General features: G+C 42.5%; 15 protein-coding genes across 17 annotated transcripts; 7 read left to right on the forward strand and 8 right to left on the reverse strand.

The window, feature by feature from the left end:
* The first annotated feature begins 3429 nt into the window (after positions 1-3429).
* On the forward strand, positions 3430-4336 carry LOC127759928 (pectinesterase inhibitor-like). Its single transcript, XM_052284140.1, has one exon. The coding sequence runs from the start codon at positions 3522-3524 to the stop codon at positions 4053-4055; it is 534 nt and encodes a 177-aa protein (XP_052140100.1). The 5' UTR covers positions 3430-3521; the 3' UTR covers positions 4056-4336.
* Positions 4337-5613: 1277 nt separating this feature from the next.
* Positions 5614-10764, forward strand: LOC127778582 (importin subunit alpha-1a). The gene is made up of 11 exons (XM_052305204.1): positions 5614-5973; positions 6908-7004; positions 7101-7192; positions 7284-7415; positions 7531-7716; positions 7801-7964; positions 8071-8149; positions 9013-9141; positions 9631-9758; positions 9877-10246; positions 10371-10764. Exons 1-10 carry the CDS (start codon positions 5764-5766, stop codon positions 10238-10240), a joined length of 1581 nt encoding a protein of 526 aa, XP_052161164.1. The 5' UTR covers positions 5614-5763; the 3' UTR covers positions 10241-10246; positions 10371-10764.
* Positions 10765-10875: 111 nt separating this feature from the next.
* On the reverse strand, positions 10876-12618 carry LOC127778592 (uncharacterized). The gene is made up of 2 exons (XM_052305214.1): positions 11939-12618; positions 10876-11853 (listed from the first exon to the last, which is right to left on the reverse strand). Exons 1-2 carry the CDS (start codon positions 12406-12408, stop codon positions 11430-11432), a joined length of 894 nt encoding a protein of 297 aa, XP_052161174.1. The 5' UTR covers positions 12409-12618; the 3' UTR covers positions 10876-11429.
* Positions 12619-21298: 8680 nt separating this feature from the next.
* LOC127757144 (uncharacterized) lies at positions 21299-22731 on the forward strand. The gene has a single exon (XM_052282583.1). It carries the CDS (start codon positions 21349-21351, stop codon positions 22318-22320), a length of 972 nt encoding a protein of 323 aa, XP_052138543.1. The 5' UTR covers positions 21299-21348; the 3' UTR covers positions 22321-22731.
* Positions 22732-23446: 715 nt separating this feature from the next.
* LOC127767051 (replication protein A 14 kDa subunit) lies at positions 23447-25491 on the reverse strand. 2 transcript variants are annotated; one of them, XM_052292271.1, is made up of 4 exons: positions 25328-25491; positions 25204-25223; positions 24622-24879; positions 23447-23760 (listed from the first exon to the last, which is right to left on the reverse strand). In XM_052292271.1, exons 3-4 carry the CDS (start codon positions 24875-24877, stop codon positions 23696-23698), a joined length of 321 nt encoding a protein of 106 aa, XP_052148231.1. In that variant the 5' UTR covers positions 24878-24879; positions 25204-25223; positions 25328-25491; the 3' UTR covers positions 23447-23695. The 2 variants fall into 2 exon arrangements, with proteins under 2 accessions (XP_052148231.1, XP_052148222.1); XM_052292262.1 differs by lacking the exon at positions 25204-25223 and having other exon boundaries at positions 25328-25483.
* Positions 25492-28039: 2548 nt separating this feature from the next.
* LOC127760261 (uncharacterized) lies at positions 28040-29118 on the reverse strand. Its single transcript, XM_052284488.1, has 3 exons — positions 28939-29118; positions 28759-28847; positions 28040-28599 (listed from the first exon to the last, which is right to left on the reverse strand). Exons 1-3 carry the CDS (start codon positions 29030-29032, stop codon positions 28255-28257), a joined length of 528 nt encoding a protein of 175 aa, XP_052140448.1. The 5' UTR covers positions 29033-29118; the 3' UTR covers positions 28040-28254.
* Positions 29119-31061: 1943 nt separating this feature from the next.
* On the forward strand, positions 31062-35142 carry LOC127760153 (phospholipase A1 PLIP3, chloroplastic-like). The gene is made up of 5 exons (XM_052284370.1): positions 31062-31998; positions 32640-33149; positions 33237-33296; positions 33497-33913; positions 34351-35142. The coding sequence occupies exons 1-5, from the start codon at positions 31390-31392 to the stop codon at positions 34873-34875; spliced, it is 2121 nt and encodes a 706-aa protein (XP_052140330.1). The 5' UTR covers positions 31062-31389; the 3' UTR covers positions 34876-35142.
* An 11369-nt stretch (positions 35143-46511) lies between these two features.
* LOC127781236 (GTP-binding protein SAR1A-like) lies at positions 46512-51590 on the reverse strand. The gene is made up of 3 exons (XM_052308170.1): positions 51291-51590; positions 51079-51210; positions 46512-47198 (listed from the first exon to the last, which is right to left on the reverse strand). Exons 1-3 carry the CDS (start codon positions 51417-51419, stop codon positions 46878-46880), a joined length of 582 nt encoding a protein of 193 aa, XP_052164130.1. The 5' UTR covers positions 51420-51590; the 3' UTR covers positions 46512-46877.
* Positions 51591-53650: 2060 nt separating this feature from the next.
* On the reverse strand, positions 53651-62677 carry LOC127760417 (protein TPR1). Of its 2 annotated transcripts, none has more exons than XM_052284670.1 (25): positions 62391-62677; positions 61132-61311; positions 60886-60999; positions 59984-60142; positions 59698-59872; positions 59490-59613; positions 58711-58763; positions 58495-58630; positions 58237-58346; positions 58080-58146; positions 57927-58000; positions 57710-57805; positions 57538-57630; positions 57220-57347; positions 56898-57138; positions 56656-56823; positions 56479-56574; positions 56210-56365; positions 56020-56130; positions 55762-55941; positions 55560-55688; positions 55381-55476; positions 55052-55234; positions 54769-54944; positions 53651-54167 (listed from the first exon to the last, which is right to left on the reverse strand). In XM_052284670.1, the coding sequence occupies exons 1-25, from the start codon at positions 62468-62470 to the stop codon at positions 53951-53953; spliced, it is 3342 nt and encodes a 1113-aa protein (XP_052140630.1). In that variant the 5' UTR covers positions 62471-62677; the 3' UTR covers positions 53651-53950. The 2 variants fall into 2 exon arrangements, with proteins under 2 accessions (XP_052140630.1, XP_052140629.1); XM_052284669.1 differs by having other exon boundaries at positions 58711-58811; positions 62391-62676.
* A 17598-nt stretch (positions 62678-80275) lies between these two features.
* Positions 80276-84033, reverse strand: LOC127760418 (putative pectinesterase/pectinesterase inhibitor 22). Its single transcript, XM_052284671.1, has 2 exons — positions 82854-84033; positions 80276-81382 (listed from the first exon to the last, which is right to left on the reverse strand). Exons 1-2 carry the CDS (start codon positions 84010-84012, stop codon positions 80703-80705), a joined length of 1839 nt encoding a protein of 612 aa, XP_052140631.1. The 5' UTR covers positions 84013-84033; the 3' UTR covers positions 80276-80702.
* Positions 84034-87788: 3755 nt separating this feature from the next.
* LOC127760419 (uncharacterized) lies at positions 87789-88608 on the forward strand. The gene has a single exon (XM_052284673.1). The coding sequence runs from the start codon at positions 87870-87872 to the stop codon at positions 88548-88550; it is 681 nt and encodes a 226-aa protein (XP_052140633.1). The 5' UTR covers positions 87789-87869; the 3' UTR covers positions 88551-88608.
* A 13589-nt stretch (positions 88609-102197) lies between these two features.
* On the reverse strand, positions 102198-103788 carry LOC127757599 (uncharacterized). The gene has a single exon (XM_052283148.1). The coding sequence runs from the start codon at positions 103560-103562 to the stop codon at positions 102987-102989; it is 576 nt and encodes a 191-aa protein (XP_052139108.1). The 5' UTR covers positions 103563-103788; the 3' UTR covers positions 102198-102986.
* A 2220-nt stretch (positions 103789-106008) lies between these two features.
* LOC127760076 (syntaxin-22-like) lies at positions 106009-110015 on the reverse strand. The gene is made up of 7 exons (XM_052284284.1): positions 109553-110015; positions 108773-108866; positions 108017-108156; positions 107043-107117; positions 106737-106894; positions 106517-106617; positions 106009-106423 (listed from the first exon to the last, which is right to left on the reverse strand). Exons 1-7 carry the CDS (start codon positions 109759-109761, stop codon positions 106358-106360), a joined length of 843 nt encoding a protein of 280 aa, XP_052140244.1. The 5' UTR covers positions 109762-110015; the 3' UTR covers positions 106009-106357.
* A 7189-nt stretch (positions 110016-117204) lies between these two features.
* LOC127759904 (uncharacterized) lies at positions 117205-123030 on the forward strand. Its single transcript, XM_052284121.1, has 7 exons — positions 117205-117894; positions 119484-119725; positions 120013-120256; positions 121518-121928; positions 122016-122222; positions 122427-122668; positions 122748-123030. The coding sequence occupies exons 1-7, from the start codon at positions 117415-117417 to the stop codon at positions 122998-123000; spliced, it is 2079 nt and encodes a 692-aa protein (XP_052140081.1). The 5' UTR covers positions 117205-117414; the 3' UTR covers positions 123001-123030.
* Positions 123031-125958: 2928 nt separating this feature from the next.
* LOC127759910 (uncharacterized) lies at positions 125959-127500 on the forward strand. Its single transcript, XM_052284125.1, has 2 exons — positions 125959-126225; positions 126439-127500. Exons 1-2 carry the CDS (start codon positions 125959-125961, stop codon positions 127498-127500), a joined length of 1329 nt encoding a protein of 442 aa, XP_052140085.1.
* Positions 127501-142153: the final 14653 nt, after the last annotated feature.

Consider the following 142153-nt stretch of genomic DNA (forward strand, 5'->3'; position numbering starts at 1 on the left):
ACGTTTTAAATTTGGTCAAAGTCAAACTGCTTTAAGTTTGAACAAGTTTGTAGAAAAAAGTAGTAACGTTTCTAACCCAATACAAATTTATTATAAAAATATATTCAATTATTGATTTGATGAAACTAATTTAGTATTATAAATATTACTATATTTATATATAAATTTAGTCAAACTTGAAATAGTTTGACTTTTACCAAGGTCAAAACGTCTTATAACCTGAAACGGAGGGAGTAGTAAACTGATGACCGTTTCAGGGAGTAGTAAACTGATGACCGTAATTAATTAATTACTAACTGATGTGTAAGGCTCATTTTTATCCATGACCGTATTTAATTAATTACTAGTTCTTTGGGTTATGTCATTTTCTTCCTCTGAAGAATGAGACAGAGACGTTAATCTCGTCCAGGACGGCGCTTTCCCGTGGTTGATTTCGGTTGCCAGCTTTGACCTGGCGGGAGGAAGCCATGACCTTGTATTGGTTTGCTTGACTTTTGCTGGCCCGTATACAGGTAGAGGTCAAAATCCTTTACAAGTGAGGTTTTCAGTAGGAGGACAAACCATGGACCTAACGAATGGATCATAAAGTTGGTGTGGTGAAATAACTAACTTAGGCAGATGCTTAACTGCGAAACAATCGAAGTTAATTATGGCGGATTTGACCAGCCTAATTAAACTGCAGTTGATAAAAAACATTGGAATTAAGTTGTTTCTTGTATGCAGTTTTTTTTGCTCGATTAAATGAATAAAAGCTACTAGTTGGAAATCATTTAGTTGTTACTCCCTCCATTCCATAATATAATACAACTTTTTTCTAGATGTTTCATAATATAAGGTGTGCATGCATATAATTAATTAGCACATCTTCTTCACTAAATTATTATTTTTCTAAATCCTCCACTCTCAAGATCTTTAATTCTATTGGTCTATTGAGTGCATGCACTATATTATTAGGGTGATCCAGATTAGAAAGTGAAAATATTTGTTTCTTGAACTTTGGGTTAAGGGTGATTGTGACTTATATTTTGGAACGGAGGGAGTACTCACTTGGTCGTCTTTAAGAAAATAAAAAAAGTTTTGGTGAAGGATATGACAGTGATATTAACTTATGACTTAAATCCGGGTGGGTAAAAGAGTTATGCGACCTTCGTCGTGCCGAACCATTTCACTTTCCGTGTATGTTTATTCATGTGTTAGAGATCAAGAGAGACGACCTAGGCATTTTATGGGTCGCAACCACAAATTACCTCACCATGTCATAATTTAAGATGAGCGGGTCTGATTAAGTTATATATATGTTTAGTTTCTGCCATACTTATAGAAAATATTTATTTATTATTAGATGGATCGTATATGCCATTGGCACATAAAGGTGTAATAAGGGTTGTCTTCTTCTAGCTCAAGTGTGGTTTTAATTTTAGTCGGCATGTACCGCCCATACTAAGACACACTTTGCATTACTCTAGGTGAATAGCCAGATTGGTTCTCCAAGTTTCACTCATGTCTCAGTTTGGTCCTTAAAATTCCGATATGTCTATCCTACTAATCTTTTAAGTTTTTATATTTTAGTTCAAACTCTTTCTTTTGAACTTACTTAGGCCTTGTTTGGTTTGAAAAAGATTAGTTCACACCTATTTTATAGTGTGGAATTACTTCCCTCAATTCCCTCTAATCCACCTCTCTTAGATATTAACTGAACATGTTCTTAGAAAAGCTACATAGCTGGGTAAACCTAACCAACTACTGCTGTATAATCGCTTTCCCTCAGTTCCCTCTAACCCCTCTCTCTTAGATATTAACTGAACATGTTCTTACAAAGCTACATGGATGGTTGATCAACGACCCTTATACCCCTTATTAATATATATATATATGTGTGTGTGTGTGGGAAATGTACATTGCAATTCATGTGGTGAAAATGTATGACGAGACACCCATATAACTAAGTTCATGTCAGCGGTACATCCAAGTATCCAACAATAATTATAGAGTTAATTGGATCCATGCTAATATAAATATGTCATTCTAGATAAATGTTACTACTATTTATGATATCGGCTACGTGCCACTAAAATTTGGGAAAATTGGAACCGTGCCCCACTCCGTCACGTTTTCTATTAAAAATCTCTATTAGAATCAACTATACGTGAGGAAGAAAGAAGAGGGAGGATGGATGAAGATGGAACCGACATGTGGGTTCCACGTCTAGGGATATGACGGGAAACTTGACAGAGTGACACGATTTCAATTTTCCCAAATTCCAGTGGCATGTAGCTGATATGTGAATAGTAGTGTCATTTATCTAAAAGGTATATTTGTAATAGCATGGATCCAATTAACCCATCATTATATGATGTTTTTTATTGAATTTTGCGTACAATACTTTCTTATTGGTTTTATCTAAAAAGGAAATATTTATGTACTTCCATGTGCATACTACAATCATTTAAAACTCAACCCTCGTGCGCACATGCTAAAACAATAGGAAGTACGTGTACAACTCTATTTGTTTTTTTTTCTCTTATTTAGTGTGTATGCAGATTAAGGGCAAAAACGTTTTCTAACAGAAATATTGATTAGGATTAACCATGTGACACATCCAGTGAGTCCCACGATGTTTTTAAGCCAAAATTACTATACCTACTAGAAGACTGATGTGAATAAACGGAAACCTCAAATACCAAACTGACCCTTTGAGGGCTAGATTGGCAATAAATATTTGGCATTTAGAATAATACGTCATACGTTGGTTAAGCTTTTGAAATTCCAACCATTAATTTCTTAAGTCCTTCAACTGATTTGCCTTAAAAACTTGTAGGATTTTACATATTCATCTTGATACAAAATTAATTATCAAAATTTTAAAAGTTTGTCCAAATTTGATTGTAAACCTGATCGAGTATAAAAAAACATGTATACTATAGCTTGATTAATTAGACAACAATTTTTGTGGCGCGGTAGGAATTCAGACTTTTCGGTTAGGTCTGTTTGACCACAGCAAAGGACCGTGATCCCCATCATCCATGGACAGCTGGTGTGATCACAAATGTACACTTTAATCCCTTGGCTTGCAGATGCATGGTGCAATCTAGGCATTGTTGTACTTGTATGTACAGATTTTCTGCAAAATTGCAGATAAAATATATTCCCAGTATTTAGTTATTTACTTTTGCTACCAAGTTAAAACCATGCATGTGTTAATTTGGCAAGAAATGCAAAATGTTTCCAAAAAAGAAGTTTTACTGCAATCTTTGTGTTCCAACGGCTCCGCGGGTTCCATGCAAAAATAGAAAGCTTGGCATTTTAGCAAACACCAAACGAGCGGCTCGAAGCAGCTGGCCAGCCGGAGGCCACCCGCCATTTTTGCCGCTTCCCCCACCACACCGCCCCACGGCGGATCAGCCTCGCGAGTATTTATCTCCCTCTCGCCCCTGTCTCCGGCCAACCTCAATCGATCCCGCAACGACAACGTTGGCGTTGGGAACCGAGTGGAGACTAGCTAGTGAAGACCAGAGGCAGACATGGCGAGATCACTGGCGCACGCGACGCTGCTCCTCGTCGTCGCCGTCGTGGCGGCGGCGGCCTGCTGGACCACGGCGGCCGGCGAGAACGAGGAGGTGGCGGAGATATGCAAGAAGACGTCGTACCCGGAGGTGTGCATTGCCACAGCGGGGAAGCAGGCATCCAAGTACGGCGCCGCCGTGGACCCGCTGGCGGTGCTCAACATGCAGGTGGACGCGTTCGCGATGCGCACGGAGGCGGCGCGGAAGCACCTGACGGAGGCGGTGAAGACGGCGACGCCGAAGGCGGCGAAGGCGCTGGACCTGTGCGACAGCCTGTACCTGGACGTCGAGGACAACCTCGGCGCGGCGCGGCGCGCCATCGGGTTCAAGGACGCCGTCACCATCCGCGCCATGATGGGCATGGCGGCGCAGGACATGCAGGGCTGCGACGAGCAGTTCAGGAAGGTCGGCGAGAAGAACCCCATGGACCACTTCAACCGGTCCCTCCTCGAGATGTCCGAGATCTGCCGCTCCCTCTCCAACATGATCTGATCGATCGCTCTCGCCGCCCGCCACCGTCCCGCCACCGTGCCGGCACGCGCACCGCGCACGCGTGCCGCCGGCCGGCGACCCTTTGCGTGAGAGCGAGCAAGCGCGCTCCAGCAGCGCTGGTGATTGAAGCTTCTCTTTTTAATTTGTTTTCTTTCGCTTCTTTTTTTTAACGATCTTGTTTTCTTAGTGAAAAATGTGTTAACTTGTAATTGTTGGTCTCGGGAAAGAGAAGGCACATTCAAGAGGGTCTTCTAATTTTGAATGGAAATGTTGTTGATTCTTTTTTGTTTGTAATTTATCCTTGATGTCAAAATGTGCATGAGCAGTATATTGAAGTGTAACAGCGACTAAATTAAATGTATACTTTTGTAGCACCATTATATATAAATAAAGATTTTTGTATATTTGCAATTCCAGAGGCTAAATTTAATTTCGATTTTAAAATCAACTGCAGCTTAGGAGACATTGAAAATGCATGCATTTCTAGCTAATTCCCCCCAGAACTGAATTCCGGTTGAATTTGGAGGATGCGCACATGAAACAGTTTATCCCCCCGCCCCCCCCCCCCCTCCCTTCGTAGAAAGGTGTATTTCTTCGAAAATTTGAAATTAGCTTCAGCTCATAAGACCTTGAAAATGCAATAATTTCTTGCTAACATTTTATTTTCAAAGCATTGAATTTCTGGCTGACTTTGAAGGATTTGTGCAATAGAAATAAGTTTATTTGCCCCTCACTAAAAATTTTTCTACTACTCCCTTCATCCCAAAATATAACAACTTATAATTCTCAAGATTTGTCTCAAAATATAACAACTTATTCACCAACATTGTCTTCTCAACCAATCACAACCCTTCACCATTCAATTTTTTCACTTACCTCCACTTCACAACCAATCACAACCTTCACACATTTAATTTTACATATTTTCTTAATACCCGTGCTCAACCCTAAAAATTCTTATATTCTAAGAGGGAGAGAGTAGCAAACAACACTACTACCACCATCCTAAAATATTACTACCTAACACACCATTGAATAATTCCTAAGAGCAAGTTTAATAGTGTAGCCAACTACTAGCTCCAATTTATCTATAGCCAATCTAATAGCTCATTCATACAATAGTTACATACTACACTATTAATACATGGTCCCACCTGTCATATATACACTGTGTCTTGAAGTCCGTGCTACAGCTGGCTACAAATCTATAGCCCGCTACCCTTCTCTTTCCTTATTTATCTCTTTAAAATATGTTTGCAGCTGGCTTATAGCCTGCTATTGTACCTACTCTAATACTACAACAGATCTGTACAGCTAAATTTGAAGGATGTAAGAAACGAGTTTTTTCTAAAAAAAAATGAAAATTGACCGAGACTATGTACAGATGGGCCGGGCTCAATCATCGGTGGGCCCAACACGCGTTTCCTTCTCGAAACTCAACACGACGAAGCCGCGGCCCGCGGAAGAGGTCATTGTGGCAGACTCTTCAGATTAAAAAAAAAAGAAAAAGAAAATAAATCGCAGAGAATATTTGGATCGTGGTGGGTGAGCTTTAACTCCCCCCCTTTCCCCGCGGCCACTAGGGTTTCTCCTCCTCTTTCCTCTCCTCCTCCGCCCCGACGCCTCGCTAGGGTTTTTGCCTCTCCCTCCGCCGCCGCCGCTGCCGCGAGGAGAGGAGGGGGGAGAGCACCCAGCCGGCGAGCCAGCCATGTCGCTGCGCCCGAGCGAGCGGGTGGAGGTGCGGCGGAACCGCTACAAGGTGGCGGTGGACGCCGAGGAGGGGAGGCGGCGGCGCGAGGACAACATGGTGGAGATCCGCAAGAGCCGCCGCGAGGAGAGCCTCCTCAAGAAGCGCCGCGAGGGGCTCCAGGCCCAGGCCCCCGTCCCCGCCTCCGCCGCAACCGGCGTCGATAAGAAGGTGAGTAGTATACTCCTCGATCCCCCCCCCCCCCCCGCTCCCCTCCCCTCCCCTGCCTCCGATGACGCTATCCCATCGTGTCCTGGATCCCATATTTTAGGTAGGTGTTGGATTGGATTGCACTTTTTGAGAGGGTTTTTGATTCGTCTGCGGCATATTTGTTTAAGTTTGTTATTATTACCCTCGTCAGTTCGTTCTGAGGAATTTGTCTTCGTTTACTGTATGTGATTGTGTGCGCGAGTTCATCCCCCCGCATGTCTACTAGCGTGCGGGTGAGGGTAGGTTCCTGCTAGATGTAGGCAACACTTAGCACCACGTTTCGATGCCTCGATTAGTCACTTGATTTCTGATTCTCCTTCTGTTGACAATATTAGAAGTACTGTTAGTTGGCACGGTTGCGAACTCCTAGCGTTTGAAATGTTTCCAGGTACATGCCTGCTAGCTCCAGTGATCTAGTTTTAGTTTTAGGATATGTAGATTGTGGTCTTAGGATCAAATCTTCCACGGATTCACTGCGGATAATTAGTTAGGTGACCAGGAACTGTAATAATGATTGATCTTCCTGATAATTTTTAGTGTACATCTTGCTGTTGTTTCATCTTATGTTTTGATAGAAGCATACAAATGAGCTGATGCCATATTATATCTTTATAGCTATTTTTTGTGCTATCTTGAAATTGAGGGTCCAGTGCAACTTTCCTTATGACTGAACCTTGTCTTTAGTACATGGAAGCACATAAATCATATAGTAGTGTTTCTGGTCATGTTTCTAGAGACGTCCCACATTGATAACGCATACATTTATGTTACTGTTAAACTACCTCTGGTTTCTGTTTTTTGCACCACCCCTAAAAGAGAGGGAAACTGCTTTTAAACCCTTTTTGGGGTTTAATACGGGAAGTTGAGTATTTGATATCTCTGTTGAATGTTGTAGCTCGAAAGCCTTCCTGCTATGATTGGTGGAGTTTATTCGGACGATAACAACCTTCAGCTTGAGGCCACAACACAGTTCCGCAAGTTGCTTTCTATAGGTACAAACCTCTTAAATGTTTTGGGCTGTTACCTTGTGAAAATAATAGTTGAACAAAAGTTAATTACTAATTACACCCATTACAATTTTTAATTAGAGAGGAGCCCTCCAATTGAAGAGGTTATTCAATCAGGCGTTGTTCCTAGATTCGTGCAGTTTCTTACCAGAGAGGATTTCCCCCAGCTACAGGTGTGTGCCAACACAATATTATTTTCATTATCTGGTAGGTTCAAATAAAAATGGATTTATTACTGTGGTGCTTTTGAATTAAATTTTGTAGTTCGAAGCTGCGTGGGCACTTACAAACATTGCATCTGGCACTTCGGAGAATACAAAGGTTGTCATTGATCATGGGGCTGTACCAATATTTGTGAAGCTTCTTGGTTCTTCTAGTGATGATGTTCGTGAGCAGGTATCCGATCATCTCCTGACTTGTCTTTGTGCTTTCTGTACTTCCTTGATATTATTTTGATTGAGTGCATTGTTGGAGTTATTAATGTTTTTACCTCTTGAAAAAAAAATTGAAGGCTGTATGGGCATTGGGCAATGTTGCTGGTGATTCCCCTAAGTGCCGTGACCTTGTTCTTGCCAATGGTGCATTGCTGCCTCTGCTAGCACAGTTGAATGAGCACGCTAAACTCTCTATGCTAAGGAATGCAACTTGGACTTTATCGAACTTCTGCAGAGGAAAACCACAGCCATCATTTGAACAGGTTTGGACAAAGTTTCTTTGTACTCTACTGTAGTTAGTAGGGGAAAGACAGTTCCTTAACATGATGTTTATTGGGTGTCAATAGACTAGGCCTGCTCTTCCAGCACTGGCACGGCTTATTCACTCCAATGATGAGGAAGTTCTCACTGATGCGTGCTGGGCTCTTTCATATTTATCTGATGGCACTAATGACAAGATCCAAGCCGTGATTGAAGCTGGTGTTTGCCCCCGTCTTGTGGAGCTTCTCCTGTAAGTGACAACATTGCATTACAATTTTCTGCCATTTTCCTTTAGATTCTTATTTGCTACTCTCATTATACCCTTTTTAATATTTTATACTGTTTACAACATGAAGCCATCCATCACCTTCAGTGCTTATACCCGCACTACGAACTGTTGGAAATATTGTAACTGGAGATGACGCGCAAACTCAGGTATTGTGTTGATTTTTTGCATCTCTATATCTGACAGATTTTGTATCAATTGATATCAAGGACTAAGACTCATGAATCTTGAGCTTAATATTTAGAGGTTGTGTTCATCACAGTTGATATTAAATTTTAGGCTTGTGGAAAATGTTTAATATCATAGTTGATATTAAATCTAGAGGTTGCATCTAATGTGGAAAATGTTTTGTAAAAACTATTGAAAAATAAATGCACATATTTGTCATATGTAGATGCACATGTTTGGCAATTTGACCTACTCTTTACGCCCATCAATTAAAGATTTGTCTAGTTTGTGTCACTTAAATACTTGAGATTTGTCCTCTCACAGTATCACTTAGATCTATACTCTATACTACTTTAAAAGGTAGTAGTGGTGGTGGCAGTGAATCTGCCAGCACTACCTCTATCACTAATGTATGGGCCCTCCATGTTGGGTGAAACCCACTGCTCAATAAATTTAAACGTCCTCCAAAAGAACAATGTCTACACAAAAATAATGTCCATATTGTTTGGTAAGATCTACAGGGAAGGAATCCATAAAGGGGTTGAAAAGAGCCAGTCTACATATTCTTCAAATGATGAGCATGCAGTGTGCACAGCATGATTTTTTTTTCATTGCAACGCATAGGCAATTTGCTAGTTTGCCTAAAAATTCATTGCCTGCTTTGCAGCAAGTCATAGCTGCTGTACTTGTTTCAGCCAAACTTGGCTTTTCTTATTGTATACTTATTATTGTTTGAGTTTTAGGAGAGCTGAGAATTTTTCTGCTATGCTAAAGCTGGTGTTCATATAATATGAAATATCCACTGTAGATCACAGCATGAAAGTTAATTGCTTTTTTTGTACAGTGCATCATTGATCATCAAGCCCTCCCTTGCCTCCTAAGTCTGTTGACACAAAATCTCAAGAAAAGCATCAAGAAAGAGGCTTGCTGGACTATTTCAAATATTACTGCTGGTAACAAAGATCAGATACAGGTATGTGTACAGACTTAAAAAATACTGACATGCTCATCATTCTACTAAGTCATGAAGGATTTGTGTAGTGCATACTTAGTAGTTTTAATTGTGTTCCCTCTCCAAACCATAAACACCACACAATGTTCATATTCCATGCAAGCTTTCAGGTCAACTTTTCCTTTCATGATGATTACACTTGTTAGCAGACTCATCCTTGTTGCACAAAGACTGAGAACATGGTAGTAACTTAAAGAAACCCTTATGTATGATTTGCTCGCAAAGTATCAATGGCAGTCTAATCACTAGTCTAAATGTTGCTGCTGGGACCTGGGGTCCTAGAAGGGGAGGGGATGGGAGCATATGGATGATTGATTCATTTACACGGTTGGGAACTTGTGCACTTAGCTGCAATCTTTCGTCCTTAACCTATAATAGCCTATAGCTATAGATCTTGTTGATTGTGCATGTTCTGAAATGTTCAACAATTTGCTGCATTGACTACCATAGGCTGTCATAAATGCTGGCATTATTGGTCCTCTGGTGAATCTGCTCCAAACGGCAGAGTTTGATATCAAGAAGGAAGCTGCATGGGCCATCTCAAATGCTACTTCAGGCGGTAGCCATGATCAAATCAAGTATGTTTACTCACCTTGCACCAGTTCTATTCAGCTTTATGAAATGCAAATATAACCGCTTTCATAGTTTCATGTTAAGCTTCATTTGGATTTGATATTGTATGGTTTGTTAAAATAGGTATCTGGTGAGCGAGGGCTGCATCAAGCCATTGTGTGATCTTCTTATTTGCCCAGATATAAGAATCGTTACAGTTTGTTTGGAGGGTCTCGAGAACATTCTTAAAGTAGGAGAAACCGACAAGACCTTGGCTGCGGGTGATGTGAATGTCTTTTCCCAGATGATTGATGAAGCGGAAGGTTTGGAAAAGATTGAGAACTTGCAGAGCCATGATAACAATGAGATCTATGAAAAAGCTGTGAAGATTCTTGAGGCCTACTGGATGGATGAGGAGGATGATACAATGGGAGCTACCACGGTAGCTGCTCCCCAAGGTGCTACTTTTGACTTTGGCCAAGGCGGTGGTGCTGCTCAATTCAAATAAATACAGGTACTCTCAATCCTCAACATGGTTTGTGTTTATTGTGGGTTGTTTCCACTCTTACCATAAATCCTTTCTGTTCTGGTATCATTCACTTGAGGCAACAAGTAATGATTTCAAATTTCCTCGACAGATTTGACCAGAGGTGGTAAATTGTGGCCACTGTGCGGGGTACTGAATTGTTCTGGTGGTTCAATAAGCTAAAGGTTTCAAGGGGGCCAGGGTTACATTATTTCCCAACTGGTCACGGATATCATATCACTACGTCTGTAACAGGGATTAAAGCTTTGAAGTCTGCGTTTTTCATCAGGCTACTACTATGTAGTGTTTGCATCTTTTAGTATGGTGTGCAACATTTTGCTACTTGTATAGCCTGAGTCGAAGCTTCTGCAAAGCCGTCACAACACATTCCTGAACCCGTCTGGTTTTGAGTTTCGTCAGGAGTGTGCTGAGTTGCAGTTTGTCCGGACATGTAAACCATTATGCCTTTTAAATTATATATTGCTAGGGTTTGTTCGGTTCTACTATTCTAGTGATCTCTTTGCATCTGCGTTTTTAGTTAATACCACTGAGTAGGGTTTGCAAAACCGAACCACTCTTACCGCAGGGGTACGGTGAAAGGAAAACCAGGTAATCTCCTTAAATTCAAATAAATTTTAAAAATAATTTGAAATTTTGATAAATTTCACGGTAACCTCCTTAAATTCAAATAAATTTTAAAAATAATTTGAAATTTTGATAAATTTCACGGTAACCTCCTTAAATTCAAATAAATTTTAAAAATAATTTGAAATTTTGATAAATTTTACATGGTCATACGGTTTACTGCGGTTACTGCGCGATAACAGTGCTTACCTCTAAGGCTGCGTGATAACCGTGCTTACCGCCGAGGAGCCGTAACTCCGGTCTACCTGTTTGTGATGGATGCTGCACGTATTTCCGAATAGATGATACAGCGGAGGCTAATAGACCAAGTAAATTAAATTGAAACTTGTTGAGATGTAATCACGAATCAAGTGCTTTACAATTCAAATCATGTTTGTGCTAAAAACAAATGGTGTGACATACAAGCAAATAACTCAAATCAAATGCTCTAATATAGCAAATCACGAAAGAACATGTTACGCGGAAAAGAGTAGATGCCTTTTAAACATCACCGTCTCTGCTTAATCTCCAAATTCTTCTACTCGTTTCAAACTGCATCAGCGCACTGCTTGGTGACGCACGCCGCTCGGCTTGGCTGGACCTGGCAAGCGGCCGGCGTGATCTCCGGCGCGCTTGGTGCTGTCGCCGCCGCTGCCGGCGGCGGCGGCGGGTGTGGGTGCGGGTGCGGGCCGTACGGCATCGGCGGCGGCGGCATGCCCGGGTGTGGGGCGCCGTGGCCGACGTAGTAGCCGCCGACGGGGTGCTGCGCCCGCAGCTTGTTCGTCTGCAGGGCCGTGACGTAGACGACGAAGCCGACGACGACGGTGATGAGTCCCAGGATTCCCGCCGCCGCGAACACCCCCGGGCGCACCCGGTGGCACACCGCCCGCGGCTTCCTCCAGTCGCTGACGTGGCCGGACTCCACCGCGATGCCGACCATGAGCATCACCTCCGCGAGCCCGAAGCAGATCCTGCGCCGCAGCAGCGACGATCGAGCGTTAGTTCGAAACCCCAATCATGGCGTCATCAATGGCGGTAGACTAGTCATTGACGTACCAGGTGACGAAGAAGAGGCAGCAGGTCTGCCAGGTGAGCCTGGCGGGGTCGGAGGGGACGCGCGGGTGTCCCTCGGCGACGGCGAGCCCCGCCGCGGACGAGTCCGGCGCGGCGACGGCGAGCAGCATGTAGGCGTGCTCGGCGAACATGGCGACGGCGAGCAGCAGGAACGCCCCGATGGCGAACGCCAGCGGCGCCCGGCCGCTGGAGTTGTAGAAGCAGACGTCCACCTGCCCGTTGTTCGCCGCCGCGTTGGCGCCGCCGCCGCCGACGGTCATGAGGTAGTGCGACGCCTCGGAGCGCGACCCCTCGGCGGCGAGGCAGAGGATGAAGCCGACGATGCCGCAGAGCACCGAGAGCGACACCAGCGCCACCGCCGCCCGCCCGCTCGACCGCGCCGCCCGCCTCTCCTGCGCCTTCCGCAGCGACAGGTCGTCGTGCGTCACCGCCGCCGGCATCGCCGCCTGCATCGATGCTAGTTACTCACCCCGACGAGCTCAACCACACCAACGAATATAATCAAAAGGATTTCGCCTGCGGATCGCTTCGCTTTTGCCGGCGTATATAAGGTGTTCGACGTGGTGCCCGGAGGAGAATAATGGTGGGTTGCAGCGGTGGGAAGGGAAGGAATCCACGCCGGGCGAGGGTTTCCGTGCGGTGGAGGTGGAGGGCGACATTCGGATTCGGTTTGCTTTCAGCGAGGCTGTGCATGCCTTGCTTTTTGGCGGGGAAAGCGATCGATCGATTTGATTCGCTTTGGAGAGGCGAGAGCGCCTTCCGGTGCCAACGAGGCAGCGAATCGAGAGGGCTTGTAAAGGTTGGGTTTGGCTACGAGTTGCTGATGAATCAGCTCACACTCCCAACTGATCCTGCACCTCAATTCTTCAACAGAAGAGTGTGGACATGTGATGTAGCCATGTTATACAAAGTTGTTCTTTTTTCTTTTATCTTGCTTTGATAATGCTGAATTACTTTTCCCCAGTAGTCATTTGCAGATTTTCTTTAAGTTAATGGATTTTCATTAATCCAATCTTTACATCCACGAAGGATTTATATAACCAAAAGTATAGCTCACACCTCAACAAAGAGAAGAACACACAACAACAATAAAGAAGAAGAAAAAGAAGAAGAAGAGAAGACGAAGAAGCAAGAAAAACCTACGACCTCGGTACAACCCTGCTTCTCGACATCCTCTCTTGAAACGGCTAGATTTGGCAAGTGGAAGTCGACTAGTCGCCGCTGCCCAATTATGCCATAGTTGCGAACCTTCGCTGATGCCATCTTCATCTGCTTGAAGTGAGCTGACGCCATACACCACCGCTTAGCCCACCTTCATTCATCATCATCTAGTTAGAATTAGCCGACCAAACGCAAGTCGATAGGATTCGCTTCCACTTTGCTGGATTCCTATGCCTCTGTCATCCATAGGGCCGTCACCGTCGACGGAATCCTCCTCCGCCTCCTGGACTCCCAGCCCGCCACCACTGCCTAGGGACCACGTCCACCGGATCCACCTTTTCCCTGCCGAGGACTGACCATCAACGCTTAGGCTGCCACCATCCTTCGCCACACCCACCGTTGCCCAAAGGGACGCCGCTACTGTAGCCTCACCGCTACCCGCCGCCCTCCCGACCACTTCCGTTCCCGACACCAACCCACGTGGCTAGGCGTGGGCCCGCCCGTCGTCGCTATGCCTCCGCTGCCCACCTCCCTGCTGTCTCCTGTGCTACTGCCAAATCTGTGGACGGGAACCCTAGACTTGACAGCCCCACTTCGTCGCAACATAGGATGCAAGGTCCTTGCCGAGTAACAACCCCGCCACCGCCTTCCTGGCAGCCGCTCGACTGGCCAGTGACCTACTCGGGCGGCGGCAAGGCAACGGAGAGAGGATACGAGGGTTTAGATCTGTCTCCGAAGAGGATTTATATCCATTAAGGAGAATATATGTGAGCAAGCGCTTAGCAACAATTTAGCTGCAGAAGCCTTGGTAGTGTGAGTTCTGTTGTATATGTAGTACTTTCTTTTTTCTTTTTACTAAACTCTCACTAGCACCAATTATCGTGCTAACTTGTGAGTATGTCTAAATTTTAGATTTTCCGTAATTTTCATCTAGTTAAATCAAAACAATTATGTTTATTATTCGTAAGAATCCTATAAAGATATTTTTTAAGTATATGTAGTAGAAGTACTTATACAATGTAATGGACCATGCTCATATAATTAGGGATAGTCTAGGATGATGATTGATGATAAAGCGTTGTATTGTTACTCACGTGGAGTGTGCAAACATGCGCACGAACGGAATGGCAGATGGTGACTCTGCTTTTATAGTACTAAAGAGAATGACGACTCTGCTTTTATAGTACCAGAGAGAATGGCCTTTGCATCAAACAAGAAACATAATGATATCGGTGTAGTTGTACTCAGGGTTCACCAAACTATTTTGGGTGAGGTAACCGTGGATCAGTTATCGCGGTAACTATGTGATTTTCGTGAGATTTACCATGGTTTCAAAAGTTGAAAAGTTTTGATAACCGCACGGTTTTTATAAACTCTGGTTGTATCCTTTGTAATGTTGCTCTTTCATCCAACGCCTACTAAAACCGCCGCCTAGCGTAAAAGAAAAAAGAAACAAAAATGAGATCGGCGCTTCGTCGGATACGGTTGTATCCCATACAAAATCGAAATGATCTGTTCGTATCAATGGTGTCCATTCAAAATGGACCGCTATATGAATCACGCTTCAAAATCCAGCAGCAACAGCTGTCGGCGGTTTTGGCTGACGAGTGGACTGCCAGCATAAATCTCGCAGATAATTTACAGGACCCACTTTTTCGGTTATACTTATACTTATCAGCCAAAATTTAAATTTTTAAACTTAAATTTGAAGCTGATTTCTAAGTTTTTATCATCGAAGTTTATTTTTCACCATTTACTTTTAGGTCGCTAAGGACACACATATAAAAGTTTTATTTAAAAATTACTTATCATTTGCAAATATATCATTTGGCTTATTTTATTTAAAAGTTACTTCTCGTTCGTAAATATGTCATTTGGCTTATTCAATGGTTACCTAGACCGTACAAACTGAAAAGGCCTCGTCAGGCTAACGGCCCTAATCCAAACCCAAAACATCTACTTGGGCTGAGAGGAGATGATTGGGCCATTTTGTTCCAATACTCACGTACCACATCATCTTGCTACACAAGCTCATGTTCCCGATAAAAGAAAGGGATTTTTTTTTTTGCAAAAAAACATAAATAAAACGTATTACCTTAAACAAGAGAGTATCCAGATCGACGAGGACTGAACTATAATTAACACATCGTTCGAGAAAGACTTTGAACAAGTCGAAAAATCCTTATCGCCCATCACTTTCTTCCATTCCTTTTGCAATTTGCTACGTGAAGGCGAGTTGCTAGCTGCAAGTGATCATCCTGCCCCTGACCCAGACCCATGCTACTACTCGTTCCAAGTCGATTGATGTTTGATTAGCTTGGAGAGGACGTGCACATCTGCTTCAGCAGTAGGTCGCAACCATTTCTAATCCTCATCATCACCAACAACCAGCATCTCATTCACAATTTATTAAACCTCCCAAAATTAATACACATAAACAACATTGCAAAATAAAACGAATTAATCTCGCAGAAAAAAAAATGCAGCAAGAAGAAGCCAACAACAACTAGTAGTAGTAGATAGTACTATCTCTTATATTTGAGAAGAAATATTGCAGAGGGAAAAATGTTAAGCTGAGTGATTTATATATCGATTGAGGACAAACCGATCATCTGAAGGGGTTTACATTTGTTCCCTTGTCGCTTGCAGATTAGCAGATAATTGTATCTGATGTTCAACAGCCGACCACTAAACATGCTGTCCTAATTGCCATTAAGCCGACAGGCTCCGAAATCATCGACCGATCGTCTCGCTCAATCCAAATATGTGGCCTTTTTTGGACTTGCAATCCAAGGATTACTTTGATAGTTTAGTTAGGGTGTCTCGATATCTCTCGGAGAAAAAGCGAAAGGAGGCCTACAACTTTATGTCTTTATGCTTGTAGAGAAAAATGTGACCTGAACTCACGCCACACGCGTCTGTCATCGTTCCAGGACATACATGTGGATCAGGGCTAGAAGAAATCCTAACAGTTCCATCTCAATTTGCTTCTAGTTTTTTTTTTCGCATTTACATAAAAGACACACACAACTATACTTACACATGCTTTAATAAAGTTGTTGATGTATCAAAATGAACTTGTGTTATGTGTGAAATCAAGATCAAAACGGCACTGCACACCGTACCTAATATTCGTAATGTACACGCTGGTTCACGTAAACTACAACATAAATTTATATACTCCCTTCATTTCTGATTACTTATCATGTATCCTAATATAATTAAGTCAAATATTTCTAACTTTATCCATTAATTCCTAAAAAATATATAATTTAACATGTAAATAATATGATATGAAAATATTTCTTATGATGAATCTAAAACCATAAATATTATTTACATTAATTTATTAATTGATGGTGAAAGCCAATAATTTCTACTAAGGAAAAAATAAAATAAAAAGTAATTTGAAACTACCACTACATGCATGTACCCACGTTCAAATAGACGGACATCAGTGACACATCCTCATTAAAAATCAATTTATATGTACGTGTAATATTTGTGAGTATTGGGATTAATTTAAACCGTGATAGTTGAAGTCATGAATCTACGATTTTACCATCATATCACTGGTGTATTTTGTGCTTTTTATTTTAATAACTAACATGTAGCTTTTGCGAAGGAGCGGTTTGCCAAAACTTTGGCACCCACGTACGTTCCACCACTACAAATTAATCTACGATTCACTCCTATATAGTACTGATATACACTCGATCTAGATATATTATAGCCGCTTCTCCCATAAAATTAAATGTGCCCGTAGATTACTCGCAAATACACTTCTCCTTTTCTTTTTTTCTCTGTGAGAGAGCTAGATATACTCCGTATTATATTGCTCGTCACCACCTGTACTATACATCTATACATGGGCGCTACGTGTTGTTGCTGTTGACGTTGGTTGTTTAATTCCTCTCACTTTTCTCCACTGTCTCGACCGTGTTCGTGTTTGTATTTTTCGCACTAATTAAGTAAACTAGATGGGTGACCCGCGTAATTGCGCGGCTAGCACCCAAACAAAATCATATATTTTTTATAGTATGATTTTATTTAAAATTTATTAAATAGCAATCTTATTGTCTTAAGACTTTGAAAGACCAAACTTTATCATCCCCGTGTTTCTAATTATATAATTTTTTAAAAGTCACACCAGTTGCTACCCCTTATATCATCTCCTTCTTTATTTGCTTGCTTGATCTACCAATATTTCTATTCATTCTCCTTGGAACCTTTAAAAATTGGATCTTATAGTTTTAGAGTTTATTGTCACGTTGGGTTTTGTTTTTATAATTTCTAGACGTCCCGTCAAACGTTTTCATTATACTCCTCTATGGCTCGTCCACTGTCTCTTCTCTTCATTGTCATTGAGATTTTAAAAATCGAACATAATTATCGTTTGAGTTCATTTTTACTTTTGAGAAGTCCTGCCAAACCGTCAGCGGCTTTGCAATTGTACTTCTCTACGGCTCGTCCGCTGCCTCCCTTCTTTATTATCATTGAGATTTTAAAATCGAACATGATTATCATTGTTTTTTTTTACTTTTTAGAAGTTCTGAACCTTTAAAATTTGGACCTAGTAGTTTTTAGAGTTTATTGTCTTGTTAGGTTTCATTTTTTATAATTTTTAGAAGTCTCGTCAAACGATGCCATTATACTCCTCTACGGCCCGTCCGCCGCCTACTCTTTTATTGTCATTGTGATTCTAAAAATCGAACATAACTATCGTTGGAATTCATTTTTTATTTTCTAGAAGTCCTGTCAACCGTTGGCGGCTCTGCAACTATACTCCTATACACCCCGCTCGCTGCTTCTCCTTTTTATTGTCATTGAGATTTTAAAAATCGAATATAATTATCAATGGGGGGTTACTTTCTAGAAGTTCCGGCAACCGCCTTGCTCGTTTGCTTCACGGTCTGTCTGTCGTTCCTCCTTTTAATCGTAATTAAGATTCTATTTGGTGTTTCATTAACAGTTTTTATATGTCGTATCAACCGCCACCACTCTATTCCTTTATAGGTCTATTACTTAATTTATCTTGTCATGTGTTTTAGATGATCTTTCCTTTCAATAGTCTTTATTTTTATCACAAATTTTAGTTATTTATAAATTGCATTCCTAATTGAAATCTTATTTTTCTTTTTCTAATTTCAGAATTTATTTTTTTTTCAAATTTTAATTCATATTGTATTGTATTCTTTTAAAATTTTTATTTTTTATTTTCAATTTCAGTTGTTTCAATATTATATTCCTATATGAACTCTCTTTTAATTTTTCTAATATTGAATATTATTTTATTTTTTAATTCTTCTTTTAATATTGTTTATTTTTTTATTCCGAATTTAAGCTAATTTTAAATTGTATTCTTACTTGAACTCTTCTTCTTCTTTTTTTTTTTGCTAATTTCCGATTTTATTTTTATTTTTATTCCTGATTTTAATTAATCTCGTATTGGGTTCTTATATGGACTCTTCTTTTAATATTTCTTATTTTTAATTTAGAATTTCAGATATTTTACAATTGCATTCCTACTTGGACTATCATTTTCTTTTCAAAATTTGGATTTTATTTTATTTTTATTTTGAAATTTTTATTAATCTTGTATTGGGTTCTTATATGGAAAGTTCTTTCAATATTTCTTATTTTTAGTTCCGAATTTCAGCTATTTTAAAATTGAATTTCTACTTGGACTCTCTTTTTTTTTTCTAATTTTGGATTTTATTTTATTTTTATTTCGAATTTTGATTAATCTCGTATTAGGTTCTTATATGGAAACTTGTTTCAATATTGCTTATTTTTAATTCTGAATTTCAGCTATTTTTAGATTTTATTTTTACTTGGACTCTCCTTTTCTTTTTTTTTTCTTTTTCGCCGATTAATGTAGAAATTTCTAGCCCCCACAACGAACATGGTGTCTCCTTTCAAAGCTGTTTTAATAATATAATTAGCATGGTGGCCCGCGCAGATTGCGCGGCTGGCATCATTATATTTTCTCTCATATAATAGCATATATGTTTTCTCATTATATTATTCAAATATATTAAAATGACAACATAATTTTAAATTTTTCAATAACTTTACAAAACTACTAATGTGTAATATTTATATTGTATTTTATATACGTGTTAGTTATTAATTATTTTAATATCAAATTTTAGTTATTTGTAAATTATATATATTCCTATATGGACTCTAGACTCATCTTTTAATATTTCTTTTTTCTAATTCCGAATTTTCTGTAAATTGTATTTCTATATAGACTCTATGCTCTTCTTCCAATATTATTTATTCTTATTTTTGAATTTTTATTATTTATAATTGTATTTCTATGTGGACTCTAAACTCATCTATCAATGTTCTTTAATTTTTAATTTCGAATTTCAGTTACTTCTAAATTGTATTCCTATATTGACTTTAAACTCTTATTCCCATGTTTTTCTTAATTTTGAATTTTAGTTATTTGTAAATTGTATTTTTATATTGACTTTAAACTCAACTTTTAATTTTATTATGTTTATTCCAAATTTTAGTTAGTTTTAAATTCCTATATGGACTCTATACTCTACTTCTAATATTCCTTATTTTTTAATTTCGAATTTCTTTTTTTTTTCTTAATTGTATTTCCATATGGAATCTATACTCTACTTCTAACATTCCTTATTTTTAATTCCGAATTTCTATTATTTCTTAATTGTATTTCTATATGGACTCTATACTCTACTTCTAATATTCCTTATTTTTAATTCTGAATTTCAGTTATTTCCTAATTGTATTTCTATATGGACTCTATACTCTACTTCTAATATTCCTTGTTTTTTAATTCCGAATTTCAATTATTTCCTAATGGTATTTCTATATGGACTCTATACTTTACTTTTAATATTCCTTATTTTTAATTCCGAATTTCAGTTATTTTCTAATTGTATTTCTATATGGACTCTAGTCTACTCTTCTAATATTCTTTATTTTTTATTTCCGAATTTCAACTATTTCTTTTTTTAGAACAAAATTTCAACTTCTAAATTGTATTTCTATATGAACTCTAGTCTCCTCTTCTAATATTCCTTATTTTTTAATTTCGAATTTCAGCTATTTCTAAATTGTAATTCTATATGGACTCTGTTTTTTCTTTTTCTTCGATTAATGTGAGAATTTCTAGGCTATGAGAGCGAACGTGGAAGCTCTTTTTTCTATTCCTTTAATAATATAATAGATAATTATTCTCGTTTGTGTTTCCCTAAAAAAAAAATATTCTCGTTTGTGCGTGCCAGCCTGCGTATGTGCATGCAGGTGCTCGCCACGTTCATCGAAGCCTGCATATAAAGAATTGTTGACCCCGCCGAATTTAAGGTAGTATATAAAGATTGATTAGTAGTAAACTACACGCGCAATTAAGCCGTTGAGAAAGGCTCAGCACTAAGCTCTTATGTGTGTGTCACACTGTCACTACACAGCTCGAATGCTAGATTGCACTCGTTTTGAAATATTGGAACTGATCAAACATTAGTTTGTTGCTTAACATTTTGGAATAGATCAAGTATGATGCATGGCGACGTGTGCTTTAGTATTAGCTAATTTAGTGTACAAAAGGCATACGAAGGTTTCGATGATACAACCTAAATTTACCAATTAATCCAAATATAACTATTCACACTCGATCTCATCATTTCTCGCAACTCCTCTCACAACAATTCAAGAACAATCTTTGATATTAAGGAATACACTTTGCCATACCACAGTTTTAGCTACCACATTTTGTTAGCCATTTGACTGTGACTTGCCATATTTTTTCAATAGCATATATCACTTGTCGTAAACTCGATTTTTTTGTCAACTTTGCTACACTTTGTGGTTAGCAATTTATTCACCACACTTTTGTGACTTGTCTAATGTTAGTTATAATAAAGTGTGGCCAGTAACCAATCACACCCTATATCTTCACCTTTCTTTCGTTCGGCCTAAATTATGATTTGTTTTTTCTTTCGGTCTAAACTTTAGAAATTTCTTTCGGTCTATACTTTAGAAATTTCGAAATAAATACGAAATAGAAATGATCATTGATTTACCTAAATGCCACGGGCCCCACGTAGTAGCGCGAGTCTGGGCCCACGATCGAGACTCGCGCGCGCACAGTTACAAATACCTCCCCCCCGGCCACTAACCACTCCGCTTACCCACGTCTCCTTCAAAATCTCGCCTCGCCTTCCCTTCCCTTCACTCCGCCGCCGCCGCCGATGCTGAGCCACGCCCACGCCGCCGCCGGGAGCCCCGCCGCCACGGCGCCGTCAAGCCCCACGCGCCGCCGCTGCGCCGGGAAGGACGACGTCGACGACGCTGACGATGACGGCGGCGGCAGCGAGCAGTTCTTCTTCTTCAGCGCCCCGGCCAGCCCCGTGCACTACATCCTCCGCTCGCCGCCGTCCTCCACGACGACGAAGACGGCGGCGGCGGCGCACTATGCTCCGGGCGTAGACGGTGACCACGGATGCGGCGGCGGCGGCGGCGGCGGCGGCGGGGACTTCGAGTTCGCCGCGCGCCAGCATGGTGCAGGGAATGGCGCCGCGGCGATGAGCTCGGCCGAGGAGCTGTTCGTCGCGGGGCGCATCCGCGTCGGGTGCCTCTCGCCCATACGCCAGGAGGAGGCGGGCTTCGGGGAGCAGGAGGAAGGTTGCGTCGACGAGGGGGAGAGCGGCGGCCAACGGCCGCCGCCTCGCCGGGCCAGATCGGCGTCGCCGCCGCGGAGCCCGCATCTCGCTAAGATCGCCGAGCCCTCGGACTCCTTCGCGTCGTCGTCGTCTTCCTCCACCTCCACCTCCTCCTCCTCCTCCTCGTCCTCCGCCAAGAGCACTCGCCGGCGGATATCGCTGCGTGACCTCCTCCTCGGCAGCACGGCGAACAGCGACTCCGCCACCGGCGCCGCCGCCGCCGCCGCCGCCGAGAGGTCATCGGGCTTTTGGCCCCCGTCCATCTGGCCGTCGTCGCGGTCCAAGAAGACAGCAACGCTAGCGTTGCCCTGCCCGTGCCCGTGCCCGCCGTCGCTGCAGCCGGCGCGGCGGTCCACCTCGTCGGAGAGGTCGTCGGCGCCGCCGCCGCGGCGGCGCGCGACGTCGCTGCCGTACCGGCAGGGCCTCGTCCTCGGATGCCTCGGGTTCGGGGCCCGGAGCTACGGGCTTGCCAAGTCAATGCATCCGCTTTCCTCTGGGTAAAAGCGTAAACCCGAAAACCCGCCTTCAAAGGGAAAACTACCAAATCGCCACATTTTGAAGTTCAAATAGCACTTTACGTAATCTTGCGAGGGCTTGCATGAAAAAAGAAAAGGAAAACAAAGGATGTAAATTAAAATTTTGCTCTGTTTGTTTCTATCTTTTTGTGGCAATGCTACATTGATCCATCACTTCAGATGTGCATTAGTACAACTGTACAAATCACTGTGATGCATTTGACTGGCTACATTGATCTTTTGGCCTTTGGTTTGGTACTTTGATGGGAACTTAATACCACTAATTCTTGTTATTTTCTGCATGATCTAATAAAGTGCTTATTTTTAGTGTGCGTGTGTGGTGAAATATATCATTCATTAAAAAAAAACTCTTATAGGTGATATTCCTCCTCAATTAATACAGTGAAATTGTCATGCCTTTTGCTTTCAAAAACAGATTAGCCTGACAATTGTCATCATCATCATCATCACCATTGTGTTTTCAAGTAGTTGTTGATGCAAGTAGTCTGTCGGCGAAGACACTGAAGTCGGTAGTAGTTAACAAACGCAGTGAGACACGAATGAGGAGCCCAAACGAAACCTTTTCCTTTTGTCTCTTTGATTTGTTCATAGCACAACCAAGATACCATGTTTCTATGGTTAAGTGAAAAAAAGATGAGGCCTCGTAATCGCTGTGATAGGTACGAGAGTGACACAATACCAATCCACTCCTATCAAGGAAGAAGCATTTTGATCTTGAATGCTTGAAAAGATTTTTGTTCCAAGAAGAGGATGAATGATTAATGTTCAGACTTATCAGTCACGACCTTCATTTTAATTGTTTTTTTAGAAGTGAGCATATATATGCTGAAAACGACCCAAGTTTGGGTGGATGCGTGCAAAATTAGTCGGAAACAACCACCAAAGCGCCTTATAAACAGAAAACAAATGAATCAAAGTAATATGCTTGCATCAGGACAATGAGCATGCAGTTAATTTGAAACTTTGGGTTACTATGTTGATATGTTGAAATTCATCAGAAAGCATCATACTAGCTCACTTCATCAAGATGCACCGGAGAGCATAACAAGAAACACAGCTTTCAAGGATCCAAATGCAAGCGACAGTAACAATGCAGCACAACGCTTTGGTTTGCTTTGCTTAGAAGGAGCAAACACCACAAGCTCTTCAGCAACAAAAGCACACGCTTGTCCTCACATAGCTTAAGGTTAATATGTCTTAATAAGCACCAATACTGACCCTAAGTAGCTTGATTATACTGAGATGACTGACAAAAACAGTTGGACGGATCTTAAAGCTAGAGAAATCATGAACATGAAACATGCTTTGTTGGCAGAATGTCTTGTATGTGATGCCGACCTCTACAGGAACAAATCCTTCATCTGCCCATTCGCAAGCTTGCACAGTCCATTGAATGGTGCAGGATCTGCAGACAAACATGATAGAGAGATCAATGGTGTAATGAGGGTGTCTAAGATAAAATTCTTGCAGCAAATGTAAAGATTTAGCACCACATACTAGTTGTCCTGTGTCAGACGAGAACAAAAGAAACGTTGATTGAGATTATTTTATTAATTGATACAAAGAAACGCTGTAACATTGGGCATATAAGCTAAAATAGCTTTTCATTCCCAGAAGTATACTCATGAACTTCAAGAGCTACATTTTCAACTTAGTTGAAGAATGTTTTTCCACCTGAAATCTACTCTAGGTGATCAATCGCAAATCGCTCATTCCCAGAAGTAAGCCCATGAGCTTCAAAAGCTACATTTTACCAACCAGATGAGAGTGCATGTCATCCTAAAATCTACTCTATGATCAATCAGACACAAATTTGACACAATTAGGGGTGAGATTGAAGTTCCCATACAACTAAAGTCAAATTTGGCTGTAGGTAAAAAAAGTCCAACAATTAAACAATCAATATTAGTTTTTGAATGCTTCTGGATTTGGGAATTCGTATCTAACACAAACAGCTACACATTTACAAAGGCAGAAATTTGCTCTTGTAAGCATGAATACGATGAAAAATGTAACAAAACGTACTTATGAAAGTATGATTTTTATGCGAACTGTACATTTTTTTGCTCAAGAAAATATAGAACACAAGAATAACGAACCCCAATCACTATGTAACATGTTAAAAAACCATTGGTGGGGGAGCATCAGAATAGGCAAGATACAGGCACTATGTCTGGATTTATGTAAAAGATAACAAACTGTACAGACTAACAATTCATAGTACTATTTACTGGAGGAAAAGAACGCGAGGCGCAACAATTCTCACCGAAGTTTTCACCAAAATCTGTGCAAACTTCAGCCCGGATGGCCTGATTGGGTTCAGCGATCCCAATAATCTCCACATAGTGCGACATAGGGGCACCGGAGGCCCCTTTGATGGTTAGCTGATGACCATCGGTGGACTGCCCGATAAGCAACCCGCCTTCCTCGCGCTGGGCTTGGACCACCGTGCGCACTCTTCGGCCGACGAACATCTTCAGAATCTCTCCATTGACGAATGCTGCAGGTCCTGATGTATCCATCTCTGCAAAACGCATGGCTTTTCATATTCATCAACACAATTCAGAATTACCAATCTGATGACACAGGCAAGCAATCAAATTGGGATCCCACAAATCTCCTACTCCTGGTAGTTCTATCACGGGATCATGCCTAGCAAGCACATGGTAAATCCAGCCCACAAGTTCATTGAACTCCTTGATTCATTTAATCCAAGAAGGGCACAACCACTCGGACTCGGGTTTTCAGTTTGCGACAGGAAAATCGATGTGGTTCCCTCCTTGATCACCACTAATTCCCCTCCTAAGAAAATCCAGCCAAGGAAATTTGCCGTTCTCTCCAGCCATACCTGATACTGATACCCTAGTCCTAAACAGGAGGACCTAGCGATCAGATCTACTGCAGAGATGGACCTAAGCGTGAGGCCATCGAATAAACAGGAGGAAGAGGGAAGAGTTGGAGGTGGTGTGTACCTGCTTCGCTTCGGGGGGAGGCGGCGTCGGAGATGGGGCGGACGGCGCCGGCGGCGAGGGTTGGGAGGACTCCTGATTTGGGGACGCACGCAGCAGGAGAGGGTCTACGGAATTCCGGGAGCTCGCGGAAAATAAACAAGTTTTATTACGAAACTGCCACCCACTCCCTGAATTAGTGGCGCCAAGGCTCCGCGCCCTCTCGACTCTTTTCGCGCCAAAACACCAATACTCTTTCCTGCCACTAACCAACCTCCTGCGTTTGAGAGCAGCGGACTCTCGTTTTGAATTAAATTTGAAAATATACCGTTCATATATTTTTTTCCTCAGTAATATTATTGATGTATTTTTTTTTGGCAAACTGATGTGGGAGCGGTCTCGCATCGTGAGTGTGCGACAGCGTTTTGGAAATAGACTGATCAGCGATTAATTAATAATAATTAGTGATTAATTATCCAATTAATAATTAATTAATTGCTAATCAAGATAATTAATCACTAATTAATCAGTGATTAACGGCGAGGCTGTCGGTCTCGCTAATTAGGTCCCGCTCTCACCGTGCGAGACGACAGTATCAACGGTATGTTTGTGCGACTAAAATTACATCCGAATATTTTGAGAGAAAAAAAATAAACGGTATATTTTCAATTTGTTTCCCTTTTTTCTGAATGCACGCGTTTTTTTCAAAAAAAAAAATCTATATAAATGTTACCTAGACGAGGCGGCGGCGCCGTCACCGGCGCAGGGGAGATCGATGGAGATGCGTTCGAGCAACGACAATGTACAGCACTGGTACACCATTACTGACATCAATCAGAAGTCGACCAACTACGAACCGCAGCTTCGCCGCCACCAACAGCGGCGGCCGCCGTCACCATCATGGGGGAGAACGACGAAGATGCGTTCGAGCGACAACGACGAAGAACAGCACTGGTACGCCACTCCTGACATCAATCAGAAGTCGACCAACTACGCACCGCATCTTCGCCGCCACCGACGGCGGTGGCCACCGCCGTCACCGCCGCGGGGGAGAACGACGAAGATGCATTCGAGCGACGACGACGACGGGCAACACTGGTACGCCACTCTTGACATCAATCAGAAGTCGGCCAACTACGCACCGCAGCTTCGCCGCCACCAACGGCGGCGGCGAGAAAGACGGATAGCTGCGTTTGCGTTTGTTAGCTGGTGTGGAGTGACAGGCATATCGCTCGTAGTTGTCGCCTGATCGAATGTGTAAAGCCTAGGATAATATATGGAACTGTAATGTATCTAAGAAAGTGGTGAACGCTTTTCAACAATTTCATTTTGTATTACTAGTAATATGCATGTGCTAACGCTACAGAGATATTTTATAATATAAATCAAACAACAAAAGCTTTATATATTTTTGGTAATCAAGCATGGTATAGATAGATCTAAAATTCATGAAAAAAGGAATAATAGAGAGAATTATTATATAGTTAATTAAAAAAATGTGCGTGGATAACGTAACATATCGAAACTGTCAGTTTCTTATGCGCTTAATGAATTTTCGAATAACTACATGAATGTTATCTTTAGACTCATTTTCATAGTAATTCCACGTAACCACGAAAAACTTAGGGATTGTTCAAACGTAGGGATCGGGTTTTCATTCATGCTTTTTAAAGTACTAAACTTTCTATATAATAATTGATTGAAAAATCAAATAAATTCATTTTTATATTTTTAAAATTGCAAGATTAAATCAAATTAATTTCTCAATTAATCATACTAATCATGTTTTTTTTGTTTTGCGCGTGGCTAATAGTCTAAGGTTTATTCTCACTCCGTGCATACATAACTGGAACGAGTGGGGGCAAATGCCCCTTTGACACTTTTTTGCTTCCTCAGTCTACCTAAGCGGTAGATCCTTAGTCTATCTAAGTGGTAGATCCTTAGCACCCGCTCATGCTATTTTCTGCATCCGCCCTTGGACGAGGCGGTGCCGCCGTCGCCGCCGCGGGGAGAACGACAAAGATGCGTTCAAGCGACGACGACGACGAGTAGCAATGGTACGCTACTCCTGACATCAATCAGAAATCGACCAACCATGCACCGCAGCTTTGCCGATGGCGGCGAGCAAGATAGATAGCCGCGCGTGTTAGCTGGTATGGAGTGACAAGCATATCGCTCATAGTTGTCGCCTATATACTCCCTACGTCCCAAATATAAGTATTTTTAGCTATGAAAGTATGTGTCCAGATTTATAACTAAAAGTTGTTATATTTTGGACGAAGATAGTATTAATCAAAATTTTAAATTTAAACTAATTTATATTTAATTAATTATGTACCAATGGCTCAACTCAACGTTGAAGTTCTAATTTAAATACTCTAACTCTTAGATAATAAAATAAACAAAATAAATAACTTCTTTTTGTTAAAAGGACATTGGACACTGTACTCTTTCAATCGTTGAAATGGAAAAACAGAGAAATAAAAAAACATAAAATTATGATAGAAATGAAAAGTGTAAAATAGTGAATTGAAAACACGGAGAAACACACATCGTTCTATTGGATCGCAGGAAAAACACATGAATCGAATAAGAGATATAAACTTAAAGGAATTTTTCTAAGAGGTTGGATCTTTTGCTAAGTTTTCTCCAAAATCTACATGTAATAAGTCATTCAATTAAAATTTCACAAGATTTGAAAAACTTAAATCCTTTGAATCAAAGAGCAATATTTGTTTATTTTTCACTTAAACAAATTCACAGTGGTCCTTGGACATTCTACAAAATGGACAAAAAGGGCTCACATACGGTTGACTAACTCGAAGTACGTACACGCCCTGGTACCGTAGTGCTGCAGTTAATTAACTCTGGTAGAGTACATACTATACTGTACTGTCTACATACATGTATAATCACCAGAAACTAGTTCTAATTTCCTTAATCACCATTGATCATCCCCACAGAAGCACCGCGACGACGGCGCCCAGCAGCAGAGGCGCCGGCGTGGTCACGAGGCCGCGTGGCCCGCCGCCGTAGTCGTAGCCGTCGCCCCCGAGGCGCCGCAGCACGTCGAAGTCGCCCCGGAGGCCGCAGCCGCGGTCGAGCGCGAGGCGGACGTCGCGGACGGAGGCGCCGTTGTAGAAGCGGAAGCTGTCCATGATGCCGTCGACGCAGCCGAGCACCAGCCTCGTCTCCGCCAGGCACGGCCCGCCGCAGAACGCCTCCGCCGCCGCCGCCGGCACGCGCAGCGCGCCCTCCGGCCCCAGCCTGTACTGCCCCTGGCACCCGCTGTAGATCTGCAAGAGAACACATTTCTCGCAGCACATAATCAGAAACAGCGTGCATTAATTTTCTTCTCGAATTCTTTCTCTCTTTTTCTTTTGGTCTGAAACTGTGTTAATTACTGTTCAATCTTGATTACGAGCAGTCAATGTTTGCTAAGAGGATGTGCTTACATATCGATCGCTGAAGCAGATGATAGCTCTGGCGACGATGTCTTCAGTGCTCCTCTTCTGACCATGGAAGGCTCCTGCTGCTGCTTCGTCTGCATGCATCAGAATTCAGAAAAACGCAAACAAAAATCGATTTCAGTTTCAGATATGACACCAAAAGAGCAGCAACAGCATAGTGTAAACCTGATTTGCAGCAAGTGATCGACCAGCTGCAGACGAACGCCATCATGAGCAAGAAGCTCCTGTGCCAACACCAGGTCATGGAGACCCAAGCCATTATCGTTCTTGTCAATTACTTTTCACAACTTCTCATGCTCGTTCTTATGTGCCATAGGACAGGAGGAAGAAATGCAAGCGTAGATAGATAGCACCAGCTTGATTGTCTGAAACTCTGAATATATAATAGCGGGGATCGATTTCGCATTCAGAAAACATGCTGCACGCTTCTCTGTTTTTCATGTGTAACGTGTGTGACTGGGTGGTAGTACAGAACACAGTAGCCACTAAGCATCAATCTCCTTAATTCTGATCTGATTTGAGCATAAATCTATTTTTTCCCAAAAGCTGGCCAACTAATCTTGACCATAATCACCAAATGGGTCCTTAAGGAGGAGTTTAGAAGAAAAACTCTGTAGAAATGGGACGCGATTCTCTTCGTAGAGAAAGGATCTCTTGTAGTCGTATCATGCATCTACCGATCTCCTGATCTCAATTTTCATGGCGATGATCTAATGCTCCGTGTTTCCGTACGTCGTCACCCCTGTTTGCTACACAAAATTAATCATTTTTATTTATGTTATCATTTTCAGAAATGACATGTTGATTACTTGCTACTGAATTTATGGGCAAGTTTTGAAAAATCTGGTGGGTTGAGAAACCTACCACGTACCTGACGTGATGAAAACTACGGTATTTATTCCCCGAGAAAATGTTTCCTTTTTACTGATTCGTGCAAGTAATCACCAATCTAAGTACACGGTTACCCATCTGTTCTTCACTAACCAAGAAAATGTCAAACAGCACAGAGGATAATTGCAAGAAGTTATTGTGTCTCTATTGACAGTTGAGCACACAGGTCGTGTTCTTCAGATGGAACCATTTTATTCAGCTATTACGCTTCCCTGTGTCCTAAATGGTAATATTTTTTTAGAAAACTATTTATTACGAATTTCTTAGAAAAATATCTTAATGTATTTTTAACTTTGTAATAATTAATTCGTTTGTTTGTACTCTCGAATAGCTTAGAATGGTTAATTCTTTCGTTTGTAGCCTCGAATAGTTACAGAAAACTAGCTATACAACCATGTCTCGAACAGTTCAATCCAAAAACCTAAATTGGTGGGAAAAGATGAGCAATTCATTTTATATTCCAACACTCCCCTTACATGAGGCTCGCCAGCCAGAATACGAACTCAAGGCCTATAGCTTTGATATCATATTAAGTACATGTACCGAGCAGCTCAATCTAAAAATTTAAGCTGATGGTGGAAGATGGGCTATTCAAGGTCCTCAAATGTGTGTGTCCGACCATCCAACGGTAGATGGATCTCAAGCCCATTCGCACTTGCACATGGTACGCAGCAGCAAAAGTGAACTCGGCCCATACTCCAGTGATGGGCCGGATCTCGCAATGTGGATTTGTGGTGGCTGTGGGTGGATAAAACCGAGGCCCACGCCTGCATGGGGCACTCAAGGCCTCCACGTATACCTCGGAGAAGTTCTCATCCGCTGACGTGTCCCGGGGCATGTGTCGCTGGACGACGCGTCCACGGAAGTGACTCCTCCTCCTGATCTTCTGCGGCTCGGCCTAGGTGGCAAAAAACGGATGGAGCCTCCGCCGTGTCGCTCGTATCCGATACGCTCGTACGCATACAACGTTGTCCTGGCACGTGGTAAACGTACTAACATGGCATACCTTCCTCTGACCAAAATGTTCGTTCTACACTCCACATAGTTTTTCTTAAAAAATAAAATACTAATTATAACACGGCAAGAAAAACATATAAAAGTATGAAAGTATTTGTTTCAAAATAGTACAGTATCACCACACCTTATGCTTACGTGTAGTGTTAATAATGATTGTTATACGTAATAAAATTTCACTCACCTTAACATAGTATATATATTGACTTTTAAAATAGGCGTGAGAATACAGAGTACTCCTAAAATTACAATAATTCCAAATTCAGACAGTAAAACTACTGTGAATGCGTCAAATCAGAGGGTGAAAGGAACCCAACAAGATGCCAAAACGAGCCTACCAAAGATATTAGAGCGGAGCAAGCAACCCGGGGACGGACGGATTTTTCTTCACGGTTTCTCTCTCCTCCCCCACAAACAATCCCACCCCTCTCTTTCCTCTCTCCTACCTCCCTCCCATGGCGTTGCCGTCTCCGCATATATAGGAGGCCTCCTCCTCCCACCAATCCTCTCTCTCTCCTCCATTGCTGCTCCTCTCCTCGCACCACCACCCGCCGCCGTCGATCGCCGGAGTCGAGAGTGAACTTGGTTGGTTGGTTGGTTGATCTCGAGTGGTGGAGCACACGGGGGTCATCGCCGATTTGGCTAAACTTAACCCCGCTATTGTTAACGGCAACCTCGCGGTCGCGAGAGGAGGAGGAGGAGGAGGCGGCCATGGAGGCCCTGAGGTTCGTCCGCGGCATCAGCCCCGCCGCCTCCGCGGCTCCGCAGCCGCCACCGCCTCCGGTGGCGCAGCGGCACCACCAGCAGCAGCCGTCGCGGGGCGTTCTGCACGCGCCGCTGCTCCGGCTATGGCCGCTCGGTGGCGGCGGCGGCGGCGGAGGAGGAGGAGGAGGAGGAGGAGGGGAGAGGGTCGGTGCGGTCGGTGGTGCGGTTCGCGGCGAGGAGGCGAGGAGCCAGCGCGCGGCGGAGGCAGAGGCGGACGAGCGGAAGCAGGGGAACTGGGTGCTGCAGATGCTGCGGGTGCAGCCACAGTGGGCGGAGGCGGCGGACGCCGAAGCCGCAGGAGTCACCGGCGCCGCTCGAGAAGGCGGCCAGGAAGCGCTCACGGCGGGCCGCGACGGCGACGAGTGCTGCGCCTCGTGCGGTGGAGGTGACGACGAAGGATGCTGCGGCGTCGAGGAGGACGACGAGAGCGACGGCAAGGTGTTCGACCGCGCGACCTTCTCGAGGCTCCTCAGGAAAGTGTCGCTCGGGGAGGCCAAGGAGTTCTCCAAGATGTCCTACCTCTGCAACATCGCCTACATGATCCCCAAGATCACGGTAAGATCGAAAGCATCAATGCGAGTGACTGCTATTCTACAATTCACCGATGCGGTAATCACAGCCAATAATTGGTGGATTGTCTACACGCCAATTCGATTGCTGGTGATGAACTGTTCATGGTTGAGTCCTTGTCCATGCTGTAAATTCAAGAGAAATGCAGGTTGTGGTGTTACTAAGAATTCTTATCTAGTCTGTTTTGGCTTCTACTACGTATTGTCTATGCATTTCCTTTACAGAGATAGTGAAGAATTTCCTTTACTGTTCTGCAAAATTATGCATTATGCCATTATCGATTATTCGTCCTGGTCCCCTATGTGCTTTTGGACCTTATAGTGGGGTCTTCCTGAAGGATTTGATGGATTAGTGCCAGGTCTGCTTAATGCAATTATACTCTTGGAGCTATCTGTGCCTGAGTTGTATTTGTCTATTGTTGTCTTTCAATTGGTTGCTTCACTTGAGCTGCTGCTTCTGGCATATGGATACTTATTTGGTGTGGTAATCGTGATGTTGTTAATTACACAATTACCTTTCTAGTACCTCATAACTAGATTATGATTGCAATTTGCAAGTTTCCTTTCTGACATTCTGTGTGATATTAGTATTTCATTGCCTGACTTAGCAACTGTTTGCTTTCTCAGCCAAAATTGCTGCGGAGGTACAATTTGCGGTTTGTGACTTCATCAGTACAAGAGAAAGCCAAAACTGGTGTTGATCAGAAGCAGGAGCTGAAGACTGAGGAAGGTGAATCTTCAGATCAAGAATCTGAAGTTGTAGAGAACCCTGAGCCAGGGAGCAATAAGAAGAAAGAAAGTGGGTTGGGGGTAAACCCCTTCGGCGCATACCATGTCATGTCGTCTGCTGCCTCTTATTTACATTCACGGGCTATGGGCGTCGTTCCCTTTGGTTCCAGGAATGATGGCAAGAACGATCCAACCATCATGGCCATTGTAAACGGTGAGAGTGGTGAAGGTTTAACCATGGATGAAGCTTCATTTGTGGCCACTACAAATTCAGTTACCTCCATGGTTGCTGCCAAGGAAGAAACAAGACAAGCTGTTGCAGATGATCTGAACTCTTCAAGATCTTGTCCTTGCGAATGGTTCATTTGTGATGATGATCAAGGCAGCACAAGATACTTTGTGGTTCAGGTATGTCTTCTGCCCAATATATCATGATTCGTGTAATTTTCACTTTCCCTGGTTCATCTTCATCAATTTTTTATTGTTAATTGGCAGGGCTCGGAGTCAATCGCTTCTTGGCAGGCCAACCTCCTATTTGAACCAGTTAAATTTGAGGTATCCTACTAGTCTGCCATCCTACATTTCTCAGTTTCTCATGAATGATGGATAGAATCAATCTTGCCAATATTCATTCATTGTGCATCATGGATTGATCAAGTGTATTAAATTGACACACAAACATTTAATTTGACATATTAGACGTAGGAAGGACTTGACAAATTTATGTAAGCTAAGACATTTGTGATGTTTTGCAGGGACTCGATGTGCTCGTTCATAGGGGAATATATGAAGCAGCCAAGGGAATGTATCACCAAATGTTGCCATATGTCAAATCTCACTTGAGAAGTTCTGGTAAATCTGCAACATTACGCTTCACTGGTCATTCTCTTGGTGGTAGTCTGGCTTTGCTTGTGAATCTAATGCTACTGATGAGAGGAGCAGCACCTGCTTCGTCGTTGTTGCCTGTAATAACATTTGGTGCACCATGCATCATGTGTGGCGGTGACCACTTGCTTCGTAAACTTGGATTGCCAAGGAATCATGTTCAGTCAGTCACGATGCATCGAGATATTGTTCCTCGAGTCTTTTCGTGCAACTACCCTGACCATGTTGCTAATATTCTGAAACTAGCCAATGGGAATTTCCGCAGTCACCCATGCCTCACAAATCAGGTAGATTCATGAATCCACTTCAGTTGATAAATTAGCTCATTTATGTGGTAATAACAGTATATGTTCCTGAATTTAATGACTTAGACTACAAAGAAAATTTATCTGATGCTTTGACATGGAGAACAAATAATAAACCCATCAGTTGGTTGAATTATACAGCGAACTGTGCCCTGCAGGTTGAAGATCTAGCATGATGTCCTGGCTGTCACATTTTCAGGGACTGAAAAACAACACTTCTTTCTAAAACAAAAGTAAAAGTAGTTAAAAAAAATATTGGCAAAGAACACTTGGATCTTTACTGAGTACTGCAATATGCAGCTCTTATAGTCATCACCCATCACCACTTAGTTTTCTTGTTTGTAAAATGTTCACTTTGTTTGCATGTTACCAAAATTGACCAACAATGGTTGTAACCCTCTCTGTGGATTTCACTGCAGAAGCTCTTGTACGCCCCAATGGGCGAGATGTTCATCCTGCAACCTGACAAGAGGCTATCCCCGCACCACGACCTCCTCCCGCCGGACAGCGGCATCTACCACCTGAGCGACTCGTCGTCGTCGTCGGGCACCTCCCTGCGGCGGCTCCGGTCCGCCATGTCCACCTTCTTCAACTCGCCGCACCCGCTCGAGATCCTCAAGGACAAGAGCGCCTACGGCCCCAAGGGCGCCGTGTACCGCGACCACGACGTGAACTCCTACCTCCGCTCCGTCCGGGCCGTGGTGCGCAAGGAGGTACGGCGGCACCGGGAGACGCGGCGGGGGCGGTGGCGGCGGCTCCTCCTGTGGTGGCCGCTCGGCGCGCACGGCGCGCTGGCCGGCGCCGGCGTGCTCCTGGACGCCGCCGTGGAGGGCGGGAGGGAGACGGCGAGGCAGGCGCGGGCGCACGCCCGGCTGCTCGTCGTCCTGCTGGTCCCGGCGAAGCTGCTCGTGATCGGAGCCTTCCTGGTCGTCAGATTGATGTGATTCGCGGACGTGGTTAGATCCCATCCATCCGTTCATTCATTTTGTTGGTTTACACACCACACTGCTGCAGTGCTGCTGTATGCTACTGCAGCAATGATTCTTTCTTCCCAGAGTGGAATGCCATACAAGTGTCACACCCAGATGCTGATGCTCTGTTTTGACACTAAAAAAGGACCTCAGATAGATGAAGATCAAATGTCAATTAATTAGACTCTAAACTAGATTAGAAATTTATTAATTGGACTCAGGACTTGGCACTGGTGTCTGTCTATATTGCCCATTTGTGTCTCTAAGCTGCGGCATGAAGCAAGACATATATGTCAACTGGTTGGCAGGGTAGGCAACCGTATCGGAACACGTAATGAACATTCAAACGTACTGTACATAGCTTGCGTCGTCGACTCCTCGTCAGTCTCCTGTGTAACAAGCAAGTGACAGGCATCCGATGCATTGTACTGTACGTATCAAGTACGCGTTGCTTGCCGAGAAACCATACCGTATTTTGTACGTATTACGTGGAGACGTTTATACGCGTACGGTACACATCGCCTCTTTTCTTTTGTTGGCTGGCTGGACTGGAGCATTGCCAGAGCTGGAAATGGAATTGGAATTAATGCATCCTCAATTGCCGTTGCCCATCCCGTTTCCGTCTGCATCTTGCACACTTGCACCGTTCTGAAACTGAAAGTAGCCTTCTCCACATGCGAACCGTCTAATAGACAGATTGCCGTTTGATCAGACGTTCAGAACTCGCCAAACCTTCTAACTAAAGTTTCTCGCTAAAGTTTCTCCGGTTTTCTCAAAAAAAAAAAAGTTTCTCCGGTTATACATGGGGGTAGTCTTCGTTACCCAAATCAAATATACCACTCCCTCCATCTACTTTTGATAGTCATATTTTCAAATCCGAAAATTTTATTTTTGATAGTCATATTTCAATCCAACAATCTATCATCTTAATGACTTTCTCGAATTTAATGGGTGACTCTTCATTCTTCCACACATGATTGGCTACATGGGCATTGAGAAATGTAAATATTAATGAATTGCTTGTTTACGAAGAATAACTAGCAGCATGTTTAAATGAATGATAAGTAGAATTACTTATCCTTAGTTTGTGTACCAATATGAAATATGACTATCAAAATTAGATGGAAGGAGTATCATTTAGAGCACCGAAGAAATTTGTGGAGAGGATCTTGTGGAGACCCCTTCGGGCCTCTCCAATTAGATTTACCGTCTTAGGACAGGTTAATTAGGGAAACAATCTATAACCAACACAATTACTCAATTAAATCGTTCTTTCGATATTACATCTACTTTCTTGTCTAGTTTTTAATCTTGGTTCATTCATCTTCAACGGTTTGCGTTGTAAGCCTTCACTCTTCGCCCCTAGTGTAAATCCTGTTTGTAGATTTGTCTAAAAAAAACTTCCGTCTAATCCATGAGACATGTTTATCCCAATTTTTCTAAATTGGTTTTGCTAGCTGGTTTTGATCTCTGAACTCATCTCAATTAAGCCTTGTTCGGTTTGGAGGGGGTTGAAAGGAATTGGAGGGGATTGAGGGGGAATAATTCCACACCACAATCCCTCACAGGGATTAACTGAACATAGCCTTAGGAGTTTTTCAAGGTTGAGGTGGTTGGTGACTCCAATCAATACCACAAAATGTGTTGGTGATGTGACAAAAAAAGTCAACATGTTCTTCTGTAGTTCTACGAATGGAAAGCTCTATAATTACCGAATTTTAGAGCTTGTTCAGTTTAGAGGAAAAAACAAGAGATTTGGATTCCAAAAGATTAATTTCTATAAACACCATTTGGTTTGTAGTAATATAGGGAGCGTATATATTGGAGGTGCTGGATGGCTAACCGCTTGATCCGATGAGAGCTGCTACATCCCGACAACTATGTCTTCTACGATCAAGCTGATGAATCCATTGATCATATCTTGATCCAGCGTCCAGAGTCACGTTAGCTATTGTGGGCGATCCTAAGCGCGATCGACAGGCGCATTGCTTCCCTGCAAACTCCACTTCCTTCCTTTGGTGGTGGTGTGGTAGCGAAGCAGATCACCAAAGCACAACGACATGGTTACGACACGATCTTTAGCCTCATAGTTTGGACTGTGTACATCCATTGTTTTTTGAAAGGAATCAGCACGAGACTGTGCTATTTCATTAGATATAGGCGTAAAAAAATACAACCCCTAGGGGCAAAAAAAAAAGAGCTGTACAAAATTACATAAGCGCTATGATTAAGTTGGTAAGAATTCTCCAAGTCGCCTTGCGCCTGCCATTATCCAGGTTCTTGCCTCTTCCTTTATTTTTGCCATAAGGTTGGGGGCCGCCGTTTCCTTGTGCTCTAAGATCCTTTGGTTCCTTTCTTTCCAGATTTCCCAGGCTATGAGTAGGATTAAGGATCGCAGCCCTTTCTTGGGCACTTCCCTTTTGTTGGCTAACATTTCCCACCATTCGTGTACGCTTTGGCATGGCTCCCAATTGCTCGGATCCAATTGCTGATAAGCCACCCAGTTGGCCGTCAGTCTCCAGATCCTTCTGGTGTATCTACAGGAAGTTAAAAGGTGGCATGCCGTCTCGTTCGTCATACGGCATAGGGGGCACACTCCGCTATTTGGCCATCCTCTTGTAGCTAGTCGATCGGAAGTCCAGACTCTATTTTGAATCACAAGCCACGCATAAAATTTGCATTTTGCAGGGGCCCAAGATTTCCAAATTAAGGGATTGAAGTTGGTGCCGACTGTTCCTAGACACTGAGCCTTGTATGCCGAAGAGGCCGAGTATTCTCCATGATTCGAGAGCTTCCAGATGATGTGATCCGACTCATTTTGGTTTAGCATGATGTCCTGGGTTGCGCTCCATAGGGACACAAGCTGGCTGATCAGTTCCACTGTAAAAGTAGTGTTCCCATTTAGCTCCAGGTCATCGATCCAGGTGTCATTTTCAATGCCTTCACGTAGCGATTTGCTTCTTTTCTTGGAAATTGCATAGACGAGCGGCATGCTGTCCTTTGGTCTTTGCCCGTCCAGCCAGGCGGACTCCCAAAAGCGGATCGTGTTTCCATCCCCTATTGTTATTTTGGTAGCTGCGGCGAAGAGAAGTTTGTCCGTTTCATCACACGGTGTCTCTAGTCCCACCCACGGCTTGGTGGGGTCTTTACATTCATGCCGGAGCCATCTCAGTCGCAAGGTCCTCGTAAACATCTCCATGTTCAGAACCCCTAGTCCTCCTAGTGCGGTTGGGAGGCACGTCCTTTTCCAGTTCACCTTGCATTTCCCTCCTGTAATGTCCCCCGTCCCTGCCCAGAGGAATTTTCTTCTCTTTGCATCTAGAACGCCCAAGGCTTCCTTAGAGATCTTAAGGGCAGTGAGCAAATAGATAGGCTGCGCAGTCAGTACCGACTTGACTAGAGTTGATCGCCCTGCCGGCCCAATGTTTTTTCCCCTCCAGCCGGTGACCCGGTTTGCTATTTTATCAAAGATCGGTTGGACGTCCGTCTTACGCAGCCTTCCAAGTAGAAGCGGCAGTCCTAAGTATTTTATGGGGAATTGGGCCCGTAACGCTGGGACGCCATCAAGGATGGAGTCTAGATCAATGCTTGCACATCTGATTGCCGCCACCTGCGATTTTTGCATGTTTGTGACCAGTCCTGTCGCACGTCCAAAACGCACGAGAATGTCGGTGAAAGCCTGGACATCCTCTCTAACAGGGTTTATGAAAACCACTGCGTCATCAGCGTACATGGAGATTCTGAGGCGAGCCGCTCTGCCTCTTAGCTTGGTTATGGCGTTTAGTTCCGTTGCTTTGGAGAGGATCCATTGTAGGGGGTCAATTGCCAATATGAAGAGAAGCGGTGATAGCGGGTCCCCTTGTCTGAGTCCTCTGCCATGCGCTATCTTTTCTCTTGGTATCCCGTTGAGCAGTACTTGCGAGGTGGAGGTAGTGAGTATGGCTGTCACCCAGTCTCTCCATTTCTGCGGGAACCCATGATGTTGCATCATAGCTAAAAGGTAATCCCAACGCACCGAATCGAAGGCTTTGGTGATGTCAAGCTTGAAGAGAAGCATTGGCCGCCTTGTTCTATGGTATCTTCTTGCCAAATTTCTAACATAGAGGAAGTTGTCGTGGATGCTCCTGCCTTTGATGAAGGCGCTTTGATTGACTGTGACGAGGGTTCGCATGTGTAATCGTAATCACAAAGCCAAGGTTTTGGAGAGGGTCTTTGCTATACTGTGGATTAGGCTAATGGGCCTGTAGTCCGTCACCTCATCCGCGCCTTCCTTTTTTGGAATCAGGACGATGTTAGCTGAGTTCAGAAGGTTCATGTTCGCACATCTCAGATTATTAAGCGATTCGAAGACCGCCATAATGTCCCCCTTGATAATGTCCCAGCAAACTTTAAAGAAGTTCCCTGTGTAGCCATCTGGCCCTGGTGCCTTGTCAGCTGGCATCTCCTTGATTGCCCGATGAATCTCCTGTTCCGTGAAAGGATCGTCCAGATGCGAGAGGTCCGTCGTTGGGGCATGCAAGGCTTGCCAGTTAATATCGCATGTTCTCAGTTTTGGCCTACTCATCATCCTAGAAAAATGTTCGAAGATAACATCATCTTTGTCTTGGTGGCTCACCGCCCAGCCACCTTCACTGCGAAGTCTTTGGATGTAATTCTTTCTTCTTCGAGCATTGACTTTGAGGTGGAAAAATTTTGTATTTGCATCTCCCTCCTTGATGTGCATTACGCAGGAAGCTTGCCTCTTCCTTGCGAGTTCAAGCGTTGCCAAGCCAAGTAGGCGGCGTTTAAGTCCTGCTCTCAGCCGGTGCTCTAGCGTTGTGAGCTCTCTTTGCTCCTGTGCGGAGTCTAGCCGCTAGATGACGTCAAGCACCATGTGGAATTGGATTTTCGCCTCAGTGCAGATTCCCCTAGACCACTCTCGCAGACTTTTTCCGGTAATTTGCAGCTTATGATTTAACCGATGCATGGGTTCTGTGTGAGTCATCTGCTTGCTCCAAGCCGCCGCAACAACGTCCTTGAATCCTGGTATCCTTGTCCAAAAATTCTCGAACTTGAAGGGACGTGGTTTCCGTGGTCCTGAAGTATTTTAAAGGAGTAGCGGACAGTGGTCAGAAGGGCCTGACGGTAGAGCATTTAGGATGTGCTGGGGGAAAGCTAGGTCCCAAGCCTCATTACAAAAGCATCGGTCCAGTTTCACCATGATCGGCCGTCGCCTCTCATTACTCCAAGTGAACTTTCTGTTCTGTAAGTGGATTTCTTTTAGCTCACAACGGTCAAGGGCTAAGCGGAAGTGGGTCATACGCGCAAGGTTAATGTTCCCATTGCTCTTGTCTCTAGCCCTGTAAATCATGTTGAAATCTCCCAGGAGCAGCCAGCTCTCTCCCGAGTTTGGCTTGAGTCTTCTTATATGCCGAAGGAAGGCATCTTTTAGCCGGTGCCTTGTAGGCCCATATACTCCGGTTAGCATGAAGGTAGTGTTTGATTGGATGACTGTGACATCTGCTGAGATAGAGAAGCGACCGACTCGGACGTTTTGCATATTTAATGTGTCACTGTCCCAAAGTAGCAGGATTCCTCCCTTTGTCCCTCTAGCTGGTTTGAAGTCGAAGCGATCCAGTTTGTATCCTCCTAGGAACCTGGCGAGTGAATCATCCATGTTTTGGAGTTTCGTTTCCTGAAAACATGCCATGTTGCATTTCGTGTCCAGCATGAGCTCATGCACCGTGTTGCACCGTGCAGCGGAATTCAACCCCCGCACATTCCAGTTAACTATTTGCAAGTTTTGTGACATTTGGAATGATGGTTGCCTCACTGATTCTGCTCGGCCCAAACAGCCAGAGTTTGGTCCAGCTTAAAAGGGCCCAACTTGCTAGAAGTGATGGCCATGTGGTTTCCCGGCCCAACCCACAAGGTCCATGGGGCACGGTGGCGCAGTACTCGTGTAAGTGCGAAGGTGGGCTTTGTGTTGGGCCGGTGGCATTAGAGGAGGAGTAGGAAGGCTTTTTTCCTTTTTCTAGCGGCCCATGCACTCTGTCGTCGTAGATTTTTTGGTGATGCACTCGGTCGTCGTCGTTTTGGCGATCGCTGAGGCCGTTGATGCCCTGAGTGCACTGCCTCGTTACCACGCTCTTTTCGTGATTCCGCGTCGTAGAAATCACAGTTGAAAATGAAGAATGTAGGAGGTTCAAATCAGGCTTATGCCCGTGCCGACATCGGCGATACATGCAACACAAATGAAGGAAGTCTCGATCGGCTGGAATGGGCGCACGCAGGCTGCCGAGAGTCCAGCTGCAAAAGAGTAGTCTGGCATGACGATACATGGAGATTGCAATCTCCAGCTTCCCCTTTTTGGTAGAAGCATCAAGCGATGATCTCCTCAATCTCCGCGGCAGCTTCATCCACCCCTTCTCCCACCATCTTGACAAGGGAGTCCGTGGGGTTGTCGTCGTCTTCAATGTCGATGCCGAACACCGCCGTGAGCGCCGCGATGGTGTGCTGCGGGAGCGGTCCCTCGAACATTGCGACATATTGAGCAAGCACCTCCTCCATCGAAGTGGCGTCGTCACCGCCAGGCAGCCATCCCATTCGCTTGAAGAGGACACGCTGGCATCGTTCCATCATTGGCAATGCCGGCTGCTTGGCGATGCGGGCACTCCGACGTTTGGCGCCAATGTTGTACTGCTTGCGGAGCTTGACGCGGCGGCCGACTGCCACCTTTCTTGTTGGCGGCGGCGTGGGGATGACTGCCATTGGTGGTGTTGCGAACAGGCTGTCTAGGGCGAGCTGTGCTGGCGTCACTGACGTCGTTGTTGTTGTCGTCGCACCGCTTGGCGTGTTCGTCGTGGCGGCCTCAGCCACGACGTTCTGTTCCGGCGACTGTAGGGCGAGAACGTATGCCTTGTTCGCAACAGGGAGGGCGAGCTGTGTCGGCGTCACTGACGTCATTGCTGTTCTCGTTACGCCTCTTGGCGTGTTCATCGCGGCGGCTTCAGCCACGATATTCTGGCCCGGCGACTGCAGGACGAGGGTGTCTGCCTTGTTCGCAGCAGGGAGATGCGCTGCCGTCCAACACAGCGATTGCGGGCTCAGCAACGGCTCCTCGGTCGCCGCCACCGCCGCCGCCACTTCCATTCTGGCAAGTGCTTCTTCAATCTCCTGCCGTGTGGTCTCCTGTAGGGAGACGTTTGCCGGCAGGTCACCCTTGATACGCGCGAAAACCCGACTCAGCGGGATTGGTTCTAGCAGGGACCAGGCTTCATCCCCTTCCCTCGCCGGTTCTTGAATCTTCTCCATCAGAGTGGTGGTCTGGTTGAACTCCTCAGCCGCCAGGTTGTCCTTCAAGACAGGGGAATGCATGGCTAGGAGAAATTGAAATTTGCTTACCATAGCGTCATTTTCCCTCTGGTGCGGCAATGTCAGCTCAGGTTCTGTAGGCTCGCCATCGCCTTCCACACCTCGGTTGCGCCACCCCCTGTAGCGGTTGCTGTTCTCCTTATCGCGTGGCCGCGGTGAGCGCGTACGCTCACAGCGATACTCCGCTTCTCCGTGCTTCCAATACTCGCGGCCACGCGCGAGGTCGCGGCGTCCACGGCCGTCGTTGTCGTCGTCGCCGTCGTGGTCCCGCCAGCGCTGGTTGTCGAAGAAGCTAGGCCGGATTTTAATCTATTTTCTAAAAAAAAAAGCCTCATAGTTTGGACAATTTTGAAAAGAACGGAACAACGAATATTCAATAACCATGCGCGAAGCTACCGAGGTAGACGAAGATGCGTTATGGCACTTAACGAGCATGCAGCTGTAGGGGCAATGAGTGCTATGGTCGACAAGTCGCCAAGCTAGATCGTGAGAATTAGCACTAAGCTATTTTGTTTTTTTTCCCTTTCATTGTTCCGATTGTTTTGCTCTGGTAAAGTAACTCCCCAAGCGTAATATAAAATATGCAAATCTTATCCATATTCAAAATAAAAGGAATTTCTCGTTCCTACAAGTTGTGGAGAGAAAACATAGAAAATTTTCCATCCACTCATAGGATTTGCTTGGCTAATGGGTTAGAGAAATAATTTCCTACCCACCAATCCTAACCATTCATTATCCCTCTCCCGTTCGAATCTACTGCAAGGATGAAGATTAAGTGCGCACGTAAAACGAGACAAGTCATTAGCACATGATTAATTGAGTTTTAATTGTGAAAATCTTAAAAAAAATGGATTTATTAGAGTTTTTATAGCAACTTTTATGTAGAAAGTTTTCGTACGAAATACACCGTTTAACAGTTTGAAAAGCGTGCTAACGGAAACCGAGAAAAAAAATCTGTATCTTAATCAGTCTAGAACGGGGCAGATTTAATCTTCACTCATTTCTCTATCCCAATCCCGCTTCTTTTATTTATTTCACTATCAAAACAAACCCAAACCTCTTGAAAAGTTTCCACGAATCGATATGTGCATGCGTTTCTATTTTTATTGGTTAAAATTTCTTCCAAACTAAACAAGCCCTTCGTAATAATAGGGAAAAAAAAAGAAAATCGACGGTGAGTTAGGTTTTCTTCAGACTTTTCACCGAAATCCAGCTGGCATCAAACGGCAGAAATCCGACACGGCGACACGCAGCACCCTGCCAGGTCGGAAACAGGAGCGAAAGATCATTCGTGCCGGCATAAAATTCCAAAGTCTTCTTTTCCTCCTCCTCCTCCAGCTTGCGGTCGTCGGCAACCCACGACCACGAGCTCGCCCGCGAGTGGCGACAAGCGCCGCGTCGGCGTCGCGCCAATCCGGCCACCCTGGGGCTGACGCGACTCGACGCGACGGCAGATATACACGGCAATCCGATCCGATCCAATCCAAGCGGCGTCGTGTTTTCTCTCTCGCTGCTGGCCGGCTGCCGCCGCGGCGATCAGAGAGAGAGAGAGAGAGAGAGAGAGAGAGGAGGGGGCGAAACGTGTGGCGCACAGCCGGCGGTGGCGACCGGAGGATGCCGGCCGGCGACCGATCGATCGACGAGGAATGGGTGACCACAACTGGCCTGTAGATAAATCAATCGATCGATCTGCTCCTCCTTTTTGGCACTTCAAGCTTTCAAACCCTACGTGTGTGGAGTCAAAATCCCAAGATTTGGTTTTTGGTGTGCATTTGATGTCAGGTTCTTTTCAAACAAAGAAGAAAAAAAAGATCCTTGTATTTGGAGTTGAAGGTGTACTCCCTCCTTCCAAAAAAGCCAATCTAGTAGAACCCCTTCTAATCTATCCAGATTCATAATAGTAGGAGGGGTCTTAGGTTAGCATTTTTGTTGGGACGGAGAGAGTAATGTACTTGTAACTTCTACTGTTTGACTTCGATCGGGCTAGCATCGGTGGGAAGAATGAAGTCATAAACTCGATGCATCTCAAGTTTAAACTGTAGCACGGTTTATACTAGCATGATAGAACAATCTTCCAACCAGCATGATAGAACAATTCTTCCCATGTGCAATCAAACGTGTTGTAACACGTGCAATCAAATGTTTTGTAAAAGTCAAGAAAAAGAAAATGACAATAGGTAATAGTGTTGTTGGGTAAGAAAGTACAATATATATGTACTAAAGCACTGTGTTCCACCAGAAAGTTACGTCGATGTTTGTTAGGCCCCGTTTAGTCCCCAAAATTTTTTCTCAAAAACATCACATCGAATCTTTGGAGACATGCACAAAACATTAAATATAGATAAATGAAAAAACTAATTGCACAGTTAGGGATGAAATCGCGAGACAAATCTTTTGATCATAATTAGTCCATGATTAGCCATAAAGTGCTACAGTAACCCACATGTGCTAATGACGGATTAATTAGGCTCAAAAGATCCGTCTCGCGATTTCCAGACGAGTTATGAAAATATTTTTTTTCATTCGTGTCCGAAAAGCCCTTCCGACATCCGGTCAAACATCCGATGTGACACTCTAAATTTTTCTTTTCTCGAACTAAACAGGCCCTTAGTAATGCTTCTACGCTCTTTCAAAGTCGTACTCCCATAATATCATAAAATTCTACTGTTCAACACAATTTCATAATGGACATCACAGCTAGCATACCCACCCAAGTCCATATGAAAAAAGTCCACATTTTAAAGAAAAACGTCATTACCACTAGTTGTAGTTAATACTAATTCTCCCTTAAGTCACATCGTGTCAATTATTTCTAGTCTTTAAATAATTCATCAAGAGTGCAAATTATATCTCTTCTCCTGAAAGACACACCATACAACTTAAGTATTTATAACGTTTGAATAATTTATCAAAGTACAAAATATATAAGCACATGAAAGAAAATCATATAGTAAGAAAAAATTGCAACTAATATATACTAAGGATGCGTTCGTTCGGGTTAGGAACCCATCTCCTCCGCACGGAAAACGGAGTGGTCCATTAGCACGTGATTAAGTATTAGTTATTTTTTTTCAAAATTAGATCAATATGATTTTTTAAGTAACTTTCGTATATAAACATTTTGTAAAAAACACACCGTTTAGTAGTTTGAAAAGCGTGCGCATAGAATACGAAGGAGAGGAGTTGGGAACACAGAGCAAATAACACCTAATTTATCACACAATTCTCCCCGCAAAAAAATTATCACGTAATTCTCACGCACCAATACGCAGGGTACCCATCTAGTTAATATTGAATCCATAACGTTTCCACGTCTATTTTATTTTGGTTTGCAATAACAAGTTCTGTAGATGAGGCACACAAAGGTATGCACATTTCCATGATCTGTTTATGGTCTTCAGGCCACAGATGAATGAAGATTTGCTTTGTTCGGCAATTGGTAGAGGCAAGGCAACGGATGAACTGAGCGTTGTTCTCTGGCCACAAGAGTCGCTCTCTGTTTGGAGTGTCGACAGCCCAGAGATGCGGATAGGAACTCCAGATCAAATCTTGGTCGCCAAATAACAAGATCATTGCTTGTTATCCGTTTTTGTGCCTTTCCTTTTCTCCGCATGCAAAGTGCATGTCTTTTTTTTTTCTATCCTCGTATTTCCACAACGTTTAAAACACGTACAAACATAAGCACTCATAATACTTACACTCACCCTTATAAATTACGTATACTACCCTAACACTTCTGAAAAATTAGGTAAATATATTTTAAGAGACAGTTATCACCCTTAAATACACATGCACACCTACCCTCACCTACCCTAGCATCTTCAAGAAATTGAGTTAGTATAACTTAAGATTGAGAAAATCATCGTGAACGTCTCACTATCTACGAGTATATCAGCTACCACTAACAAAATAATTAATTAGTAATATTTGGGAGCATCCATGCCAAGTTTCCATCGTAAGAAATCAAAAGGAATTCAATCAGCTAAGTTTCCATTGTAAGAAATCCAAATGAATTCAATCAATTAAACTATGTTCATTTCATAGTGCTATATTCATTTCATAGTTTTCTATTAGTTGTAATTCAGTATAACACTAACGTCTACAATAGGTAGAAGAACTTGGTATATGATAGAATTAGCGAATCGAAATTCTTCTCTTTTGTTGATGGTTAGTATCAAGAATTTGAATATAGAGGTCGTGTTTTAATCCATTATCTTAAAAAAAAAGAGTTTTGATCAAGTATCACAGGGGAGACGTTAGCAGCCAAGAGACCGAAGTTGCTCATACACATATCACTGGCTAGATAGATAGCGTGAATACATTGGCTGAAACATTTCCTGTTGTCAAGAAACGATTCCAGCAACCCACATTTTCTAGCTAATAAGGTCACACCACCCATAAACAATCAAACAAATAAACCCCGTCATATTTCTAGTATTAACACCAACTTACAGGCATTCACTATCCACCACTACGACAAACTTTTTTCCTTACAGGTGCAGTAGGTTTCTCCAAAGCATCAGGAGAGTTGATAAACAGAACCAGAGGCCTGAATTACCCACTCCCACTGTGGACAGCAGGAGCAGTAGCTGCTATTGACAATTGAGGAGCAGAAGCCCCTCTCATTTGATGTACTGGGACATCCATTTGAAGCCTTCGCCGTAGCCCATCTTGCGGACGACGCTGCACATGAAGATCTCCAGAGGCCGCACGTTGGAGTCGGCTAGGTTCACGTTGCCCTTACCGGTGGTGAAGTTGCTCAGACCAAGGTAGTAGCGGAGTTCCTCCTCCGACGCGGCGTATGGGATGTCGATCTTGTTTCCCAGTATCAGGAAAGGCACGGTTGCTAGGGAATCGTCTGCAAGGAGGGCATCGAGTTCCTTCTTCGACTCCGCAAACCGTTCCTTGTCAGCGGCATCCACCAAGTAAACAACAGCATCGACCTACCAAACAAAACAGGAATTAAAAACAGCCAATACAGAAAGTTAAGTCACCAAATTCCAGGTGGATAGTCTAACAAGTAATGACTCCTCGAGTTACAAAATATGAAGAATCGAGTCTACTCCACTACAGGCCAAATGTGAATTTCGCAAAACAAGAAGCATTTTGCATCTCGCGATTGAGAACATGTAGTCATCGAATTAGGATTTCCTTTTCCCCACAGAATTGGTGGTCAGCTTGATGGTGCAACTTCCTTCTGGCCTATTGCAGGGCAGAATGGTTGAAACCACGTCAGTCATACAGACATTGGCTTGAAAAGATGCATTCCAAACATTTGGAGCAATTGTAGACAAAATGTGTTCCAGTAAATTATTCATGGGGGACATAAAGGCTTAAAATGAAGGTTCCCCAGCCCATTCTCACTAGTCCATGACTGCACTGCCAACATTCGATTTTCCCCATATCTTTGTTTCTCTGACAGCAAGATGCCAATGGTATAGAAATCATATTAAGAGCATCTCGTAACACCACAGTTAAAATGTTGGCACCCCATAACCACAGTTTCCTCATTTGTAAACTGCACCAGGAGACCCAAACAGGACTTAAAGCAAGAACTGAACTCTGGAAGATACTGTTGCCATCAATATCGTGACACGTGCATAATTTCCCTGCACCCTAAAGGTATCATAACACATACTAGTGGCCCCAGTAGTTAATCAGACTTGACTTTAAGAATCAATTTGCACAGATCTCAGTGCCAAAAGAGTCCATGAAGTGTTCGTCACGTATATACCTTGATAATTATACACTATAAATTGTGATCATACAACACATCAAGTTCATGATTGATATGACAATGTTACATATAGATATGGTTTCTCAAACTTGTTAAACATGCTTACAATACATGATAATAGCTAAGCTGGAAAAATTCCCAGCAGGGAATAAAAAAAAAAGGCAAATTGCCCATGTAAAACCAGAATGTGAATTAGTCCAGTTTTAGGAAAGATGAGTTTGCATGTAAAGAAAATCAGCATGTGAATTAGAAGTTTTAAGAAAGGGTGAGTTTGCATGTAAAGAAAATCGGCATGTGAATTAGAAATTTCAAGCAAGGACAGTACAAAGGACAAAATCATATATTAGATCAAGCCTTCTACATTTTCAGCTGGCAAGCCAGAATTGCCTACAGCCCAGTACATCTGGACAACCTTGCAGATATACCATTCAGACTTCCTACATTGCCAACATACCACAGAAAATTACAACCTTAGCCTGTTTACCAATATATTGATGTTCACCAGGAAAACAAAAGAGAGGAGGGGGAGTGTCTTGATTAATAGTGGTAAACAGGGCAACATGCGAACATCATAATATTTTGGTGGTATGTTGGTCAACATGGAAGCATGAGTCATACATTTGGGAAGTTCTCCAAACATAGTGGTACATGGACAATTCCAAATTTTCATTGTGAATACTTCCTTTTGGAGAAGAACGCTAACATAGTCAAAGACTGATCACTGATGCTAACAATCCATAGCCGGTGCAAATTTGTACTGTTGTTGAAACTTATGTTCTTTTCTTTAAGCCAGTCCACCCTTAGGCTTCATCTGGCCAGGCTCCTACATTTCTACATTTTTAGCGGAAATTGCAAGAGACCAGCATGTCTGGACAACCTTGCAGATATACCACTCAGACTTCCTAAATTTCCAACATACCACTGAAACTATAGCCAAAGCCTGTTTGCCCGAGATTCATGTAGAATAAGGCACTCATCGATGTCCTGATTCTTGCCAGAAAATACGAGGAAAAATTGCCTCAACAGCGGTAAACAGGCCAACACCCGTCCTTTGGTGGTATGTTGATCAACTGCGAAGCATGAGTAATATATTCGGAAAGTTCTCCAGGTATGCAGACAATCCCCCAAATTATTATGGTTCACATGCTTTCTTTGGAAAAAAGAACATGAGAATAATCAAGATCGGTATGAAGTTGTTCTATTTGTTGAAACTTGTGAACTGCTTGGTCTAACGTGTTTCTGCAGAAATTTGAAAGGCATTTTGTGGACTAGAGAGGAAGAAGTTTGAAACCTGAGAAAGTGACGCATTATCTTTTCAAAGAGGACTCTTAGAGGAAGATGGAAATCATGCTCCAAACTATTCAAGCACTAAAGTTCAAGATTGATATGACAGATATGGTTGGTCAAAATTGGTTAAACATACTTACCATCTATAATAGTAGCTAAGCCATGAAATACTCCCAGAAAGGAAACAAAATATGACAATTTGTGCAGATTAAGTAAAGGTCAACATAATGTACAGTACCCTTGATCGCAGCAATATACGCAAACTAATTCATTTGCCTTGTTGTTGGCACGAGGGAGCTTTCATAAAAAACTGGCATGTGAACTCAGCAAGCTTTAAGCACATATAGAGGACAAAATTATAGATAATTTCAAGACTTCAATTTTTTTAGCTGAGAAATTGCCTACAGACAAGTATGTTTGGACAACCTTGCAAATATACGATTCAGACTTCCTACATTGCCAACATACCACATAAAACTGCAACCCCAGACTGTTTACAGAGGATGATGTAGAGCAAGGCACTCCACACTTATTAATGTCCTGATGCTCAACAGACAAAATGGACTGGGAGAAGTGTCTTGATAGTGGTAAAGAGGCCAACATTGTAGCGTTTTGTGGTATATTGGTCAATGAGGAAGCATGAGGCATACATTTGGTAAGTTCTCTAAATATAGTGGTACATGGACAATTTCAAACTTTTGTTGTCAGTGCTTTCTTCGGGAAAAGAAGAACACAAGAACAATTAAAATTGGATAATAAACAACCCATAGTCGGTGTAAATTTGTTCTGTTTGTTAAACCCTTATATGCTTTGTTTGGCAAGGCTCTGACTTTTTTAGTGGAAATTGACTATCGACCAGTATGTCTGGACAACCTTGCAGATATATCACTCAGACTTCCTACATTGCCAACATACCACCGAAAACTGCAGTTCAGCCTGTGTACAGCGTTATTAGCAGTGGTAACCAGGCTTCATAGTCTTTGGTGGTATGTTGGTCAACTAGGAAGCATCAATCATACATTTGGAAAGCTCTCCAAACACAGCGGAACATGAGCAATTCACTTTTTTTTTATAGTGAACATGCCTTTTTTGTTTTGAAAAAGAACAAGAGAACAATAATTAAAAAAAAAACTGATGCTAATACATATTTTGTGTAGCAAACGAACAGTTCATCATCCTTTTTTTAAGTCATAACACAAGCACTAATAAGCAAAAAGCTAGATTTTTTTAGCATCATTTTGGTTTTTATGGACTAGAGTTATTACACTACCCTCAAATTTGCAGGTCTTCATAAACTGCAAAAATCAAAAGGCCAGCTTATACGCAGAAGGTAATAAGACTAAGCTGAAACAAACAGGCCAAGTTTACCGAAAAAAGTACTATGTGCAACCTTTTGTCCAGCTTGTATGTTCACAAGACAACCCATTGAAAACTTTCGATGGCATAGAACCAATTTTTCCTTATTATAACTAATCTGAATGCTGGAGCTCATGGCTAAATTGAGTACAAGCACCAGCAACACATCCAATTGCTCAATCAGGGGATTTTTTTTCCTCTGCAAGATCCAAAAAGAGCAATCGGTACTGAATTAAACCACCAAATCCCTGCCCATGAAGTGAGCAAGACGACCGATTCTTCATCTACTCATATGCATCATGTCTAATCCCCGATACCCTCATGCCTAAAACCCTAGTTCGTTCCAATCAAACAAGCGCTGCTTCCCATCCGTCGCACAAGGAACAAATCTAACAGCAAGTAACAAAGATATAGGAGCAGTAGAATTAGAACTGAAGGTAAACCTTGGCGTAGTAGTCCTTCCAGACGCGGCGGGCGATCTGGTGGCCGCCGAGGTCGAAGGCCTTGAACTTGATCTTGCCGATGCTCAGCTCCTCCGACGTCGGGTACTGCGTCGGCTGGTGCTGCACGAGCCGCTGCACCCAAATCCCAACACAAATCAGAACCAACCAAATCAGTACAAATCTCGATCGATCGATCGATCCGGGCGACCTACCTCGTCCTTGAGCATGTGGAGGAGGGTGGTCTTGCCGGCGTTGTCGAGGCCGAGGAAGAGGATCTTGGCCTCCTTCTGCCACAGCCCCAGCGAGGCCAGCACCCCGTAGAACCAGTCCACCAGGAACATCTCCGGCGATCCCCCTCCCCGCACAGATCGGTCGCCGCCGCCGCCTCGCCGCCTCGGCCTCTCCGCCTCGGGTGTTTTGGTTTGGAGAGAAATTGCGTTTCGCTTCGTGTGGGGGTTGGGCTGGGGTGGGGGTGGGGTTCTAGATTCTTCCGTGGCGTGGCGTCTGCTTGCTTCTAGAACAGCCTCTTTGCTTGCATCGCTTTAACACTAATACTAATACTAGTACTAGTACTACTAATCTATGGTGGAGTTGGTTCTATGGGCTTCCGGGGCGGCAGCTCTGCGGCAGCCGTTAGCGTGCACAGGGCACTAATCGTTAAGAGCAAGTTTAATAGGACAAACTGGTGGCTCCAAATTATTTACAGTTAATTTAATAGTTCAATTCATATAATAGTTACCTATAAACATATACTCCCTTTGTATTTTAATGTATGACGCCGTTGACTTTTTAATAAACGTTTGACCTTTCGTTTTATTAAAAAAAATTTATGTAATTATCATTTATTTTTATTGTGACTTGATTTATCATCAAATGTTCTTTAAGCATGACATAAGTATTTTTGTATTTGCATAAAAAATTTGAATAAGACGAATGGTTAAACGTTGGTTAAAAAGTCAACGGCGTCATACATTAAAATACGGAGGGAGTATTACATAATTAATATATGGTCACACCTGTCATACACATATACATTTTAGAGTCTGTGCTACAGCTGACTACAAATCTGTAACTTGCTGCTCTTTTCTATCTTGTTTTATCTCCTTTAAATATGTTTATAGCTAGCTTATATCTACTGTTGCACCGGCTCTAAGAGCAGGTTTATTATAGCCAACTATCCAAATCAATTATAGTCAACTTAATAACCAATTCATACAATAGTTACCTATTAACATATAATACACTATTAATACCTATAAACCTATGTGTTGATGGTAGGTAAGAAGGTAGAAGTTAGTTTATTTTAGAATAAAATTCAAACTCTAAAAGTTGGTTTATTTTAGATCGAGAGTATAGTCGTTTTATTCGGTTTAGTTTTGGCTAAATAAACTAAACATTGCAACTCTAGATTTTCAAGTTTTGATTTAGTAAGCATGCTTCCTATATTGTTAAATATATATATATTTTATAAAAGTCAACTTTCTATAGAGAAATTTCTTTGAAAACCAATACTTTTTTTATAGTTTGTGATAGTTAATACTCCCTCCATTTCCGTTCCAGGTTAGAAGACGTTTTAACTTCGACCAAAGTCAAACTACTCTAAGTTTGACTAACTCTGTAGAAAAAAATAGTAATATTTACAACACCAGCATAGTTTTATTAAATATATAATTAAATAATTTTTCATAGTATATTTGTCTTCGGTTAAACATTTACTATTTTTTTTCTAAAAAATTAGTCAAACTTAGAGTAGTTTGACTTTGACCAAAGTCAAAACGTCTTATAATATAAAACGGAGGGAGTATTTGATTAATTAATACCCTACTAAATGTGCAACTGAAAAACTGACTACTACTGCTCCGAACACAGCCGATATACATAGGACCACTCATGAGAATGAGAAGTTTACGGTAGTACTCTTCCTTGCTAGTATAATATAATAACCTAATATTGAATATGATATATCTTATTTATATTCGTAACACTATGATGTGACATTCAATCATAAGTTATTATATTATAGAAAGAAATAAGATATGTCACATCCATAAGTTGTTCTATTATTTACTAACATTGTAACGAAAGGAGTAATAGTATGTGGACATCAGCAAGAGCCATGCTGAGCATGCATGCATTTGTGTATCCCAATTGTGTATTAAGATAGTACACCTCTTACAAGTTCAGTTCATGTAACTCTTTAAAATGAGCACAAGAAAGTTCCTCATGTAACGTCGACTCAGTTTACTCTTTAAAATGAGCACAAGAAAGTTCCTCGTTAGGTGACTCTGGCCGTCAAAATCTACAAGCAAATATGGTTTTTCAGCTGACAACGACTTCAGATGGTACATTAATGACATCTCATTGTGCCCATATAGGCAATTCAATAGCATAAATCATAAAATTCCCGTTGTTAGCACACAAACTTATTTTCTTTCAACGAACTTATGCAACAATTAGGTAGATGCTAGTATCTCTTTCTACCAAAAATCAGACGGCATTCAAGGCATCCGTCAATCACCGTCTTCCTTTTCATGTCCGAACCACCACAACAGTTGGGGAAAAAAAATGAACATGAAGGAAGGAAAAACTATGTATAGCTTGAAAAGCATCTAAGCAAAGATAACTACAGCATCCGACGTCCCAGTTATACTGAGAAAACCTAATTTTATGGACTATCCCTATTACAAGATAACCTTTTCATGACTAGGGCAAACATCCGACAAGTTACAAGCACACCTGATCTTACGATTCCATTTTTTTTCTGTTTGCTTTTCCAACAAATGCAACAATAGCCTAGTCACATCAACATACAAACAAGTCAATGTAAAAGATTAGAAAAGCTTTACAGTGAAGATCCAACCGGCATGCACATCTATCTTTGGATTTGGTCTGCAGCTGGGTTGCTAGTTGCTGATGATGTTGACGTCCTGCCATTGGGCACCCCGTTTTCCGTGGGAGGCGTCGTTCCCCACTTCCCTTCGGACTCCAAGGGTTCAATCACTTTAACAGATCCATCTGAAAGCCCAACCGCAAATTGATTCGACTCCTGTGGATGTGCAGCGACGACAAGAGGGTAGACCGATGGATTGCTGGTGCAGGGAAACATATATGTTTTTAGATGAAGCTCGATGGAGGAATAAATAGCAATAATACGCAACCTTCTAATGAGCGGGGTTTCAAATGTCAAAACTTGTCAACAAAAGTTTGGCATATAATGTTTATGTATTTCCCACTTGAAATTAGGTGTTTTTGATCATATTATATCTAGCTACTCTAGATAAGACTACCAATTCAGAGTATTTCAGGGCAACTAAGATTGCCATAAAACTTGGTAGAACAAAAATGCCAGTTAATCCTTCTTAAATTGACTAACAGGATCATGTAAAATCATAATCCTCATATCTCAAACTTCGATTAGTAGACTTATATGGCATTAGCTATTAGGATATCACACTGTTCCTAACAGAAAGGAGTCATGGCTCAAGGCATGGCAAAGGAGGGGTGGCACATGTTGAGCACGAATGCATGATGATTACAGGTCAAAGTGTTAGGATACTCGTACTACATTATATATTGTAGCAATATACATGGACAATCAGATACTGAAATTTAAAACTGTATCAGCACATCTAGTTCTCATATGGCCTTAGGTAAATTTCGTGCATATATCATACGTAAAGTAGTGAGTACCTGTTTATGGCTGCAGAAGATAAGTATGCTGGAGGTGCAATTCGGCATCTTAATCTCAAGTTCTCCACATCAAAAATTCCTATGTTACCATCGGTAAAGGCAGCAAAAACCAACTGGCTGTTGCGTGAGTATGATGCATGTGAAATGGGAGCTGACAAAGCGTCCTGAGGTATCCACTGAAACAAGAGAGATAAAAAGAGATTTTAGCAAACCAGAACAAAATTATTTGATCAATTATGAACGTAGGAATTCTATCCATTTTTGATACAGCATATATAGCTACCTGGTAGATTCTTTCCATTTTTGATGCATCATATATAGCTAGCTGAGTCTCATGTACTACTAACAAACGACTCCAGTCAGAGTTAAACTGGACCCAAGTATCCCCTGATGGAGTTTTCCCAGCTGGCATTTGAATAGCAACAGATTTTTTCTTTTCCCAAGTATCGGTGGCCCACACACAAAGCTGCAAAGTGGAAACAGAGTGACATTATTATTATCCAAGGGTTGAGTGGTTCTTTTGAGAAAGATAAATAAACTAGCAGCCATACTGATCCATCAACAGAATCAATGAATGTAAAGTGTAAAATAAAGTGTTTTGGCTATAGTAACCTGTGCATCAGCCCCTGAAGACACAAGTATTTGTAGGTTGTTTGAGAAGGCCAAACCAGTTATCCTCCTTTGATGCCCTTTCAATCTAGTTTTGACCTGGAAAGAAAATAAAGCTCAATATAAATGAATAGCAATGGCTCAATAAATTACAGTATGTGCAAATTTTATGTATGCAGTACCTCATCTACCCTGACATTGTATATATGGATGGTTGAATCTTCCATTCCAATTGCTATGATATTATTGTCTTGAGGGTGAAATGCTAAAAAGGTTGATGCTGGAGGTGGTGGCATGAATGTTGTCATCACCTGCATGAAGGAAGCATAATTAAAATTTCCTGAATTTTGAAGTATTTATCCAAAAAAGATATTGAGCATTTACCTTAAATGTCATCATGTTAAACAGTGAAACCTTCCCACCACATGCAGACATCACATAAGAATCATTCTTGGAGAGAGCAATGCATGGAACTGCATCCTCAGGATTGGTATCTGCTGTATCATTTTGCATGACAAGACCACTGTTTGGTTGCCAATGTTGTGGCACTACATTGGCTGTGGCCTGCTTAGCAGAATTGACAGAATTACACGCTGCCCTTGATTAGCCTAAACCCCAAAGAACAAAGAGAGAGTAATATACCTTCCCACTTGGATTTTGATCATTCCGAGCCCATTTCCACAGCCTTTGAATGGCATTGGAACCAAGTGCTAGCAAGCCAACACCAGAATTTGTGTACAGAAGTCTGACAACCTGTATATAAATGTTGTTAGCCTTCTGAACAATTACATGAAGAGAAGTGCAAACTACGCAAGAACAAGTTGGATCAAACCTTGCTGGCTTGGTCTGGAGTTTCTGGCATTGTAGCTACACGGCATTGCTGAGCATTTAGGACTTCCATCAGCTCCCAGGGTTTTGCTTTATCGGGCCTTTCTTCTGAAATTCTAGGCTTTATATCGATGCTTCTAGATGCTGGATCACCACCATTCTATTAAATCCATAATTAAGTCAGATTGTGTTTCAATTGCTAACAGTAAGGTAAGCAAAGAGGCATTAAACAGATGAAACTTTGGGAAATCTTTCATCTGTGGATTACCATACCATTATAGGAGATGGCTTTGCAGGAGAATTCCTGTCGATGTGATCCATCCGACCAATATTAGGAGAAATGCCCGCAACAACAGGAGCACCAGAGACCTGTAAATGCAATATTCAAGGTCATGGATTTTCTAAAACTAGACCCACAACAATAACAAGCAGCAAAGAGTGTGCAGGAACCTTCATAGAAGAAGCTTCATATTGCGATCTAAATGCTTCGAAAGGTCGGTTTCCAAATGCTCGTAAAGTTCTGAGTCCATCAGCATTTGCAAGTATCTTAAACCCATTGTCCACTGTAGTAACAGCAAGAAGATTGCCTTCTTTATTGAACCTCAACCGTGGAAGACCCTGATAGAATGTACACAGTTTTAGACTACCAAAAGAGAAAAAAATGTTTAACACAGTAGGGAACATAGACTAACCGGTAAGCCTCCGTCAGCTTCAGTAGAGCTAAGCATGGTTGTATTATCAACATCCCAGAACTTAATCTGATTATCTTCACCAGCAGCCAAAATGTGATTCTGAGCTGTGTCAAACTGCACCACACCAACACCAGCTGACTTTTTACGAAACCCAGAATATGTCCTCTTGATAGATCCTTCACTTTCATTCCACTCAACTAAATATGAATCTCCATCCTTACTTGTTCCACATGAGAACAACCTTCATATGAAAAACAAGTAAATTAGTACAACAACAATAACTAAAGACAACTTTCGGTACGAAAGTAATACCTCTGCTTACCTAGTTCCATCAGCGCTATAAAGCATAGTAGTACACCATTTTCCTGGAGCATCATAATCTACCCTGGATCCCATATGATCATAAAGCCATGCCTTAATTTTCCCGTCGAGGGAGGTTGAGAAGATAAACTGCAGGGAACATAAGAATAGCACATCAACACAAGAAATCGACATTAATAACATTAGACAGCCCCTTTTTTACTGAATGGACACATTAATAATCACGCATACTACCTCTGTTCAATCTTGAGAAGAAATTGTCTAGCTTATAAAATAAGCACCACAACTGGAAATATCATATTCTGTTCAGAAAACCCACCTGAATACTCTCTTTGTGGTGAGGGCAGATGGAATACACTGGTGCCTCATGCCCTTCAAATGAAAACAGTTTCTGTCCATGCATATCCCAGACCTACAAAAGAAAAGTGAAGTTGAAGGAGACCAAGGCTAGGGGGAAAATTGAAGACAACCATCCAAGAAGCATCTAATACCTTTATCAGCCTATCATCTCCACAAGTGACAACACAAAGTTGCTTATTTGGCCGGGAGAATGCTATGTCATTAACTGCTCCAGAATGAGCGTCAATCTGACATGATGAATAAAAGGGTTTAGTGACAGACTTGAACTAATAAAGTATTGTGATATTTATAAAACTGACATTTGGTCTATAACCTTATGATTAAGGACAGTTGGAAGTATTGCAGTACCTCTAGAACTTGCCGCGTCTCATTTGGTTGCTGATATGCATGCAGATGAATCAAATGTTTTGCAAATGCGACACCTGAAACCACAAAGGAAACCTAAGCAACAAATAAAGTGAAACACAATATTACTGACAGAATTATAAAATGGATACCAACCTATCAAGTCTCCATCAGGACTCCAGGTAACCCGGTTAATGGATATGGAAGACTCTTTAGCCACACTCTTTTCACGGGAGGTAAAATAAAGAGGCATATAAGATCAGAACTATAGATGTTTGTACTGGATCAACTATAAAAAGCAATAAAAAAATACCTGAAATTGTGGTGAACAAGCTTGAATGTCCCAAATTTTGAAGGGCTTTGAAAACAGTCTCTCACGCATACCAACCTCCCAAAGTGTAATTTCACCATTGGTAGATCCAACTGATAAAGTAATAAGCGTGATAAGAAAATGATATATCGTTTGGCTAAGTTGTATTCAATCATTCATGCTTAACGAATCAGACTTCTGTACTTACTATTGCACATATTTTTTAAATAGATTTTAATAACATAAAGAGCTTGATTGTACCTAGTAATAGTGTATGCCGAGTTGGATGAAAATCCATGCTGGTTACACTAGATCCCTGTGACAATGTACAAGCTACTGTCCTGGGAAGATCCTCCACTGACCATAAAGGTTGGGGAATTGGTGCAGGATAGGTGGCCTGAACATAAGCGTAGATGACTTTGAATAATTGATAGAAAATGCACCAGCCATATATCTTCTATGCAAATGCAACATTACCTCATCAACACCATGTCCACTTGGCCTCAATCGCTTCATTAGTTGCTCAGATTCTGCACTTTGATAGTCTGTTATAGTTGGTCGTTTCATGATTGGGACAGCTGAGGAAATAGTACGATAAGTTGTATGTCATGAGAACGTGACAAAAGAAAACAACATATCAGAACATGCAAAGCAGAAATAATAAATGTTCATGTACATTTATGTTGCCAAAGAGAATTAGGCTGTCTTAGAGGTGTTAGATGTACTTCAAGCTAGAAGGATTAAGCAAAACATCAAAGAACCAAAGAACCGCATTGCTGAATAGTTGATGCCTGTAACTGTATTCTATGGGCCAACAGTATTACTTCCTCCGTTTCATAATGTAAGACTTTCTAGCATTGCCCACATTCATATAGATTCATTTACATCTATATGAATGTGTGTGATGCTAGAAAGTCTTACATTATGAAACTGAGGGGGTATCTAGTATATGTCCCAACTCACCTTTTCTTATTTAGCAGTTTTAAACTTATTTTCTTTATTAAAAAAAATGAGAAAACATGTCAAATTCATATGGAAAATAACCATTAAGTCAGACATGTGAAATCAGAACGCAATGATCACTAGTGCAATGAATTAGAAAATATTAGTATCAGAGAAATAGCAATACCTAGTGTGAATAAAGAAGTTGTACAGTAGGAAATATTGCAGATTTAGGTCAGAATAATATAATAAAAGAACAGTAAAAACGCTCACATTATCAATTAGCAAATATCAACAGAAAAGTATCATCTTACCTTGATTTGGCGGAACAGGTAGTGATGATGCCGCCACAACAGCAGATGGAACAGATGATGTAGCAGCAGCAGCATTTGCCATCCAACCCGCTAAAGATGGACCAGCAGGAGGAGGTTGAAATGGCTGCATTAATGGATATAGTGAGTAAAAGTGAAAAGAGGCATTCATAAAATCATGCAAAGAAGAAATGGTAAATCTCAAACATACAGTATGAGCTGTAAGTGGTGGGTATGTGCCACCGGCCTTTGGAACCGCTGCCAGTGGTACAGAAACTGGTGAAGCACGAGCTCCATTTGGCGGAGTGCAGGTATGATCAGTGAACAAAGTCTTGATATCTGGATTTGGCCGAGGATTCTTACAAAGCTGATGCTGCCAGTTCAAGCTGCAAATGTCGTCATAGAATTATGAACTCACATATAACAGAAAATCACAGTGAACACGCAAACAGGTCATATAATGTAACAAATAGCAATAGTATATTGTCTTCCCAAACCTTTGGTTGATTAAAGTCCGAAGGCGTGATGCCTTGAGAGTTGGGAAAACAAGCTTTTCCCGGAAAAGGGGGTTCGCTTCAATAAGTTTTTTGAGCTCAATCAGCATTATACTGCGAGCAGATTTGGTATCCCCGTACTTAGACAGCTGTTCATTTTCCCTGCAAGAAAACAACAGATAGTTGATAATTTGACAGTTTTATGGCAATAGAAAGCTAAGAACATGATAGTATGAGGCACAGTAGGTTGATTAAAAAAGGCATGGGAAGTGCTGTTAAAAGCAGAACAAGTAATTCCACAATTTTTGTTAATTCAAAGGCAATTAACAAAGTAGTGGCAGTAAACTCTTACTAGAAGCTCTTTCCAAAAGGAAAATGTATTCACTCATAACTTAAAACTCCAAAATGCCTAACTCAAAGTAACTACAACTCGACTATCAGAGCAGGTTTGTGTAGCTTCTGTACTGGAGGACGCACTCAACTACACATTCAATTTCATGCTCTATCAAAAAAAAAAGGAAAAAGAAGAACCCATGCCCTACTTTAGTTCTCCGTGATGGCAAACTTATTGCAAGTCACAGCTGCACCAAGTGGAAACTTAAAATGCTCATGAAGTATATCGCTCTAAGGAAATGCTTTCATGTCCTGATCAGCGGTGTGAAGATATGAATGATCCATGAGCACAACTAAACCACCATTACCTGGTAAGTGGTAACTAAAAAAATCAATTCAAGAAACATCAACAGCTCATTGTCTCTGTCAACACATTATACATTTCTTTGGTGTCATTGTTCAGATAAAGGAATAATCTAAAGAACCCTAATAATGCAAAATTCAACTAGCAAGCCTATCAACACACTCGCACAACAGTCAACAGAAAATACAAGGCAAGATGAAGTAAGAACCTGAAATTCTCAAGAGTTAGAAGCTGTGTTATCTCTTTATATAACTCCTCGTTGAATGTCGAGAAGACTTTAAGATCTTTAACAAGAATATCTACTGCCTTTGCTCTATCATGCCTGTTACAAAAAATATATATAAATGAATATGAAAATTAGTAGAAGTTATATCTCACCCAGTGCCAAAAGGATGGAACACAAGTCCTTTTTTTGGTTGAAATGGGAACTTTCCCTTCAGATATGAAATTATACCTGTCAAGTGCTTCCAAATACTTCTGCTTTCTGATCTCAAAGAATATCTTCATAGAATACCTATTGTCATCCACCTTGGTGAAACCTGAAAGATATTTCTCCACTTCATCCCACTCCCCAGCATGGACCTTCTCTTCAAAGTACTTCATGTTGAAGAAGAATCCTGACTCTTGCTCAAGCCTAAAACAGAATGTACCATATTAGGAAATTACACCTTGCTAGACCAAATGTACCATTGAATCCAACATAATAGTCGTGACAAGGAAATAGAACATTAGTTGAAGGATTTTTTTCCCCATCTTTTCGTAGAGTGAGCAGTAAACGAGTGACAGCAGAGCTCAATTGCAATGACGGAGACCTTCGGGTGTCAAGCTGGACACTCTAATTCGGACTAACCTACCGTATGCCACTATAAAGTCTACAATGTAAAAATTTGAGCAGAAACGACAGAAAGTACAGAACATAAGTTCAGACAAGTTCAACAACAGCTTTGTAAGTTATAATTGCCCGACTGCTTGCTTAAAATTTGGTTATATTTTCCTAAATAATTCTCAATTATTTCGACGGTGTTGATGCAATCCAGAGAAATGACATCTACAATTACTGGCTCAGTCGACACAGCACAAGTGATTATAATGACAAAACCAATCACCGAATTAATCACATTGAATCTAGAGATTCAATTGTTCAGACGAATTTAAGCAGCCGACAGAGAATAGGATTCGGGATAAAAAAAAACAGACAAGTTTTTTTTTCCCGAACAAGGCAAAGCTAAAAAAAAAAGAGGCGCATGTGAGCTCGAAATTTCAAATCTCCCCCTCAACTATCCCAATAAAATAAAAATACCATGACCAGAGCCCCTCCCCCAAAAATTGATATTGACCAAATTGATAAAATACTAACAACCATCCTGGAGAAAACCACGAGGAAAAAAACTTTGACCAAACCAGCCAAAAAAAACTTCGGAAAAAATTTCCTTGCATATTAACAGATCAAACAGAGCGAAATTTTTTTTCCGATGGAACTCAAAGCCCAAAACTAAAAAAAAAAAAATCTGGAGACGCATCACGCAAAAAAAAATCATAGATAAAAAAAACACGCACAAACACTCGCGAAACAAATCCCAAAAAAAGCAGAGTCGCCTGCGCCCAACCAACCTCCCACCGAATCACCCAAAAAAAAACAGAGCCCACGGTCCAACCCAACCGGCGAACGAAGAAACCAGCGAGAGAGGCAGGGGAGGGAGAAAGGCTACGCACTTGTGCACGGTCTCCTTGAACTTCTCCTCGTCGAGGAACTGGAGGATGAGGAACACGAGCTCCCGGCTGAGCGACGACATGGCGCCGCCCCCCCGCCGCCGCTGAAACCCCCCTCCCGGCTCCGATCTGCCGCGGGCGCCTTCACCGCTTCACCCCGCCGAATTCTAGGGTTTCCCCGTCGCCGCCGCCGCCTCCCCTCGTGATGAGAGAGAGAGAGAGAGACGGAGATGTGGAAGGAGGAGGAGGTCGCGAGAGAAAGAAAGAGAGAGAGAGGAGAGGAGAGAGAAACTTTAGTCTCGCTTTCTTCGATGCGTTGCAGACCTCTCGCCCTTTTCTCTCTCCCCACGCCACCCCCACTTGCTTATCTACGATAAGGACGTCGGCTTATGTATAAGCGGATGCGCTTATCGATACGACAACTTGCCTATGCGATACGCGCGGAGCGGCGGAATCGAAGGGGGCGGGATTAAATCGGGTGGATATTCGTGAGCTGGCGTCCGGTCGTGAGTGCGACGTGCGGGCAGCGGCCCACGAGAGGGAGAGAGAGAGAGAGAGAAGCGCGCGGACTTTTTCTCGCGTCTCCGCGAGATGACGCGGTACGAGATTACAGCGGGGCGAGACGAGATGAGATGAGACGAGACGGTGAAGTTGCGGGAGAGGAGCTGTCGCTTCGGTTGCTGGTTTTCTTTTTCTCGGATCGGCGGCGGCTACTGCTGCTGCTGCTGCTCGGATGGATCTCGTGGAAGCAGTACTAGCACCGACCGAGATAGGGATGGACCCGCTGACGTGTTCCATCCTTGTTTTAGCCCGAGCATTTATTGCCCAGGATTTTATATTTAGAGTGTGTTTAGTTCCACGACAAAATTAGAAGTTTTATAAAAAAAGTTGAACGTTTATGCGTGTAGAAAAATTTTGATGTGATAGAAAAGTTGGAAGTTTAAAGAAAAAGCTGTAACTAAACCAGGCCCTAATTTCATTCATTGGTGACAGTTTGATTCATTAATTAGAGCAGGTTTAATAGTATAGTCAATTATTAGTTCTAAATTATCTATGGTCGATTTACAATAGTTATCTATAAGCATATACGGAGTATTATACTATTAATACATGGTCTTACCTGTCATACATGCATTGTGTCTTGGAGTCCATGTTGCAGCTGGCTGTTATAGCCCGCTGCTCTTCTCTTTCCTCTTTTATCTTCTCAATATGTGTTTATAGCTGGCTTATAGTCTGTTATCGTACCTGCTCTTATTACTCCCTCCATTCCATTTTAACCATCCTCTAAGATTTTTGAGGTCTTCTCAAAATGATCATCATTTAACAAAGTGTTTTTTTTTTGCAAAGAATAAATATGCATCATTAAATGGTGTTGTATGAAACCAATAAAAAATAATTTCTATTCGTGTAATGGTATGCAATATTTAAAACATGAGCAATACACAGGACATGAAGCGATGAAGCACCTTAACCAATGAGGATTAATTTGATATTCCCTCCGTCCCATAATATAAGGGATTTTGAGTTCTGATTGCACTATTTGACCACTCGACTTATTCAAAAAAATTAGAATAATTATTTAATTTTTTGACTTACTTTATTATCTAAAGTACTTTAAGCACAACTTTTCGTTTTTTATATTTGCACAAATTTTTTAAATAAGATGAGTGGTCAAACAATGCAAATTAAAACTCAAAATCCCTTGTATTATGGGACGGGGGAGTAATGATGAATACTCCATCCATTCCAAATTGATCTACATATTTTATAGGTACACCAAGACCAAGAAAAGCTAATAACTCTTTCATACTATATTTACTCTAGCAACAAACTCAATGCATGCACCATCCCCACTATTTTCTAGCCAATAGTAAATCAAGATATTGTATGTGGGTTATAAATACTTGTGTGCATGGATGCATGTATCAATGTCCATTTACTCCAATGCACAAATAACGAATAGACTTAATAAATAAATACAAATATGTAGATCATTTAGGAATAACTAAAAAAACTATATGTAGATTAATTTGGAATGGAGGGAGTATTTGGATGCCCTTAGTCTTGATGTCATTTGCTTAGAGATGATCAAATCGCCAAATCGGGATGGAGAGAGTATTACGATGTGCTCTGTACATATTTTAAACTGGTCACGCGCATTTTACCACGTAAGCAGAGGGCGTTTTGCCTGTATTTTTGCTCGTATGGCCATTTGTAACTCGCTCGTGTCCTTGATGACCAAAAACAAACAGAGTAAACAAAGATACGCATTACGCTACATATGTTCCTTCCTTCTGTCTTGTTCCCATCTAAACAAACCACTACCAACCTAAGTTGTTGAGTAACCAACTGGTAATAACCGGACAATAACTAAAGGGAGTAGTTCGGTTGAAAGGCTGTGAATTGAAATCAAAATTTGAAAATTGAATTCATTTCAGCCAACCAATGGACCGTTTGGTAGATTAGTGGCCATGAGCACATGATAACCTTATCGCTGAGCCCCTATATTGCTCCAATTGGTAGTAGTTCAAACTCTTGGGAAAATCAAGCTGCTAGGACCTAGTTTTACCCAAGCTATGATCTTGCATCCATAATGTATCTGCGAGTCGTTGATTCTTTCTCAATAAATAAATACTTATAAATACCGGTACAATATTTGGCAGCTATTGTTGCCCCTCATTGAAAAATAAATATTGCATACCAATAAAAATATGCCTATTAAAAATAAAATTTTCAGATTTGGAAATATGATTATCAAAAGTAGATGGAGGGAGTATAATTCTACAGATTGAAATTTACCTTATCGTTTTTCTATATGCCTCGGTGTTTATTTATTCAACTGATATTCATGACCTTGGCACCGAATGATGACTTTAATTTTCTTTTCTTTGGACCATTCTTCATCTGTTTTCCGAACCATCCGTCCTTTAATTCCCTTCAACTACAACTACAAGTATAATGTCTTCGACTTGCCCAAGAAAACATTGACTTTAGCCCCATCACCTACAACGGCTCTGTTTGGAGAACTAGCCAAGAGTTATTTTAAAAGCTATTTTTTACATAACGAAATAGCCATAAGTTGTTTGGATCCAAGGGTTATTTTGAAAGCTATTTGGCTTTTAATGCACTTTCCCATGAAGAGAGAGAAAAGACATTTTTCAGTGGGCCCACCCGAAATAGCCCCAATTAGAGCAGGTACAATAGCATACTATAAGCCAGCTATAAACATATTTTAAAGAGATAAAAGAAGAGAGATAATAGCAGCGGGCTACGATCTGTTGCTAGCTGCAGCATGGACTCTAAGACATAATATGTGTATGACAGGTGGGACCATGTATTAATAGTAAGCAACTATTCTATGAATTCATTGGCTACAAATGATTTGGAGCTAGTAATTGGCTATACTATTAAACTTGCTCTTAGCACCCTTGAGAGGAATAGTTTTTTTGGGTGGGTTATTTCCAAAAAAGCCCTGAAATAGCTCACCTGTTTGGAATTTTTGGGCTATCTGGGGCTATGTGAGGGAGGGTAAAAAATAACCCATGGATCCAAACAGAGCCGACGTCTAGATTTGCTGAAGCAGAGAAAAGAAACGTTTGTTAAGACCCGTTTAAAGTTGACGAAGATAAAGATTATATACGGATATGCAAACTGAGAAAGCCACTAGCATATAATTAATTGAATTTTAATATTTCAAACTTAAAAAATAAATTTATTTAATATTTTAGAGCAACTTCTATACTTAAAGTATTCGCACAAAATACACTGTTTAGCAGCTTAAAAAATATATTAACGGAAGCTAAAATAAAATATACTTTCTTCGTCCCAAAATATAAGAACCTAAATCGGATGGGATATTTTCTAGTACTATAAATATGAACAGACTAGAAAATATTTCATCCGATTTTAGATTATTATATTTTCGAACGAAGAGAGTACATCTTAGGGTATGTTTAGTTTATGCTAAAAATTAGAAGTTTGGTTGAAATTGAAATGATGTAACGGAAAAGTTGGAAGTTTACAAGTATGTGTGTAGAAAAGTTTTGATGTGATGGGAAAATTAGAAGTTTGAAGAAAAAGTTTGAAACTAAACTCGGTGTTAAAAAGAATTGTTCTTAATGATAACGCCCTAGGCTGTGTTTAGTTCAGCGTAAGTTTGGATTTTGGTTGAAATTGAAGATAATGTGACTGAAAAATTATGTGTGTATGATATATTGATGTGATAGAGAAGTACTGAAGTATAGATCAGCCCTACTTTGGCTTAACCATACCTTTATTATCCGGTGCACCCACCCGGAAGTCTGTGCCGGGCAGCGGATGCAGTGTGGCCTGTGGTGCAGATGGCAGCCAGGAAAGCGTGCAGGCAGGCATGTGGAGGGGAAAAGTCTCGACTGCAGCCGAGAAAGCAACAGCCGAAATATGAAAACGGGCAAGTACGCTAGCCGACACGCTCTGCGCCTCTGCCCCCACCCCCCACCCCCCACCCCGATCCAAACCCAACCAAAACGCAAAAAAACCGCAACGCAACGCTCGTCGCATCGCTCCTCTCTTCTCGTCGAGCTCGCGCCGGTGCGAAACCGCGAGACGCGCGGTAGCCAAGCCCCCAACCACCCGCGCGCGCACACAAGCTCTCGCGAAGTCGCGAGTCGCTCGCGGGGTAGGGATGGGGTGAAGTGAAACCCGTTGCGCGAGACGGAGGAGGAGACGTAGGGCGAGAGGTGCGTGGGCGTGTGGGGCGTGGGCGTGGTGGTGGTGGTGTGGCGCGGTGGATCGGATTGGATGGATCTCTCTGGAAGGCACGCGGCGATCCACGCGCGCTGCGGGGCCCCTCGCGCAGCGCGAGACGAGAGAAACCGCGACGCGCGACGACGTACTACTACCTGCCCGTGCCGCGCGACACCGCGCGAGCGGCGAAAAAACGGGAAAGAGAAAAGGAAAACGCTCTCGGTTTCGATCGGGGCGCCGATTCGCGGGGTTGGGTGTGGTGGTGGACGGACGCGCGGGTGTGGAGTGAGTGATCGACACGACAAGACGCGGGCGTCACAGACCCAGCACGTACTAGTACTAGTACTAGCACGAGTACTACTTCTACTACTCCAACGTGGTTGCCGTCCGTGCTGGTAGAGGAGGGTTCGCGGGGTCGCTGCTCGCTGCGTGCGAGTAGCTGTGCACTCGCGCAAACGCATGCGGCTACGGCTGTGTCTCCCTTCACACTTCTAATTTTTCCATCACATTAAATTTTTAAACACATGCATAACACATTAAATATGGACGAAAAAAACTAATTGTACAGTTTGCATATAAATTATGAGACGAATTTTTTAAGTATAATTACACCATAATTTGACAATATGTTGCTATAATAAACATGTGCTAATGATAGATTAATTAGACTTAATAGATTCATCTTGCAGTTTACGGGTGAAATCTATTATTTGTTTTATTATTAATTTGCGTTTAATACTTTAAATATGTGTCCGTATACTTTAATTTTTTTTTAAAGTAACGGAACACGGCCACGAAGAGATTCGTTTTCATGGAAAAAATCCGACAAGAGCAGCCTAGCTGCCTAGCAGCGGTGCGGTAACCTGCCGGTGAGGGTGAGACGCACAAGATGTGCATGTGCGCGACGCTAGTCTCTCACTGTCACTGGTAGTAAAATGTTCCCACTTGTGATGTGTCTCGTCGATCAGTTTTTTTCTTATCCTTTTGCGGGGTGGACGGTCGTGCGTGGGCAACCAAGGACAGCCAGGAGGTGGGGTGGGTGCGTGATTGCGGGGCTGTTATATACTCCCTCCGTCCTATAATTTTGAGTTTTTTTACACTATTTGACCACTCATCTTATTTAAAAAATTTATAGAAGTATAAAAAACAAAAAGTTGGGCTTAAAATACTTTGAATAATGAAGTATATAAAAAAATAAATAATAATTTCAAAATTTTTTTAATAAGACAATTGGTCAAACAATGCAAACAAAAACTTAAAATCTCTTATATTATGGGACGGAGAGAGTAGTTCCCAAAACAAAAACTTTTCACCTATCATACAGAATGTTTGGATATATGTATTAAGTATTAAATGTGAAAAAAAATCAATTATACAGTTTACGTGTAAATTGCGAGACGAATCTTTTAAACCTAATTGTGCCATGATTTGATAATGTGATGCTACAGTAAAATATTTGTTAATAACGGATTAATTAGGCTTTCTGGTGGAATATATAATTTATTTTGCTAGTAGAATACGTTTAATACTTCGTATATTTAATGTGACAACAAAACCTAAAAAATTTTCTACGGCCATCGGATTCTTTGGGCAAGTGCAAGCAAGTGGACGCTTCACAGCTTCACGGGGATCCGTACTCCCCTGCCCTTTTTCTCTATTCCTTTTTACTCTGCACTTTCTTCTTACCCACACACACGCATGCTCCTAATTCAAAAGATAACTTTATTAAGAAAAACTAAAATAGCTACTCATTAAGAAAGTATAATATCGGTGTAGGCATATATAAGGAATAACGGAGGATAAATCTTATCAACTTATGGATTAAATGTAGTTAATGAGATAAAAATCAAGACGGATTTTGAACTGTATGGATTAGCTTAAAATGAGTACATCATACACCCCATCAATATGGCCCAGAACACACATTTAAAGAGACGGAGACCATCACTAAATTTATCATATCATTAAAATGTAAATTCTTATTAAAAGTGTCGTTTGTGAGTAGGTGATGTTTATAGACACTAGAATATTAAGAGCTTGTTTAGATCCTTCGAAATGACAAAAGTTTTATCGTTTAGGACCACTTTTTAGCAAAATGAATCTAAACACTAGTAGCAAAAATTATACAAGTTAGCATTTGTTATTTGAAAGTCCATAGCAGCAAATTTGGCCAAAAAAGCATCGAGCCCCGTGCACGAGAGAGGTAGCAGCAATTAATAGCGAAACTTTACCATGCATCTAAATACCAACTTATGAAATTGCAATACCAAATCTTTTACCAATAAAACTTTTAAAAAAAATTACCATAGTAAATTGATCTAAACAGGTCTAAACAAATCTAATATACCTATGCGTTGCAGAAAGATATAGCATATGTTCCTTTTTGTTATTATTTTTACTTGGTGGCTATACCGTGGCATGGGGCCATGTAGGATCGGTTGGATCGGTTGGACCAACCAGTTTTTTATTTTGTCCATGTTTTCATTTTACTCAAGGCTCTTACCGTGATATGGATAATGGATGCTTTTTGGACGGGTTTTTCCCTGACACGGCGACACCATGCCCCTGTTGGATCCCTGGGCTATTTTTAGCCCTCTCAAATAGCCCTAAGTAATCCAAAAGTTCTAAACAGGTGAGCTATTTCAGGGCTATTTGGAAATAACCCACCAAAAAAACTATCTCCCTTAAGGGATGCTAATTGGGGCTATTTGGGTGGGGCTCACTGAAAAACGGCTTCTCTCTCCATGGGAATGTGCATTAAAGGTCAAATAGCTCTCAAAATAACCCTTGGATCCAAACAAGTTAGGGCTATTTTATTGTAGGGCTATTTCTTTGTGCTAAAAAATAGCTCTCAAAATAACTCTTGGTTAGTTCTCCAAACAGGGCCCATGCTCCGCTACACAAGGGAGTGGACTAAAGAGAAAAAAAAAGTTTTGCTTTTAAAGCAATCAAATCTATAGGTTTTCTTCATACCTCGAAGCATTAAATAAATATTAGCAGCATATTGTCAGCGTTGCAACAAGATTTTAATTCAAATAAAATGATTGTTGACCCATTATTAGCATCATTTTTGACATATATCATCTATTAATTTCCACATATATTTGCTACTAAGTTGTAGGACCTTTGGCCCACACTGTCGTTTTTCTTTTCTATTTTAAGTTGGGATGTGATGGTAGGGGTGGTTGACATATGAGTCCTCTGGCCTATAATATTTTCCTTTTTATTTAAAAGTATGGAGTTACTGGTGTAGATGGTGATATATTCATCACTCATCACTACCATTACTCTCTTTTATAGAAGTAGAGATATAAATTAGGATGGATTGAGTAAATGACACTTCCATCTATATATACTTATTAAACTTGTACCATTTTTTGACTCACTAGTATGGTGCAACTGATTTTTTTCAATGCCATGGTTCAGATGAATATACCATGGTTCAGATGAATATACCACTCCATTGTATCGCAACGATGTTTATCGACTCAATGTGAGTATGTGACGATCAAAAGAAAGCAGCGATGGCCTTCTGCAATAAACGAATCCATGAGCATTATTTTGTAAGGGTGTAAGCGGCTAATCCATGAACCCACTCATAGATCCAAATAAATAGGTAAGTGGTTTGCTTTGTTTTATAAGTGGGTTTTATGGGCTAGCTAGCCACTTACACCCTTACTATTGTGTCACTCTCGATGGCCAAATCTACACGGCGAGAAGATCCGGGTTGGGCAAACCAACATCCTAGCTGGCTTGGGAAATGTGCATGAAGTGATTATTGATGTGCACGAGGACAATCTCCCAGCCCAGAAACTATCGAGTAGCTTTTATACTCGTCATGTTATATACTCCCTTGTCCCATAATATATATAAAGGATTTTAAAGATATGTGATACATTATAGTACTACGAATCTAAATAGAGAAGTTAAAATTGAAAATATCTTAAAAAACTATGTTCGAAAATTTAAGTTTTAGTTTTTAGTTTGATTTATTAGACCAATCGATGGGCTCCAACTTTATCCAGCCTCGGTAAGCAAACGGTGGCCATAAACCGATGTTAGCGTGAACATAAAAAAGGCAAAAAGGGTATGTCTCCGTGAATCCAGGATACACACGAGCAAGATCGATGTTGGTAACCGTAGGCAGCAGCGTTAGAGCAGGTACAATAGCAGACTATTAGCCAGCTATAAATATATTTTAATGAGATAAAAGATGAGACAGAAGAGCAACGGGCTACAGATCTGTAGCCAGCTGTAGCACGGACTCCAAGACACAATGTGTGTATGATAGGTGGGATTATATATTAATAGTATAGTAAGCAACTATTATATGAATTGGCTATAGATAATTGGTACTAGTAATAGACTATACTATTAACCTTGCTATTACGGCTCTTCTCCGTGATCCCTCTATACCAATTTAATTATCATCTAAGATTTTTGAGATATTGTTTCAAAATATCACCATCTACAAAAAAAAATATATTTGCTTATTTATATAAAGAGTAAATGTGCATTGTGAAATATCCTGCATATATATGCGACCAGTCAAGATTAATTTTAAAAGGATACTCCCTTCGTCCCATTTTAAACGCGCCTATGAGTTTCCGTGTCTAATTTTGATCGTCCGTCTTATTTGAAATTTTCTCTATTATTAGTATTTTGTTTTTATTAGATAATAAAACATTAATATTATTTTATGCTGACTTATGCTTTTAATTTTTTTTAAATATTTTTAAAATAAGACGGACGATTAAAGTTGAATAAGGAAACTCATAGCTGTGCTTAAAATGAGAAGGAGGGATTAGATGTTTTGATATTCTTGATGTTGATGTTTTTTCCTTAGGAGTTCTACAGGACGTCGGCAAGAAGCTAGAGACAGGCGATGGCGACGGCTGATCCATCTATCCGTCGGTAAAAGGAGCCAATCCAATTAGCGTTTTTCTTTCATTGAACAATCAAACCATTATTGTTACGTGTGTGTGTGTTGTCCTGGTTAATTCTGGAACGTCTCCTTTAATTTGCGTCATTTATGTTGTAGCCATCTGCCAAATGCGAAGTCCTTGTTATTTTGGCAAGTGGCGACAGCCGACAGCCAGCTCGTAATTTTGTTTCCGTCGACAACGGACGCATGGTTTGTACGGATAAGCACGAGACAGTGTCAAAGGCACGTAAAAGTCATTTCTTTTTTGTTTCGCTGAGGTGACCACGGAAATGGAAGTCCTCAAGACCAGCTAATTAACTAATCGTGTGCAAATTACATAGCACCCGTTTTCTTGGAATTTTTTCCCTCATATTTATACATATTTATTGATAAATTTTATAATCTTAGTACCATGATATTATGACTTGCATTTAATTATAATAAAATTATATGTAACTTTTAAAAATCCACGGTAACACGATATTTCCATGAACTGGAGGACGTGGGACAGAATTATCTCACCCAGTGCGCTATGATTTTTCTTCCTCGTTTGGTATAATGATTCAAAATAATATGAAAGTTACTTCTTTTTTATCGGAAATACTGCCAGGGCTTTGCCCAGCAGTGTAGTTTTATAAAGAAAGAAAATATTTACAAGGTTACAGAGTTACATAAAGGTCACACAAGAAGACTATAAGGTTTGTAACCAACTAAAAACAGTTTGTTTTAAAGGATCTTTCATTCTGCACATATGCATAAGAACTTCTTTGACAAAAAAAAGATCTCCATACTTGAAAGGAAGGTTAAACATTCTGAAATATTAAGCCATTCCTTTACTTCCAGATGTGCCTGAAAGTTACATTGTACTTACAATATAATTACACTATAATTATACCGTATTTACATTTAACAAACTTTGGGGAGAAAATTTATCGATAAATATATACTCCCTCTGGGTTGATACTACTTGTCGTTTTGGACAAGAGCGCGGTCTTAAAAAAACAACTTTGACCATTATTTTCTATTATAATATGTAAAAAAGTGTTAACAAATATATAATCTTATTAAAGTACTTTTTAAGACTAATCTATACATGTAGTCACTATATTTGAAAGATAAATATTTTAAAAATGGTTCATAATTAAAGATTCTAAAGTCTGACCTCACCCTTATCTAAAACGACAAGTATTATCAGCCCGGAGGGAGTAGCATAAATCTTTTTTTGCACAACAAAAATAATGTGTTTTTATAGTTAACCATAAAAATAGAATCTATTGTACTCCCTCCGTCCAAAAAAAAGCAACTTCTAGAGTTTGAATTTTATAAAAAAAAATCAATTTCTATCATCCTACCTACCCTCAGCACGTAAAACGAGAAGCTTTATCCCTTCAATACCCTTTACCTACCTATCACTCTTACTACTTTTTCAATGATTAATGGCATTTTAGTCATTCTCACTCCACTATTTTTATCTTGAAATGCTAGGAATGAGTTTTTTTTTTGGACGGAGGAAGTAGACTTAGAACATACTCCATAGAGTATATACAATTAATAGTGAGTTATAACACATTACCACACTTTTTCATCAGCTTTAGACGCGCTGCAACATATACAAATTAAATAGAGAAGTGGGAGAAAAAGAGAAAAGGCTAAAATCCAAATAACTTTTAGCTAGATTGTAGTATTGCATCTACTACTTCCAACCACATATATAAGGGATCTAGAATATGTATCTGGACAAATAGTACACTTGTCTGGTACATAGTATGGATTCCTTATATTTATTCATAATTAACTTTGAAGTAATTATTGGTACTTTCCCGTTTCAAAAGTTAAGCATTTTCAGATGTTTTTAGGGGAATTAAAGAAGTGTGTAAAAATTGAATGGTGCAATATTGTAAATAGTTGAGAAGAAAAAAATAGGTGAAGAATTAAATGGAAGATAGGTCTGATTGGTTGAGAATTTGAGACAGGGGTAGGTAGAAACATCTAAAATTTTTAAACAAATTTGAATTCTAAAAATAGATACATTTTAAGATGGAGGGAACCTGTTCTTATTTGTAAATTTGGAGTAATTATATCTCTTCATATAACATAGTCAAATAAAAAGAGTAGAGAGATATTTACATGACCATGCAATTGGGTTTTAGCTCCTCCTTCTATCTAAAAAATAAACCAAGTTTCATACTGAAGGTAGACTAATCTAGATTTATGTATAAATGTTGATTTATTTTTAGACGGATGAAGTACCACCTTGAGGTGTACTTCATCTATCTAGGAAAGAGTCAAACTCTAGATACGATGAATCTAGACACATTATTTTTCGACAGAGGGAGTAGAATTAGAGAAACTTCCTTACCAAATAAAAAAGTCTGACCTGCGAAACCATGCACGAAGACTATAGTTAGCTGAAAAGTACAGCTGGGACACGTATCCTGAAAGTGGTTGGGAGCACCAAACATCACTAGCAGCAACATGGAAGCAGCTATAGCAAGGAAGGTAGACAGGAGTTAGGAGTAGAAGAGAGTTCTCAAAAGAAAAAAAAAAAAGGAGTAGAAGAGAGAACGGTCGCAATCAGGCAAAGGGACATTGCAGGCTACCAAGCGGTAGCGATCACGCGGGCACTTCTAACCGGTGACCGGAGACCAACGCACGCCATTTCCACGCAAATGTGCGGACATGACGAAGTTCGCTCGGCCAGAATGATACTACACTACATGTCATTGTTCTGGATAAGGTATGCTTGAAAACCATTATCTAAAGTTATGGCGTATAAACCAAAGATATATGACCAAAGTAATAATAATAATAACTTTCAGATATACTAGTACCTTTTAGGCCTGTGTTTTCAACGGTCCAAAAGCCAAGTCTAATTTTTTTTTTAAAAAAATGGAAAATGCCCTAAAATTAATTCTAGAGATTCAAAATATTTGTGGCCTGGCTTATACTTAAGCTGAACCTCACACAAGCCCGAACATATTTTATATGTTTCACTTTATAAGTCATTTTCGATTTTGAATAATTTTGTATTAATCTATGTATTTTTTTACAGGTGTCAGTGAATAAGTGAATACAAGTAATGGGGAGATCAAAACGTTTTATAATATGAAACGGAGGGAGTATATACGGTTCATATCTTTCTAAAACATTATATGTAACTATACTTAATACATCAAAATTATATATTCAGTTTTGTCTAAAAATATATATTGTTAAAGTTTTGTCGAGTTCTACATATGCTGAAATAGTATTCTTTTTGTCCCGAAATAACCCAACCTAGGATAGGACGTGACGAATCTAAGCAAACCTTTATCCAAATTCGTTTACTAGGATAAATCATGTTCTATAGGTTAAGTTATTTTTGAGACGGAGAGTATATATATTAATAACTAGCTAGTAGATCTGTACCTTTTAGATCGGCTACAATGTAGTATCTGTTTGTGATTAAAGTAAGTGCAATATAAATATGGTGACGTAGGTGAGCTATAGAAGCCATTATCTTAAATTCGTGTCTGAGTTAAAATAGAAAAGAAAATCGAGCTACATATTTATAGCCAGTTGTAGCACGCGAGCTAAAAAAATACGATAGAGCGGAGCGGGGCCAAGCAATAAAGGTATAGTTTGAATATATAATTAGCTATTGTACAAGTAGATTATTAGATCAGATATGGACGATACAATAATAGATAGAGTTAATAGTTGGCTGTACTGTTAGAGTGGCTAGTTTAAAAGATCACGAGACAGGATATGTCAATGATTGATCGCACGAGACTAGGGAGACTACACAAATGGCAAAACCCGAATGGGGTGCCTCCTTTTGGATGAGGGGCCACTCTGCACTGCCCTGTTCGTGCATTTTGGTTCGTTCTGAAATGATTACACTAAACCAACAAAGTGAAAAAAAAAATCAGGGCTTTGGGCACGCTGGACCACTGGTAGCCACTAGTACTAAATTCCCATGCTTTAGCATAGGTGGTTCATGCTTCAGCATTGGATTATACTAGCCGGAAGCTGATTTAAAGTTTTAGGAATAACATTTATGGGTTTTCATCATCCCTTTATTTTATTTCTTTGCCTATATCTCTTGTTTCATGATTTTTTAAGATGACAAATAAATTAAAGAGCTTTTTAAAAACCCAAACCTTAAAATTTAAAATCACCTTGAATTATGATGTGCTGTTGGAACAAGCAAAGACTATCAATTATCCTGATGAGATGTTAATAAGGTATACTGAGATCTGAATGTCTTTCTATCACTTGTAAACTATTAATACTTCATCCGTTCTAAGTTGTAAGGTGTTTTTTTTTCTAAGTTGAAGCTCTTAAACTTGGATCAAGTTTACAAAAAAGATATTTATAAAACCTAGGCTGTGTTTAGTTGGATCCAAAGTTTGGATTTTGGTTGAAATTGAAGATGATGTGACTGAAAAGTTGTGTGTGTATGACAGGTTGATGTGATGGAAAAGGACTGAAGTTTGGATCCAAACTTTGGATCTAAACACAACCCTAACTCATTATGGTTCATGTTACATAAAATCAGAGAGGTTTCGGCCTACGATATTATGGAGTCCTACAGTTTTATAAAATCATGCTGTTAATAAATTTTTCTTCAATTGTATGAGTTTTAAACTTATATCCAAAATGTTATAAGTCCTCTAATCCATCATACATAAGTTGTAGTAGCAACTAAGTTCATTAATTATTATTTTGCTACAATATTGAGTTAGGCTAAGTTCTATATCCCTTTTCCCAATTTTTACTCTCTCGTTTGTCGCACGTACGCTTTTCGAATGGTACTTCTTAAAATAAAGTCTATAGCAAAGTTGTTTTAAAAATCATAATAACCAATTTTTAAGGTATTTTAGCTAATACTTAATTGATCATGCATTAATAAACCGTTATGTTTGATACGTCGGGAGGATTTTTTTTCAACATGGAATGCCAAACATAGCCTTAGAGAGATCAACAGTACGTTTTTGTGAAATGTTCTGACCATAAAACCTATAGGCTGCCTGCGTCAAAATCTTTATCGTTATGCAACTTGATCCATATTAATTGTGGTTTTGTCAAATTTGCTCATAAAAAATAATCATGGTTTACACTACCAATAAATACATTATCAAGACATATTTCATGTTAGATTTTAAGGAAAATAATTTGATGATGTAGGTGCCACTGCATTCTTTTATAAATTTGGTCAAATTAGAGAGGTTGACTTAATACCAAACTATAACACCACAATACGAATGTGAGAAAGCAAAGTAATAGCTGATATGATATTCTAACACCACAATACGTATCTGAGAGAAAGCAAAGTAATAGCTGATATGACATTCTATTGAAGTAGAAGATAATGGCATGTCATAGATGGGAAAACGTTTTACCAAAGCTTCTTAATCAGCGTTTTGATGGCATCACATGCAACTTTCACAGCTGCAACTGTCATGTATGTCACTCTTAACAAGATCGGCCCAACAGAGTCATCCATGTCGAAGAACGACATATCAAATAAATATTAATGCAATTTACCAGGAGATAAAACTAAAGCTTCAACATGAGGCCTTCTGTCTATGTTTCATTTACTGAACTGTAACAACCAAAATTACCCAACAAGATGATACAACAACATTTTACACAGCTGCCTTAGTTGCCCACAATGCCTTCTGCTGCTGCTGGTCCTCTGTTCTGCCAATATTTGAGAGCATAGTAAACGGAAGAGACGACAAGGGCTCCCAGGACGATGTAGGTGATTATTGTAGTTGCGCCAATTTGAGTGGGGCTCTTCTTCTGCTTGCTTTGTGCCAGCAGTGCCTTTGGCTTGACCTTGGCCATGGTGCACTTCTGATAATGCCAATAAAAAAGACTATAATCAGAATAGAGAATTCTTACAAGATTACATAGAAAGAATACCATGATTTTCGCTGAACATCATAAACACAAAAGAAAGAATTTGATTCATTTGTAATCAACTGCATAAAGATTATATTAACAACTGATTTCCTAAGACACATCAGGTTATACAAATAAACAGCGGCGTAGTACCTTCCTGTGACAAGAATATACTGCTCACCTTTCTAACAGTTTGATGAAATGCCTAATTCATAAAGGATGTCACTAGATATTCAGATCGGTTGGTCAAAATTATTAGGAAAAGTATGTTGACATATAAGTATCTGTACCAGAATCGCATCCAGTGTCATACAACAGACAATAAGGCACACTAATCATCGTGATAAGCTATGGAGCTTGCAGTAGAGAACCTTGACGTTTCATTTTGTTATTGTCTAACATATCCATTTTAGAAAGGAACAAGGTAAACAAAGGACATTGCAAAGGAACAAGGTAAAAGGACAGGCTGACATTTAACCGAAGCAAAAGTGGACATGTAAACACAGAGTGTGGAGAACTGCAAAAGCCTAAAAGAGCTCTTTAGGTAAACATGATTCACTTGTATTACTTGCATAGCAGTCACTCTTGTAAAGATGGACCAAAATTGTAGTGGTTCATTTGTCCTTTACTTGAGCTTCGTTCTCTAAACTGACAACAGCACAGCAACACTAAGAAATCCAAACAAGCCACGACTCCTTTGACCAAATATTAAATACTACTACCGCCGTTTCATATTATAAGTCACTTTGACTTTTTCCTAAGTTAAACTTCTTTCGCTTTGACTAAATTTATAGAAAAATATAACAATATTTTCAACATAAAACAAAGAAACTATCAAAATATATTCAATGTGGGATTGAATAAAACTAATTTGGTGCTATAAATGTTGCTACATTTTTCTATAAACTTTGTCAAATTTTCAAGAAGTTCGACTTTAAAAAAGTCAAAGCGGCTTATAACATGAAACGGAGGGAGTATCTCACAATTTCAAGGGAGATTCATGGGTTAAACACAAAGTTCATCTTGCCAATTACGATACTAAGCTTCTGACAGATTAAAACGAGGAAAGATAAATCTAAATGTTATGTGAAAAAAAAAACATCTAAATCATTAAGAATAACTTGGGGGAGGATGTAACAATGTGATTATGTGATAAACAGGTTTGCAGACAGCAAACGTTTTCGCTAGTAAAAGTACAACAGCAAGCTCTATCTTGCTCCAGTTCATGCTAGCAGCAACAAACATATGGACCATTTGCTCTTTAGGTGTAATCCACCGCACGAGTGTAATCTACACCAACATGTCGCCTCAAATCACCAGACATTATTCCCCAATGCTGTTCATAGCGAATTTGGAGGGCACAGTATATAATCAACCTGTTTGGCACATAAGCAAGTATTCCACTACCAAAATTCTAGCTCCAAATCTCAGCGAAGCCCCCCTAAACCCAAAACAATCCATGGGATCAAAGCAAGGCAACACGTAAATACGTAATACGACCACGAGAACAGCGCTCCACGCCACAATCCGTAAGACAGAGACAGATCCTCTCACCACTCCCCCCCCCCCCCCCCAATGATCCACCATCACCCTCGAGGCTCTAGGCGGGATCAGATCGGGTCCGCGCGAGGCGACGACGACCCGGGGAGCGAGCAAACAAACAGCAAAGGTGGGGAGATCTACCTATGCTTGCAGCGAAGCCCCTCACATCACCACCACCACCACCAACAACAACAGGAGGAGGAGTTGGATCCAACCGGGGACAAGGGGGAGATGAGATCCCCCGATCCGTGAACAATCCAATCCAATCCAATTCCAAGATCCGTGACCACTTGCTCGGTAGCGAGAGGAGGAGGAGGAGGGGGAGGGCGCACCTTAATCCGTAGGTCGCGCTTCACCGGAGTTGCTCGCCGGCGACTGGGGGAGGCGGAGGCGGGATCTCGAGCGCGGAGGAGGAGGAGCTGGAGTTTGTCTGTCTAGGGGAGGATGACGAGGACGCAGGTGGAGAGCGTCGCTTTTGAAGGCGGAGAGGGAGAAGAAGAGAAGACGACGAAGAATCGTGGAAAGTGGAGGAACAGCTTGGCGCGTGTCAGGGTCAGGGCAGTCCTTGGGCCTTGGACTTTTCCTGGGCCTTAGACTTTTCTTGGGCCTTGCCTCCTTTGACCAAATGATTTTGCAACCACTTTTCTCAAGTTCTAATACATTTCCAAAATCTCTAGAAAAAAATAAGGATTTGTTTAAAAAAATGGTGATTTTCTTAAAAAAACTTGCGATTTTCTAACCGTCAGATGTTGAAGATTTATGCTAGGGTGGGTGAATAAAAATTGACAGGATCGAGCGAGGGCAAGGATCAAACTATACACTATAAATTACATTGTAGTTACATTTAAACGTTTTCACCAACAAAATTTACGGAAGTTTTTTAATATAGACCTAAAAAAGTACTCCCAGAAATTTTTGTTTGGAGGATGTTCACATGAAACTTGTATATATATCTATTGTTCATCAATTACATGAATCCATATATATGAGCTATGCGTATAACTAGCTTAGTATATACTTAATTAAAAAACATATTCTTTCTGGTATATATCCAATTTATAATTATCCAAACCAAATGAATAACTGATTTTGTGTGTGTATGTGGTATATATCCAATTTATAATTAACCAAACCAAGTCAGAGGAACGTGGTGACTGATATGTGGGCCCCACCGCTCGCGGGCCCACCTATCAGGGGGAAGTTCAATCAGAGCATCTGCATCCGTGTATGCGTCGTCATTTCCTGTTGAGGTCAGCGGTGAAGGTGACGCCGGTGGAGGGTAGCCAAGCGAGGCCGTCGATGAACCGCCGCACGGTGAAGCGCGCAGCGACGGCGGCGTCCATGATCACGTGGTATCCGGGCCACCGCACCCGGCCGCCGATGTTGGCGCCAGGCCCGTAGTTGCGGTACTCCCCATAGAACAGCGTGGCGAGCTCGCCGCCGTCGCCGTCCCACTCCAGCCATCCGCGCGGCTGGACACCTGCGCCGAGGTAGGACTCCATGACGACCACCCGGGAGAAGGGCTTCCACGGGCGTCCGAGGTAGGTCGGGTACTTGGCCTCCACGACGCAAGCATGGAGGGCGAAGCCGGTGTTCTGGTTGGGGTCCCTCCGACCCTGCGCCGTGACGCTGCCGGCGTTCTGGCCGGCGGCGGGCGGGAGGGTAGAGATGGTGGTGCGCTGGATGACGGCGATGCCGTTGCCGAAGATGAAGTCGACGGTGCCGGAGACGCGGCAGTCGCGGTAGAACTGGCGGAGGGAGTGCGCGTAGAGCGTGTCCTGGTGGCCCTCGACGGCGATGCGGAAGAAGGCGGAGCGATCGGAGTCGACGCGTAGTGCCACCGCCTGGTGTGCCGCCGGCCCCGCCGTGTTCCGAATCGTCATGTCCCGTGCGATGAACCCCGCCCCCGACACCGCTGCACGCACGCACACACAAACCAAATTTAGTTACTCCATCCGTTTTATATTATAAAATATTTGAGTTAGTCAAAATTTAGGTTCGATCAATTTTATAAGAAAAAACAATAACATCTATAATACCAAATTAGTTTAATTAAATTTAACATTGGATATATTCTGATAATATGTTTATTTTGTATTAAAAATGTTATTATATTTTCTGCAAACTTGATCAAATCTAAAAAAAAGTTTGACTAAGAAAAGGTCAAATAACTTAAACGGATGAAGTACAAATTTAACTCCACTTAAAATCTCATTCAAATTTATGTTTTGATTCCATTGTGCCGCGGTTTAAATTTAAGTACAACATCAACTCTAAGGCATTGCTCGGTTAATCCCTAAATAGCATGAATTAGAGGGGGTTTGAAAGGGGAATAATTAATTCTACTACATCATAATAGTCAATAGTCCGGAATAAACCGAACAAACAAACCCTAGATATGTGGAGGATGGAAAACTTTTTGCAAAAGGACATCTAAGGATATTCTTTTCTTAGCGCGCATGCATATGCACGAGCCGGTTTATCTGCCAGCCTAGATGAGGGCTTGATGCAAGCAAAGCACACGTGAATCTTGCTGTCATAATGGTTCGTGTGCGGCTAATTTACTGGGTGCCGCCGCGCACTTTTGCATGCGGTCACGATTGTGGTCGGTCGGTTCGATCTATAGGAGTAGATAATAGGCTGGAAAGGTATAAGCTGCTATACATGCACGTATGATCGCTTTTATGATTGTTCTAGAGTATAAAGGATGTTCCTTATCACTAATTTTTTTAGAGAACTCCGTATTTTCTTGCTAAAAGTGAAGGGTTTAGTAAAACCTTGAGACCACAAATATCATGGTTCTATACAATACTCTCGAATCAATGACTTTTGGTTGATATACATTCATAGGTATTTGGCTATATGTTTTGCAAACATGTTTAAATAACAAAAATAATTTCAAAACTATATTTTTATTTTTTTAGAGAATGATATTTTTTTACCCAGCCTCTATATCCAACTGGATATATGCAGCCTTTCAAAACTATATATTTGGCGGTCATGTTGGTCTAATCCTATATACTCATATAGTTCATTTCACTAAGTGTAGTTAATGATATTTCTCTCTTCTCTTATTAAACCACATCACTTAAATTATTTCTAGCCTTTGGATGATAGATCTATAGTCTAAATTGTCTCTTTTTTCTTCTCTAAAAAAAATCTACAATCTCAATTATTTTTAGCTCAATTGTATCAAATTGTTTTAGTTTTTAATTAAATTATATTTATTTGTATATAGTATATGCATCTTAATTTTCTGCAGCAACGCAGCTGGTATTCGTATATGAATACTAACGAAGTAACGAGTATGTAACCAAAATGAGTAGCAAAAGTAGGAGTAATTAGCAAAAAGACAAATTAAATCACTGCGGTGCACTAGAATTTACCAAACGTGGCGCTCCGGAAGGTGGTCCAGCCGGCGGCCATGCTCCGGCTGCCGGTGATGACCGTCTCCCCCATCCCCTCGCCGACGATGACGATGTTCGTCTTCTTCTTCCTCACCTCCACGTTCTCCTCGTACACCCCTCGCTTCACGTAGATCACGTACCTCCTCCTGCTGTGGCTCGGCGCCCGCGCCACCGCCTCGCTCACCGTCCGCCACCGCCCGCTCCCGTCCTGCGCCACCACCACGTCCACGCGCATCGCCTTCCTTCCCGATGACGACGACCTCCCTCGCCCGCGCGTCGCCGTGACCTCCTCCTCGACATCGTCGACGACGTCCGTCACCCATGGCGGTAGATCCGACGACGGGCCGGTGTCATCCCCGCCGGCGGCGGCGCCGTCGGCTGTGCCGTTCTTGTTGTTGTTGTTGCCGGGGTGGTGGTGGTGTTGGTGTTGGTGCTGCGGCGTGATGTCGCGGAGCTTCTTGTGCATGGCGAGGAGGTTGCTGACGAGCTGAGTGAGCTGCGTCACGGCCGACTCGACGCGGCGGAGGAGGCGGCCGTCGGTGCCGTGGAAGCCGTCGAGGCAGGTGCCCTGGTTGCCCATCGCCGCGCTGAGCCAGGCGTGGATGTCGTCCTCGGCGCGCGCGCCGCGGCGGCGGCGGCGCCTCGTCTCCGGCTCCGTCTCATCCTCCTCCTCCTCCGCCGCTGCGACGCCGCCGTCGGGGTCGGCCATGGCGTCGAGCGCCCACCCGAGCTCGTCGACGGAGTACCCCACCAGCTCGACGCAGTCGCGCACGGCCATCTCCTCCCGCGGGTGGTTGGACAGCGACGCGAGCCCCGCCACGGCCGCCACGGCGCCCACCGCCTCGCCGAGCGTGTCCCGGACCGCCGCGCGGAGCACCGGCACGGGGCCACTCCCCGCGCCGCCGCGCGCCGTGTCGAGCCGCGACACGCAGCCGCCCTCGCCCCCACCTCCACCTCCGCCTCCACCGAACGCCGTCACGTTGAAGCACGCCTGCTGCAGCAGCGCGGCCTCGAACGCCTCGGCCTCCTCCTGGCTCTCGAACGAACACCCGGAGAACACCGCGGCGGCCGCGCCGCCATTGCCGCCGCACGCAAGCACAAACAAGAGCAACAGAAGCAGCGCGCCGGTGGACGCCATTGTCGCGGTCGCAAGCAGCAGTTTGCTGGCGAGCGAGGAGTGTGTCTCGCCATGGCCGCGAGGTGTGCCAGTATATAGAGTGGCAAGCGTGCGTGCTCTGGTCTTGGTGCAAATGGAGGCAAGGTATAGTTTGCTGCAGAAGAAAGGTCGTGTGCAGCATCGAAGCCTTTATCAACAACTCCTTTTCGCCTTTGAGGAAAGGGACATGGATTTGAGCCCAATGATTGGCTTAATTTAACTAACTTTATGTGATTGTGCAGCACGGCTAGCGTTATTGTCACAGGCAAAGTCTAGTGATTGCAGTAACCTAAGTAGCACCCTAAGATATTGAATTCAAATCTATATATAAGTGAATTTTAGATTGTATTATTTAAGTGGCTAAGGTTCTAATTTAAAAAGAGTGAATTTCGGATTATGTTGTTTTAGGGGCTAAGTTCCCAATTTAAAAATACTGTATATATCTAATTAGATGTAGAGGACGGGTAAAAAATACTCCTGTAAATAAAAGCGTGACTGTCACCTGTTTCGCTGCTGAAGAAGAAGAAAACTAAATATGGATAGCACAAAACTCGGCTGAGGTCGTCAGAGGTCAAACGAAACGAACGATTTTGGACAAATATTTGATATTTGACCATGACATTCTAGAGTACAAGATAACAATGCGACCAGTATCGATCACTAACTATTGCTGTTGTGTACTGACAGTTTGTTGTTAGGACATGTTGGTAGCTAGTGTCGGTCGATGCTCGATCGGGCCTCACGCAAGCAAGAATTTGCCGGAAGAATCGACGAGTTGGTGTGCCGGATTGTGCCATGCTTCCGTCGCGGTTTACATGGGTGGACGAGGGCATATGAGCTAGGCTAGCTGGACCGACCAAAAAAACCATAGGAGTAGGCCACATCCCACATACTCCTACTCCGTAGAGACGAGCAGCCACTTCAGTGGGCGGTGGCAGCAGCACGGACACTCAAGGTTGGTTATTCGCTTCGTTTTTGCATTGCTTGCCGCTGCAGGCTCCTCCTGGATTCGCATCATCACACACACTGCCTGCCCCCCCAGTGAGTCCATCGATTCCGAGTGGTTATGCAAATGGGTTTATGCGGTTACATAGATTGGCTTGATCGAATTAGTGCCATCCCTCCAGGATGAATGAGAGAGAGAGAGAGAGAGAGAGAGAGAGAGAGAGAGAGAGAGAGCCCATGGACCAAGCTGGCGAAGAGCGTGGGCGGCAGCCCATTGGACACAATTTCTCAGGTCACGAGCCCAAGCACGGACGGGCAAAATTAATTCGAAAAGCGACTCCGTTTGAAACACACCAATGTGACCTTCGCAGTTCCGAACAGCCAAGGGTGCAAAGTGCAATCCAATTAGGTTCGCGAATTCATGATACTCGACCCAATGGGTTTGGGAGTGGGTACCTATTTTTATCATTGGGCACATCCCACCCGATACCTGCGAATTTATTAGAAGCATACGGGTTTTATACTTCACTCGCGGGTAACCCATGCTTGACAGCTTGAGCCAAAAATTAATTTTTTTTAGTCCATGTATATCCTTGAGACCTTCAATAGTTTAACCTTTCTCTTATGGCCCAATAGCTCATTTGACCTATTTGTATACAGCATCAATATATATTCACTCAATAAAACCCTAGCCTGAAAATCCCCAAGCCCCTAACCTTATCCTCCTCCCCACTGCCACCTCTCACTCTCTCAGTCTTCTACTCTTCTCCAGTGTCTTCACACGGCGACGGTGGAACACGGGAAGGAAGCGGGAGGCTATTGGCGGCGTGACGCAGCGGTGCACGAGCGCAGGCGTCGATGTGATGGCGCACGGGCGAAGGCGACGGCTAGCGGCACTGCTGTGGCTGGCGACGCGGCGGCGCCAGGGCACAGGTGGCGGCGCATGGGAGCAGGCGGCGGCTGGCGACACGGCAATGCACGGGCATGGGGTTAAGATATTTACTGTGATACCCAATGGGTATCTGTTGGGCATGTCCGTGCCCAACGGGCATGGGGTTTTGCCCAAGAGACTTCGCAGGCGTGGGTCGGACACGGGCACGTGAGTCTCAAGCCAAGCATGGATTTGCTATGCTCGTGCCTGACCTAACCTATTGCCATCCCTAAACCCAATAACTCCTGAGAATCCCCCTCTCCTACAAATTCAATCTCCTCTCGTTCAAATCTCTCCTTCAAATTCGACTTGTCTATAAGTTTACGGCAAGTGAACTTTTGACATTACAAACCCTCTATCTGTCATAAAGCTTTAGAAATGTGGACTTCATTTCTCAGCTTGCCAACAGAGCGAGCATCCCAAAAGACAGCTCAAGCAAATCGAAATGTTTGGCTTGTGAAGGATAGAACTATCACTCAACTGTCCAACAACAATCCGATGGCCTGGAAAATGTAGCTTGCCCACAAAGTTGATATAGCTAATAACTTGAGGAAGCAGCAGCCACCAGGATCCCATGGCATGATCGATGCAATCTTAGCCATTAATCGTGATGAAATGAGATATGCTTCAAAAGTTGCTCACCAGAGACAGCTTCAGCAATGGTTTAAGAGAAAATTCAACTTCGTCATATATTATACAACGGAGGTTACAGTTGTACATAAGATGAGATAAGCTGTGATGACAAGTTGGATATTCCTGAATTCTCTGTCAGATAAGGAAAGCCAAGTTCAGATTATTTTGAATTGACTAAGATAATCAGAGGGATTCCGAGGTGTGAAATGGGGGAGAGGGGATGCGTTGATTTAGGTTTTGAATAAGATATCCACTACATCAGCTTCTGTTTGTTCTAACTTCTAACTGCATAAATTCCACGGCAACTTGATGACGACTGACTAGTTAGAGCATAGAAGTCCTCGCCCGACAAGAGTTGCAGCTCTCGGACAAGTAAGGCCAGTTCCAAATTTTTTTTCCAAAAACATCACATCCAATCTTTAGACATATGTATGGAGCATTAAATATATATTAAAAAACTAATTATACAATTAGGGGGGAAATCGCGAGACGAATCTTTTAAGCCTAATTAGTCCATGATTAGCTATAAGTGCTAGTACAATAATAACCCACATGTACTAATGCTGGATTAATTAGGCTCAAAAGATTTGTCTTGCGGTTTACAGGAGAGTTCTGAAATTAGTTTTTTCATTTATGTCTGAAAACTTCTTCCGATATCTGGACAAACATCCGATGTGACACCCAGAAATTTTCTTTTAGTGAACTAAACAGGCCCTAAACGAGCCACTCCTTGTGCTTCCCATCTGCTTCTGAGAAATTACCTCTCAATGATTGTTAGAGATAAGCAAAGTAATTAAGGGGGTGTTTTAATCAGGGGTGTAAAGTTTTGGCGTGTCACATCGGGTATTATATATGGTGTCGTATGGGGTGTTCGGGCACTAATAGAAAAACTAATTACAGAATCCGTCAGCAAACAGCGAGACAAATTTATTAAGCCTAATTACTCCGTCATTAGTAAATATTTACTGTAGCACAACATTGTCAAATCATGGAGCAATTAGGCTTAAAAGATTCATCTCGCATATTAGTCGCAATCTGTGCAATTAGTTATTTTTTTAGCCTATATTTAATACTTCGTATAGGTATTCAAACGTTTGATGTGATAGGGTGTAAATTTTTGTGTGGGAACTAAACAGAGCCTAACTAAGAAAATTTCCAGTATAAATGTGTGTTTTTGTGTGCGTATGCATAGCATGTTTGACACAACAAGAACACAGGCTTTGTGATTCTTGCGAAGCATTGGCTTCATCAAATTCCTGCTAGAATTTTACTGTTCTTTCTCTGATCTAAGTTTTGCACTTTGACATAGGCTTAAGAGTGGTTAGGTAAGATGGACACCGGTGCAGTTGAGGACGGCCGCGCCGGCGGCGAGCTGGGTGACAACAGCCGGCAAAACGGTGTCGACGACGCTGAGCTGGGTGAGACCAGCCGGCAGAAGAACGGTGTCGACGACGCTGAGCTGGGTGACAACCGGCGGCGGGAGAACGGCGGCGGGCGCCGCAGTCACGCGCCGGGGTTCGAGGCGAACAAGAACGACACGCTGCTGGTGGTGGCGACGCTGATCACGGCGCTGACGTACCAGCTGGGGACGAACGTCCCGGGCGGGTACTGGCAGGACGACGCCGCCGACGGGAGCCACGCCGCCGGCGACCCGATCATGCGGGACAAGAACCGGCGGCGGTACTGGCTGTTCATGGCGGCGAGCTGGGCCGGGTTCGGGAGCTCGATGCTGCTCACGCTGGGGCTGCTCACCGGCGTGCAGTCGAGGTCGCGCGCCGTGCAGTGGCCGTTCCTGGTGTCCTACTCCAGCCTCGTGCTCACGTTCATCACGTCGCAGTCGCGGACGCCGCTCGCCATGGACGTGGTGATCTGGGGCGCCGTCATGGCCGTGCTCACCGTCGGCATCAAGTACCGCCGCCTCGACAGGCTCCGCTTCTGGTTCTGCCCACCTGCTCCCAGTTCCCATGACCATGACATGAATGGCCGCCAGCAGGCTGTAGCTGCCAAATGAGTGTCAGGAGTCAGGACGCCGCTTCACCATGGGGGGTGGCTGATGCGCGCCCCTCCAGTCCAACAGTCCAATATACGTATACGTATGTGTATAACAGTATATATATATATATATATATATATATATATATATATATATATATATATATATATATATATATATATATATATATATATATATATATATATATATGTCAGGGTTATGGATATCACATACCTAATAGTAGTTGACTAAATCTCGACAGGATCCATTACATACCATGTCTTATACGGAAACTGACCTCGAGGGAGTTCCGGATAAGGAAAGACAACCAGAGTTCTACATGGAAACGACAAGGACTACTCGAATTGTATTCATATTGGTTTCCCTAGTTCTACTTGGACAAGAGGACATCTATGGGTATAAATACAAACCCTCCTAGGAGGACAGGGGGAGAGACAACCACCATGAAAGGACCATGGAAGACACCCGTGACAATCAACACACGCCCACCAGAAGCCACAATATACAAGCCTACATACGCCAAGACACGCCGCCGGATATCGACTTCAGGGATAGGCATGGCTATTCCCCTACGGTGTCTCCGGATACCGTCAGGAGATACGAAAGCGCTATCTCTGATCTCGCCGGGCACGGATTCGAGGAGGAAGACTACCCTGTTGTCGACTACGAATCAGACCTTCAGACCGACATGTCGACAACAGTTAGATAGGCTACCCACATATTGTACTGGTGATTGGTGTGATTGAATAAGAGCAATACCGGCTTTGGCCAACAGGATGTAGGGTTATTACCTGACAATTTAGGGGCCCGAATCTGTATAAAAATCCCTGTCTCCATCTCTTTTACCTCAGTCTCGCGTATATCCTAGTACCGACGATCCCCATACTGTCCAAATACCATAGTCGAGACATCAAACGTCGACAGTGGCGCGCCAGGTAGGGGGATTTTGGTGCTCTAGGATTTCGACGAGATGGGTTTAAGAGATGGACTCTCCGACAACAAGCTACTCGACGACTTCGGCTGTGAGGAGATCTAACCCGACTGAAATACATCTTCCGACCAGATCGGAACCATCATCGTCATTGACAACTTGGTCTATCGAGATCATCCAAGCCTTCAAGCTCCGCGGCGTACCAAAAAATGTCAGATCATATGATGTCGAACGAGTACGCAATAAGGTGATTGGTAGATTGGTTTTTCAAATTGATCTACTAATTCCGTAGATATATCCGGCATATATCTACAAAGGTACGCAATATTTTATATGCAATTTATCGTACCTATTCAGATCATACAGCATTGTCAGATCTATAATTTATTATATTTACCTAGAGCATGCTTCTTATACAATATCCGTTGTGCGAGTACTTCCGACGATAGGCCAACTATGGTCTAACGCTGGGGGCTCACTCCATTCTCTTATGTATAAATCATGCTTGTTTACGGTTTACATAATGCCTGATATTTAATCTGCTCGTTATATCCTGATAATACTAGAAGATCCACGTAGTTTTTGAGTACATACTCGATATTATCTGCTATATGTCTTGCCTTCTAGAAAATAATTTCAGGAACAATTGAGCACTCGAGTAGGTTATGGTCGAGTACACTCCATTATCGAGAACATTCTCGACAAATACGGAGTTATCGCACCCAACCTACCAACAAAGACCGACGACCTATCTCATAGCACCGGCCATGGCTGGACTACTCGAGAAAAGGTTGTTAACGGATAATTCCTCGCAAACATTGTCGGCTTGATCACCCGAAATGATTGCGAACGGACATCCGGATATGCTATAAGTTGGGTACGTGAGTCATGCTGGCCACATGAGATACACTTGCAATAAACCAACTCTAGCACTTCCATTGGTGTTCGAGAGATAAACTTCCATTGGTGTTCGAGAGATAATTCTGCTCGCTCACTGGTTCTCGCACCAGTACGTAGCAATCTCTCGCATCTTAACTTCAGATGGTCGAGGTACGACTACGGCAGCGTAGTGGTCCTCACACCATGACTTCAGATGGTTGAGGAACAGCTACGACTGGTCTTCGACCGGTAGCATAGCGGTCCTCGTACCACGACTCCAAATGATCGAGGGACACCTACTCACCGGTTCTCAACCAGTTGATCGTAGTGATTTCTCGTACATTTGCTTCAAGTGGTCGAGTTACAACTACTGCCTGGTCCTCGACCAGCGATGTAGCGTTTCTCCCACTACTTTCACTTCTAGTGGTCGAGTTACGACTACTGCCTGGTTCTCGACCAGCAATGTAGCGTTTCTCCCACTATTTCCACTTCTAGTGGTCGAGTTACGACTAAGCTTGGTCCTCGACCAGTGATGTAGCGTTTCTCCGACTACTTCCACTTTCAGTGGTCGAGTTGCGACTACTGCCTGGTCCTCGACCAGTGATGTAGCGTGTCTCCGACTACTTTCACTTTCAGTGGTCGAGTTGCGACTACTGCCTGGTCCTCGACCAGCGATGTAGCGTGTCTCCGACTACTTTCACTTTCAGTGGTCGAGTTGCGACTACTGCCTGGTCCTCGACCAGCGATGTAGTGTTTCTCTCACTATCTCCACTTCTAGTGGTCGAGTTACGACTACTGCCTGGTCCTCGACCAGCGATGTAGCGTCTCTCCCACTACTTCTACTTTAAGTGGTCGAGTTACGACTACTGCCTGGTTCTCGACTAGTGATGTAGTGTTTCTCCCACTACTTCCACTTGAAGTGGTCGAGTTACGACTACTGCCTGGTTCTCGACTAGCGATGTAGCGTTTCTCCCACTATTTCCACTTCTAGTGGTCGAGTTACGACTACTGCCTGGTCCTCGACCAGCGGTGTAGCGATTTCTCCTACTACCTCTACTTCAACAAAGTTGGTAGCAGGTACACAATATCGCCAAGTGTTTTACCCAGAGATCCCTTACCCAGATGACACCTGGCGTTGAAACCTATCCTACTGCCCCTTTACGCCGTCTTGACAAGGCCTCTGAGGAACCTAAGGGATCTTCGGCTGGGGACGCCTAGAGCCGATAAGGCCTTGTCGGATCCTTCAGAGACGAAAGACCATGTAAGATCTGGTCGTGTAAGAGTTCTCACCGTGCGTATTAACCAAGCCGTGTAATCGGAAATTGAGTTTTCCAACTTCATGGCTGGGGGCTAGGATCAGTGCTTGTTCAACCGAGGCAGGTCAAAGGTCCAAGAGCCTTGACATCCGAGAACGATTCTCCGACGACAAGGCTGGAGGCTAGGGAGAATGTATGACTCTATAAACTGACTGATCGGAGTCGGTAAGAGAGAAGACGCTCATATACAAAACACTGGTCTGTACATTCAATTCACTAGTCTGTCATATTATAACATGTCACCCTTTGAGCATTCGCTCGGGGGCTATTTCTATCTAATATTCTTTTCTGAGTATTGATTTCAGGAAAATTCTATTCGACATTACCGAAGACTCCATGTCTCTATGGTTCTACACCAAGATCGACTAAGGCGAGTACGACAAATGTCGACAAGGCTCCGTCGCAGATTCTACGCCTTCTCGATCGCTTGAGAACGGTTGCTGGATCTCGACAAGGAATACGGAATGAAGAGATGGTGTACCCGCCGAGATAAAATTTCTTGACTTCAATCCAAATTCTCGATTACAGCAAGACGTGAGACTTAGTCGTACGCTCTATACTTTCTCGGTCGACATCAGAGATTTACTTAGACAAACCCTTTCGGTGCCCGCACGAGGCTGACAAAGGAAGTCCAACGTTATCTCTAAACTCACCGAGAACGGTCACATGAGCTCGATAACAGTTACTCCAATGTCTGCGCGTGGTTGTGAATATGAATTCGTTCATTTGCATCGAAGTCGGGGGCTACTGTCAGGGTTATGGATACCACATACCTAATAGTAGTTGACTAAATTTCGGCAGGATCCACCACATACCTAATAGTAGTTGACTAAATCTCGGCAGGATCCACCACATACCATGTCTTATACGGAAACTGACCTCGAGAGAGTTCCGGATAAGGAAAGACAACCAGAGTTCTACATGGAAACGACAAGGACTACTCGGATTGTATCCATATTGGTTTCCCTAGTTCTACTTGGACAAGGGGACACCTATGGGTATAAATACAAGCCCCCCTAGGAGGACAGGGGGAGAGACAACCACCATGAAAGGACCATGGAAGACACCCATGACAATCAACACACGCCCACCAGAAGCCACAACATACAAGCCTACATACGCCAAGACACGCCGCCGGATATCGACTTCAAGGATACGCATGGCTATTCCCCTACGGTGTCTCCGGATACCGTCAGGAGATACGAAAGCGTTATCTCTGATCTCGTCGGGCACGGATTCGAGGAGGAAGACTACCCTGTTGTCGACTACGAGTCAGACCTTCAGACCGACATGTCGACACCAGTTAGATATGCTACCCACATATTGTACTGGTGTGATTATGGTGAATAAGAGCAATACCGGCTTCGGCCAACAGGATGTAGGGTTATTACCTGACAACTCAGGGGCCCGAACCTATATAAAAATCCCTGTCTCCATCTCTTTTACCTCAGTCTCGCGTATATCCTAGCACCGACGATCCCCATACTGTCCAAATACCGTAGTCGAGACATCCAACGTCGACAATATATGTATATGCTAAAAAAATGTCCGTGCATTGCAACGGAAAAAATAAAAGTACACCAAATATTAAATGACATTTTTTTTTATACTTAGTGTAACATATGTTTTCTTTCCATGTAGAAGCACTATATATATGTGTGTTTTTTCCCATACATTTATAAATTATTTTATTACAGTAATAAAGAAAAATTTATTCACATTTGTGGCTTAGAAATCAACACATTAATTGAAAGAAAAATATACACCGTTGATCATAGTGGATCTAGAATAAGTTTTGGTCCATGTTTAAATATAATGATGTAGATTTATCAAATATAAGCTCTATCTTTGTAATTAGAATTAGATTTAATCCAAATCATAATCCCATATCAACCAGCAAACCGAACTGTTTTCTTCCTGCCAACACACATGGGATACAACTGGTTTTAGAAACATGAAAATGAAAGATCACTTCAGCAATTATTTAATTGGAAAAAGGAATCAAAATCCTCTCTTTTAGGTTTGGCTGAATATGGAAAAGTGCAGATTTCCTCCCTTATATCTCTTCTCTGTTTCTCAGTTGTTTCATTTCTATTAGTTTGCGTCCTCCTTCAATCGGGCCTACGAAAAGAAGTCCCAGCAGAAGTCTAAATTATTTCCCTATCACTACAGTAGCTTCTTCAAGCTCCAGTCGAGCCAGAGCCGGCCAACACATGACGCCACCCCGATCCCGCGTCCAATTCAACCAAACTCGTGGAGATAATCTCAAATTAGTTGAGAACTTTTGATCTATATCTTCTACTCTATCTTCCCCTCAAGAAATTTAAGGAAATCCTGTGGAAATCGCTCCCGTGTCGAGCTCGAACTTGAGTTTATCTCTCCGGAGAACCCAATTTTTATCTCTCTGCTGAACTCGATTCCGATTCAACCAAATTAGCGCATTGACAGACCAAAACACGGACAAAAAAGAGGTGATGAACAAAAAGTTACGAATTTCTTAAGAGCAAGGTTAATAGTATAGCCAACTACTAACTCCAATTCATCTATAGCCAATCTAATAGCCAATTCATACAATAGTTGCTTATTATACTATTAGTATATAGTCCCACTGTCATACACACATTGCGTCTTGGAGTCCGTGCTGCAGCTGGCTACAGATCTGCAGTCCGCTGCTCTTCTCTCTTATCTTTTATCTCATTAAAATATGTTTGTAGCTAGCTAATAGTCCCAAAATTTTTTGAAGTATACGGACACACATTTGAAGTATTAAACGTAGACTAATAACAAACAAATTACAGATTCCGCCTATAAACTGCGAGACTAATTTATTAAGCCTAATTAATCCGTCATTAGGAAATGTTTACTGTAGCATCACATTGTCAAATCATGGCGTAACTAAGCTCAAAAGATTCGTCCTGCAATTTACATGCAAACTGTGCAATTGATTTTTTTTCGTCCACATTTAATGCTTCATGCATGTGTCCAAATATTTAATGCGACGGAATTTTTGGAAGTTTGAAGGGAACTAAGGGTGTGTTTAGTTCACGCCAAAATTGAAAATTTGATTGAAATTGGAACGATGTGACGAAAAAGTTGAAAGTTTGTGTGTATGAAAGTTTTGATGTGATAGAAAAGTTGGAAGTTTGAAAAAAAAATTGAGAACTAAACCAGGCCTAAGCACGGCCTATCTGGTCTAAGCTTTCACACCTTCTAAGCCTTATATTCCTTTCATCTTCCATCTAAGAAAAATTTTCACTATTGTACTAGAAAACCGTTGCTCCTTGTATTGAGATTGTTGCTACATTGAAACTGTTGCTGATTGAGCTAATTGAGGTGGTTTGCTAATGAACTGGTGTCAGAACTACCTATTTTGCACCAAATCTACCATAAGTAGCCAAGAGTCTATGGAATCCAAGTGTACGCAAGAGAAGATTGATTGTTGTATATTTTGGAGAGACTAAAAGAAATGGAAGCAAAATAGGGACAAATTCTTTGAGGAGATCAGTGCCTCCATTAAGGCAACTACTGTTGTACGTCCTCATGGTTTCAATCATCTTCACCGCCTATGGCATTGTCTCCTTTAGCACTTACAAAATTGTTGATGATGTACCCAAACAACAGCATCACTTGGGTAACGGCAAAACACGGACACAATTTATCAGGTCACAAGCCAAAACACGGATGGCCCAAATTAATTTGAAGGAAGACTCCATTTGAAAGACACCAATTAGACATGAATTTTTTTAGAGGGTACGGGATACCGTTAGAATGGTACACTTTAATAAATCCTTTTGTTTTCTCTACCTACCTGAGCAACCACGCATAAAACAAATAAAGCAGCGGTGCTCATCTTGCTGCCTCGCTCAGCCACATCAATTGCAAGGAAGGAGGCAGGCATTGAGAAGAGGAAGGATGAAGAAGAGCCAATGGGAGGTCCATCGTCAGGCGACCAAAAAGCAATGACATGTGTCCCCTCTCTCCTTGACTTGATACCAGGTACCTAGGGTACCAGACATGATACCTATAGGTAGGTACTAGGTATCGGATACCTTGATACTAGACTTTGGTAACTTTGGTATCGAGTGGGTACCAGACCATGGTACCCAAATACCAAGCCTGATACTTGTAGGTATCACTTATGATATCATTAGGTATCATGCCTGATACCTGAGTATCATGGTACCAGGGTACCAAACCATTGTACCCAAATACCAAGCCTGATACTTGTAGGTATCACCTATAATATTGTTAGGTATCATGTCTGATACCTAAGTATCATGGTACCAGGTTACCAGACCATGGTATCCAAATATCAAGCCTGATACTTGTAGGTATCACCTATGATATCGTTAGGTATCATGCCTGATACCTAAGTATCATGATATCACCGACGTGATACACTAGAGTACCATGATACTACTGGAGTATCACTGGGATACTCAGAAGGATATCCATGTATCAAGAGAAAACTCAAGATAAAATCAACGTAAATAATTTCAATGCTAGAAAATCATATGTTTATCAAGAGAGGGCTCAATAAAAACCAATAAGGGAAATCGATTCCAGGAAAAAGTCGTCATAGCGGTAGAAACACCCATATAACATGTAGAAAAACCTAAATCAAACCCCAAAACAAGCCAAGGCAGGAGCTTGAGGGTCATGAACCCAGATCTTGGTCTACATATCTACACCACAAAAGGGCATTGTCCTTGATGGTGGTGACCTCGTTGACGATGGCTGCATCTTGGAACGTGGTGAGCAGCTCCACCTCCGTCATGTGCTCGGACACCTACCCCACGAACAACTTCGTGATCTCCTCCTCTACTCAGTTTACACCTCCACCAACAGCAACGGCGGCGATCGAGACGGCAGCTTCCTCGACGCCCGACGCGCCACCCTGCATGACCAACTGCCGTCGTTGCCTCCGTGCTCATGAGGGTGGTAGAGAGAGAGAGAGAGAGTGGAGGGGAAGGGGAAGAGATTATGGAGAGGATAAGATTAAATAGGTGGTGTGAGTAGTGGTGCTGGATATTTACTAGTAGTATCCCGTGTCTACGGGACTCTGTTCTCTAGATTTTCTGATTTTTTAAAGATTTTTGTCAATGATTAGTAGCGGAATAATAGTTTTACATATACCTAGATGTGATTAATTGTACAAACTAGAAAGGTATCAATCCCTATATTTTCCGAGAAGATTTTATATAGGTTCATGCCCCCATTCAAGGAAATACCCCTACGGCCTACTAGGATATATATACAAAGTATAAAAAGTACATATATGACACTAATGTAGACTAGTAATCTGCCCGTGCTAACGCTACGGTGTTATAATACATTTTTGTTAACGAATCACACGTTATTTCCTCCGTTTTATATTATAGGACTTTCTAGCATTGCCCACATTCATATAGATGTTAATGAATCTAGACACATAATGTGAAATGGAGGGAGTAGTAAAAATATGTTTCCTAGAATCCACCCAATTGAGCTTTATTTTGATCTAGGTCAGATATTAAGGCAAAGTACAGTGATATTATATTATCTAAAATATTAATTCAAAACCATCAATAATCATATTTAATCACTTCAATACCAATATATTAGACAATGCACATCCACACTTCCACAAAAAATGGTTGAGAATAAATTACATGTTCCAAGCAATTCCACGACTTCTGAATCATTAACACACACGGAGCTGGCAAAATGGAGCTGGAAAAATCTAGAAGTATCACACATTGACACCCCACTACAATTATAGGATAGATGAAATGAATACATTGTGAAACAACAGTCATCACTTCTTCATTTTTCCATCTCTATCATTCAGTCAAGCATATTTGATCCCTTCTATAGATTTTTATAGACTTCTATTTTGTTATCCTCTCCTGCAGTAAGCTGTGTGCATCTTTACAAAGATCAGTGCTCTCAGGGTCACTTGCTTTCGTAAGACGCAATTGCATACGTCTTAGAGTGATTGTCAAAATAAAAGAGTTTAGTAAAAATGTTAATTAGTTATGTAAAAAAAAATTGTCTTATAGAGTAACTGACATGCTACAGGGATATAAATATATTTGTATTACTTAGCAAGCATAGAAGTGCAGAATATGGTCAAGAGAATAAATCAGGGATCATGAACGGTTCAAAATGTGCCATCAATGGGGCTATCCTATATTTCCTGAAAGAGTCATCCACTGTTTTTCCTTTTTGATAGCAGTCAATGACACAACGACAAAATGTTCAATGGGATAAAAGAGTACCAATAGGATTAAACTGTTTTTTTACCATCATGTTTTTACAGTGAGTAACGAGACCAAAACTCCAATTGGTTAATTAGTACGTACCAATTAGAGAAATCTTCAAAAAATGAACCAAAACTCCCCGCGATTACCTTCCACAATTCCACCTTTTCTTCTCTACACAAGCCTGAAACAGAGTAAACATTTGTTTTCACATGGAAAAAATTTCATCAAGCAGTTGGCCATAATGAGAAAGAGCATCCAATTAAGCTATGTATCATTTTTGCACTGCACTAAATATCAGAGATTTGCAGCATTTTTCACTGCACTAAATATCAGTAACGTAAAATATTATTAAAAAGGAAGCTTAACATAAACTTGTTAGTTTTTCTTTGAATGAATAAACTTGTTAGTTCTTACGTACATACTACATACGAACGAAAATAAGGGAGGACCAGATGTGCATTCAGTGATGGTGGCATTCATGAACCTGAGCAGTTTAAAAATGAAGAAATATACATCGCTTCAGAAGCACCAGAAAATAAGATAGAATGAACCTGAGCAGTTTAAAAGTAAACATTGCACATGGTACAAAAGCAGAAATCGATTAATTTCCGGGAGATATAATGAGCATTGCACAAAGCAATGGTTGAAAGGCATTATAATCATACAGTCCATTTTGTCAGATATTTTTAATACATACACATATTTGTCTATACGATATATAATTCTAATCATGGAAGTGTATATTTCATCGTCGATAATTAACTCACTTTTCCTTAAACTAACTCTAGAAAATCCCAATAATTAAGAATCTAATCAGAATCTGCTTGCAAGTATTGGGTTTTTCATTAACCAATCAACCAATCGCAGCAGAGGAAATTTAGGGGGAGAGGATAAACCAAGGCAATCCGCCTTACCTTCTGTGCCTTATCACGATGCGAACAAATCGATTCGTCAACTACAGTACAACACTAACTACCTCATCCTGATGAAGGCATGAAGCAGAGAAGAGAATCTGAATTTATTCAGACATTAAACATCTGATTTTTTTTCATAAATTCACTAATAAACTGGTAAGTTGTTCCTTTAGAGTTTAGACAATACATTGAAAGTGCTTGCACATTACTAATGCATGGCATTCTACATATTCAGGTGTCATGAATAAAAATGTAAACCAAATTTGACTTTTTAAAGGGAAAAATTATCACTGCACAAATCAGAACTTTCCATGTGGTTCAATAGAGCACAATTCCACCATTGAAGTAAAATCTCATTATGTATATAACCTTCGGTACACATCACAAAAAATGTATACAACGGAAAGTAAAAGAAGCTCTCAATATTGGCATCATGATTTAGATAATTAAATTCTTCTTTTAACTTGGATGTCAATTTGGATGTTGATCTCTTAAGAGAGCACACAACATGTCTATCAATTTAATTGGTTTCCTGGGTTATGTTGTTGACCAAGCAATGAAGTTCAAAAGAAATTATCTAAATTTTCAGATATAAATATCCCAATAATGACTTATCTTGTTGGCGAGCGGATCGCAGCCTGTGCGAGGCCAGTGCCGGGGTTGAGAAATCCGACCACCGGGACTTGGAATCTCGAACTCGCACGCGGCCAGAGGAAGGGGCTGGTGCCGGGATCAACCGCGAAAACAGGGCGGCATCACTAAGGCCAGATCGGAGCAAGAGGGAGGAGTGCTAAAAATCAAATGGAAGACATCAAACCCAAATTGTGCTTATAACTTATTTAAACTGTATAACTACGAGAATCCAGTTTGTGAGTATTTTTTAAGCTCTGTTGAACACATGATAACATCATAATATTGTATTCACATCATCACAATACATGATCTATTTAAATTGAGAAAATAATTTACAGAACCAAAAGCTGGTCTGCACCTGAATTGCCAGCATCACTTGTTTCAATCCCACATAACAGAATGACCAGCACGCATGTTTATTGTACTATAAAAATTTACACCCTACTTATCAAAACCCAAGACATCATAACCTACTCTCATTCTTCAGTAAAATTAGCAACCAGAAATTAAATGGGCATCCCACAAAGGAATTTAACCTTCTCACATCACATGAACATGCATATAATTTCATATACAAAAATTGCAAAATATTATATCCATGTGAATTAAATTCATTCTTCCAATATAGCAAGCAAGGTGTACACCTCAGAACAAGTAACAATGAGTATAACACATCAACAGAGGCGGCTTATCACCATATTGGGTTCAGGAATGATCTCCTCTAGATGGTAGATTGTCTAACATTAGTCAATTGACGGGTGACTTCAGAGGGAATTCATCTGAAACAAAAGGCTGTTGGCTCTTGTTAAATACTCCATTGTTGTTCTGATGGTATTTGCAGCCGCAACCAACTAAAATATTCCCTAATTGCTCCTTGAGCAAACAACTCCCAATCCAATCCACAGAACATTCAATCCTGACCAAGCGATTGTGATGGGAGACTAACTGAGCAGATGAATTATAGAACTAAGTAACAGAGTACATAATTAAATTTGAGGGAAAAGGGATACACTCACACGCTTGCGTCCTCACGGCCGAGGAGCTTGACCGGAGTTCTTGTCTTCGGCGACATTACCTGAGACGCTGGGAGCTCGTCGGGCCCGAGTATCCTCCAAGGCCACCATGACCCGTTCCGTCGCCGGGGATCATCGTGTGGGTGCGGTGACAGAACGGTGACGTAAATCCTGGACGACGACGGATGCGACGACGGTGATGGGGATTGGTTGAGGGCGAGCCGGCGGCGGGGATCGGTGGCGGCGAGACGACGGATGTGACGAAGGCGGAGCGGCGGCAGTCAAGGGTGGTGGCGACGACGGATGCGATGATGGCGGAGCGGCGGCAGTCGAGGGCGGCGGCGACGGTGTGGTGGCGCGGGGATCGGTGGCGGCGAGACGACGGATGCGACGACGGCGGAGCTGCGGCAGTCGAGGGCAGCAACGACGGCGGTGGTGCCGCGTGAGAGGGAGAGATTAGGGTTGGGGAGCGGCGCGCGGTTGGGGAGGGGCGGGGACACGTGAGAGCGAGAGAAAGGGGGCGGAGAGGATGGCGCGGTGGAGAGGTGGAGACGATCCTGAGCGTTGGATTTTACACAGAGATGATCTGGACCGTTCCATGAGTAATGAAAGAATGAGTGATGAGTGATGAGTGAAACAACTTGTTGAACTATAGAGTAAGATATATGAGTGCAAGTTAGATATTTATTATCTCAATTTATGTGATTAATGAACCCGATAATTACATAATGGAAATAAATGGAATGATAATAATTTTCACATCTGATCTGAATAATAAAATCTCATCCACTCGAATTCATGTTTGAACGGTCTAAATAAATGGGAGCGATAATGGTTTTGATTTTGACATCCAAATAACATTTTTGTCCGTCTAAGTCTACATCCGGTTGAATTTGAGAATATAATTAGTTACCTTTTTTTTGTCGCAATACCATTAATAGTTAGCAAAATATATCAATCTAGTATCAAATATTCTAAATTATCTCATGTAAGTGCTTACATTGTTATTATTGTATAGTTGAAAACTTGAAATGAAACTACTTGGGTATTCGATTCGGACCAAAATAGATTACTAACTGATTCTAGTTCACATATTCTCCGCACATCATATTTGTATTCTCACTTGACACACATTCGATTCATTTTCCAATCCGTCTCAACTTATATCGTGTATGATATGGTTTAGCCATTATCCAATTTGAAATTGACCGATCACACCCCTATCTAGACCTAGTCGACTAACTCGACGAGGTAAGCAGTGGCAAGATGTGGTCAATGATATGGTCTTCGGCTTGAGGTTGTTGATGGCTTCTTATGCATGATAGTTCGGTACTTCGGTGATTTCTTGAGTTGTGTTTACTTCCTGAAATTTGGGAGAAGTCTAGGGAAAGTTGGTAGTTTGGAAAAAAGTTAGGAGTTAATGTGAGTAGGAAAGTTTTGGATGTGATGTGAGGTGATGAAAAGTTGAGAGTTTGGTGAAAGTTTGATGTGAACTAAACAGGGCCGTGGTGTCTTGATCTTACAGGGTATTCGTATCTCTAAGTCCCTGTACTCTTAAGGGACTCGTAGAGAGAATTTTGATCAGCTCATGACAAGTCATGGTCATATCTGACTTGGTCTTGTAAAATCATACCCTATTTGGTGGCCAATATCTATAACATATTTGATGAGCTTTAAAATTATAGAAAGTAGTCGATTGGCAATCAGCTTCGATACAAGAATATAACAAAGCTAAATTTCTCAGCTTTTGGCTTATAATTTATTTTCTAAATTTTACAACAACAACCTCGTGAGCAAGTCATCAGCACTCCATCGGTATAGGCCGTTTTCGTGAGCACTGGGTACGAAGTTGACCCTCTAACCTCCTTGACCAAGCGTTGCACAACCAAGGCTGATGTAGGGAGGTGGAGCACCCTTGGGGCCCATAATGGGGTCTTTTTTTTGCGGGGTCCATAATAGAGTCTTTGATCTACACACGAGACGATTCGTGGTAGGAGCCGATATGGCTCTGATACGATTTGTTGGCTCTCGATACAAATAACACACACAAACCTTGGGACAAACACCTGATATTTCAACCACACGTTCGCGTGTGTGATTCATAGACAAGAGCCAACAAGTGGTATTAGGGCCAAGTCAGCTCCTACCGTCGACCGCCAATCCGCTATGAGAGTGTGTGGGACTTTCCCCAACCCACCTTCCCCTCTATGCCGGCCTCGTCACTGCGATGGCGGTGGCCGTGAGATGGTCATGCAGCGTTCCACGACACTCCGCGGTTCACGACACGCGCCATCCCACGCATCCCGCTCGGAGTGCACACGACCCGGATTCCATATGCGCGCCATGAGCGCTCCGCGACCCGCGTGTGCCGTCGTAGCGCGCGACTCGGACTCGGACTCGGACGCGCTACCGCTGCCACCACGCAGGGTGCTCGGCTAGCCCAACGAGAACAGAAAAGAGCTAACTAATCATGCCAATATTAATTTGTAGATCAACGTTTGGTCACGGAGCAGGTGGGCAGAACAAGAAGCGGAGCCTGTCGAGGCGTCGGTACTTGATGCCGACGGCGAGCACGGCCATGACGGCGGCCCAGATCAGCACGTCCATGGTGAGCGACGTCCCCGACTGCGACGTGACGAACGTGAGCACGAGGCTGGAGTAGGACACCAGGAACGGCCACTGCACGGCGCGCGACCGCGGCGGCACGCCGGTGAGCAGCGCCAGCGTGAGCAGCATCGAGCTCCCGAACCCGGCCCAGCTCGCCGCCATGAACAGCCAGTACCGCCGCCGGTGCTTGTCCCGCATGATCGGGTCGCCGGCGGCGTGGCCCCCGTCGCCGGCGCCGTCGTCCTGCCAGTACCCTCCCGGGATGTTCGTCCCCAGCTGGTACGTCAGCGCCGTGATCAGCGTCGCCACCACCAGCAGCGTGTCGTTCTTGTTCGCCCCGAACCCCGGCGCGTGACTGCGGCCGCCGCCGGCGGCGACAGTGCCGTTCTCCCGCCGGTGGTTGTCGCCCAGCTCCCCGCCGACCTCCGCCGGGTGGCCGGCGCGGCCGTCCTCAACTGCTCCGGCGTCCATCTTACCTCACCACGCCGGCCCCTAACTCAATGTCCAGCTGCAAAGCTTAATTAGATCGGAGAAAGAACAGTAAAAATTTTGCAGCAATTTAGACGAAGCCAATACTTCTTGTCTACTAAGATCTTCTTTTCTACTCCTATCTTGTGTTCTTGTTTTCAAACATGCTGAGTGCATATGCACACAAACACACGCACCGCCATATATAGAGGAGAAATTTCATAGTTAAATCACGTACTTTCTTGATCGCTGCCAATCGGTTTGGGAGGTAATTTCTCTGAAGGAGATGGGAAGCACAGCACGGAGTTGCTAGTCCACTCAAGTCTTCTGTCCGACGACCTTGAGCTCCGTGGATATCGCGCGTTCAGGTAAAAAGGACCTGGAGCTCTGGTCCGATCGGGCGAAGACTGAACTATTCAGTCTCTCCTCGTCAACGCCAAGTCCACGTGGAGTCTACTACATGCTGGGTTCTGGTTATCATATTAATCCATTTTTAAAGTATTTTAAATCATACCGAATGAAAGTTCCGTTTTCCACTCTACCTCCTCCCGAACACACTCGTACGGCTGCGTTTGTTGCACCAGACTGAGAGAGGAAAAAATATATCTGTTTTCTGTTTTCCCGCACTGACGCTTATGTGTTTTTTTATAAAATTTTTTTAAGAGAATTAGTTTAAAAAAGAAGAACAGCTACTTTAGTCCCTAAAATTTCTTTGTAGAATCAGTTTAGTCCCTAACCTTTTAAATAGTCTAAAGAAATCCATAAACTTTGTCATAAAGCCTAGAATACTCCTTAGGTCCACCAAAATCATCATATGGATATGCCATGTCATCATTCATACAAAATCTATGATGAATTGTCCAATTTACCCTTATGTATATCATAGAAAAATAAATATAAGGGTGAATTAGACATAGCCATAGGAAAAAAAATACTCTTTTTTTTCACCCTTTGGAGGTATATTTTTGCTCTTACATATACCATGTATTTTTTTTAACTTTTTCCTTTTGTTTTTTATTTTCCTGTGCGTAAGGGTAAATTGGACAAATCATATAGATTTTGCATAGGAAGGTGACATGGCATGTCCATGTGGTGATTTTGGTGGGACCAAGGACTATATCAGTCCACATGATAAATTTAAAGGACTTGTTTGGACAATATGAAATATTAAGGACTAAAATGACCCAGGAGCGAAACTTTAAGGACCATATTAACTATTCTCCCTTTAAAAAATCATAATATTTATTTTTTAAAAAAATATAAAATAATTAATACTTAATTAATTATACGCTAATGGTTTAAATCGTTTTACATATTTCTCAAATTTCTTTTTTTCTCCCCCCTTCAAATACTCCCCTGTGCCAAAAAAAAACTAACCCCTCATAGTTGTCCAGATTCATTGTACTAGGAGAGAGATCTCTTTAGGTTAGCTTTTTTTTTTTTTTTGACAAAGGGAGTACACTCGTAGGTTGCTTTTGTTCCTTGCTGACGGAACTAATATCTCGTGCACGTAAAACGGAATGATCATTAGCACATAATTAATTAAGTATTAGCTTTTTAAAAAATGATTAATATGATTTTTTAAAGCAACTTTCGTATAATTTTGTTTTAAAAAAACACACCGTTTAATAGTTTGGAAAACGAGAAAGATGTGTTGGAACTTCAACAAAAAAAAAAGAAACACAGCTTATACAAAAACTCATCTGAAAGAGAAGTTCAGAGTTACACGTACATTATCAAGATGTACGAATGTGAAAAAGATGATCGGATTTCTGAAGATGCTCACTCTAATTCTGTTCCATTTTCATATCAAGACAAGAAAACTGAGACAAAACCAGAGTTGAGCTGACCTTGACTTGCACAGGGTCCAAGCGCGTCACAGCTCTTGGTCGTAGCATGGTAAAGGCTGTGTTTAGATACAAAGTTTGGATCCAAACTTCAGTCATTTTTCATCGCATCAACCTGTCATATATACACAACTTTTCAGTCACATCATCTCCAATTTCAACCAAAATCCAAACTTTACGCTGAACTAAACACAGCCAAAGTGGCGAAGCGCAAATCTGTAACTTACACATACGGCTCTGGATCCCCTGGACGTGGCTAAACAGAAATCTCAGAGGATGAAACATGAAGCATATTCTAATACGATAAATATAGATAAACATATATCTATATTCGTCATACTAGAATATGTCTCATCCCCAACATATATTCATCATACTAGAATATGTCTCATCCTAACTAGGTTAGATGCTTTTGGGACGGAGGAAGTAATTACATATACTGAACAGTGAACATCCACAACTCAGTTTTATGCACTAAAACAAGATACAAACAGTAGAACGAGGACAGGAGCAGTTTTATGCGCGAAAACAAGATACTAACAGTAGAACGAGGACAGGAGAGAAGGGAGAGAAAAACGAAATGTTTCAACAAATTGCGACGGTTACTGACCAACTTAAGCAACTATTATAATGCAAAGACCAAACTCCTCGTTCTTACAACACTCACTCAACGATACATCACAAGATATAAACAGGGGCGAGCGAGCAAGGCAGGAGGCACTAGAGTGACACCAAGCGATTATACTTAATTACTTATATATAAACCATGCATTCCAGACACACCATTCATCATCACATACACCACCATGGCACAAGACCAGAACGCAACCCCCTCCTCCAGGCAGGAGATCAGGATACATTCCCGACTTCACAGCAAAATTAAATCAGGAAGGAATACTTCGCTCTAAGCTCAACCAGATCTAGGAGTCCCATGTTCTTCCAGGCTGCTGCCTAGGCTGCGAGGACGATTATCACTATGAGCAGGACCACCCCGAATATAACCAGCAACAAGCATATCTGCAACATAAAATGAGAATCGAACAATGTTTCACATGTTGAAGTGAGTGCCAGTGAAATATATTAATGAGTGCTAAAGGAGTCTAAAAGTACCAGCGAAGAGTTCGACTTCTGAGTTTTAGCAGCCTTAGAGAGTTGGCCTTTTGCTTGTGTAGTCGCTATAACAGCATTCTCGATATGGGTGTCAATGTCATCTGCAGTATAGGAGGAGATACACAATCAGATATAACATACCAGATATATGAGCAGCCTCGTGCTTCAACGTATCAAATAGCACATAATCCCATCTATCATCCCCAACAGTACCACATACCAATCATTTGTCCTTGATCGTGGACTAGAACAGCAAGATCTTTGAAGATTTCATTTACTTCAGTAATTTGGTGCTGAATTTCTTGTATTCCCTGATCCCTCTCCTCAATGATGGCCTCATTGAACACGATCTCATTATCCAAGAAGACTAATTCTTGCCTACAGTAAAGAAAAAAATTGAGGTTATCATGTTCACACATTTGCAAAGGAGTGAATTTGTTCATTCATTTCAAAACAAGTGAATACTTTATAGAAATGTTCGAAAACAAATAGTCCAAAGCATAACCAAATAGTACTATCAATTCACCTTCTTGATTCTAGAAGCGCCGTGCGTTGCTCAGCCAACTTATCAGCACCATTGTTCACCTCGCTCGAGTTATAGCTGCAAAGAACAAGCCATCCTAGATTACTCATATGTTGACAACATACTGGAAAAACTTCGACAATATATTATCATAGACCAGCCTCAAAAATATGTTGTTATTATTATTACAGAAAATTAACATATAATGAATGTGAGGTACAAAATTTTGCAATGATCTAAAGTACCATTGAATGGAGATAATTTTAAGAAAATAATGTTTTGCTGTTTTACTTGGAAGACCCAAGAAGACAGGCTACACTTGAAAGTGGTTTTATTATTCTGAGTTCTATGAATAAGACAAACTTCACCGCAAGTTTAGTCAGAAAATGAATTTATGATATTGAAAGCTAGGGCCTGGGGGCTGAGAAAGTGGACCATGAACAAAACGCTAGATATTTAAGGGTAAAACAGGCAGAGAAACTTATACGCTACAGTAGATCAAAACAGCAATACGAACTATTTGGATAGGATAAAATATGAATGCTCATCCTGTAAATGCGCAACAGAAGGTATTGTATTAGGTTGGAATAAACCAGGGCATTAACTATTAGGGTCATCAAGCACTTGGCAGATTAAAAACACTAATCCAGTGTTATTATTATTCCATTTACCTCAGAAAACATAATCCAGTGTTAAGTCCAGTCAAACTGAAAATATTTTTTTCATGAAATTTTTTTAAAACTTGACGGAGAATAATTTATTTGTTCAAGAGAGAGTATGCAACAAAATTATTCTGCAGAGTAAGTAAAATGTAACAGGATGCTGTAGCATTAGTACACTACCAAGAAAATGATAAACAATATGCCATGAATTATATTATTGTAGTAAGTGCACTTTTGTTCAAAAACATAAGATGCCAGGAAGAAAAATAAGCAAGTATTTACAGAAAGAAGTACACCAGCTGACTAGCAAACTACCTTTGTGGCAAGCCCGCTTGAGAAATGAAGGGTGCATAAGCAGCTTCTCTTTCTACCGCTAACCGTTGAGCTTTCTGAAATTCTTTCAGAACTGCTTGGAAATCCTTTGCTAGCTTCGCATCAGCAATCTTTTTGCTGGCCTGTAGTTCCAAACGAGGTCATCAACACACATTGTGTAATACATCAGCAAAAATGGAACATAGAAATGTTCCTTAAAATAGTAATGATCATAGATTCATAGGCAATCAATACTACATAAAGCAGCTCATATAAGAAATGCAAATGCTACATTTGATCTCTACATGATTCTAAAATCTGCTTGTAGATTATTTCTCCAGTGGCATGGCAACACACTTGAAAATATCATGACTGGAGCATATTGAGTATTTAAGAAAACAATTTGTTTTATGTGCTGAGGCAAATCACTGTTCACAGTAGTCAGGCAAAACTAAGACTGATACAGATAAAAAATGCCCAAATTAGAAGTGATGTTTCCAGTCAGAATATAAGGACTGGGTAGGTTCAGTTTCCAAACCAATATGCATTATTACACTCTTCTGTACTTTGAAGGAAAATGTCAAAATTGAAGGTTTTCTGGTTCAAAAAGTAGCATCACATGTTGCAATTCCATTTCATTTTGATGCAAAAGGTGAAGAGTACTGAAATAATTCTGGTTTCAAACATACAAGATAGAAACAGTTCCAATTCTGTTTTGAGAAAAAAGCAACTTGGACAAAGATGCAAGAGAATACTTACGCTGACTTCGACACGATGATCAGCCTCGCTAGCTTGTTTAAGCTTCTCCGATGTGTCCTTCACCAGTTGTGTTATGTGTTGACGTGTCTTGTGTCTGCAAGCAACACCAACAGAAAGTAAATCGACCCATCAAACCAAAAAAATAACTAGTCTAAAGTACAGAAAAAGGGTTAAGGCATAATACAAGTTACTACACTATAAGACAGCATGCCAGGCCATACATGGCATAAATTGAATCAATTTCAGTAGAAAGGAATGGAGAAAACATCTTATTCGAGGCCATCGGATCTATTCATATACCAGGAATGGCATGATTCATCAATTCTACCTAAGTTCAGCGGCTATCACCCAAACATGAGTTGCTAGTAGATAAACTACAGGCAGGGCTCCCCAAATTGAATCCCTAATTATCACTAATACATAATTATCACGAAGAGAAGGGAGAAGCAATCCTAAGCAACACGTAATAAGAGAGATATCACGAAGAGAAGGGGAGAAGCGATCCCTAAGCAACACATAATATGAGAGACATAGGTTCATCACGCGAATCGACCGCATAAACATATAACCTAATCGAGATCGCAAATCATGCAGCGGAGCCGCACAATTCCCCCCCAAAATTCATCACGCGCATCCAAAATCGGAGCCCGCGGATCGCAAAATCCCCCAATCCCCCGCTCCAAATCGAACCAAAATCGATCCCCCGACCCCCGCTCCAAATCAAACCAAAACCAAACAGACGTGGGGTAGGTAGAGAGTATGGCGCGGGGGGAGCCTCACATCCTCTCGCGGAGGTCGGGGGTGTCCTTGGGCGTGCCGAGCGTGTTGACCAGCCGCTGGAACGTCGACACCGCCGTGTTGATCTGGAACACCCCCGACGCCACGGCCTGCGACGCCCCCGCCCCGGCGGCCGCGGCGCCCGCCCTGCCGCCACCGCCCCTCCGCGGCAGCCCGCGGGCGTTCCCCGCCTCCAGGTCCTGGAAGCTCATCCTCCTCCTCCCTCCCCGCCGCCTCCTCCTCCGATCGGGGTACCGAAGAATCGCCGCGCGGGAGAGTCCGGGGTGTCTCGCGGCCGGCCGCTCGCCGGAGGAGGATTTGGGGGGGGTGGAAATCGAGCCGGAGTCGGAGACGTGGCCTTCGTCGACCTCGCGTTGGCGTCTGGAATTGGGGGGGCGTTTTGTTTCCTTGGCGTGGAGTTAATTTGGGGGATTTGGTGGTGTTGGATTCCGCAATTCCCTCGGGTTGGGATACCGGGTGGAGCCAAGGCTCGGGACGCTGGCGCTGCTGCTAAATTATGGTGTTCCGCGCTGGGATCCGGGCCCCACACGGCAGGGTCCGTCCGTCCGGGTCAGGTCAGCCTCGCTGGCGCTGGCGCTGCCTTTCGTGGTGCGCGCTTCGGTGTGGGCGATTAATTAATTGAGCTGTTAACTGTGCACGTGGATTTTTCTTTTACAACGCAGTACACTGTACACACCCTCAAACGTGCGGTCGCTCACCCCTATGAATACACCCGCAGATCGATATCTATGAGTCTTCTCACTTACCCCTATAAATACATACACATCTGATCTCTATGAATTGCCTTATTACCTGTATATATGTTGTCTACCACTGAAAAATTAAACAGCTCTATAAGTCGCATCACTCATCCCTATGAACACACATGTGCATTCAACCCATATGAGTTGCCTCACTATCCACTACATATGTCTACCACTAAATGAATAAACATACATAAATATAAAAAAAACACATACATCCAACCCCCTATGAGTCGTCTCGTTGTCCACGGATACGCTATCTATCACTGAAAGAATAAATAATTGTAAATGTGAATACTCATATCGAGTATGTATTTGAACCTGAGTGGATTGATTCTACCACACAACTTTTGAGCTACGCCCACTTCGGTGCACGTGGAATTTGTAAATCAACTAAGGGTCTATTTAGTTAGCAAAAAATTTTGCCCCTACATGTCACATCAGATATGCGGACACATATTTAAAAGTATTAAATGTAGCCTAATAACAAAACAAATTACAGATCCCGCCAGAAATATGCGAGATGAATTTGTTAAGCCTAATTAATCTGTCATTAGCAAATGTTTACTGTAGCATCATATTGTTAAATCATGGCGCAATTAGGCTTAAAAGATTCGTTTCGCAATTTCCTGGCGAACTATGTAATTTTATATATTTTTTTGTCTGCATTTAATACTCTATATATATACAAACATTCGATGTGACAGCGTAAAAATTTTTACTTGGGAATTAAACAGGCCCTAATAGTAATACCACTGATACTCTTCTTTCTCTACTACAGCAATTTTGTTTGAAAATAAAATTTTACATGAACGTATAATACTAATGAAAGTAACGTGTTTATTTATTTTTAGAATTTTCGATAATATTTATTAGTTGGAGTACATCTGAAACTCTTAGAGGTAGTTTGGGACAGCATCGTGGGTTAATTTTGATTTAAGTAAGAGCTTGACAGGTTGGGCTTTTGATTTGAGCAAGTGGTAAGAGTAATTAACAATCTATTTGTCGGATGGGAGAGACCGGCGGCAACGGCGACGTGAAACCCAAGGCAGGAGGAAAGCAGATTAGTGAGAAGGATGGGGAACCTTTGGATGATTATCAGTTCAACCTGAGGAATTGTGGATGGCACGGCGGCCGACTATAAAAGATGATATTGCACGTCATTTTCCATGGCCTATTGTGAACATGATAAATTGAGTTTTTTTTTCTCTTAATTGAATTGACTCCTTTAAGCATTGTTCTGTTCGTTCATGGTTTTTGCCGGATGAGGTTCTCTACTTAACTCGTGTTAGATCCGCTTATGTGAGATGTCATTTTATAAAGTATTGCCTTTGTATTTTAATATATGATATTGTTTTACTTTGTTGTGTATATTTAGTGTGTAACATTGATCACTGTGTATTTTGATGTTAGGATAGAAAGTCTGCTATCTCTAGACAAAAATACACCTAAATAGGTTTAACAGAATAAAGCCAATAACATTATATATTTAGATAAAAAGAATTTTTATTTAGAGAAGTTATGATCCAGAGCTTTATACGTAAGGTAGTAGGGTTTACAATACCAATTGACCATTAAATTTCGAGCCATGTCGGTATCACAGTTTTCAATAAATTCTGACTAAATTTAGATTAAAATTACTGTTTGGCATTTAGATTCCGAAAGCATTTCAAATTCTAACCGAAAATTAATTACGAGCCGCATCGAAAAAACACGAAAACCGGCTTTCGTCGCTCAGTGAACCTATTGTAAGCACAACCAGCAAATTCTCCTTGGATGACACTAAAAATTTAGCCAGAGGGGACAAGGTGCCTTTGAATCTTTTTTTGAGGAACCAGGTGCCTTTGAATCTGGATCGATCATGGATGTTCTGCTTTTTCGCAACTGTGAAACCCTGTCTTCTCTGTCTCGGTGTGACACGGGCATGGACTAATGATGGGCAGGCCGTGAAATGAATGGACAACGTAGCCGAGTTCTCTTCTCCATCTCGTCTTCTCATCAAGATATCGAACAGATGTGCTACTAGGATGCATGCTACCTCCGTTCATCGATTATACGCTAGCTGCTGAAACTTGACGCCATACCTTTTTCTTAATTTCTTGTATTATATTCATGCCATCCCGGCTTCGACTTACTAACTCTGTTCCTTTTGGATTATTCAACGAAATATTATGATAGATTATCTACTTAGTTACATAAATAAATCAAATGTTTAGAAAATAGATTTATAAAACAGCTTAAAACGATAATCTAAATAATATAGTAGAAGAAAGTTTCTTTAGAAAATGAATTTTTTTGAAGCGTAGAGTAAATAATCTGTTACGATAATCTAAAAAGAACAGAGCCAAGCAACATAAGAAACCGACGTTGTTCTGCAAAAGATATTGGAAAAAGGTATATTTGATCGCTATCTAATGACACTGTTTTATTGTTGCATATTTAAATTGATACCATTGGTCAAAGCTTGACAACTCAAAAAAAAAAACAAAACTGGAAGTTACTCACGAACGGCGTACTCATTCAGAATTTTAATGAAACGGAACCTTCTTTGCAGCACCTTGCTTTGCATTGTGAAAAGTGTAAGAAATTAAACGGGAATTCATGTTGCTCTGTGTACAATTAATTGTACATCCGGTTACTGCAAAACCGGTTTCCTTTCGTGTGATTAATTACTTTCGGTTTGAAGTTAAACTTTCTTTTCAATTTACTGTTTGACTCAAATCCCTCAATGCCCAACCGAGCTACCTACTCCCCGGCGAGGCGAGCATGGTGTCCGTGGACTTGATCAGGTCTCCTAGGAAAAATTCATCGGCGGTAGTTAAAATGGCCGGAAAATTTTGTCACGCATGACACATTCGACGCATTCGTGATCTATGCATGGTAGTACATTAGATCCGTTCAGATCGTTACATCTTACCAAGATTGCAAAGATGGAGAAGCAATGTCAATAATCACTGCTTCCTCCGTTACACAATGTAATACTTTCTAGTATTATCTAAATTTATATAAATGTTAATAAATCTAGACACATATACAAAATATATATATTTATTGATTAATGGATAAATCTAGATAACAGAGAAAGAGAGGGAGTACGTACTACAAGAGGAGCGAACATGTATACACTTAGGCTGTGTTTGAGGGTGAGGGGATTGAGAAGATTGGGAAGATACGCAAAACGAGGTGAGTCATTAGCGCATGATTAATTGAGTATTAACTATTTTAAATTTCAAAAATAGACTAATATGAATTTTTAAAGCAACTTTCATATAGAAATTTTTTACAAAAATACACCGTTTAGTAGTTTGGGAAGCGTGCGCACGAAAAACGAGTGACAATCTCCTCAATCTCTTCCCAATCTCCTTTGAAAGAACGCAGCCTTAGTTTATAAATGATATTCCCTTTGTTTTTTAATATATAACGTCGCTGATTTTTTAAGATATATTTGATCATTTATTTTATTAAAAAAATTTATATAATCATTTTTTTTATTATGATATGATTTATCATCAAATGTTTTTAAGTATGACTTACAATATTTTATATTTGCACAAAAAGTTTACATAAGACGAGTGATCAAACGTTTATAAAAAAAATCAACGGCGTTATATATTAAAAAACGGAGATAGTAGTATTATATTTGTACACTCTACAGACATGTTAATTTGGAGCTTAAAAATTCTGGTCAATCCCACCTATGCAGAGCTTTTGTTTCCTATGAAATTCTAGCAAAATTTACATGCGTGCTTGCAGAAATGACATAACTTCCGCCAAAACATGCTTGACTAGTTGACTTGAATTGTTCAATGTGGCAACACGCTTGCCGGTCATTCATGAGCACCGTGAACCTTCGCATGTTTTTTGAGTCAATGCACGCGTACAGTCTACTGCTTTGATCGGTTCCAATTTTAACCAAACTTTTAATTATAGCGTAAACTAAACACACCCTCTTTTATATTTCTCTCTTTTCTTTTCCAATGCAAAATTCTGTGTTCTCTTGACCAGAGTAACACTAATAGGTCTTTCTCTCTCCAAATTTTTCAGAGATCGACGGAGGTAGCTAGCGAGATGGCGAGATCACCTCACCTCAGTACCTCACTTTGCGTGAGTGGAACAAACTGACTGTTATAGCTGTAGGCAGCAGGAGACGTCTCATTGTTTCCTGTATACAGCATTACTTGCTTCCAAAATTTAAATTTAAAATTGATTTTAACTTTTTATCAAAATTTATTTTCCAGTATTGATATTTAAGTCGTAAGAACACACACACACACACACATATATATATATATATATATATATATATATATATATATATATCACAAATTATTTTTTATGTCGTACGGTGTATTATCCATATTTAGCTAAACTATGGAACCCACAGCCGACTGAAACGATCAAGAGCAATGTAATAGACAATTAAATTTTAAAATATACATTGTTATCCTCGATCTTGCATATATGCATTTGAAAATTTTACGAAGATATACATTTCCCGCTATTTAGGAACGTGACACCGCGCGCGTCCTTAACATAACTCGAAGGTGCGAGACTGACTGGAGGGGCGGTGCCGCAGTGCAAACCGACCAGTCTCTCGTAGGGTTCAACTTTTCGTTTACCGTGTTTGTATCGAGCGGTGCCGATATTCGAACTTTGGAATAAAATTTAGTTAAATTTGAACAAATATTACCAAAATTAAAAAATTACTAAAAGTTTTGGCCGAAATAATATCGTATTGAAGGGGTTAGAAATGACCGAAATCTCCCAAATTAATTTCAGTCCCAAATGTCGAACCCTGGTCTGTAGTACACTCGTACTCCCTCCGTCCTAAAATAAGTGCAGTTTTGCACTGTTCTTGTGTCACGTTTAACCGTTCATCTTATTTGTAATTTTTTTATGATTAATATTTTTATTGTTATTAGATGATAAAACATGAATAGTACTTTGTATGTGACTAATTTATTTTAATTTTCTCATAAATTTTTCAAATAAGACGGATGGTCAAACGTTAGACACGGATTCTCATGGCTGCACTTATTTTGGGACGGAGGTAGTACTGCGGGATCTCGGCGCGACAGCGACCACACCGGAACAATATCACCGTGTAACACGTTGCAATGAGGAGGTCGGGTACAGTTGCATGTTGTTGTCTTGAAAGCTGCTACTTTGATAGAAATATTTGGATTAAATATACAATAACCGAAGGTATGGATTTCTTGTGGTAAAAAGCACCTTTTCCAATACCATGATATTACCGTATCTATCTACATTGTTCACGTTGTCAACAATAGAACACAAACACACACACGAATACACGGAACACAAAAGTGGAGGGGCTATAAACTTTTATTGCTGTCTTCTCTCTGTTACAGGTTAACTTTTCCCTCAACCCCTCTACTGTATTTATACCCATGATAGAATAGAGTGCTATAAGAATACATACATGTATATTTATACATTTTGTATAAGCCTACTTCATCCCTAAGGATAGTGAAGAATAAAAGGAGGAGGCAGGAGGGTACTATGACCATCATGATCACGGCGCCGACCTCACGGTCACTACAAATCCGATTTTTTCGGGAGATCAGTTTCGTAACACTATCTATCTATTACTTCCTCCGATTCATATTATAACTTACTTTAATTTTTTCTAATCAAACGTTGTTATAGATCGAATTAGTTTCATTAAATATAACATTGAATATATTTTGATAATGTGTTTGTTTCATATTGGAAATGCTAATATATTTTTCTATAGAAGTGACATATAATATGAGAACGAAAGTAGTATATTATTAAAAATAGCTTTGAAAGTAAGCAACGCATTAATTCTGAAGGCTAGAAATTATCACATTAATCAAATAAAAAGAAAAAAAAAGATCTTAAGAATTAAATTATGGTAAGTCCAAACTACAATGATACATATTGATTGATATAATTGTATACAAAACATAATTAAATAAATAGAAATAGAAGCTGTGAGTTGTATATAAAATTTAAGCAAATCCAGACCTAATAGAAAAACAGAAGCTAAGTGTGGTATATAAAATCAAATATACCCCTACATATAATGGTATGAATATAAAAAATTAGAGTTGTATATTAAGTCTAACTCCACATGCATTATATAGCTCCGCGTAAAACTGAATGAGGCAATCTTGTAGTTACGTAATTATGAAAAGGTATAAATGCGTGATTAGAACTATATCTCAAAGATCGTAAGAATATCCAAACTGGGATAAAAATGGTCGGAAACAATATCATTATTTTATTATTTCTATGAAAACAGTCGGAAAATTTCATAGTTTTGAATTTAACTATCTAGTATTAACTTCAATGTAACAGAATTGAGAAAAACTATTTTTTAGAAACAATAATAGTCGATAAAAATATTATTATGATATTAGTTTACAGAAAGTTATCGGCATGGTCGGAAAATTTTCGTACCACCCTCACCCCTTCCCAAAACGATATATATGTCCAGGAGTTTCTGACTTTTGGGTCTACGAGCCTTGAGGAGAGAAGAATATCAAGTGCTACTGTACTATCAATGTTAAAAAATACATCCAAAAAGTTGCAAAAGAAATATGAAAAAATTCGGAGATGTGTAGGTATGAAAAATATTAAAAAATATAAAAAATCAAATTAAAATACGATGTAGGTAGGGAAAAAAAGATAAATCACAGTTGATTGGTAAAGTGACATGCTTGAACACTGTTGGAGCACAAATTTATTATTATTTTTCTCCTACATCATATTTTAAACTGATTTTTTTGTGTGATGCTACATGTCTTAGAGCTACACATCTCTGAATTTTTTTTTACATTTTTTTGCAACTTTTTGGATGTATTTTTTGACGTTGGTAGCACGGTAGCACCCGATATTCTCTCGAGCATTGAGCAAAGCAACCAAGCAAGCGGCAGCAGAGCGCGAGTCGTTCATGCGACCCACACCGAGCCGAGCATCGCGCGAGTCATGCGACCCACACCGCCCAAATCCTCGGAACGCAAAGCTCCCCGCTACTCCTCTACTCTCCTACTAGTCGTCTACTACTCGGCCAGGTGAGGTGCCCAACCACCGCCGTGGTAGCGAGCGCGCGACATGGCGGCGGCGGAGGTGAGGCACCGGACGGTGGAGGTGGCGAGCGGGGTGCGCCTGCACGTGGCGGAGGCGGGCCCGGAGGACGGGCCCGCCGTGCTGCTCGTCCACGGCTTCCCGGAGCTCTGGTACTCGTGGCGCCACCAGATGCGCGCCCTCGCCGCGCGGGGGTTCCGCGCCGTGGCGCCCGACCTCCGCGGCTACGGCGACTCCGACGCCCCGCCGGGCCGGGACTCCTACACCGTGCTCCACCTCGTGGGCGACCTCGTCGCGCTCATCGCCGACGTCGGCCAGCCCCGGGTGTTCGTGGCGGCGCACGACTGGGGCGCCGCCGTGGCGTGGCAACTGTGCCTGCTCCGCCCCGACCTCGTCACGGCGTTCGTCGCCCTCAGCGTCGAGTACCACCCGCGGAACCCCACGAGGAGCCCCGTACAAACCCTCAGGGCCGTGTGCGGGGACGGCCACTACATCTGCTTCTTCCAGGTGAACAGCAACCATTTAATCCCTTTTCTGAATTTTTGTACGACGCAGGCAGAACAATGAAATTATTGAGGTCCCCTAGCAATTAAGATTGATGGGTTGGGTTGCAAGTTAGTACTCGTAGTAGAAAAATCAGAGCAATTATGAAGCTATGTTCTTCTGTCCTAGCAACATTGATGGTTGTTGTTCCACGCAACTTAAAAGTGGTGAACAGCTGCTGTCTGCTGGAACGATTTTACAATCTTTGTTAGGACAGTTAGGCGAGTGTTTGTCGGTGACGCTTGTGCGCAGCGGCCTTCCGGGGATGACCACTACATTGCTGTCTGCAGCGGCCTTCCCCCAATGCTTCCCTTCTGGAGCAGCGGCCTTCCACGAGCGGCTCTGCTCCAGTCTGCTCAAGGTTCAGAGGGAGTGCTGTCGCGGGTTCGACACAGTCGTGACCCTTGGCGCTTGGTCCATTTGGAAGGAGAAGAACAGCCGCGTTTTCAACAATTGCACACAGTCCTGGCTGACGTTGTTGCAGCTATGGCGCAAGAGGACGCCCTCTGGCAGCTTGCTCATCCCTCGTCGCCCGCGCTTCCTAGATACTTCCTCTATTTCAGGTTATAAGACTTTCTGGCATTGCCCACATTCATATATATGTTAATAAATCTAGACATATATATGTGCCAAGATTCATTAACATATATATGAATGTGGGCAATGCTAGAAAGTCTTATAACTTGAAACGGAGGTAGTAGCATTCTTGGTTGCTAGGTCGTCACGTTGTGAGCATGACTGCATGAGAGTAGGCTCAAGTCCTTGTTTTCCATTTCCTTCTTTTTTTTTCCCTTCCTTTTCTCCCCGCCCCCTCCCTCTCATCTTTGTTTGGTCATTCCTGTAAATTTTATTCCTCTTAATACAAAGGTGAGCAATCCTTTTGAGTATTTCCAAAAAAAAACCCCATTACTTGTAGTTGTAGGTGTTCTTGACTATTGAGACTTCAGAAGGGTTAGATTTGATTTCTTTGCTCAATTGAAATAATTACAACGAATAGATTAGTTAATTACAACGAATGTTGAATGACCTCAACATCCTAGGTAGGGAAATCGGAATGTATCCCTATTGCATTGCCAAGTTACTGGGTTCTTAAGGGTCCAAAGAATTATTGCTTCGAAGTAACCATGTTGTTCTCTGAAGACTGGCCATCCTTTGAACTATGTTCTTCTCATGATCCTATTGGGTAATATGCTTGGTAGCTCTAAATTCCAATATTATGCCGAGCTTAACATAACAGTAACTCCTGCTTGGAGAGCTATAACTATTCTTTTTTTATGTGGAGCTATAAATAGTTTATTCAGAAGCATGAGAGTATAGTCGATCTTGAAGAACATTGATGACTCCTGTCTCAGATATTAATAGCCTTATCTTGACATTCTCTTTACCCTTTTGGATATTGAATACAGCAGTCCATACTGTTTATTCAGAGGGAAAGGGTATCTGGAGTTTTAATCAGCTGTTTATCCTTGATAACAATCTGTCATCCTAACATCGTTTTATATTTTGTTTGTTGGAAATAATTATGCTTACAAATTACCGAATTATGTGTGCAGAAACCTGGAGTGGCCGAAGCTGAATTTGGTAGAAGTGATATAAAGTGTCTCTTGAAGAAATTCTATGGAATGCGCAAGGCAGCACCTCTGATTATACCCCCAGGCAAGACTTTATTTGACTCAATTGATTCAGATGGTACTTGCCCTGCATGGCTGTCAGAAGAAGACATTTCCTACTATGCCGAGAAATTTGAGAAGACTGGATTTACTGGAGGATTGAACTACTACAGATGCATAGACTTGTACGTCTCTTGGTTATACAGTTCATTGTTTTATTCATCCTTCATTGCTGTTAAGTGAGGAAAGCAACATGATATTGTTTAGCATTGTACAGGGAAAGTCATTCGAAATGCTGGCTCTAACTCCACTGAAACATGTTCTTTTCAAACAACAGTAAATTTGATATATATGGCTGAACTACATTTCCATTGGTGCCGGTGTCTTCAAGAATTTAAAATGAAAGAAGGCTTTTACCTGAGCTATTTTAGTCATTTATGATGTCACCCTCAGTAGTTTTCTGTTCATGCAGGAACTGGGAGCTGACTGCACCATGGACTGGAGTTCCAATAAAAGTTCCGACAAAATTCATCGTTGGAGATCAGGACCTTACGTACAACATTCCAGGTGTAAAAGATCACATCCACAAGGGTGGTCTAAAGGCATGTGTGCCAAATCTCGAAGATGTGGTTGTCATGGAGGGTGTTGCCCATTTCATCAACCAGGAGAAGCCTGATGAGGTCTCCGACCATATTTGCGGGTTCTTTAGCAAGTTCTGATATGTGCAAAATCTCTTGGAGCCTGCTTGCTAATTGTACTGTAAAAACTAGAACCATTATGCCAGTACTGATATCTTCCAAATATATTGTGAATTTCAAAATCAAGCAGTTTCTGTTCACATGGCCGATAGTGTGTCATAACCAGTTTGGATTGTGGACTAAAGGCGATGAAGATTGAAGAATGGCTCTCCTAGGCTCCTATAAAGCTATGTGATGTTATAAGTTTTTTTTTTTTCGTTGGGGAAGCTAAATATTCCAGAAAATTTGAAGGAATCCTGAATTTGCTGGGATTAATTTCAACTCAAATTGAATTGTGTTATGTCCATTTAAAACTATTAATGTATTATTTCATGTGAAATATAGCACAGAATAATAAACGTAAGACATCACCAGGGTTCCATACGCTGACCTTCTCATTTACCTCTTAGCTTATTAACTATAGTCAAAATTTAAATTTTCAGAATGTAATTTTGGAGTTGATTTTAGGTTTTTTTTCCATCGTAGTATTGATTATTAATCGTTAATTATATAGATAATATATAAAAATTTTACTCACAAATTATTTTGGTTGCATTGTTTATTCTAAAGAGCTGATATTTTTTCCACTTAGAACTATACTCTCCGTTCCAGAAAAAAATTAACTTCTGACTTTTCTAAAATCTATAAATTTAAAGCTATGCTCAGATTTATACTCCCTCTGTTTCTAAATATTTGACGCCATTGACTTTTTAGCATATGTTTGACCGTTCGTCTTATTCAAAAACTTTTTGTGAAATATATAAAACTATATGTATACATATAAGTATATTTAACAATGAATCAAATGACAGGAAAAGAATTAATAATTACTTAAATTTTTTGAATAAGACAAATGGTCAAACATATTTAAAAAAAATCAACGGCATCAAATATTTAGAAACGGAGGGAGTAATTAAAAGTTGGTCTTTTTTTAACGAGCGAGTAAAAAGCACTAGAAGCACAATCTGGGATGGGATTCTCGGCAGAAACTGTCACTGACATGTGGTCCCATTCTCTCCTAAGCGATTCCTGGCTGTATACTGGGGCCACGTCGAGCACCACCTACACGGGAGGAAACCGAGCGCCAGCGCCGGCAAACGGAGAATCCCGGCGGAGATGCCGAACCCCAAGCCACCGGCCGGTCGCGCCGGCGGAAACCATGACGGGGCTCTGCCTCTGGCCGGTTTCGCCCCGTACAACCAGATGCCTCCCCCAAACTGGCTGACACACCGATGCCGAGCGGCCGGCGCGCGCGGCTACAAAGGCAGAGCAGGCAGAGGACGGGCTGGATTTTCAAACGCTCGCCGCGGCGCGCGCCGATCGATCGATCGATCGAGGAGGAGCCCTCTACGAGATGGCGGCGGCGGCGGTGCGGCACCGCGAGGTGGAGGTGGCGAGCGGGGTGCGGCTGCACGTGGCGGAGTCGGGACCGGAGGGCGGGCCCGTGGCGCTGCTCGTGCACGGCTTCCCGGAGCTCTGGTACTCGTGGCGCCACCAGATGCGCGCGCTCGCCGCGCGGGGGTTCCGCGCCGTGGCGCCCGACCTCCGCGGCTACGGCGACTCCGACGCGCCGCAGGGCAGGGACTCCTACACCGTCCTCCACCTCGTCGGCGACCTCGTCGCCCTCATCGCCGATCTCGGCCGGCCCCAGGTTGGTTTACGTTTACGGTTTACCATCCTTATTAGCAGTTAGTAGCATTAGCAGCATCAGTCCCCATTGTTTGTTTGATTGCTCGAGGGTGATTTGGTTGGTGCTCTCAAGGTGTTCGTCGCGGGGCACGACTGGGGCGCCGTCGTGGCGTGGCAGCTGTGCCTGCTCCGGCCGGACCTGGTGACGGCGCATGTCAGCCTCAGCGTGGAGTACCAGCCGAGGCATCCCCGGATGAGCGTGCTCCAGGCCGTCAGGGTTCTCTGCGGGGACGATCACTACGTGTGCCGCTTCCAGGTGAGCAAGGCAGAAAGAACGCGTGCAGTTACCTGTCGAAATTCAAATTTGGACGGTCAATTCAAATTTTGGATTTGAATCATAAATTCATAATTCAAATCCTTGTGGCCACCACTGCCTGCAGTGATCTGAATTCTGAAGCATCAGCTATTGATGTTTTTGTTGGAAACGATTACGCTTATAGGAATTTTGATGCATATGCAGAAACCCGGAGTGGCTGAAGCTGAATTTGCTCGACTCGATTTAAACCATCTGTTTAAAATGGTGTTTGGAATGCGCAAACCGGCAACTATTATTCTACCCCAGGACAAGACATTCTTTGATGCAATTGATTCAGATGGTACTTGCCCTCCATGGCTATCAGAGGAAGACATTTCCTACTACGCTGACAAATTCGGCAAGACAGGGTTCACAGGAGGATTCAACTACTACAGATGCATTGACCTGTATGTCTCACTCTCATGGTTTCCCGTTCACTGCTTCGTTCATGCCGTTCATCGTCAGCCAAATGTATTGTTCTTGCAGGGATTGGGAGCTGACTGCACCATGGACTGGGGCTCTGATAAATGTTCCGACAAAATTCATCGTCGGTGACCTGGATCTCACATACAACACACCAGGTGTGAAGGATTACATTCACAAGGGTGGATTCAAAGCCAATGTGCCGAATCTGGAGGATGTGGTTGTCCTGGAGGGAGTTGGCCACTTCATCAACCAGGAGAAGCCTGATGAGGTTTCTGAACACATCTGTGAGTTCTTTAGCAAGTTTCTGATGTAAACGAAATCTGGTGGAGTCTAGTACATGTCTGTATGTCGACTACAGACATGAATTCCACGGTACTAAAAATCTCCAAATAAAATATCATGGCCACTTTTATTACAGTAAAATTTGTGTGAATTCTTTGAATCGTGATACTTCTTTAGACAACGACAGGCCCATGGTGTAACGTAGCGATGAAAACAGTCGGAAAACGTCTCAACCATTTTCATGACCATAATTTTTTTTTTCAAAACGGAATCGAAAATGGTAAATCTAGAAACGAAAACGATATTGAAAATATCAGAAAACCTGAAACCAACTATACTGACGGAAACATGTCGGTACCCATCGAAAGCCGATAATAAATATTGGAAACACTAAAGTGTAAAATCGCACACTTAACTTTGCATAACTATATAATGACAAAATAAATTGAAGGTACGCTATGTAAATTATAACCTTGTACTCGAGTTATGGATTTGTTTGAAAAGTTGAATCGCCTCTAAACTATGGGTCAAATAAAAAAACAGACCATCAATACTAGCATACTTAGAAATATGGTAATTACCATAATATAAAAATGGTAATTACTGTAAGGATGCGGTAAAAGTCAGAAACACTCTATATGTAGCAAAATCATTTTCATTCCATTTCCATATATTTTATCATTTCTACTTTCGTTTTCGTTGGTAACCATTTCCATATTACTCGACCGGTTAAAAATCGGAAATGAGGATTGATTAGAAATTTCACTAACCATTTTCACCCTTAGTGTAACATTGTGTTCTATCCGATTTTACACTGATGAAAGGCACAATCATATCACTTGATAGCGGAGGGTCGTTTTTCCAATAGTTTAGGGGTGTGAGCATTTGATTTAGTATCATATATAGCTAGTTTTGGACGAAAATAATAGTTTGGGGGATAATAAGTCTTTTTTTTCCCACTGGCAGGATGCATTCTTAATTGTTGTCTACAGTCTTAGAAAGTTAGAATGGAATTTTCTTCGCCTGAATTCCTGGGTACCTTCAAATGTCAAACCACATGTGGCGGTTAAACTTTCGAAAGCCAAACCACATGGGCCGGTCAAACCTTCAAAAGGCAAAAAAAAAAAAAAAGGTGTGATACTTATTTGCTGATTTAATGTAACATGTAGGAGAACCATATATCAGGGCATCCACAAGACTATAATTTGTCCAGTCTTTACGACATTCTAAAGTCACCTCTATATATTATGAATGTAGTTGTATAATGCTTGCGCTATCCATATACGAATGTTTATAAGGAATATAATAATAATAATAATAATAATAATAATAATAATAATAATAATATTCTTGTTTTATTCCTTCATGTCTTCCTTCTTGCACATTACCTATCCAACATATATTTTTATTTCTTCCTCACAAAAAATATATATATTTATTTCTTGACAGGATGTATCTTATAACGCAGTTTAAGGCTTAATTAACCATGCTTTGTAGGAAATAAAAATATTAAAAACTAATACTCATGGTCACATCTATAATTGACTGGTTGAGCGATATTACCCTTCCCTTATGGATGAGCATAATCTTTTGGTCTGCATTTCATGTTTACCAATAATACACCTTAGGCGGTTCTGCAAAGAAATTGATACACAAGAAGAAATGCCGAAGTACTGTGGCATGTGGAAAGCCGTATGTTTGCCGTGGCAAAGTTTGACAATTAAACAACCAAATATGTTTCTTCTTTTTTTCTCTGCCTAGGCGTGACTAATTCATCGCTGGGAGTCTTATTTTTTTCTCTTCATAGATAAAAGGCAATAGTGCAATAAGCATACCGGGTAGAATATACTTCATATGAAATATGAAAATAAAATTTTAAGGGCTATTTATTCAGCAGTTAACAAAAATTCAAGTCACTTTTTTTAATGATTGTGATTGTTTCAAGATCCATGTTGCATCTATAGCCCTAATTACCAACTCTCTCAGCTCCTGATTCACGCTACCGCCGTCACACTCTCCTTAACAAGTTGTACCACACCCATCTCCACCTCCACTAGCTTAGCTGACCCTTCCCCTCCCTCCTTCCTTCCTCCTCCTCCCCCGTCTCCACCGCTCCATCGATCGGAGCTACTACTGTCATATTGTCTTCTTGATGTTTGGTACTCGCAACAGAGCTTATTGTAGCCGCCACCACCTCTACCTTCTAATTACATGGTCTTTTCTGCACTAGCCACCGACCCTTCTGATCACCCTCTTCCATCTCCATGGCTCTAGCGATGCCACCGCTACTGTTGGTCCTCCACCGCTCTGAGCACCCCACTAAACTCACCTTCACCACCCGCCACCTCCTTCCTACAACCGCCAACGCAAAAAGCTAATCCGGTGAAATGTTACTGGATTTCAGAGCTCGTCAAAGAAGTTACTCCCTCTATCCCATAATCTAAGGCGCGGTTAAAGTTGGCACCGTCTTCAAAACTAATTTTTAGCTTATAATTTCTCATATACTATAAGATTTATAGTAACAAAATTATAATCATATGAAAGTAAATTTAAATCTCAATCTAATGATGTAATTTTTAACAAATAAAATTCATTTCATATTATACTAAGTGTTGGTCAAATGTTTTAAATGTTGAATCTTGAAATGCGTACGCGTCTTATATTATGGGATGGAGTTATATTATGGTTATTGTTGTCGTTGCTGTCATCATAGTTGATGATGAGTCCTCGCCATCCTTCTCCCTCACACCTTTTGTTCTTGCTAGCGCTGGATCTTCGATCGATCTAACGGAGTTCATCATTTGGGGGATTCTGAACAGGAAATGCAATAATAACAAGCGTTAGAACAGTAAACAAATGCGCGTTTTCTTTTCAAAATATATTCACTTAATTGTATTCGCACGTACATACAGAAATAATAAGAGAAACAAATTTGTCTTCGTGTTCGATCACGTCGTGTCGTGGTCACCGTAGATAGAGAGCGGACTCGATGGACGTGCTCCTCTCGGCGGTGGCCAGCGACCTCATCGGCCGGCTCATCTCCTTCCTCATCAGAAAGTATCAGCAGCCGGCCGCCGCCGCCGCCGATGGCGCCAGGCTGCAGCGAGCGTTGCTGCGAGCGCGCGTCATCCTGGAGGAGGCCGAGGGGCGGCAGGTCACCAGCCTGGCCGTGCTGCGGCAGCTCAGGCAGCTGAGGTGGGAGATGTGCCAGTCCGCGTACGCGCTCGACGCGCTGATGATACGGGCCGCCGCCGCGGCGAGCTGCCGCCGTCGTCGTCGTCGCCGCCGGTGCCAGCCGCTGCTGCTCAGCTTGGGCGGTGACGGCGACGTCGCCACGGTCGTGGAGAGCCTAGAGGCCGCGCTGGGCGGCGCCAAGGAGCTCGTCGTGCTCCTGGCCGGCTGCCCTCGCCTGACCCGGCACCCGTATGACGCCTACCTGTTCATGGAGCGGTGCATGTTTGGCCGGCAGGTGGAGAAGGAGCAGGTCGTCGACTTCCTGCTGCGGCCAGCCTGCTCGTCGGCCGGTGACCCGAACCCGGGCGTCCTCCCCGTTGTCGGCGGTCGGGAGGTCGGGAAGCGGACGCTGGTCGAACACGTTTGCATCGACGAGCGGGTGAGGCAACACTTCGCCAAGATACACCGTCTCAGCAGTGATGATCTGACGGCGGCCGGCGACGAGGATGAGTACCGGAGATTTGGCATCGATCCTAGCTCAAGGTGCCTGGTCGTGGTCGACCTCGTCGGCGACGTCGACGAGGAGCCATGGAGGAGGCTCTGCGCGTCGGTTCGCCGGGACAGCAAAGTGATCGTCATCTGCAGGACGGCGGAGCACGCGGCGCGACTGGGGACGGCGCCACGGCCGGTCGCAATCGACAGGCTGCGGCGGCCCGAGCTCTGGTACTTCTTCCGCGCCCTCGCGTTCGGCGCCGCCGACCCGGAGTACCTCCCGGCCGAGATGGTCGCCATCGCCGCCAAGCTCTTCGAGAGGAACCGCGACTTCGCGGTGTTCACCGCCCTGAACACGCTCGCCGCGTTGCTGCGCGCCGACATGGCCTTGCACTCGTGGCGCCGCCTCGCGCGGGTGCTCGGCGAGTCCGCCAACCTGCGCCTGCTCAGCGATGCCGCCCATGGCGGCCGCCGCGAGCGCTACGGGGAGAAGGAGGACTTGTACATATGCAGGCCGTCCATGGACGCTCCCCACTGCCTGTTCTACGACAGGCGCAAGATGCCGACGCCGACGCCGGCGGGTGGCGGCGGCGAGCGGCTTCCGACGGTGACGATGCAGGACCTGCTCACCGGCCGCGTGGTGCCCAGCGTTGACGCGGTGCGCTTCGACGTGCTGGTGTGGCAATCTCCCATACCACCCTACTGCAGCTACGTAAGAACGTGCGAGATGGACAGAGATCGGCACGTCGTGGTCGTGGCGGCGGCATCGGGCGGCAAGCGACTTGAGAAGAGGAGGCAGCGCGCCACTTTGGACCAAGAATGGAACAAGAAGAAGCGCGAGGCCCGGTGGATGAATGAATCCTAATAAATTCGTAATTGGCTAACCCAAATTTGGGAATGGATTGTTAGTTGTTACATTTTGTTATGTACTACACTACTACCTTCGTCCCATATAAATTACAATTCTAATTTATTTAGCATATAGTAAGATTTGAGAAAAAAACTGTGGTGCCCCTTATTAAATGGTGTATAGTAGTAGATAAGAATAGAAGGATAGTTGAGGGTAAAATAGAAAAAAAATTGAATGTGAAATGATTAATGATACCCATTAGTATTCTATTCTGACAATTATTTTGGGACAAATTCAAATCCTAAAAATACAATTATTATGCACAGAGGTAGTACATGTATATTAACCATAGCTGAGAAAAGCCGTTTACATATGACTAGTATCCATTTATCTACAAAATTTACTTCTAAAAATTTATTAGATATAAATATAGTATAATTATAGTGTAATTACATTTGAACTTGCATGTAACTATAAGTAATTTATATGTAACTAAGTTATATTGTACTTACATACAAGTTACAATGTAACTACGTTACAACATACTATATTTATATTTAATAAGTTTTTATGAGAAAATTTATCGATACATATATAATTTTTTTTACATATGTACAGCGCAGGGGTTTGGATCGAGGATTAGTTATTTTGTCTGAGTGTGTTGGGGTTAGATCATCCGGACGATACACCCTTATTTGGGTAGTACATCTGTAAAAAAAATCAGAGCATAGTCAGGAAACGAGTCGATAGCAGGCGGCCAGGTGGGAATTTGGATTGGCCCTAGAATAAAAGATTGTTATAAAGGAGTTGTTTGAAAAGGGGTTTTAAACTTCTAAATTAAACTTTAGAAGTAAAGCTGTGAAGCGAACCGAATTTTCCTCTTTTTTTTTATCACTCTAGCTAGTTTGCTCCGCTTTCTTATTTGATAAAACTGAAACAGTTTAGTTGAGTTTTAGCTTCAAAAGAGATAGAGCTGAGACTGTAGCCCTGCTAAACGTTCCTATGGATGAATAGCTCTAGCTTTGTACATCATTAGGCGGTTAATCAACCCCAATGCACAAGAGAAGAATTAGAAGATATTGCCGGCACGAAAGTAATTTACTACTAATAATTTATAGACACGGGCCAACATACAGATATGAGAATTACGAGATCAAATCAATGAGCACTAGTACAGTACAAGAATTGATCAAACGGCATGGATGTTCAGCTTGGCGAGGCGGCGCGCGGCGAGCACGGCGTCCCTGCGCTCCCTGCGCTGGGCGACCTCCAGTTGGTGGGCCGCGTCGCAGGCCGGCGAGCAGAGCACCGAGCGGCGCATGTGTTTGGGCACCTCGCCGCCGCAATGCACGCAGGCGGTCGGTGAACTCCTCAGCACGGGCAGGAGCAGCAGCACCGCCACCACCTCGCCGTCGTCGCCCTCCTCCTCCTCGACAGCCACGGGTCGCCCAGGAAATCATGGCTAGAAATGTTTTTTAATATTCTACATGCCTTAAAGTATTCTCCGAAATTTTCCATGAATTTTTAGAGCTCTAGAAATAATTTTAATAAAACAAACTTTATTTAATCAATTAAATAAAAAGAAAACAAACTAAAATTCTCCTTTTTCTTGGGCCGTTTCCAGCCCAAGTCTGCCTTTCCTTCCTTAGCTTGCTCGTTCATCCTTCCTCTCCTATTGAGAAATGGAAGATGCAATGCGAAATATTAAGAATATGTGATTTGTTGATAATCAATAAGGGCATTGATTAAGGCAAAGGTATAACTGATTTGGGACTAATGTGTTTATTGAGTTGTAGGAGAATAGTCCCGATGGTGAAACGACTTTGACGTTGACAACCCTCAAAGTGGATAAAGAAGATGGTGTGAAGGTATTCTGTTAACGACCAAATTTAGTAAGCCATAAACTAGGTTCAACCTTGGAATCGAAGCGGATTTGGCAGGGAGTCATCTTCCAAGAACAGAGTGCGCATCGGCTACGAGGGCATCGGCTGAAGACTGCATCGGCTGAGATGGATCAGACATAAGATAGCCGATGTAGCCGATTTCGTTGAGATGGTTGTATAACCATCTCCGGGATTGATTAACGTGCTACTCAAGAATTACCACGATGGAGATAAGCTCATGGATAGGCAATTGTATCTATTAATTAGGATATTTTAAATAGTTTCTTTAGAGATATGTTTTGGCAAGAGTCTGCTGCAAAGACTTGTTCGTATCTTAGAGTTTGTTAGAGATAAGAGTCGTGTCCGGTAAGGACCAGTCATGTATCTCGGGTATAAATATGACCCAATCCCATGTGATTTACAACAACAGTTCAATAACACTTTCGGTGCATCACCACCATTTTTTCTACTTTCATTGTTTCGACGAGTTCTTGCTTTTGGGTTGAGCTGCATCGATTTCAATCTTCAACAAGAGGTAAAACATGTCATGACGGCTTGCGTTCTTAGGATTAGTGCTTCCATCTTTATGACACTCTAATCTTGTTTATATAAATCGTCGAGTTATCATATATGTTTCATAATCTTTATTAGTATCACGATCTAACCCTCAATCGGCTAATATCTATTACTGGAGAGTAGCTGATAGAGTTAGATTTCGTTGTTAATCTAGATTATAGGGCGTATCTACCATCTCTTAGAGGTTTTCATCAATCCGTCTAGATCTTGTATTTATTCGTATGCTTAATGCTGCATCGGTTGAGTTTGATCTATTAAGTAATATTCATAATTGCAATATCTAGCTTGTCTTATGATCACCAATAGAGATAGTATCGGGGTTTCAGCTGATCTTACCTGATTTAGCTATTTTATACCCTGTATGCTTACTTGATATGCTAAATCTGCCCTTTATATTAAGATCTTATTGCATTAAAGTATATTAGGCCTGTTGTTTGATATATCTTGTCTGTTTTAATATCTTAATATATAGTGGTATCGGAGTATTAGCCAATACATGTTAGATCTATTTGATCGGCTATGCTATAAACGTATGTATAATCGTTATCTTAAAATATCTTTAAACATAAGTGATTTATACTGTCTCGACTTGATGTTCGATCTATCCCAATCACTTAGTTTAAATGTATTTCGAGAAAAGGATTATATATCGTTGATATCTATAGCCGATCGAGTAGATTTAACTTTATATTACTTTATTCTTCATTGCCGGCTTAATGCTAATAACATCGGCTCAATGGTTAACGATATGTCATCGGCCCTTAGCCGATTGGCTATCGTTTATGGATTTAACCTCGTTTTTCATTGTTTTCCTTTCTTGTTGATTGTAGGATCAAATCAACTGGCATGCCTTTGAACCCAAGAGCAAGATTTAGGACCTGCACTGGAGTTAAGCAGATCTCCCAGGCCAGTGTGTGTTTTTCACATCAACATATTCCTATTGGAATAGCTTTTCTATTTGCATTTGAGTATAGGAATGTCGTACTATTGACATGGATGCAACATTGATGTGTTTCTTTATGTCTTGGTGCTCAAAGTGACCTATGCAAGTGCTACCTTGAGAGAAACCTAAGTTTTAACCTATTCTATGAGTGGTTTTAGAGTTTGTTCTTGGTGGGTTGGGTAGCCCTTTAAATAATCTTTTCATAGAGCCCAAGTTCATTGAAATCGGATTCCGAAGCAAGAAGTTATGGTTTTTTCTTCGGGTGTTGTTAGGTGGCCAAGAGACTCTGGGCCAAGACCCGGAGACTCCAAGCCTGTGCAGGCCGAGGCTTCTAGGAGACTCCGGAATTGGACCACCGGGCACCCGAAAGGGCTTACCGGAGACTCGGGCCTGTACTGACCCGAGCCTAACCACTAGTTTTTGGGGTGTCCAATAGACTCCGGGCATGGGACCCGGATACTCCAGGAATACGCAGAGTTGTGTGTAACAACTAGTTTTTGGAGAGCTCGGGTATTTTAACCCCTCCAGCCCCTCTATGCATGGTTGCTGACTTTGGGCAAGATTAGAACCATCCAAAACCAAAGAGCCACTCCCCAATATCATACCTTTGTGGTAGAAGTCTTTGTGAGTGAGATTTAAGAAGGGGATTTGAGAAGAGAATGGATTTGGGCTTGAGAGGGAGGTTGAGAGCTACTGAGCTTCACTCCAATCTTTGAGCACTTGAGTTCATAGTAAGCAAGTCTTCGATTGTGTTTGTTACTCTTGGAGGTTAAGCCTCCTAGACGAAAATGCGTCGCCCGGTGAGCTCCCAAGCGTGTGGTGAGCCATGGGAAGTTTGTGAAGGTTTTTCTCACCTCCGCAAGGAAAGAGGTAATTTAGTGAAATCCGAGCTATCTTCTAGGAAGTTGCGCGGTAGAGCAAGCTTCATCGGTGGATCTTGGCTTGTTGTCCAAGCTTGGACCTTGGGGTCGCTTGGATACTTGCTAATCCTAGGTGGTTGCTTGAAAACCTAGACTTGCTCATGGTTTATAGCTTGGTGAGGAAAGTGGTTGAAAGAGACCTGGCTTCCTTGGGAGCTTTCTCAACGGAGACGTAGGATTCTTTGTGGAAAATTTGAACTTCGGGAAACAAATCTTTTGTCTCCGTCTCTCTCTTGTGCATTTACCGATATTATGCTTAATATTGCTCGATCTACTTGCATGCTTGTTTGATGTAGTTGGTGACTATACTTATTACTTATATAACTTGTTTGTCACCTTTTAGTTCAAGTAGATTTTGTGCTAGTGCTGTGTTCCCCTTAGGAAGACGTTTTCCTAGCTAACCTAGAGACTCCGGTCTCCCAAGCCCGAAGACTCCGGTTGTTACTAATCCGCTACAAAAATAGTTTTTAACTAGCATGGTGGCCCGCGCAAACTGCGTGGCTAGCTACCAATATTCCTTATTTTCTATTCCAAATTTTCATTTTTTTATAAATTGTATTTTTATATAGATTGTAAACATTTATTTCAATATTTTTTATTTTTTAATTATATAAATTTCAGTTATAAATTATATTTCTATATAGATTCAAATGTGTACTTGTATTTTCTTTTTTTAATTCGAAATTTTAGTTAGTTCTAAATTGTATACTCAAACTCCCTCTCCTCTCCTCCACTATCTTCTCTCCCTCTCCGCCCACCCCTCCCCAAACCGCCGGCCACCGCGGCCTTCCTCCCACGACCGCCGGCCAGCAGATCCGGCCTCGTGGCTGTCTCCTTCACTCGCCCCGAGGCCCGACGGTGCCAGCGGAGGGGCTGGCGCGGGCAGAGGCGGAGGCGCGGCTGGAGGCATCGGCGGGGCCGACCCATGGGCGGTGGAGACCGCTGCCGCCGTCGGGCCTCGGCTGCCTCCCCTCCCACCGTCGGCCGGCACCGCGCCACGGCTCCAGATCCGTTTGTCGCCACAGCGCCTCCCCTCCCGCCCCTACCGGATGCGGGAGATCTTTGGCGGATCTTCTTCGTTCCTGAGCTCCGGCGGCCGCTTCTTCGTCCCTGAGCATCGGTGGTGGTCGCCCTGAAATCCTTGGCGCCAGATCCGGTCTCCAGGTGGTTGGGGACGACCGGATATGGAAGCCCCAAGCTCCGACCGCTGCCTCCTTCACCCTTCGCCCCAGGATCACCGGTCACCGCCTCCTTCACCGTCCGAGCTCCTTCGCCGGTCGCCGCCTCCTTCACCCTTCTTGACGCCAGATCCGCCGCCTCCATCCGCGTACATCGACCACCGTTTCTTCGTCTCCTCTGCGCCCAAGTCACCGCCGCCTGCATCCACATGCGTTGACTTGCCTCCAGTCGCTCTTGTCGCACACAACAAGCTCAAATCCTTTGCCTGCAAGTTCTCTTTCACCCATGTATTTTGTCTTGTGTTGTTCATGTTGTTCTCATTGTTGCTACTGTGATTGATGATTCTGATTCCTATGGTGATTGAGATTCTTGTGATTTTGTTTTGTAATTGGGACAACTGCGATGGAGCAAAGAAGAATTATGACGATTTTTTTTTGATTTGTGAATGCCAAATGCAATCGGTCGAAATGAATGTGATGGTAACCTAGGAGGATGGTGTTTCTATTTTTCCCCCTTTTTTCACACCAGTGACGGTCCCGAAGAGTTGGGGGCCGTTTGAGGTGACTCTCATCTGTGACGGGTTTTGGTTGGGACCAGTCAGAGGTGACTCTCACCTGTGACGGGTTTTAGTTGGGGGCCGTTTGAGGTGACTCTCACTTTTGACGGGCCTTCACCCGTCACAGGTGACTCAAAGTCATCAGTGACCACTAATCTCTGACCGGGGGCTGAACCCGTCAAATTTGAGGGTTTGAGCTCGTCAGTGGTGACCTGATCCAGTGTAGTGTTGCTTGGAAACCTAGACTTCCTCATGGTTGATAGCTTGGTGAGGAAAGTCGTTGAAAGAGACCCGGCTTCCTTGGGAGCTTTCTCAACGGAGACGTAGGATTCTTTGTAGAAAATCTGAACTTGGGGAAATAAATCTATTGTCTCCGTCTCTCTCTTGTGCATTTACCATTATTATGCCTAATATTGCTCGATCTACTTGCATGCTTGTTTGATGTAGTTGGTGACTATACTTATTACTTATATAACTTGTTTGTCACCTTTTAGTTCAAGTAGATTTTGTGCTAGTGGTGTGTTCCCCTTAGGAAGACGTTTTCCTAGCTAACCTGGAGACTCCGGTTGTTACTAATCCACTGCAAAAATAGTTTTAAACTAGCATGGTGGCCCGCGCAAACTGCGCGGCTAGCTACCAATATTCCTTATTTCAAAATTGTATTTTTATATAGATTGTAAACTCTTATTTCAATATTTTTTATTTTTTAATTATATAAATTTCAGTTATAAATCTTATTTCTATATAGACTCAAATGCGTACTTCTATTTTCTTTTTTTAATTCAAAATTTTAGTTAGTTCTAAATTGTATACTGATATGGATTCTAGTTTTTTTCTTTCAATATTCTTTTTTTTTAATTTCGAATTTCAACTATTTAAAATTGTATTTATATATGTACTCTATTATTCTTTTTCTATGATTCCATGTTTCAATTAGTTATAAATTGTATACTAGTATGAACTCTAGCCTTCCTTCCAATATTCATTATTTTTTAATTATCTATGTGAATTGTTTTTCTATATGGACTTCGATTAATATGAGAATTTTTTGGCCATGAGAGCGAATATAGAGTCTAATTTTTCTTAGGCCGTGTTCAGATCCAGGGGTGAAATTTTTTTCCCTGTGACATCGGATATACTGACACACATTTGAAGTATTAAACGTAGTCTAATAACAAAACAAATTACAGAATCCGTCTGTAAACTGCGAGACAAATTTATTAAGCCTAAATAATCCGTCATTATCAAATATTTACTGTAGCACCACATTGTCAAATCATGTATATAGTAATTAGGCTTAAAATATTCGTCTTGCAAATTAGTCGCAATTTGTGCAATTAGTTATTTTTTTCACCTATATTTAATACTTCATACAGGTGTTCAAACGTTCGATGTGACATGGTGAAAAAACTTGTCAGTGGATCTAAACAGGCCCTTATTACTTAAATAAGTTAATGCATTAGTTCTTAATCCAATTGGTTAAATTAGAAACAAACTTTGTGTATGTGGTTTTGTCAGGGTTACGGGTTAGGCATACCCTTTACCCTTCGATATACGTTACATATTGGTAGGGTATACCCACGCGCATACGAATACTTCCTGCGTACACTAAGGAAATCCTTCACGGAGTCTACGGATGGAAAGAGTCCTACTCGGACAAGACTGGGTCGTCAATGTATCATATAGGGTCTGTTATCTCCGAGTTCTACTTGGAAACCGCCTGACCTGCGATATAAAAGGAACCCCCCGGGGAGGACCTAGGGTATCGAATCTCGGAGCCAACACAACCGTCACAGCCTATGAAGTCGGAGCCTGCAAGGAGCCAAATCGCCGAGGATCTAGTCGAACCAACCCGACCACGATCTCGCCGGATCCCTCAAGTTCCATTGTTCCCTTTGTAACCTGTGTTTTCCACCATATAATCCCACATTAACTGGATTAGGGCCATTACCTACCAAGGGGTCTGAACCAGTATAATCCTCGTCTTTTGTCTGCTTGATGTCGTATTACGTAGATCCTTGTACCAACGTACCCCAATACCCTCTATATCCGGTCTACGGGTATCACCCGTCGACAGTGGCGCGCCAAGTAGGGGCACTTGGTACTCAAGGTTCTACTACTATGTCATCCAGCCTCATCGATAACAGCGTCAACGCCAACCTCAGCCAAGTATTCATTGCTTCAACGATGCTGGTGTGGACTCAAGTCAGCAAAATCATCTTCCGGGTTTACACCACGATGCCGATCTCAACCGGTCCGCCGATGACCGGAAACGAGAACGCAGTGGCTACAAACCAAGGCGACTCCATGTCGAAAGATCCTCCCGCTGAGGCGGAGAACGGAGCATCGACGACATCCGAGCTCGAGAAGGATTCTGATGCGGCCAAACCTTGTCGTTCTGACATGAACCGCGAGCCGACGAAGATGACTTCCGAAGCAACAAGGTCCTGGTGTCCTATCCACAAAACCAGGAAACACACTTTGCAAGCCTGCTAGGTTTTCCTCAACGTCCGCGCTGAAATTCGCACCTGCAAAGAGCGTGGAATTCAGCGTATTTCTCTAACTCGTGATGTCTATTGCCCTATTCACAAGACAAAGAATCACGACCTCTCAAGCTGCAAGGTCTTTCTCAGCGCCATGAAAGCGCCATCCCCTAAGGTCCAACAGTCACACATCCCCATCAGGGATAAGGACAAGGAACGAGGAGCGACGCCAACTTCAGATCGATTTGTTGGGGTAATCGATATCGATCCTCACGAACCATCAGTCTTGCACCTTCTCGAAGACTATGGATCATCGACAACGAGCACGCCGCGGGAGGTATTGGCTATCGATCAGCGCGCACCAATGCAGAAGCGGAGAATCAATTGACCACTCCAGCCCAGCACATCAGAGCCGTCAACGCTATACTGAGGGAAACCCCCTACGATCCCGTTCTGAATGACGATCTCGCGCGTTGGACAGAACGACTACGGGAATCAGTGACCAACCTCAGCAACGCGTTCGAAGAGGCCGCTGCCGCAGCGCACCCAGAGCAGCCACCAACTGACGATGCCAATGGTGAAAACCCTGAACGGAGGGAATCGCCTCAGCGAGCTACCCCTCTACCTCGTGGCACTAGCGATCTCCGAGATCACATCAACGGCCGCCGAGAGGCACGACGCACACGAGACAACGAGAATCGTTCCCGATGTCATGTCTCTTCACGGCGCCATGATAACGAAGATCTAGGGGACCGTTTAAAAGAAGATCGAGGCCGTGATAACCGCCACAACCACCACGATCACAACGATCGCGAACGGCGGGTGCCAGACGATACTGGTCGAGGACGTCGCCATAACGACGATGATGATGGAGACCGGCGCCGAGACAACAGCGGGGGACGACGACAGGATTCTCGAGATCCAGGCCGATATCGTCGTAATCGGACGCTGGAACCAAGCGACCCATCGTCATCGTCATCATCCTCGTCTTCCTCATCATCAAACAGACATCCACGAAGGACACACGATCCCCGACAACCCACCGCCCCCAACGCTGGGTGTAGGGCTTTCAGTCGCTCCCTGCGTGATGTCCGATGGCCTGAGAGATTCCAACCTGGAGCAATAGATAAGTACGATGGGAGCACCGACCCAGAGGAGTTCCTTCAAGTCTACTCCACAGTACTCTACGCCGCCGGAGCAGACGACAACGCGTTGGCGAATTATTTGCCAACTGCATTAAAAGGCTCTGCACGTTCGTGGCTAATGCATCTTCCGCCCTACTCAATCTCTTCGTGGGCAGACCTGTGGCAACAGTTCGTCGCCAACTTCCAAGGAACCTACAAGCGCCACGCGATCGAAGACGACCTACACGCGTTGACACAGAAATCGGGTGAATCCTTGAGGGAATATGTTCGGCGCTTCAACGAGTGCAGAAATACAATCCCTGAAATCACCGATGCTTCTGTAATTCACGCCTTCAAATCCTGTATCAGAGATCGCTATACTACCCAGGAGTTGGCAACAAGACGCATCACAACCACTCAGAGATTGTTCGAGATTGTTGAGCGATGCGCCCACGCAGATGATGCGCTAAGACGCAAGAACGATAAGCCGAAGACCGGGGGAGAGAAGAAATCTGCCACGGACGCACCTGAGTCAAGCAAGAAGAAAAATCGCAAAAATGGGAAAAGGAAAGCTCAAGCGGAAGTCCTCGCAGCAGAATATGTGAATCCTCCCAAGCGCCCAGACCCACAAAGTAGCGACACAAAGAAAGCATGGTACCCTATACACAAGACGGACAGACATTCCTTGGAAGATTGCCTTGTTTTCAAAAAATCGCTCGAGAAGCACATTGCATCTGAAAAAGGCAAACGAGTATGCGTGGTCGAAAAGGACGCGGAGGCGGCTCCCCAGGAATTGGACTCAGCATATCCAGACTCTGACCTCCACGTTTCACACATCTTCGGAGGTTCCACAACATACTCCTCGAAACAAGAGTACAAGAAAGTGGAACGCGAAGTCTGTTCGACATGGCTGGGGGCTGCACACAAGATGAAGTGGTCTGAACAGAAGATAGAGTTCTCGGAAGAAGACCACCCCAAGACCGCCGTCATCCCAGGACGATATCCGATCGTGGTTGAACCCACTATTCGGAACATCAAGGTCGCACGGGTCCTCATCAACGGTGGCAGCTCAATCAACCTTCTTTTCGCCAGCACCAACCGATCAACCCTTTCATGGAATTACTCCCCAATCCTCGTCTAGACCATTGGGCAAGATTACGTTGCCTGTGACTTTCGGCCAAGCCAACAACTTCAGAACGGAGCAGATCACCTTTGATGTCGCTGAATTCGATACACCTTACAACGCCATCATCGGGAGAACTGCACTTGCGAAGTTTATGGCCGCATCTCACTACGCGTATCAAGTGCTCAAGATGCCGGGACCGAAGGGCACAATCACTATTCAAGGGAACGCAAAGTTGGCGGTGCAGTGCGACAAACGGAGCCTCGACATGGTCGAGCAAACACCCAGCACACCCGCAACGACTGAGCCACCCAAGAAAGTGAGCAAGACGAACAAGACGCCGAAACCGGACGGCACAATCAAGATCGTTCAACTCTCCAGTGCCAACCCCGACAAGACTGTCAAGATCGGGGCGACACTAAGCGAGAAATAGGAACTTGCGCTCATCACCTTCCTCCGCGACAATGCTGACGTGTTCGCTTGGCAGCCGTCCGACATGCCGGGGGTCCCCAGGGAGGTGATTGAGCACAAACTCATGGTGCGACCCGATGCCAAGCCAGTAAAGCAAAGACTGCGGAGATTTGCACCAGACCGAAAACAAGCCATACGAGAAGAGCTCGACAAACTTCTCAAAGCTGGCTTCATCAGAGAAGTACTTCATCCAGAGTGGCTAGCCAATCCAGTCATGGTGCGGAAGGCCAACGGAAAATGGAGAATGTGCGTCGACTTCACCGACCTCAACAAGGCATGCCCCAAAGATCACTTCCCTCTTCCTCGAATAGATCAACTGGTGGACTCAACAGCCGGCTGTGAGTTGTTGAGTTTTCTCGACGCTTACTTTGGCTACCACCAAATCAGCATGGCAAAAGAGGACGAAGAGAAGACAGCATTCATCACGCCGTTCGGGGTATGTTGCTATGTTAAGATGCCGTTCGGACTGATAACCGCAGGGAATACCTTCCAGCGCACGGTCCAGGGCGCACTTAGCAACCAGCTCAGCAACAATGTCGAGGCATACGTCGACAACATCGTTGTCAAGACCAAGGCAGGCGACTCATTGATCGACGATCTGCGGGAAACGTTCGACAACCTCCGACGATATCGCCTCATGCTCAATCCAGAGAAGTGCACGTTCGGAGTACCGTCGGGTAAGCTGCTTGGTTTCCTCGTCTCTGGCAGAGGAATAGAAGCAAATCCCGAGAAGATCAAGGCAATCGAAAACATAAAGTCGCCCACAAGACTCAAGGAAGTACAAAGGCTAACCGGATGCATGGCAGCACTGAGCAGGTTCGTCACTAGGATGGGAGAACAAGGACAACCTTTCTTCGCTCTGCTGAAGAAACAAGACAAATTTGTGTGGACACAGGAAGCCGAAGAGGCATTCGTTGCACTCAAGCGCTACCTATCAAACCCCCCTGTACTTGTTGCTCCCCAACCTAATGAAGAATTATTCCTCTATATTGCCGCCACACCATATTCCGTTAGCACCGTCATTGTTGTCGAGAGGGAGAAAGTACAACGACCAGTCTATTACGTTAGCGAAGCTCTCCACGACGCAAAGACAAGATATCCACAGATCCAAAAGCTGCTTTACACAGTCATCATGACATCAAGGAAGCTACGCCACTACTTTCAAGCCCACAAAGTCACAGTTGTCTCCTCTTTTCCTCTCGGTGAAGTTGTGAGAAACAAAGACGTTGTCGGCCGCATTGCGAAATGGGTAGTCGAGCTGAGCCAGTTTGATGTCCACTTTGTGCCACGAACAGCCATCAAGTCCCAGGTACTCGCCGATTTCGTAGCCGATTGGACTATGCCTGATAACAAATCAGACAACCAAGTTGACAACGAAACATGGACAATGGCGTTCGATGGCGCACTCAACAGCCAAGGAGCAGGGGCAGGATTCATCTTGACGTCTCCCTCCGGAGATCAATTCAAGCACGCAATCCACCTCAACTTCAGGGCGACCAATAACACAGCCGAATATGAGGGACTACTCGCCGGGATAAGAGCTGCAGCCGCACTTGGGGTCAAGCGACTAATCGTGAAAGGGGACTCCAAGCTAGTTGCAAACCAGGTGCACAAAGATTATAAATGTTCTAACCCCGAGTTATCCAAGTATCTCGCAGAAGTCAAGAAGGTAGAGAAAAAGTTCGATGGGATCGAGGTCGGACATGTCTACCGCAAAGACAACATCGAGCCAGATGACCTAGCACGACGTGCGTCCAGACGAGAACTGCTCGAGCCCGGCACTTTTCTGGACATCCTGACGAAGCCATCAATAAAAGAGGTTAGCGACGAAGTTAGCCCGAACGCCCCCGACATTAGCTCAGAGGCCACAAAGGCAGGATGTGCTGTTGCCGATATCGAGACCACAGACGAATGGCGCATCCCACTAATCAAATTCATTACAAGCGAGGAGTTGCCCGAGGACGATACAGAGGCTGAGAAAATAACCTGTAAAGCAAAAATCTACTGTATGGTCGGCAACGATCTATACAAGAAAGCGCCAAACGAGGTACTTCTCAAATGCGTCTCGTCCGACGACGGCAGACACCTCTTCCTTGATATACATGAAGGTATTTGTGGGTCACACGCCGCCGGTCGGACATTGGTCGGAAAAGCTTTTCGACAAGGGTTTTTCTGGCCAACCGCCCTCAAAGATGCATGCGACATGGTCCAGCGATGTGAAGCCTGTCAATTCCACAGTAAACACACAAAGCTACCCGCGCAAGCGCTTCAGACTATCCCTTTTACTTGGCCTTTCTCGTGCTGGGGGCTAGACATACTCGGGCCATTCCCATGAGGACAGGGCGGCTACAGGTTCCTATTCGTGGCGATCGACAAATTCACTAAGTGGATCGAAGCAGTACCCACGGGGGAAATCAAGGGCGACAACGCCATCAATTTCATCAAGGGGATATTATGCAGATACGGACTACCGCACCGCATCATAACCGACAACGGCTCGCAATTCATCAGCACCAATTTCCAGGATTACTGCATCGGGCTGAGAGTCAAGATATGCTTCGCCTCGGTCTCTCATCCTCAAAGCAACGGACAAGTCGAAAGGGCGTATGGCATAGTACTACAAGGGATCAAAACCCGCGTCTACGACAGGCTCATGTCACATGACAAAAAATGGGTCGAAGAACTCCTATCAGTACTATCGGCCGTACGCACCACACCGACAACGTCTAATAAGGAAACACCCTTCTTCCTCGTGTACGGCTCCGAGGCCATGCTCCCCAGTGAGCTACGACATCAGAGTACACGAGTACAGAAGCACTCCGACGAGGACCAGGTGGAGCAGCGAGACATCGATGTAAATCTACTCGAGGAACATCGTGAACGAGTTGCCGTCCGAGCAACCAGCTATCAACAGGCCCTCCGCCGTTACCACGAGAAGCGCATCCAAGCACGCATACTTTCGATCAGCGACTACGTCCTCCGACGGGTTCAAAGCCAAGCAGGGCGAAACAAGCTCTCACCCAAATGGGAAGGACCGTACACGATCACACAAGTCTTGCGGCCAGGCGCATTCAAAATTGCAGATGGCCAGGGTCGCGAGTTAGCAAATTCTTGGAACATTGACCAACTACGTAAATTCTATGTATGAGTCAATACCATTCGTACCTATAAGGCACCTTACAGTATCAATAAAGCCTATTCTTAGGCCCATATTACAATCAAAGTGTTTCCGCCCAATGATCCCTTACCCTGATGACACCTAGCGTTGAAACCTATCCTCATGTCCCTTTACGCCGTCTCGACAAGGCCTCCGAGGAACCTAAGGGATCTTCGGCTGGGGACGCCCAGAGCCGATAAGGCCTTGTCAGATCCTGTAGAGACGAAAGACCATGTAAGACCTGGTCGTGTAA

This window comes from Oryza glaberrima, chromosome 1 (genome assembly GCF_000147395.1).
Source record: "Oryza glaberrima chromosome 1, OglaRS2, whole genome shotgun sequence".
NCBI classification, from domain to species: domain Eukaryota; kingdom Viridiplantae; phylum Streptophyta; class Magnoliopsida; order Poales; family Poaceae; genus Oryza; species Oryza glaberrima.

Coding starts and splice junctions, on each gene's coding strand:
- LOC127759928 (XM_052284140.1), top strand. CDS start 3,522: ATGGCGAGATCACTGGCGCACGCGACGCTGCTCCTCGTCGTCGCCGTC.
- LOC127778582 (XM_052305204.1), top strand. CDS start 5,764: ATGTCGCTGCGCCCGAGCGAGCGGGTGGAGGTGCGGCGGAACCGCTAC. Junction 7,717..7,800: donor CACAGCCATCATTTGAACAG/GTTTGGACAAAG, acceptor GGGTGTCAATAG/ACTAGGCCTGCTCTTCCAGC. Junction 9,142..9,630: donor GTAACAAAGATCAGATACAG/GTATGTGTACAG, acceptor TGACTACCATAG/GCTGTCATAAATGCTGGCAT.
- LOC127778592 (XM_052305214.1), bottom strand. CDS start 12,408: ATGCAGGCGGCGATGCCGGCGGCGGTGACGCACGACGACCTGTCGCTG. Junction 11,854..11,938: donor TGCCTCTTCTTCGTCACCTG/GTACGTCAATGA, acceptor GCTGCGGCGCAG/GATCTGCTTCGGGCTCGCGG.
- LOC127757144 (XM_052282583.1), top strand. CDS start 21,349: ATGCTGAGCCACGCCCACGCCGCCGCCGGGAGCCCCGCCGCCACGGCG.
- LOC127767051 (XM_052292271.1), bottom strand. CDS start 24,877: ATGGATACATCAGGACCTGCAGCATTCGTCAATGGAGAGATTCTGAAG. Junction 23,761..24,621: donor AGATTTTGGTGAAAACTTCG/GTGAGAATTGTT, acceptor GTTTGTCTGCAG/ATCCTGCACCATTCAATGGA.
- LOC127760261 (XM_052284488.1), bottom strand. CDS start 29,032: ATGGCTTGGGTCTCCATGACCTGGTGTTGGCACAGGAGCTTCTTGCTC. Junction 28,848..28,938: donor GATCACTTGCTGCAAATCAG/GTTTACACTATG, acceptor TGATGCATGCAG/ACGAAGCAGCAGCAGGAGCC. Junction 28,600..28,758: donor TCTGCTTCAGCGATCGATAT/GTAAGCACATCC, acceptor GTTCTCTTGCAG/ATCTACAGCGGGTGCCAGGG.
- LOC127760153 (XM_052284370.1), top strand. CDS start 31,390: ATGGAGGCCCTGAGGTTCGTCCGCGGCATCAGCCCCGCCGCCTCCGCG. Junction 31,999..32,639: donor ACATGATCCCCAAGATCACG/GTAAGATCGAAA, acceptor TTGCTTTCTCAG/CCAAAATTGCTGCGGAGGTA. Junction 33,150..33,236: donor CAAGATACTTTGTGGTTCAG/GTATGTCTTCTG, acceptor GTTAATTGGCAG/GGCTCGGAGTCAATCGCTTC.
- LOC127781236 (XM_052308170.1), bottom strand. CDS start 51,419: ATGTTCCTGGTGGACTGGTTCTACGGGGTGCTGGCCTCGCTGGGGCTG. Junction 51,211..51,290: donor TCCACATGCTCAAGGACGAG/GTAGGTCGCCCG, acceptor ATTTGGGTGCAG/CGGCTCGTGCAGCACCAGCC. Junction 47,199..51,078: donor GGAAGGACTACTACGCCAAG/GTTTACCTTCAG, acceptor TTTGTTTGGTAG/GTCGATGCTGTTGTTTACTT.
- LOC127760417 (XM_052284669.1), bottom strand. CDS start 62,470: ATGTCGTCGCTCAGCCGGGAGCTCGTGTTCCTCATCCTCCAGTTCCTC. Junction 61,312..62,390: donor TTCAAGGAGACCGTGCACAA/GTGCGTAGCCTT, acceptor ATTCTGTTTTAG/GCTTGAGCAAGAGTCAGGAT. Junction 59,614..59,697: donor CACCACTTACAGCTCATACT/GTATGTTTGAGA, acceptor CCATTAATGCAG/CCATTTCAACCTCCTCCTGC.
- LOC127760418 (XM_052284671.1), bottom strand. CDS start 84,012: ATGGCGTCCACCGGCGCGCTGCTTCTGTTGCTCTTGTTTGTGCTTGCG. Junction 81,383..82,853: donor CTTCCGGAGCGCCACGTTTG/GTAAATTCTAGT, acceptor GCGTGCGTGCAG/CGGTGTCGGGGGCGGGGTTC.
- LOC127760419 (XM_052284673.1), top strand. CDS start 87,870: ATGGACACCGGTGCAGTTGAGGACGGCCGCGCCGGCGGCGAGCTGGGT.
- LOC127757599 (XM_052283148.1), bottom strand. CDS start 103,562: ATGGACGCCGGAGCAGTTGAGGACGGCCGCGCCGGCCACCCGGCGGAG.
- LOC127760076 (XM_052284284.1), bottom strand. CDS start 109,761: ATGAGCTTCCAGGACCTGGAGGCGGGGAACGCCCGCGGGCTGCCGCGG. Junction 108,157..108,772: donor ATCATCGTGTCGAAGTCAGC/GTAAGTATTCTC, acceptor TTGGAACTACAG/GCCAGCAAAAAGATTGCTGA. Junction 106,895..107,042: donor GCGCTTCTAGAATCAAGAAG/GTGAATTGATAG, acceptor TCTTTACTGTAG/GCAAGAATTAGTCTTCTTGG.
- LOC127759904 (XM_052284121.1), top strand. CDS start 117,415: ATGGCGGCGGCGGAGGTGAGGCACCGGACGGTGGAGGTGGCGAGCGGG. Junction 121,929..122,015: donor CCGATCTCGGCCGGCCCCAG/GTTGGTTTACGT, acceptor TGATTGCTCGAG/GGTGATTTGGTTGGTGCTCT. Junction 122,223..122,426: donor ACTACGTGTGCCGCTTCCAG/GTGAGCAAGGCA, acceptor ATGCATATGCAG/AAACCCGGAGTGGCTGAAGC.
- LOC127759910 (XM_052284125.1), top strand. CDS start 125,959: ATGGACGTGCTCCTCTCGGCGGTGGCCAGCGACCTCATCGGCCGGCTC. Junction 126,226..126,438: donor TGATACGGGCCGCCGCCGCG/GCGAGCTGCCGC, acceptor TTTGGCCGGCAG/GTGGAGAAGGAGCAGGTCGT.